Source organism: Pteronotus mesoamericanus, unplaced genomic scaffold (assembly GCF_021234165.1).
Source record: "Pteronotus mesoamericanus isolate MK-2021 breed Mesoamerican mustached bat unplaced genomic scaffold, CSHL_Meso_final scaffold_174, whole genome shotgun sequence".
In the NCBI taxonomy this organism is placed as follows: domain Eukaryota; kingdom Metazoa; phylum Chordata; class Mammalia; order Chiroptera; family Mormoopidae; genus Pteronotus; species Pteronotus mesoamericanus.
In genome coordinates, this window is record NW_026555309.1 from 41,962,916 (window position 1) to 42,104,243 (window position 141,328).

Sequence of the window (141,328 nt, forward strand, 5' to 3'; positions counted from 1 at the left end):
AGGCTACTCCCCCCTCCGCCTCCGTCACCTGGAACCACCCCATCTTAAAGGCCATTCATTCAGACACCTGTGCCCACAACTTCCCAGCTCTTGCAACGGCTTCTGTAAATGTCCTGTGAACTGACACCCACAGGACCCCTGTCTTCAGCTTTGCGATGCCCCCCCCCCCACCAGCTCCCGCCTCTCTCTCCTCCTTCCCCAGTGGCTTCCATTACCTCGCGTTCCCTCACCTCACCCAGTCCCTTTCTAGGCTCCTCACCTCCTGCCTCCTGCTTCTTGCCTCCCCGCACCTGGGCGGTGGCGGAGCAGTGCCACCCGCCTCCACAGCTGGGGCCCCTCTGAATTCACCAGCTCCTCCCCAGGCAGGTCCCCCGCAGCAAACATGCAGAGCGGTGGGCGTGAATCTCCGCCGGCCTCGGGCGATGTGTGCTTCTGGGCCTCACCCCCCGGGGACAGCTGCTGTCGTGGCCCCCATTTCACAGGGGAGACAGCTGAGGCTCAGAGAGCTTCGTTGACGCCCTGCAGTCACGCAGCAGGAGAGGGTAGCGCTGCCTGTGGACACCACCCCAGGAGGCCCGGGAGGCGGAGCCTCGTGTCTTTTTTGGACTGAAACTTCCACACCAGTGGAAACTGTGAGGGGCAGCCTGCGGGCTCGGCCGTCCTAGAAAAATGACACACACCCCCAAACGATAAAATAGCTTTTTTTTTTTAATTCACTTTGATTCAGATCATTGGAAATGTTCAACAATAAATAAAACACAGCAGAGGCTGGGAAAAGCGGCTCTCGCTAACGTCACTCAAAACACATACAGAGGAACGCTCGGCTGCAAAACACGAGAGCGGGACCAGGTGGAGGGGGGCGGGGGGGGGGAGTGAAAAACACCCACAACCAACCAAACAAGATTGCCAAAAGAAAAAGTGCTCAGGGAACTTTGGCTTTGATGTGAATTCCGTGACGTGCTCGCGTGACCGGGCACCGGGGGCCTCCCGCGGGGTGGGGGTTCCTGACACGGGCCGGGGTTCAAGCTGGCGTCCGGCTCAGAGCCTGGGCCCATGAGCCACACACGGCAGATCCGTACTGTGATCGACCCCAGGGAACATGAGTCCCGAGGGGCATTCAGAGGAGGCTGCCTGTAGGAAGCAGAGTGCTCTTTGCTGAGAAAGTGCTAGCGCCTCCTGCTGGTATGATGCGCTCTGCCCATCTCTGCGGTTCCTCCTAAACCCCCTTCCTTTCCCCGCAGAGGTGCCAGGCAGCACCCCGGGGGCAGGAGCTGGTGTTTTCATGACAAACGAGAGGAGGAAAAGTCTTTCTCAACACTGGCCAGCCCGGGCGCCAGGAGAGGATGAACTGCTGGTGGCCTGTGGCCCAGTGGCTGCAAACCCAGAAGTTCAAGCTCTTTGGGGGGAGAGGACAGTGTCAAGTCTGGATGGCACGTCGCCAGCATCCGGCCATCTCACGCCAGACAGCAGCCCCTCGGGCCGTGGGTTCCCAGACAACCAGGTGAGGGACCGTGGGTGACAGGTGAGGCAGGTGCGGCTCAGAGAGGTTCGGCGACTCTTTCCTGAGTTTCATTTTCTCTGGGTTCAGGCTGCCTTGAAGGGCATCGGGAAAGCAAACGTCAGTTCTCATGTTTTGAACCGATCCGACCGCTGACCCCAAGGCTCAGCGCGCACTGAGGCCACGGCAGACGTCCCCGCCGCTGTGTCTGGCCTGCCTGTGGTGTATCTTTTCTTTCAGCTGGTTTCTCCCACGAAGCCCAGCCCACGTGGCTTCTGGGCAGTGCCTGAGGGTTCCCAAAGCCTCAGTGTGCGAACTCGCCACTCAGCCCCAGGTCGCTCCAGGAGCCAGAGGCTGCCAACCTGCCTCCTTTCTTCCCCAAAGGGCGGGTGGAGGCAGGGGGTCCAGGGACATGGGTATACAGGCGTCAATTCTGTGGCAGGTGGCTCTGGCTCCTGGCTCCCTGAGGGCGTGGAGGGGACCACGGGAGGCTGATGGCTAGGGCGCTGCTCATCAGCACCCCTTTCTTGGCTCCAGGCTCAGCCTTGTTTGCTGCAGGCACGGGCACCTCTGTTCCCCATCTGGGCCCCGGGCTGGCCTCCAAAGAGCTCTCTGCCTGCTGGGTGGACCACAGACGAACCCTGTGCCCCAGGCAGCCCAACCACAAGGGGAGGGAGAAGACATGTCACAGTCCCCGCCCCCACCCCGGCTGTTTCTTGTCCTCCTGCCCACAGCACTGCCAAATGCCTTGCAGGAAAACACTCGGGCCCAACCCTCAGCTGCTCTTACCCTCCGCATGGGTCCCCTTGGCTTAAGCCAATCAATGCATTTACTTGTAATTCTGGCCACGATGACTGGCGTTTATGTTGGTTAAGTCCCCTTTACTAAGTAGGTAAGTCACAAGGAGGTGTCATAGCTGCAGCTATGGCAGCGCACAGCTGTCCCCTCCCCGGGAGGGGGGCGTTGAGGAGGCAGGGACTACAGCTTGCCGCAGCTGCCGTGGCAGCCAGAGGAGGCAGCCGGTGGCCAGCCCCGGGGACAGCGCCTTGAGACACGGGAGGGATGAGCCTCGCTGGGGAAGCCCACCCTGGGACGTTCTAACGTGGGGTCGGTTACGTCCTTCTTTTGCTCACAATGTTTGGGTTGTGCTATCTGTCACAATCAGTTCACTCTTGCAAGTCACATCCCTTCTGTGGGCTTTGCTGTTCTCATCTGTAAACTGGGGAGAGCCAGATTCCAAGGGCTGAAAGAAGTCCTGCAGCTTGGGCAGGCTCACGGGAAGGAGGGGGATGGGACAGGGAGCCGGCGGCAGACCCAGGCAGAGTGCGGCTCAGTGGGGGACATGGCCTTCCTTTGGGGACCTGCTCTGGCCCAGCAAAGCCCAAAGAAGCAGGTTCCTTGTCCTGAACATGACATGCCTGAGCAGACTCGGCTTGCAGGAGAAGGCGAGAGAGCTCAGGAGCCAGGCCACACTGCTCCGTCCCAGTGACTGTTTTCTTAAGGTCTGTCCCCGGGATTGATCAGCCAGCCACCAGCCGCTCACCGAGTTCCTCTCGTCTCTTGTCAAGTACCGCTGTGAGCAAGCCCTATGATGGCCTGTCCTTGGGCGATTTATGAGCCTTTTTCAGGCAAGAGAGTCTTAAGTTTTGGAGGGTTTTAACGCTAGGGCAGGTTTTTTCTTTTTTTAAAACCCTTCCTGGATTCTGAATCTTTGAAAATCGAATCAACGCTATGAAACTTTTCCCCAGGAAAGTGCTTATCTGTATAGACTCGGAAAAAAAATGTGGCATGCCATTTCTGGGGACTCTCATGGATTGCCTGACACCATCTGCGGCCTCTGAGCTCCCACAATTCCTCTCTCCCCATTTGCAGGAGAAAGGGAGGCTAGGAGGGCAGGGCTGGCCAGAGCACTTCAGGGAGCGGAGGAGGCAGGCCCCTTGGTTTTGACGCTAGCCACCAGGAAGGACCCTGTCACACCTCCTCAGGGAAGCCGTGGCCTTCTGGGAAATGCTCTCAACAGGAAAACATGGCTTTTCGGATGAAATGTCAGTAACTTGAGCCAATCACCCCTTTCCGCCTGGGCCTGGGCCCCTGAGAGGTTTTGAAGAGCCCTGGCCTGAGGCTGGACCCAAGGTCCCAATGAGGAAAGAGGAGGTGGGGCTGGGAGAGAAGGAGCACAGGACACTCCACAAACCCACCGACCTGGCGCCCCAGGGATTCCCCACCAGCGAGCCCCCAAACCCTACGTACCCCCGACACCCAAGTCTGAGGGTTCCAACAGAGCATACGATAAGCTCCCCGCTCCCCGGCTGCTGGCTGGAGCCGGAGAAAGCTCACTTAAAACCCCAGGGCAGCAATAGAGCCAGAAAGTGCACACGATGTCAGCTGAATGTAACAAAAGAAAAAAAAAATCAATAAATAATCAGGAAGGGTGACAAAGAAGGAGAGTGAGAATGAGGTATGACTTCCCCTGCTCTGATGGTCACACCCCCAGGAAGGGCCCCCCCCCAGGACGCCGTGCAGCTGGCCAGCGGGGACTGCCCAGAGCGCGGGCCCTTGGGGCAGATGCAGGCGGGGGGAGACCTTCCCTGTGGGCTTGGAAGGCAACGGGCGCCCCATCCAACAGCCTGTGGAAAAAAGGAATGGTGTTCCGTGGCTTCTGAGCTTTGACCCGACTCAGGGGCTGGCTCAGGAAATGAGAAAAGATGTCCCCAGCTAAGAGCAAGGGGGGTGGTTGCCAGGGGTCCCCTTTCCCGAGTTGGGGTGTTTGCCTCATTTCAGCTAACACATGCCATTCTCCCCCAAATACAAAGGCACATGGAGGTAGTCAGATCTGCTCTCAGCCATAATGTTGACGACAGATTGATTACTCAAGAGAACATCGGCGTGGAAAGAAGACATCAGCTGGAGCCAGAAACACCTCGCCAAGGATGTAGACCTTCAGGGTGGGGAGATGCAGTTGTCACGCCAAGTGAGAGAGAGGCCAGGCATTGTGCAAGGAAGGGGTCATCTCGCCCCCGGTGGCACATGGCCCACGTGGCTCTGTCCCAGAGACCATCCTCACTCAGAAACATCCCAGTGAGAATCGGAGCCTGGGCATCAGCCCCGGTGGCCCCCCGGCAGGGGAAGGCCTCTGCCCATCCTCCCAGGGAAACGGTCCTTCCTTTTAAAACAGGGGAGTCTTCAGGGTCTGTCCCCCGATCTTCCGAAGCACTGAGAGGTCTCCCCGCCCCTCGCAGCTTCTGAGACTCGCCCTGCAGTCCCAGCAGTGCTGGGTGACCTTACTGAGTAGATGCTGCCAGGTGCTGGGGTGCAAGAGGCTCCAGGGGCACCTGGGCGCACCCCAGAGGATGGCCTGGGAAGCCCCCGGGACGGAGCAGAACAGCTCTGGCTGGAAGCTGGGGCCGACGTGAGAGGCATGCTCTGCGTATCCGTCCGTAACCCTTCACGGCGTCATCTCCCCTTGAAGATCCGGATTTTGTTGATGGACGCCAAGGTAGCTGTCACGACAGACTCAAAGTCCCCATCGTGCACCCCGGTCTTGCGGAAAGCCCCCGCCGATGGGTTGTTCTCCCAGTAATGGTGCCAGTTTCCTTTGCTGTCCGCCCCGAAGCCGTACAAGTCCACCTGTGGGGGGACAAGAGTGAGCAAAGGTGAGGACACGACAGCAGGGCCACAGGTAGGACCTCTGAGGAAGGAAGCCTACAGTCTTTCCGGAATCTGCAACACCGTCTCCAAGGACCAACAAAACCCTTCTCTAGGTTCCTAAAACTCCCTGCAGCTTGGTGTCACCAAAGCGAGCTAAGTAAAAGTCAAGGTCAATGTCAGAAGGCCGCAGCTGAGTGGCCCGTGAAGGACGAGGCTAATGTCAGGATTCTGGCGGCACAGAGGAGGGAGCAGGTGACACTGGGGTTGGGTCCTGGAAAAGGGGTAAAAGAGGGTCAGGAAGGGACAAGGGGAGGGGCTCCCAGGGAGAGGGACGCTTTCTGAGCTGCAGCACAGGTGACAGATTTGAGGGGGGGGCAGACTGGGGGCACGGGACAGCTCTGTGGCAAGGGTAGCCTTTTGGTCAATGCCAGAGGGGACATGAGCCCACCCCAGAGAAGGAAGGGAGAGATGGGAGTAGCATTTCTGAGGCAGAGCCCCAGGGGGTCTGTGACCCACTGGCTGGATGGGGCGGGGAAGGCAGGGGTAGAAGGCAAGGGAGATACGGCTTCTGGGAGGGACACTCAGGTTTCGGGCTAAAGAGACAAGGCTGGTGACAGACAAGTGAGGCAGGGATGGTGGACGTGCCTAGCAAGCCCTCGGCCCCTCCCTGGGATTTCCAACCATGAGCCAGGCAGGCTGGGTGTAGGGACGGGCTATACGTGACAAGAAGGGACATCTCAGTGTCCAGCCTGAACCCAGGACCAGGCAGAATGTGGAGGCCGCCCTGTGCCCCTCTTGCTCCTCTGCCCAGGGCGGCAGTGAGCAGCCCAGATGGTCGACAGAAACCTGGCACCACCTGGTGGATGTCGAGGACAGTCCGTGACGGGGAACGCACACTTTCCAAGACCTCTGGTTGTCCGTCTTGGGGGATCACGGAACCCCTGGGTGCCTGGTTCCCACTCTCAGAAATTCTGGTGAAAGTGGGCTGGGCGTGGCCTGGGCACTGGGATGCAGCCCCAAGGTCGGAAAAGGGGCCATACCTACACAGACCTCCTACCATGATCCGCTCCTTCATTGTGCCCCCAAATTGCGCCTCCACCCACTGGTCCTGGCGCTGCCTGGGGAGCTCATGCAGAATGAGCCAGAACTCGCTCCTGAGAGCATTCTCTCTCCCTAAAGCAGCCCAAGACAGGCACTGCCGGGCCCCCTGGGGCCCGGGGTCAGGGCCAAGGTCAGCCTGACCACAGATGCTCTCACTGCCTCTCTTGGGAGCAGAGCATGAGGAGCCCTGGCCCCCGGCGCGGCCGGGGGGTCTGGGGGAGGGTGGCGTACCTCATCACAGATGTGCAGGGAGAAGATGACCGAGAGGATGCCGGTGGACGGGTACCGCCCGTGGCCTTGCAGCCAGCTGTCGAAGACGTACTTGATGAAGGCCGGGTGGTATATCAGGATCTGTGGGAAGGAGCATACGGCCCTCAGAGAGGAGGCTGGGGAAGGACACCACTGCCTACCGGTGGGACACACTGTTGTAGCCACGGGGGACGTACGTGTGATAGGAACTACTGCCCCAGCGCTCACGGGGTTTGCACTCTAGTGGGAAAAGACAGAAGATGCTAGAAAAGAACTGTGGGGCCACGGAGAGAAATAAAGCGGAGGGAGGCAGTGAAGTCCTGCGGTGAGGAGGCTTGCCCAGCCGGTGACATCTCATGACAATCCAATGGGGACAGGGATTGCCTGAGATGGTGGGGCCACAGAGGGGCGGGTTCAGGGAACGGCAGGCGCTGGGGAGGGACAAGGACAGACCTGCCATGCTGCATGGAAACTCACACACCGAGCCACCCCGGTCCACCTGGCCTGGGCCTGCATGGACTCCGGTCCCTCAAATGACCCCGTGTGCAAGCTTTCCCTCTCCTCCTGTTACCAAGGAGGACACCGAGCTCAGGGGGCTCCGTGACGGGCTCAGTGCCACACAGCCAGCGGCGGTCAAGCTGGCGGTGTCCTGGTATAAGGTGTAGCCTGGGTCCCACCACCCACTGCTGCCTTGAGGACAGTGAGGGGACTTGTCTGGCAGCAGAGGGGAGCGCGAGCGGGAAGCCTAATGCAGCCCCCCAGCGGCAGGGGGCGGTGGCGGGGCCGGCGGGTGGCGGGGGGCGGGGGGGGTGCCGGGGCGGGGCCTGTGTTCAAACTTGGCGACCTCTCTGCCTGGCCTCTCAGGGAAGCCCTGCCGCCCGCCTCCAGCTCTGCCCTACAGATTCACAGGCGGCTCCTTCCCCACGGCTCCGCAGCCCCCCATGACAGGCACACGCTGGAGGCCGGGAGGGCTGCAGCTCCAGCATCACCGCCACCTAGCGGCGCCCCCAGGCAAGCTGCCAGGCCTCTGTGAGCCCCGTCTGCCCACCCCGCTCAGAGCGCGTGTGCACAGGAGCGGCCCCGTGGTGGCCACTCCCCTGCCTTCGTCCTTCTGCCCTCTGCCCAGGCCTTGGCCAGCCCCACACCGGGAGGAGGGGGGGACACAGGTGCGGCCGGAGACACGCGAGCGGGCTGGCTTTGAGAAGCTCCCACCGTACAGCGGTGGTTCTCACGCTGCAGCCTCCTTGGCTCCCCCAGAGACCTTCCGAAAACCCGGGGAGCCTGGGGGGAGCCTGGGGGGAGCCTGAGGGTCAGCCTCCGGGACAATCTCCCCGGTGATGCTGCTGGCCCCGGTCCCCCCGACTTGGAGCAGCCTTCCCAGCGAGTGTCCCCAGCAGGGACCCCCAGCCACGCCCAGGGCTCTGGCAGCCAGGTGCTGGCAGGGGTAGCAGGGGTCGGAGGGCAAGGACGGTGCTCTCCTTCCCATCGGGCAGAGGCTCATGCCTGAGCTGAGCTCGGGGCACAAGGGCCTGAGCAGCCACTCACCCGGTCCTTCTTCACTTTGATCTTCGCAGGGACAGGCACGTACGTGCTGCGGGAGAAAGAGCAACCAGTCAACGTGGGGAGTGGCCGGGCTGCCTACAGGCAGCTCTGGGGGCGGCTGGAGAGGGAGGCAGGGCCAGGCTGAGGGGTATCCTGATTCTCAGGACAGCAGCCCCTCTGCCACCGCCCTGCAGTGGCCCCCGACACACACCAGAGGGCGATCTTGGCCCATTCGAGAACCTTCTGCTGTTTTAGGGGCCTTCTCCCAGAAAGGTTTAGAAGGGGCTCTTGCTCCAAGCCCCGCTGGCAGTCTGAAGGAGATGCGGAGGCCAGAGCACCCGCCCTCCTTGTTGGGGTGCTGGCGGATGGGGCCCGTGCCGTCTCCCTTTCACCCGCAAAGTCTGGGCACCTCCAAGATGAAGGTCACCTGGCTTCACTTGGGCCTGACTCTGGTGCTGCTTATGCTCCAAGCCCTTGGGACCAGGTGGAAGGCCAGGGAAGCTGAGCCCAGGCCACCAGGCTCCTCCCCTGTCAGCCCCGCTCCCACGGGAAGGCGCAGCCCAGCCCATGTCCTGACCCCGGTCCTCACGCGGCCTCGCACCAGGAGGCTCTGGCCGCCTGGACACCGAAGCCACTTCTCTTCAGGAATGGCACAGCCTTAGGGGCGGGCCAAGTGCGAGCCTGGCTGCAGAGCCCGGCCTTGGGCGCGAGGCCCAGCCCTGATGCGGGGTCCTCCCTGGCAGAAGGGAGGTATGACGACTATTGGGACAATTCGGTCAGACAGCACCCAGCATGTGCCCAGTGCCGAGTGGGTGTCCGGAAGATGGGGCTCCCCCAGTCTCAGGCGCCACAGGGCGGATGATGCATGCCGGCACCGATGTGCTCAGCACCCCACGTCCCCACCCCACCCAGGGCCGTTTTTAGTTCGAGAAGCAGGTGGCACTGCAGGGATGGGGATCGGAACCAAGATACGCTGAGCGCTTTCCAGCGGGCCCGTCCCCGGGAGCTGCCAGGGTTTCCGGGAAGCATACCACATGGCCCGCTTGCGGGTCATGAGGAGGGAAAAGGCCGGAATCCAGGGTGTGTTAAGAGTGATGGGAAGGGAAGGAGCAGAGACAGCGGGGGCAAGAGGCGGCCCGCGGGCTGTGGGGCTGGTGCACCCCAGGAGTGTACAGAGGGGGCCAGTCTGGGGACAGGAGCAGCGTGCGCCGGGTCGTGGTGCGGGGGGCACCCACAGGGTGAGGAGGGGCAGTGAGGGGCCCGAGGGAGCTTACTGGGAGATGGTGCCCGTAGTGGTGGCGCTGACCACCCACTCCAGGTCAAGGGTCTTGAAGGGGACCAGGACCATGCTGACGTTCTCAGCCAGCTCCCTGAAGCTTTCGGGATACAGGAGATGGTGGGTGGTCTTGCTCCCCACGTCGACCTCAAAGCCCGCCGTGGGGGCCTTGTTCATCCTGGGAGGAGAAGGGAGAGAAGAACGCGCGTCGTATCACATGGTCACCGACTCCCGGCGTCAGCCGCGACCTCAGGCCAGTGCCCTCCTTCCACCAGTTTCCTCATCTGTCAGACAGAGACAGTTGACGCACAGCTCGAAAGATTTGTTGGGTTTCTCTTTTCTCTCTTTTATGATCCCAAAGGAGCTCACGCATTGCCCGCACTGACGACCTACTATGTGCGGGGCACTACCGTGGCCAAGCGCCACACCTCGTGGTGCGATACCGTGTCCAGCGGGCATTTTACGGTCACAGAGACCTGAGCACAAGGAATCTGTCCCAGGACACAGAGCTGCCAAGTGGCAGCCTTGAACGCGGGTCTCTCTCACCCTGGACCTGACTCTGTCCCCCTCGCCACGGACGTCCCCATTGACCTCCAGGTGTACACGGAGGCTCCAAGAGGCCAGGTGAGTGGTCTAAGGACAAGAAGTCAGAGATCCCAGAAACAGGAAGATGCCGGAAGGTGCGCGGGGATCGCCAGCCCCACTGCTGCTCCGCCCTCCCTCAGGGGCCCTGGGGCCTCTGGGTTGACTGAACAGCGATTGTAAGAAACACAGAAGACGCGTGGGACACCTTCCTGGAATATTGATTTTCCTTGGTGGTAGGAAAATACATTTTACATTAAAAGTGTAGACTTATATTATGACCTAGATTGCAAAATGAGAACAATTTTAAAGATTGAATGAGAGCGTTCGAGTTCATGTTGCCATCTCTCCAGACCTCCTGGTGCCAAGGAGAGGCCCCGCCAGCCCGTCTCCATCCTCGTGTGCACAGATGGGGAAACTGAGGCCCAGAGGGCGCCGCGAGGGGCCGGGGGCCCCCCCGGTAAGTCTGAGTGCACCAGGGCTGGGACCTTGTCCTCCTGACCCTGAGCCAAGATGCTCCCTTCAGCCCCACGGAGCCCCTGGCGCAGAGCAGGGGGCCGGGGCGGGGGGCCGACGCTCACCTCAGCACGAAGTCATGGTTGTCTATCTGAGAGCCGTACGAGGACTCCCTCAGGTTGCCCGAGTTGCCCACGACGGCGCAGCGCCGGCAGCCCCACGGCTTCTTCTCCAGCAGGGGGTCCACGTGCCCAGGCACCACTTGGAAAAGCATCTTGACGGTGTCATTCAAGTCGCTGGGGCGCTTCTCGCGCTGCAGCCTCTGTGGGCAGAGGGCCAAAGGCGACGGGTCAGCCAGCGGGGATGCCGCACGCCCGGTGGCCGGCGGACCGATTTAAAACCGCGGGGCGTGCGTGCAAGGGAGTATCATTCGGTCGTAAAGAAAGAAGGAAATTCTGGTGCCTGCTACAGCACGAGTGGGTCCTGAAAATGTGCCTAGCACCGTAAGCCGGACACAGAGGACAGAGGCTGTGCAATTCCACGCACACGAGGTTCCTAGAGGACTCAAGTTCATGGACAGAAGGTAGCATGGTGGTTGCCAGGGGCCGGGGGGAGGCGAGGTAGGTGCGGGGCGTCGGGGGGATGAGGGCGAAGTGCTGGGTATAGATAGAGCTGATGCTTGCGTGACATTGGGAATGTATTTAATGCCACTGAAATGAACACTTGTAAGTGGTTAAGATGATAAATATTATTTTACCACAATAGAAGACAAACAATAATCCAGGATGAAACATCTGCTCCTGAGAAGATCCCCCGGGGCAGCTCCTGGCTCCCAAGGGGGCGCCAGCCAGGATCGCCCTACCGTGCAGATCCTGACACGGTCCGCCTGCGCTGGGCCCCACGCCCTGCACGTCCGACAGGCTCCCAGGCCAAGGCGCTGCCGCTGCTGGTGTGGGGACCACACTCCGAAAATCCCCAGGGTGGCAGCCACAGGCCAGGTCCCCGCCGGGAAGGGCCCCTATGCACCCCAACATCATGAGTGCTCAGGCCAGAGCGTCCTCGCAGAACCCTCTGCTCTGACTTATATACAGCAGGTCCTCCTTGATAAGTAGTTTTTGAATGAATGAATGAATGAATGAATAAGTGAAGGAATGACCAATACCGTGATTCTTGCAAAGTGCCTGGCAGGGCCCCAGGTACACGCCAGGTGCCCCCACTCACCCCCAGACCCCCGCTCTCACCAGCCACCAGCTGTAGGTGTCGTCCTCCAAGACCGCGTTCTGTGCCGTCAGCAGCGGTTGCATGGACCAGTTGAACCGCTCGTCGAACCAGGGCGAGACCCCGCGCTGGCTGAGGCAGTGGGCGCAGGTGCAGGGCCTGTGAGAGTAGGTCATCAGCTTCTTGAAGTTCTCCGAGAGCTCGATGACCATCTGCTTGGGGGACCAGGTGGTGGTCACCGCAATGTGGGAGTAATTCAGGACGAAGGAGGTGAAGAAGATGAAGACGATCAGGCCGGCAAGCGCTTTGAGGGTCCTCCTCCTTACAGTCGCCATTTCTGCTGTCCTGAGGAGGACTCCCAGGGGTGGGTGGGTGGAAATCACGCCTTACTGAGGAGGAACTTGGGAGGAAAAACCCCAGAGACGGAGGTTCGATCCCAAGGCAAGGCGAGGCTTCCCAGAGGGGTCTCAAGCCCGGCTACAGCCAACTTCCCTTCCGCTCGTTGACGGCCACCTCGGTGCACCAGACATCACCCTGTGACACTCAGAGGTTACGTGGACCATTCAGGGTGGGATGACTCTTCTCGCACAAAATTTGTCTCTTCCAGAAATAAAGAAGCCCACCTCGTCACCAGTCCTCAAGCCGCCGACACTGTCTCCTGATGGAGTGCTAATCAAACTTAATACCAGTGATCTCCTTTCCCATCCAAAAGCGTTGAGGGGTAATTAATCTTTGTGATGATGTCAGGTCCCTCGAGGGCGAGGACCTGGAAGGAAGGTCCACGGTGCAGGACAGAAGGAAGCTGTCTTTGTCACTGTCCTCTGGAACGGATGGTGTGTGATGATCCTTAACTAGAACCGCCTGACCACGCTGTCACCAGAGAGGTGGCGGGGAGGAAGTAGGCTGGATGAAGGCACTGAGGGCTGTCTGTCATCTGCACAGAAAGGGAGGAAGAAAATAGAATGAAATTCTCTTATCTTGTTATAAGAAAAAAAGTCTCTGTCCCCACCTGCTCCAGGATGAATTCCGTTACCTTCGGCTCTGTTCTCAAGCCAATGGGGCGGGTGACTGTGAAAGACCTTTTTTGCCCTCCGAGCCTTGGTGTGTGCACGTGTACACAGAGAAGTCAACGCCTGTTCCACAAGGTTGATAAGGGACACATGAATGTCCCACCCACCTTTCCTAGTACATTTAAGCATTTGACCAGATTTCGGGAATTGAGTCAATGACGCAGTCACAGTGACTGCTGAGCACACACTTTCTCCCTCTTTCACTCTTTTTAGATTCTAATTTCAACAGCATAAAGGGTGTGCTGAGGGGCTTATGCCGGCTTCTGCATACCCGGGCGTTCAGGCTCCCTCACTTATCTCTTGTCCCACAGAAGGGACCTTAGATGCCCAAGTTCAAGTTCGAGTTCAAGTTCTGGTTCATCGACCTTTCTGGCCCTCAGTGTTTCCTCTTCAGTAAAATGGAGTAATACCATCCACTTACAGAATGGTTATGAAGATAAGATAAAAGTGATAGCTGCTGAGCTCCTGGGATCTATCAGGCAATTGCTAAACCTTGATTTTCCTTTTTCAATGAATGAATATTCTTGGGTGACCCACCGAAAGCCAGATGCGATAGCACATTCTTCATACAAATCTATTTAACTCAGATTATCCTCAAAGCCTACCGCCAGCTTAGAAATAGGGGGTTCCCATGTTGTCCTTGGACGAAGAAACTGAGATTCAGAGATAGTCAATGCCTTGCCCAAGTTCATGGGGGAAGGAAGAAGCAGGTCTGAATCCAGACCCACAATCCTCTGATTCCATGAACCCGGGGGGGTGGGGCAGCAGGAACAGGGATGAGGACTCTGCTCGGAAGGTGGCCGTCTGTCTGTTAACCAGTCTCCAGGTGACCATAGTTGGAGGGATATAAAGAAAGGGGAGATTTCATAATCAAAGGAAGCAAACAGGGACACCTCAGATGCCCATAACACAAGTCCCCAGACTTCACTGATGTCATCCAGCTTCTGCAGAGGAAGCTGCGGTCCCACCTCGGCCTGGGACCATGAATGAGCCCTTCTGGTCTTTGCTTGGACTGTGTCCCCATCTCTATTTGACTGATCAGTTCTCCCCCACCCTCAGCTTGTAGATCACCAACAAGCAGGATATACGTTCTTCCAGGACAGCAACATTTGAAGGAATTGTTATTACCTTTTGGTAGAGAGAGGGGCTGCTAAGAAATGATTAAACCCACAACGCTCGCCTAGAGACATCAGAGCCCAAGATGCGTTGTGGCCCCTTCCACCTTCCTCAACACCTCAGCTCCGGCGGCAGAGCCACTATGATTTACCGACCGCTCCATCTTCCACTTTTCCTGACAGGCTGGCTTGTATTTAGAACCTAATGGTGACCGTGGTCCCCTCTTCCAGCCATTCCCCAGCCCCTCCATTAAGAAGCAGCTCTGTTGTTGGAGCCAGGTGAACCGTCGAAGGTGGGTTCTCTCTGCTCTACCTGGCTGGCCAAGGGTTCCCCTCCCCTCTTACCACGGAAGCTGGTCCAGGGATGAGAAGGTGCCCTATTCCGTCCAGTCAGGGTGAAACCCCTGACTTTTGCACAAAGGGAAGAATTTTTCCTCTGCTCTGGTCCATTTGATGTTTGGATGTGGAGGCCAGGGTCATGCTGGTCATTTTGCTTGCTCGTGGAAGAGGGGATTGCCAGACAGGACCAGGCAAGTGGTGTTAAATGCCTGATCGAGCCGCACCTGTAACCTGCCCTATACTTTGACCTTTCGCTGACATGAGATAATAAATCCCCTTTGTTGTGTAAAGCAGATTGCTTGCAACTTGAAGCCACACAACTGCCCCCCCAGAGCCACCCTTGCTCTGGCCCCTGGGCCCCTGCCCAGGCTGACCCCGCTGTGCGGAGAAGCCGCCCTGCTCTGGTTGGTCCCCGCTCATTCCTCAGGGCTGAGCTGGCGCTGAGTCCTGGAGAAAGGCCTGCTCGCTCCCGGCACGAGGAGGCGCCTCTCTGGGCGTCCACAGCATCCTGGCTCCACTCTGCCTTCTGTCTCCTTCTCGGTGTACTTCCCTGTCTCCTTCTTCCCTGGGCCGGGAGCTCCGTGAGGACAGAAACTCAGTCTCTCTCACGGCGGCCCTGTCACCTGGCACACATGTAGCATCGGGAATGCAGAAGTGAACGAAGGGAAAGGCAAGGGCTGACGCTCCAGACATCTAAGCGCGAGAGCACAGACCAAGAGCCAGAGGACGCTGTATTATTACCCGTTTGCTGTGTGACCATGAACAAGTTACCTAACCTCTCTGAACCATTCCTTTAACTGCAAAATGGAGCTGATAGCAGAGACTTGGCTCACTTCTCAGAGCCGTCAATCAAGCAGGATCTGTCCACCCATCCAGTTCACTCCCCATGTGTCTGCTGGGCCCTGTGCTGGGCTGGGCACTGGGTTAGGTGGTCGAGACTCATGATAAACAGTTCTAAGGGGGGAGAGAGGGGGCTGGTGTGCCCAATCAACGTGGAGGAGAGGAGCAGGCACGTGTGTTGTGGGGGTGGAGGGGTATGTGGCTGCAGACGCTGTCCCCGAGACTAGGTTTTCTCCGAGTGACACGGAGCCCACTGGAGGGTCTGAGCTGAGGAGTGACAGGGCCTCACTGCATTTGTCTTTGTGACGAGCAGGGCCCATGACACTCTTCTTGACTTTGCATCCCAATGCCAAGGGCAGAGACAAGTTCACTTCCATAAATGACGTTGATCAAATAAGATTCCGGAGGAGAGGCGAGGTCCCTCACCACGTCCGGGCTCCGTGTGAGCGATGAGTGCGCTCAGCTGATGCCGGGGGTGGAATGAGACCCAGGGCGAGGCTGTGTGCAGAATTGGGGGCGGGGCGGTGACACCCTCTTCCCCTCTGCCAGGCCCGTCCCGGTGGCCACATCTCCTAGGCCACGGTGCTCACTGGGCTCCCACTTACCAGCAGAGGCTCCTGGGCTGGTAACAATTAGTGCTTTTGAAAACACTGGAAAAAAACACAGGGGGAAAGCAAGAAAGTCCCTCCACCCCTCCCCAGGCCCTGGGGAAGAAAGGGGCATGCATGACTTCCCTGTCCTCTGTTCAGGGAGGCAGCCCGCGACACGGGCGCAACCCCAGCCCTGGCTCCCTGAGGAGGAACCTGGGCCAAGACGCCACGGGCCAAGGATCCCTGCCTGCCAAGTGGGCCGTGCCTTCCCCACACAAAGAGCAGGGAGGGGGAGCCCTGGCTCCCTGGCCTGTCTGCAGGACGGGGCACTGAGAACGTGTCTGTGACAGTCCAACAGGGTCACCAGCAGCACCCATTCAAGGATTCAGAAGGTACGGATTTCCCTAAGGAGGAGCCCTAAGAAAGATAAACTGCCCTGGCAATAGAGAGGTGGCGGCAATGACTAGCCACTGAGAGCCTTGTTCACACACCTGGAGAACAGAATGAATGAACGGTGAGGGTTTCTCAGTGTTTAGCAAACGCCTGCTGAAGTGTGCGACAGTTAGCGCGAGGCTGGGGCGCCCCCAGCCCCTCGCGTTGGTAGCCCCCTGCCCTGTGCCTGCCGGGGGAATGAAGAGGCGAACACTGCAGGTTGGCAGGGAGCTTAGCATTCTAATAAAGAGCTGTCACCAGCCGCCCTCCTCAGGCCAGCTGGGCGAAACAGGTGATCATGCTTATTGTCCTGCAATGGGAAACAGAGGTCCAGAGAAGGCAAGAGACTTGGCCAAGGTCACACAGCGAAAAGGAGGCCAGAGCAGCACAGCCAGCCAGGCTTCCGCCTCCTCCTGGGCCTCCACGCAACCGCGGCCAATCCCTCTGTCCCACCGACACCTGCTCTTGTTATTGTTTGCTTTCCTGACATTTCTTCCAGTTTGAACTCTGTTGTCTTTCCAGCCTCTTGAGGTGGGCCCTCCCCTGTCCGTCCTCTCTTCTGCTGTGTCGAAGGCACGTGAATCATACATTACGTCCTTTTACTTCTTGTCCTTTTCAGTTCTGGCATTTCCACCTGGTGAATCGTTGTGTAAGCTGTCGTTTTCTGGTGAAACCCTCCATCTCATCCTCTATCTTCCTGCAATTAACTATCACAGTGAATTTCAAGTCCACGCCTAAGCCCTAACATTTGGATAACACGTGGGTCTACTTCTCTTGTTTGTTTTCTCTCTTCGGTCATTTGGCTCCCTCCCTGGGCCTGGTAACTGTGGGTACTGTGTAGGACAAAAATGCTCTGGTTGGAGCTGTCCTTGTTCAGAGAGTTATTTCCTCCTGATGGGCTATTGGAACGGGGGCCCCTTACCTTATCCCCCAGGGGACTGGGACAATGGGGGCCGGCCCTTAGTCACCTATGGCAACTGGATGTCTCTGGTTTGCCCTCACTGATACAGCACAGCCCTTCTCAAAGAAGCACTGGGACACCTCCCACGGTGTCTCTTCCTTGAGGGCTGTCACCTCTAATCCCTGTCTCCCCTGGGCTGGGAGAGTGCCGAAGCTCGGTCTAGTGTTGGAGCCTTGAGGCTGCTGTTTTTGGCTTGCTTTCCTGGGCTCTGGATCCAAGCACCTTAAGCCCTGATGCCTTCAAAGGAAAGAGAGGTGCAGAATAATACCTGTCTTCTCTGGACTTCCCTTGGGTCTCGGTCCTTGGTTTCTTAGTTTTGGCTGACTTGGTAGTCCTGGACTTGACATTTTTATTTGATTTGTTTTACCGCGCAACCCCTCCCCCCAGCCTGGTGAGACTGCCTGAGCTTTGCTCAGTTTCTTCATCTGTACGCACGGCACCCACCTCACAGGGTTGTGCCAGGCAGGACACAAGTCCATGCAGGTGAAGCACCCGGGCGCCTGGCATGTCCCAAGTGCTCCTGAACGTTCGGTTCCATTACCGAATTCCCTTATAGTGGCTTCCGTCTTCCTGAGGGAGCCCCAACTAACACCCCACCCCATCCTTTCCACCCCGTTTATTTGACAGAGGCGGAGGCTGAGCTCAGAAAGGGGAGGAGACTTTTCCAGTGCCACACAGCGAAAGGGTGCCAGAGCTGAGAGGAGAGCCAGGCCCCAAACGCCAAGACATGCCCGGCTCCCCTAGCATGGAATTCCCAGAGAAGGGAGCGAGGAAGGCACCAGGGACGGAGATGGAACCAAGGAAGGACGAGAGAGGGGTGGAGGGGCCTGGGAAGTGGCCCACCTGCGCAGCCAGGGAGGGGCCTGCACAGGAAACCCAAGAGGCACCGAGCCCTTGGCAGGTGACCCCAGGGACGTTACATGGCCTGAGCTCCCAGTCCCTCACTCTACAATGCAGCTTAAAAGCCACCTCTGCCTCTGAGGGGGCCACACAACAGCACTGATCGACAGATTCATCTAGGAGGACAGACACCCTGGCTGGATGGCTTTCTCTTCACCAGCCCCTGCTCTAAGCACCGTAGTGGACCAAACTGCCTGAGCCCGTGACAACCGCAGCTCTGGCGCTGGGTCGCAGCTCCACCCTTCGGAGGTGGCAGCAGAGGCCAGGGCCGCCAGCGACCTGCCAGGGAGCCGGACTCCAGCCCAGGTAGAGCCCCGCGTGTGGGGACCGGGCTTGTTCCCTGCTCTGAGCCCAGCGTCTGAGCTGCTGAGCAGGAGGGGACCATCCCACGCGGCGATGGCGGTGTGAGCACCGCACAGGGCTCGCGGGGTCCAGCTCGGGGCCTGGCGCAGCCGAGCGGGAGTCTTCCTTTCCTTCTTCCGTTCTCCCTCCCGTCAAGCTTCGCCCGTTGCGAAATCGCGAAGCGGGCCTAGACCTGGACCGCCCAGGCCAGACCCAGATCCTCAGAAAGCATCACCCAAGAGACACCCAGCCTCGGTGGCCGGCGGGGGGTGGGGGACGCAACCGGTGGACAAGACCGTTCCTACAGGTGACTCTCCGCTCACCAGGGACCAGCACCTCCAAAGGGAACACCATGGCCCTAGAGGTACAACAGTGGCTCACTGGTGACAACTGAAGGGACAGAGAAGCTCTGTGGAGGTGCCCGCAGAGAGGAGGAGCCTTGAAGACAGGGGGACTTTGACAATGAGGGGGGAGCAGAGAGAGCGGGGTGACCAGGCAGCTCCCCAAAGAACATGGTGGTGCGGTGGTGATGGGGACGTGCGGCACAGCGAAGAAGAACAGGGTGCCCCTCAGAGTGGCCGCAGTGGGTGGGGGCCAGGGCATAGATGTCCTCAGGGATGTGGATTTGGGATGAAGGTGGCGGGGAGCCACCGATAGTCTGCGATCGGCACTAGTGCGTGGAGTCTGGACGGGATGGGACGCACTCACCACCCTGGAGCCTAGGGAGCAGCCCTGTCTCCCTCTCTTGGTGCCTGGGGAAGCCCGCCCCCTGAGGGGCCTCAGTTTTCCCACTCCTTCCTGCACTGACTTGACCGTTTGCCCCTGTCCCCACACCTGCCGGCAGGCTGGGAGAGCCCGTCTTGCAACGCTTCCCTCCTTACGCCAGCGCCTCTGGCTTGCCCCTTTTTGCGGGGGACGGGGCTGGAGGAGAAGATAAAGGTTTCCTGAAGCGCGAATCCAGGCTGAGATCAGGCAGTTTGGAGGGGCGCCTCTGGGAAACACAGTTAACCAGGTCAGCGTCCAAGGACACGGGGCCAGATACGTTTTCATACTTTGAGATGCACATAAGGAATTTAAATCCACAAATCTTCTTATGTGTGGGGACTGAGGGGCGCTAAATTCGGAGTCCAAGGACACCCACATGACACTCGAGGCGTGAAGTGTGCTCAGGAATTTAGGGAGTCTCGCAGACGGCAGGCACGTCCAGGCTGACAGCTGCTCCGGGGTGGGGGGGCGGGCAGGGAGGGATCTCCCCAGTTTGGGGGTGTGGAAGTCATGACCAAGAATAGACGGCGCAGAACTACGAACCCCGCCCCACCCCGCCTCGGAGGCCTGTCGCTGGCTCTAACAGCTCATGCCTGAGGGAGGGACTGGGGTCCCAGCAGGTCTGGAGTGGAGGTTTACAGAGTTGAGGTGTGGCTTAACGGAGAACTTTCTTCACAGCCCCTGATTCCACAGGGAGATTTTTAACTCTAATGACTCACAGGGGCATCCGGAAGGCTCCCGAAGGGGTGGAGGGGATGTAATTCTAGTGACGCCCAGAACAGGGATTCAGATCACAGGATAGACCCCCGGGCCCAGCACCCACCCGCGCGTTCTGAGGTGGGCTGCAGCCCCGGACAACAAGCCTAGGTCTGGCATGAACCACCCCAGCAACCTGGGGCTGGAGGAGCATCAGGCATCTGGAGGGGCCCCTGGGATAACACCGCCCTGGAGCAGCCCTGCCAGAGCCCTCGGAGGAGGAGCGGAAGGACAGCTCAGCAGCAGCTACCCACCCAGTTCCGCATGCTCTGGCCCTGCCCCATCCTGAGCTCCGGACTCGCGGAAGGAGGGAAAGCTTGTCTCGTTGACAGGGGACTGCATGGCGGGCTGCTGGCAGGCCTGGGGAAGTGGTGTCCGCAGCACACGGGTTGTATCCCAGGGGCCAGGGAGTGTCCAGAATAGCTGAGAGCAGCCAGCCCTGGAGAGGCTCCGGCAGGAAACAGGGGAGAGCGCGGAGGGCAGCCTGGGCAGAGGGCCCAGGGAACAGACAAAAGGGCAGAGGCGGGCAGTGACAAGGCACATGGGAGGGTACGGGCGGTGTCCCCAGAGACTGCAGTAGTGGGCTGCAGGGGTCCCCGGAGCCACAGAGAGAGTGAGACCCTGGTGTTGACATCTCCCCCTTTGCACGCACAGCTGACGAGGCCTGAAGAAACCCAGGCGACCACACGTTGGGGAAGGAGGCTCGAGGACCTGTCCCTAATGGCCACAGCTGTGTGCCAGGCACTGAGCTGGGCGCTTCTCCCAGGGCGCTTACTTCACCGTCACGACAGTTCGCTAGGAGGCGTGCCTCCTGCACAGCGGAGGCCGGGGGCACCTGTTCAATGGCCACTGTGGGCAGCAGACCTGACATTCATCCAAGTTAAAGCCTGTGCTGCCCTGGCTGAGCCTGCGGTGATGGCCAGCCCTGTAGTGTCTGTACTTCAATCCACAGAGGGGGCGGTAGGGACTGAGGAACCCCAGAAGGCTCTGTCTCCCTGCTGGAGCTTGGCAGCACTCCCAGCCTCGCCTCCCACCTTCTATCATTAGCGGTTGGAAGGCGGCTCACTGTCTAGCACTTAGGGGACAAAGGACCTGCTCAGGTCATTCATCGGGTCAGTAGGGGGTGGAGGCAGACAGCACAGGTCCAGATGTAAAAGCGGGAAGTCGATGGGAGTTGTGGTTCCAGACCCTGATTGACCGCATGGCCTTGGACAAGCCCCTTGACCACACCACACCGCACCGCATGTGGTCCTCGTGTACGAAAGAGAAACACAGCGACCCGTGCCAAGGAGTGCTGAGCAAAGCCGAGGTCGCAGGGCAGCGCGCTGGCCCCGCTGAGGGCTGCGAGCCCACCTGCTCGCTCTCTGAAGCAATGCCACCGAGAGCGGCCCCTCCTGGCGCAGACTGCTGAGGACAGCTCCCGGAGGAGGTCTAGGAGCTTTAGTCCTGCGTACTCTCTGAATCAACTAATGCGCCCATTTTGCAGAAGAAAAAATAGAGGCCCAGGTCATACATTTTGAAAAGAGTGAAGCTTAAAGGGGACCCAAGCAGTCCAGCCGCAGAGCCTCAGGCCAGTGTCTACCTCTGAGTCCCTGTCTGAGCTGGGCTCATACCAGGAGCCCATCACCCGCCCACGCTGGCACGGGGCCCACACCCCCACTCAGTTCTACCCCTCCTCCACCTCCCCCCAAAGCTTCTCACAACTGCTACTCACCCTCTACCCAATGGAAGAGGGAAGTCGCGCAGGAGGGAGGGAAAGAGTGAGCAACGCTGACCCCCAAGACAGTGACTGCCCTCGCGGCCGTGGTGGGGGTGCCCAGGGAGCGAGGGGCCATTCTGTCCTGGCTCCGGAGGGCTGGGGGCGGGAGGCTGCAGGCCTTGTTCCTGCAGCCCTCAAAGGGCCGTCCGGCCAGGGAACACAGCGCTCTCAGAAGCTCTCCTTCCGCTTCCTTGTATCTCTTCCTAAAACACAGTGGCGAGAGGCAGGCTTTGAACAGGTTGCCCCCCGAGGTCTGGGAGAGACCGAGGCCTGACAGGGCGGCAAGTCCAAGCGTGTTTCTGGCTGCGGCGGAGCATTCACAGCCCCGGCAGGGCTCTCCGCCGGAGGGGTCCAGCGCTGAGACTTCGCCAGCGGGGTGACCTCCCGAGACCTCCCTCCTCTGCCCATGGGCGCCTTGGGCTGCTGCAGTGCCCATGCGGGTCTGTGTGTGAGGGGCACCGGCACCAGCCCCGAAGAGGGGCCGCCTGCTGTCCCGACTGGGGTCCTGGGCTGCCCTCTGTGGTCCGGACCCTTCCCTCTCCCGGGAAACAACCAATGCCTGTATCAGGAAGATACAGGCAGCTGAATTTTGCAGGCAGGGGTGTGTGTGTGTTGGGGACTCACAGCCGCACATCGAACACTTTCATTCTCAGTGAAGGAGGAGAATCATCAAAAGCCCAGAGGTGGAATGATTAGGATGGGCCTGCGTCCTCTTACTCCGCAGACCAGTCACAGCCTTCAGGTCCCACTTCTCCTCACGAGGCCGCCCCGGCCCGCCCTGATGCAGTGTTCTCCCTGGTTTACAGGTAGGCGGGAGGGCTCGGAGCACGACGCCGATACTCCCTGGCCTGGACTCCGTCCCAACAACCTCCGCTCCTCTCTGTGTCCTGGGCTCAGCCTCTGGAAGTATGGACGGAGCTCGCCTCTTCGCTAAAACATAGAGTTCACGCCGAGCTCAGGCTCCAGGCATGAAAGGATCTTTGCAACAGTCCCTCACCTCTGACCCAGAATCCATGAAGTGCTGACAGTCTAGCTTCTTGGTAACAGGAAGACAGAGCCCATCCCGGACCTCTCACCTTTCCTTGCCCTCTCCACGCTGCTCTCTGCTCATGCCTCGCACCTGCTCAAGTCTCCAGTGGGTTCTCTCCACACCTAGAATGAAATCCAAGGCCTTCACCATGGTCTGCAAGGGTCTGTGAGAGCTGGTCCTTGTCTACGGCCTGACTCTGTTTTGTACGCCTTTTCTTTGCTTCCTTTTGCTGAGCTACACTGGCCTCGAGCTGTGTTGACGAACACAGGACCTTTGCACAGGCTATTAGCTTTGCCCAGAATACTTTGTCCACAGATATTAAGATATTCTTTACCTAACTCAGGATGCTGGGTCAAATGTCTACGCCTTGGGGAGACTTTCCCTGAACGCTTTGTATTCCTGATTCATGGTGGGTGACCCCCTCCCTGCATTTCCCCTGCCTTTGTTTTCTGACATGATACATTTATGTATAGATGAAAAGATTCTCCATGCAACTCAGCTCCCTGAGCTCAGAAACTCTTTGTTTCCCTGCAAAGTTCCTAGAAGAGTGATCTTACATATCCTTTAATGATCACATGAAAGGGATGTATCATCCCCATTTTACAGAGGAGAAAACAGAGGCTAAAAGAAGCCCGGATATGGCCACCTGCCTCATCTCACAGTCAGTAGGTGTTCGACCCAGCATTGAAGTCCAGGCTTCTTCAGTGCCACCTTAGGGTCAGAAGACTCTTCCACAGGCCTCACATGCACCCGTGTTTTCAGGGTAACCTGGGAATGCAACGCCTGAGGGCGCTTTGTCTGGATCACTTTTCAGGGTTGTGTTTGCAGCCAGAAATCATGAAACGTGAAGGAATGGCTTGTTTTCTGTCTGCCACACACACTGTGGATTCCCCAAGCTCAGTGTTCCTGGGCTACACTGAAGCCCAGCCCGTGTGCCCACGCCTGCTTGGGCCCTGTGGCCGGCCCCCGGGGACTAGGGGGAAGGGGGGAGCTGACCCTAACCTAACACTCATGCCGCCGGCTACACCGCGAGGAACACAGCCACTCGTCTCTGACCCAGGACTCTCTTGTCTTCTTCCAACATCCATGAAACACTGACAGGCCAACTTATTAGCTCGCATGTGAAATCAAATCACATCCCAGACTTCACACTGATGCTCTTCTATTTTGCACATGCTAGAGTATTTTATTATCAATAAAATGTCCTTGTTGATGGAGTGACTTTCTGTCTCGTGCCTCTCCCCAGCTAGTGAGTGTCACGTCCACGTCTCTGGTACCCTCTTCCCCGGGAACACTCCTGACTCCCTCTCCTCCCCTTTTCCCCAGAATCCCTAAGAGACTCAGATGTGTTAGGTGAAATGGACCAGAAGAAAATTTGATTTGGTTTTAAGAGAGACATTAGCCTTAGTTAGTAAACATAGAACATAATAAACCAATGAATTTGGGGGCAGATACTGGGGAAAACACAGCATAGAGAGGTGAAAGTTTCTTAATGTTTGCATTTTTATGACTTGAGAGTGAGCTCAGCATGAACTCTCTGGAATTCAACCAAATGGAGAATGTGGTCAGGTTGAGCCTGACTGTTCAGGGCATGGACTGTGTCTTATATTTGTTCTGTATCTCTGGGACTGGGCCCTTGGCCCTGAGCCCTCATGGGGGCCATTTACTGGGCAAATGGACAGATGGGTCACTCACTGACGCTGACTGATGATGGGCTTGCTGGTCGACCTCCAGGTGGCTGCCTGTTCCTTGGCGGGGGATGCAAGGCCAGGCTCCGCGTGTCGCAGTACAGAAGCTTTCTGATCATTCCTTATGGGAAACTTTCAAGGAGCTCACAGGCCAGTAACCAGGCAGAACTGCTTTCTGATTATTATTTTTCCAGCTGAATGAGATTCAGTTAATGGAAGATTTAATAACTCCTTCTGGGCCCCGAGGAAAAAGAGCTGTTCCTCTGCTCATGGATGTGTTTCTGGCTTGGCAGCCGCAGGCCCCAGATCAGAGAGAAGTGAGAGCGGCTCAGAGCTTTTATCTGAATGCCTGAGGCAGGACCTCCAAGGTCGTGCCCTCCTCACGGGCCCCAGTTCTATGAAATCAAAGGGAAGCTGGCCAGGAGGCCCTGTCCCCGGGCCTGGCTGCAGCCTGCCTTGGAGCAAGGGCTCGGGGCATTTCAGGGTCACATAGGAACAGTGAGAGCCTCACTTTTCTGCTTCATCTGCCACCTAAGGGATCCAAGGCTCAGGGAAGAGGTGGGACTTGCCCAAGGCGGCAAATGAGTCTTTGGTGGCACCAAGATTAGAACCTGGAGACCTTAGCTCCCCAAGTATGACCTTAACTCCTTAACTCCTTCCAGCACACCCAGCCTGGGGGTCAGACAGGTATCAGTACCAACACAGGTGGCAGGGGGAACTGACCCCCACCCCCGCCAAGACGGGGCGGTCCTGTGCAGGACCACAGCCTGCTCATGGCCATGGCTGGACCAAGGTCTGTCTGCCTCTGCCCCCACCGACACCCCAGGCTCTGCTCCCTGGGGCCTCCTCTCCGGCGGTCAGCTCGAGGTCAGCAGTGAGCTCCAACACAATTTCTTGCCCTATTTCTGTGGTTTTGGAACCTAAGTGCCTGCGCTGTTTGGAAAGAGAGGCTTTAGATAGCAGATTATAGTGAGCTACAAACTCACAATCCTGGTTCAAACGCGAGCTTTCGCAAAAATACAAAGCAAGAATAGGAAACCATTTCAAATGTCACCCGAGGGTGAACCGTGCTGAGAGGACAAAGGCATGAGGCAGGCAGTTTCCTATCAGAGAAATACGTTCTTTCTGCCCCATTCAGTTCTTTCTGATTTTTCTTGCTACACAACTACTACTCCCATCAGACCCTTACAGACACTTAGAGGTGACAGATGGAGGGGACAATACAGAGTAGCAGCTGTGTCGGTGGGAGAGTGGGGAGGCAAACAGAGACAATCCGAATCAAAGGGTGCGATGGTACAACAAGCATACGCCCTGCCCCGGGGCCTTCGCACATGCCATTCCCCCTGCCCCCCACATGGCTGTTCTTACCCTAGAATCCACATGGCTGCCTGCTCCCTCACTGCATCCTGGGTCAGCCCAAATGTCCTCCTCTGAGAGGCCTTCCCTGATCCCTCTGAGACACCATCATCATCATCACTATCGCCTTGCTGGGTTGCATTTTCCTTCACAGCCCTAATCACAAAATGACACTGCTGTGTTTGGAATTCCTTGTTAGTTTGTCTCCCCTCGGCCAGGAGAGCAGGGACTTCATCTGTGGCCCCCTGCGGATACAGTGGTAGACCCTCAGCAACTACAGGCGTGGGCAAACGTAGGTTTACAGTTGTGAGTACGAGAAATACAGTTTATTCTTGAGTTATTAGTATTAAGTAATTATTGTATCATTTTCCCTACGAACAGCTGAAAACCTACGAGGGCCCACCCCATACCGGTGCTCTGAAGGCAGAGCGAAAAGCGCTCCGAAGTCAGGGAGCAGAGTTCGTTCTGGTTTGTGCTTGGTGAGAGGCGGGGGGTTCTGGTTGTTGCTGGGCCTCAGAGCCCTCATGTGGAAAATGGGATGATCACAATGTCCATCTTAACTCAGCCCGGACCAGGAAGAGCCCAGGACCGCGTCCAGCTCAGCGCGGGTAGCCTCTGATCTTTGGACCTCGTGTTTGGAGGTTTCCTCTCCGGGCTGAGCTCTGCTTGTTCCCCACTGAGCAGATCAGCCGTCACCAGGGTGGGGAGCGCAGAGCTCAGTGTGCAGACTTCCTTTGGCCTTTGCAAAAACAACAAACCAAAAATACTACAAACCACACTGTGCATCTGTGCAGCCACCCAGAGCTGGGGCAGGAAAGCGCGAGTCCTGCGTGCCAGGTTCTCCGCGTCTGGGCAGGATGTGGGGCCCGCAGCACATGATGGGGTGCCCAGCCCCACCGCGCGGCCCGTGAGTATGGTTCCCAGACAACCTGTAGCCACGGGGAGACTTCCCTGGGATTGCGGGGTGGCCTCTGACAGCCATGGTGGCTCATCCTCGAACCCAGGTGTGCATGGGGGTAGGGGTTTTGTATCGACCATCGGCCACACCGTTTCAATGGCTCTGCCTTGTCAACGGAAGAACGTGCAGAGTCCCGGGCCGCCTGGCTCAGTTGTTTGGAGCAGCGTCCCAACATGCCAAGGTTGTGGGTTCAATCCCCCGTCAGGGCGCATACAAGAAATAACTAAATGCATAAATTAGTGAACAACAAACCGATGTTACTCTGTCTTCCTTCCTCTCTCTAAAAAAAAAAAAAAAAAATCTTCATGAGCTTCGTGAAGGCTCATTGCTACCCCAGCTGTATAGGGGCTGTGGAGCCGTAGCCGTATCGGCCCCACGGGTGGGCACACTGAGGCCCAGCCAAGGGCAGGGGCTGGCATGGTCTGCACAGTGTGATCTGGCAGAGGCAGGCCTCAGACCTGCTCTCTGCGTTTCTAGACAACAACACTGGCTGTTAGAGAGTGGTTTTCAAATGTTCCTGAAACTGGACCGTACACTCAGGCGGAAAGCAGCGGTGGAAACAGCGTCGCCAGGTGCAGCGGGGTCGGGGGCAGGGAAGACCCCAAGCCCAGCTACTGGGCCTTCTTACCACCCCTGAGCTGGTCTGAAAACCACAGCCCCTATCAGACCACACCCACCGTCTGTGCGGGCGGCCCCAGAACGTCACGCCCTCTTCCTGCCCCCAGTCCCACACGGTGTCTCTGGAGACCTCAGAGGCCTCATCAGGCAGTTCCCTCGCAGCCATGTTGCTAAGCGGGGCTGGTTCATTCTCAAAGGTTTCTCAGAAACAGCTTCTAAGAAATCTTCCAAAAGGAAGGGTGGGTTTCAAAGATGGGGAGCAGGACTCAGGCACCCCTGCTGACAGGAGAGAGGGGACATGAGAGGCAGGAGGACGCAAACAGAGTCAGAGGCATGTGCGGTGCAGAAGACAGGCTGATGGGGAGCCAGCCCCTGGCGGGCGCCTAACTGGATGAGGGGTGGGGAGCCCAGGCTGGATCCCACCTGCGCCGTTTCCCTGCCTGCCTGCTGACCACGAAGTCAGGGGTCCTACTTTCTAAATCGCCAAGGAAGAATCATCCATCCTCAAAACAGTGGGCAGATACATTCATGAGCATGTCATTTTTATAATTGGGGCAGAACACATTTCTCGTGTTGTCCAAATTGGTGACTTGATGTATTTGAATGCAATAGAAAGGGGAAACCCTCCGTTAACCAGAACTTTCTGATAATTAGATAAACATCCCATTTCCCTGGCACTGCCCGAGCATGTGGCATTAGACAGGATTTCTTTCTAAACCTCCGACAGGTATGGGTTGCCTGCTAGGACCTGGGTACCATAGGAGGCACAGGGAGACACAGAACAGTCCCCAAGTCACAGGTCCCCCACCCTGGGGTGGAAGGGGGACAATCATTTCAACACAGTTTAAGGCAGACAAAGCAAGGCAGTTAAGAGCACTGGCCTAAAGCCAAAGAGAACTGGGTTTAAATCCCGGCTCTGCCACTTACCAGCTGTGTGATGTTGGGGCAGTGCCTTAACCTCTCTGAGCCTCCGTTTCTTCATCTGAGGAAAAAAGGGGAAAAAAATGCTCAGACTCACCGCATGGAGAAGGCATGAAGGTCTAACCACAGCACGCCTGCAATGTCCTCAGCTCAGACACACAGAGCAAATATTAAGGGCTCATGGGGAGTGACAGAGCCCGTGGAGCCGCTGGGTGAGGGGAGAGCAGCAGTCCCCTGCAGAGCCCTGGGTGGGAGCCAGGGGACCGGGGTGTCAGGTTTTGAGGTGCCAACTGTTCATAAAAGCCCTGCGCTGCGTGATCCCTCGGACCACTTCCTGCTCGAGACAGAAGATCAGAGGACAGAACAGTGTGCTCTAATTCTGAGATCTCTCCTGCACTGGGTGCCGGGTTATGTGGTTAAACCTCAGAGTGGTCCCCCCGGTAGCTCCGGCTTCCTGTGGGACGGAGGAGGAAACCGAGGTCAGTTGGTGGGGGAGCTTAGCAGGGTTCTAGGCGGGGTGCGTGCCAGGGCGCAGCTGGAAACTGCCGGTCAAGTCAAAGCCGTTCTGCTCCCCCCCCACCCCCACAGAGACCTGTGCGGGTGGGCTGATGGCACGTCCGCACCACATGGGGTGGGGGTGGGTCTGATTCTGGAGATTCTAACCAGCAGGAAACAGACAGCCGAGAATTTTCTCCTGAATGCTGACTAGGGGCCCACCCTAAACAATGACAAAAGACAATAATACCCTTGGTATTAATATTACCCTGCGGACTCAGAGCAGCTTCAGCCACATGCTGTCTTGGCTCTTGTTACCTGTGAGGTGTGCAAAATGCCTTACCCCTGGGGGTGGGGGTGAAAAGAACTTGCTCAATGCTCGAGACAGCCTGGGCTTCCTCCTGTCCCTCTCACCTGAGCTCTCTGCCCTCTGCACGTCAATAATGGATGATGACCCGAGGCTCGTGGACACTAATGTTACACAGGGGCCGCCCCGGGCAGCCGGAGGGAGCCGGGGCCCGGGGCGGGCTTGGCCTGCCCCTCAGTCTCCCCAGAAACGGCGTGTAAGGAGGGTTTTAAAAAAATCATAATACAGTTTAGTTAAAAGTAGTTCCTTTCCAGAGCGAGCAACATGTGTCGTTTGCTCACTTACTCCCACCACAGACCTGGAAGCTTTGGGGGACACAGTCCGGCACACCTACCAGTAGGTGAGCCTCCGGGCCAGGTGTGCAGTGGCCAGGTGTCCTTCAGTGAGTCACTCACCCCGCTGTGGCATGGAGGGCCGGGGCTTGGTAACCAAGAGGTGCTGGGCTTGCCTTAGGTAGCAGGTTACCCTCGGAGTCACCTCACCTGCAAAGGCGGGTTCAGGTGTTCCTGTCCTCAGGGAGCGGGGGTGGGGCAGGGTCAGGGTACCTGGGAGGCGCCAGGTCCCTCCAGAGGGGACGCTGTGGGATGGCCTTTTCTGGGCTGGGCTGGGCGGTGTAACCCTCTCTTGGCCCCCACCACCCGGGGCAGCCCCCAGTGACTGAGAGACCTGGGGGCTATACGAGGCCCTGTTTGCCTCACTGTGGAACCTGCCCTATGGCGGGCGTCCCAGGGTCCCCGTGGGGTCAGGCTGAAGGTGGAGTCCTGCTGTGGACGTGTCCTTGTCCCTGCCCTCCCGAGCCCCTCCTCCTCGGGCCTCCTCCGTACTCCGCACACCGGGATCCCAGCCTCCGGCTGTGCTGGGCGGGGCGAGAGCCGTGTGTGAGGCCGCCTGCCGGAGGCCCTCAGGAAGGGAAGGGCTCTTGCGCTCGGAGAAGCTTTTTGAGAACAGAGAGGCTCTTCAACCGCCTGGTCCAGACTCTTGGCTTTAGAACAAACGACCAGAAGCCATCAGTCATTTAGCAAAGACTCACGGGGGCCCGGACCATGCCAGGCCCCGATGCGGATGCTGGTGATACAACAGTGATCACATCAAACAGGGCAGTAAACACCCCGCATGGCAGTGGGTGCGGGGGAAGGCAGCACCAGGGGGCGCCCGGGTGAGTCAGCCGCGCCAAGCCAGGGGCCGGCCGCCACGTTCCGGCAGGGGAGAGAGTCCATGTGACGCCGCCGGGCAGCCCCGCGCTCGGATGCAGCCTGCAGGCTCAGGCGGGGGAGGCTGCTGTGCCAACAGGATACCTTTACCAGGTCAGAGAGGGAAGCAGGGCCTGATCATGTCACCCCAGGAGGGCAGTGACTTGTCACCCAACAAATTGGCAAAGGCAACAGACCCTTCACGATGTCCCTTTCTAGTCACTTCCTCTGGGCTAGGTCTGTCCTTGGGGAACCCGCTGCATGCCTGTCCCCGCTGGAGCTCCCAGGCCGAGACCCCCTTTCGGCTATTTCAGTGTCAGAGGTTAAGCCTCGTGAATAAACCGACCGGCGACCAGCTCCCCTTTCTCTGGGCTCTCACGGGAAGGCCCCAGGGGCCTCCGTTGCGTCACACATCAAACGGCGCCCAGGCTGCGGGAGGCACGGCGAGGACCTGCCGGACCGCACGACAGGTGAGCTGAGGCAGGCTCTGGGCCGTCGGAGGGGCTCCCTGCCCTCCGTCCACAGCTGCAGGTTCCAACATGTCCTCGCTGGGCAACGTGCACCCGAGGCGAAAGCACTTAGGGCCTCCTCCTCCTCCTCCTCTGGAAAAGAGGGACTCTCGTGTGCCCGGCTCAGCGGCCCTCAGCTCAGGGGCGGCCACGACAGCTCAGAGAGCAAGGGGACACGGGGCAAAATCCGTCATCGGGAAAGGACAGAGGAGGGAGACTGCTCTGCAGTTCTTCCTTCCCGAGTTCTCATACTGTGGGGTTCAGGCAAATAACCTAACCGGAGAACTCGAAGTGATAAACAGAAGCGGCCAGAGCCACAGCAGATCAAGGGCAAAGAAAGGAAAACCGCGTCCGTTTCCCCCTTTAAAACTTCACCTTCATCATCCAGCACCCAAATTCAGGCCCTCTGATGTACTTGTGCATTTTGGCAATAAATACTCATCTTACGGGCTTTTAAAGGCTCAACATTTGGAAAATTCTCAGGAAGCTAAAGCTGACTAAAGATGAAAATGAAAGATCATCTGGGTTTGGGGCTTTCCTTAGAGGTGCATGGGGGAGTAGACATGCATGAAATGTGGTCCTTGTGAGAGTAGTGAGATGTAACACAGAAAGGTCATTGTCCTTACGGAACGCCTACTACGTGCCTGGCCCGTTACAAACAACAGCTAACATTTATTAATGTAGGTGCACTGTTTCAAGCACTTCCTGTGGATCGAGCCAGCCAATCTCCCAAACAACCTTGTATTAGGTGCGCTTAGCGTCAGCCTCAGTGCAGGTGAGCCCAGAGAGGTGAGGTCATTTGTCCAAGGTTACACAGCAGGTAGAAGGCAGAGGCAGCACCTGAATCCGGGCTGCTAGGCAACCTTCAGGGCTAAAAGTGTTAGCTCAGCAAACACGCCACTAGATCTCGCTGGGCACCCAGAGCTTCCTGCCCACTGGTATGCGAGCCGTTTTCTGCAGATTGGCAGCGAGTCAGAAGCTGGCCTGTGCCAAGCTCCTGGTCAGGCTTTTAGTGGACCCATTCCAGGGTCATTTCGTGGCTGGGGTGTCCTGGAGTGGAGGCCCCAAAAGCCCCGCCTTACTCTGGACTTGGCCATTACAGGCTGTGTGACTTTGAGCAAGCCTCATTCCTTCTCTGGGCTTCAGCTCCTGCCTTGGGAAGAGGTGGCAGTGAGGAACCCTTCAGGGTGGTGGGCAACACACCCAGACTAAGCCACGAAGGACCATGCTTCACAGCCCTCGGGGTCCCTATGTCTCTGGTGATTTTTGGCAAGGCCCCAAACTCTCAACCTCAGTTTCCCAATCTTTCCAACGTTGCGCTTAATCGGAGGATCTGGAAACTGTTGCCTCATAGGATGTTTTGTCTGCAGCATACTGCAATTGACAAAACTTTCAATTAGCTGTAACTTAAAAATCAGAAAACTTCACCACAAATCTGGACTCTGGCTTCCCTTCATAAGGGAAGGGACAGTCCAGGAACCCCGGGCTAGCATTCTCCGCAGCAACAATCCCCTGGGGCTGAGCAGCAGGTCATCTCCTTTGGACAGAACCTGGTCAGATTTCCAGTTTGCCACAGGTCCCACTATTCCCTATTGCCTTACCCAGATCTCTTTATCCATTGGCATTCCCCATAGGGCCCCTGTGGGCCTAGGAAACTAGGACCCCTGGGCTGGCTGTTCTAAAGGTCTCCTCTGCTCCTGTTCTCTATGACTTTCCAGATGTTATTCACATGCCACTAGATGCTGGCCTGCCATCCCCCAAGGTAGATTATAAAAGGCCACCAGCTTGAGACTGGGTCCGCCACAGCTGCTTCTCACCGCCCAGCTAGCTGAAGGGAGAGGCCCTGCCTCCACCAAGACTCTGATCGCCTGGACAGTGGAAAGATGATAGCCCCCAAAATGCACCCAGCAGCCACCAGGCCACACAGAGCTCTCCGCCGCCGAAGCCTCCTATAATTACCTGCAGTGTGTAATAAAGTCCCACTGAGAAACCTTAGAAAGGACCCAGCAAGGAGAACTTTTTCCTGGGTAATTTCCTGGTCATAGAATTTCAGGGTTGGAAGGCATCTAGGCCAACCCATCGTTTGTCACTTAACTCTCCTCCAGCGAGGCTGACACGATTCGTTCAAGGTCTGCTGGGCCAGCACTGCTGGCAGCTGAACATAGAAAGAAGTGTGGCTCGCAGCCCCACCCTGGGGCCCTCCCAGGCTCTGGAGGCCGGTCAGGTAAACAAATGATGACAAAGAAGGACTGCAAGCGCCCTAACTCCCTAACTCCTGGCAGCTACCACTGCCCGGCCAGCCGTACTAAGTGCCAAAACTCCGCATAAACGACCTCACCTAATTCTCAAGTTCACTCCCTGATTTGCAGGTGAGGACTCTGAGGCCCAGAGAGGTGAAGGCCCCCAGCTGAAGTGGCACAGCCTAGAGGTGGCGGAGCAGGCTCGGTCCCAGCGAGGCGACACTCCACAGCTGGGTTTGCCATCACAATCTTAGGCTGCTATTCTAGATGAGCGGCTGGGGGAGCAGAGAAAGGCAAGCAAGAGAGTGAATGGGGTGGGGGAGGGGCCCGGCTGAGGCTGGGGGAGGCACGGAGGACTGGAGCCTCATCAGCCGTCTGAGAAATGCAAATAAAAACAGGATGAGGCATCGCCTCACACCTATAAGCCCTGCAGAAATGCACAAGCTTCATGATGCTGTGTCAGAGAGCTTCGCAGACATAGATGCTCACGTCCTGGGTTTCCCCTTAGTCCCTAAGGGGAAAGGGGACTAGTCAGCTGCTCTTGGGAACCACCTGGCAGTACTGGGACAAGTTACACGGAAGCACGCTCCGTGCCTATGAGGAGCAGGACCAATAAAATGGCATGGGTCTGGTCAAGACAGCACAAAGGATATAAAACAAAGTGGAGTCACTCATGTCAACCAAGATGGCTGCCAGTCAGCCATGACACTTTTGTTCAAGAGGGAAACCTAAGTCATCTAAGTCATGCTAGACACATCTGGTAAGGAAGCACACCTAAGATACCTACACATGCGATCAGAGCAGCCACGTCTGCAGAGCAGAACCACCCACAGATAGGCTCCTGGAGAAATTCCCCACTCGCCATGGGGGCACCAAGCCACTTATCGAGAGACCCAGAAGGGCGGAGGCCACCCCTTTCAAGGTAGAACGGAGGCAGGCTCCAGACCGCTGCTGAGAGAGCCGAGCTCCAGGCCCCAGGGCGCTGCTCCACGCTTCGCTGATCTCCCCTGGCATCGGCCGCTGGAGGCTCTGCCCTCCTGGACAGAGGACTTTGCTGGCCCTCATGTCCACTTGTCTCGGGAGACCCTTCCTTGCAAGACACTGACAACTCCCTTGCCCACTGTGCTCTCTCCTGGACCCGCAGACTGAGATTCTGGGACTGGGGTTCATTAACCCCCACCGATTTGTGTGCGCGCGCGCATGTGTTATATTTCTCTTAGGTGGTTAGAGTGGGAGTAGGATGTTAATGGATGTTGATGTTCTACTTTGAGTGAACCTGCATTCAATAACAGCTGAATAGCATAATTACCTTGTGTGGCTCTTATCTATTCCTTGGTGCCAGGCCGCTCAGCAGGCAGGCTGGCCTGCTGGCCGTTGCCTGGCTGGCTTATAAGAAAGACTATCGCAAACACACGCTCATGACAATGCCCCGGCAATTCCTCCCTCAGGCGAACACTGCAGCCATTTGAAATGCCAAGGAGAGTGTCAAACACATTCCAGAATGTTCTTTTATATGTTAAAGATCGAAAAATTCAGGGTCACAGAGAATTTTTTAATATGGGGAAGTGTTTCTCTTATAATGACAAGGTGGTGGAAGTCAGGAAACACATGAGATACTAAGGCAGCCGCCTCATAGGGCGAGCCGGGGGGTGCCCGGGGTTGCATGCCAGGCAGGCACACATTAAGAACTCAGCCAATCTGTGTGGTCCAGTGCTGTAACCTCTAACAATCATGCTTTGGGGCCTTTGGGTGGGTCTTTACGTTTCGCCCACTCACCAGGCACTCACTCGGTACGTACCCGCGGCACACCTGCTACGGGCAGGATCCTGCGCCAGGCGTAGGGCTACAGCTGGGAGCGACATGTGTGAAGGCAGCTTAAACCCCAGGCTCCGGAGAGAATCAGCACAGATGTTCGTGCACCGCAGGTCAGACATCCACAGAAGAAGAGCGGGGACCGTGGAAGAGGGCAGCGTGCGGCTGTGCCCACACGCGCGTGCCGTGTTTTGTACATGCTGCACGATGAACTCCTGCCCGAGGCAGCATCACAACCCTCCGCGCCCCTGTGACTTCTGTCCTCCCAGGCCCGCTAGTTGTGCCAGCCTCAAGTGAAACCTAAAGATCATCAGGACTCTTAGAGCTTCCTCAAAGGCACCAAGAAAGAGGTGGAAAGCAAAACAGAAACAGATTCCTAGGCACCGAGGACACACTGACTGACAGCTGCCAGAGGGGAGGGGGATTGTGGGGCTGGGTGAAGAAGGCGAAGGGATTAAGCAAAAACAAACATACAAGCAAAAAAAAACAACACCCTCATAGACACGGACAACAGTTTGGCGATTACCAGAGAGACAGGGGGTGGGAGTAGGTAGAAAACAGTATCTGGAGGATAAATGGAGATGGAAGGAGACTTGACTTGGGGTGGTGAACACACGATATACAGATGAGGTACTGTAGAATGGTTCGCTTGAAACCTGTATAATTTTATTAACCAACGTCACCCCAATGAATTCGATATCAATTTTTAAGAAAAAGAAAAGATGTTGAGTCTGGCCCAGCTTGTACCCTTCTTATGAGTTGCAGCAAGTGCGTTCTGACCCTGGGTGGGCAGAAGCAGGAGCCGCTGTCACTGAGGCTTTGTTCCAGCCCGCCCCGCCCCCTGCCCCCCACAAGCCCCGCCCCACCCCACAGCGGGCACTCGCCAAAGGCCAGTCCTGTGCACATCGCAACCTCCGGAAGGGCTGTGTCTCACCCTGCCATTCCCCTTCTAGGGCTCTTTTCCAGAGAGGCTCCGCACGCAGACGTGCAGACGAGTGTGCTGCCCGAAAAGGTTTATCATTTTTAGTAGCAAATGCCAGAGGGCTCCCGCACGCTCCACCATAAGGAAATTAATTACGAAGTGCCTCGTGGTGCGTTCAAATATCAGTTACAGGACAGAAAAGTCTGCATCATTAATAACGCTCGCGAAGAACAACACAGGAAGACAGCTGCTGTACTGTTCAGTGGGAAAAAACAAGGGCGATAATACCGCATTGGAATTAACAGTTTTAGCAAAATAGGAACCAAAGTACAGAGGCAGGAAATACTCTAAAATGCTAAGATAAGTACTTCCTGGGAGGGGTTCCACCTCCACCCGCCCCGCCCTGGGTCTTTATGCTTTTCTTTCTTTTCAGGATTTCCTTCAGTGGTCAGGGCTACTTGTCCGCTCAGAAAATAAAGCTACCATTAAAAAAACCTAAAACACGGTGGCACCTCTATAGCCTTCTCCAGCTGACTCCCCAGGGCCAGGTTTAATGAGCCAGCCTCTCGGATCTGGGCTCCCGTTTCCAGAGGCTCCGGCCCGAGCAGAGAAGGGATGATGGAAAGCAGCCTAGAGCCCCAGCGAGGGAGCCCAGGGAGGGGATGTGTGAGGATGCAGACCCAGCGATAGCTTTCAAAAAATTTTTAAAGAAAAAAAATACAAATGGCTTCCCAGGGACAAGGGCTTGGGGACGTCCCCAGATACGGCCCCACCCAGCCCTGCGTTTCTCCCTCCAACCCCAAAGGAAAAGCCTATAGGACAAGAGCACTCTTGCCCAAGTGCCCAGCTAGGTCCTTGCTTGACATCCAAAGCACTGTCACAGGCTCGCTGTGGCTGGAGCTCCTTGTGCTGTCCCTGTGAGGACATGCCACAGTGTCATACGCATGCTATGTCACAGCTGAGAGACGTGAACCAACCTGCCAGGGGCTCCGAGTGGTTAACCAACTTGTGTGAGGACGAACAGCTGGAAAGGGACAGAGCAGGAAATGGGACTCAGGCCTTCTGATCTGTCCCCCCCCCCACCCCCACCCCGGGAAGCGTTTACCCCACAGCACAGCTGGCCCTTGAGCCCAGCGCTGGCATTCAGGAGGCCTGGGTTCGGATCCCAGCAGAGGCCCTCATTGACTGCAGGCTCTTGCTAGTTAACCACAGGAGCCCAAGTTTCATCAGTACACTGGAGACAACCCTAATACTGACCCAAGGGGTAACACAGGAAGCTCTGGCCCCCTGTTAGCCCGTGATAAATACTACCATTGTTGTTGTTGCTCCCCTTTGTCCTCCCTGGAGTAAAGTCCTTCTCTGATCTCAGGATGTGACCCCAAGGCACGGTCTCCCTCCTCCCGTCCTCATCCTTGCAGGGTCTCCTTGTGTGGGTCCCTAGCGCAATGTGGAGAAGATGCTGGGAAAAGAGAGTTGGAGGGAAGAGGCCAGGATGGTATCTCAAGAGGACAGTCGGCTATGCTTAGACATTTGGCAGCGTGTTTCCAAACTCTGCTTTCTGGCGTAACGGAGCTGGTTCCTGGCCAACAGTGCTAAGTCGTGTCTAATTCTAAACAGATGGGCCTGTGCCCTGCCCCCACCCAGCTCCGCTGCTCCCTGCCTGCTTCAGGGGCCCCAGAAAGAGCAGGGGCCTCCTGGGTGTGGGGGGTGGGGAGGGGGTCGAAGTTAGAGGGAGCCTGCAAGGCCTCCTGGGGGCAGGGGTTGCCCAGTCCTCCAAACACCACGGAGCCCAGACTAGGAGGTCTACTTGGCATTCGCCAAAAAAACAGGCAGGCCCAGCCCCGCCCGGTGCAGGCCTCTGTCGAAGCCCATGGTCACGTGGAAACAACCACGTGGACACTGTTGTTCCCTCCACGCCAGCGGCAGGAAGTGCAGTGATTAAGCCCGGGGGCCCAGAGCCAAGTTGCCCAAGCCTCAGTCCCGATCTGCCAAATCTTTGCTGGGCAGCCCTGGGCAAGTCTCTCAACCTCTCGGTGCCCTCGTCCCCTCCTCTGTAAAGTGGGGGCGGGACGGCGGTGCTGAAACTAGCGCCAGCCTCACAGGTGCGTTGCGCGCTGGGTCAGAAGTTGAGGTAAAGCACTTGGAAGAGTCCCGTCAAGGACGGAGATCGGCATGGCCAGCCACCTGCCCTGACCTGGGTCAGCCTCACGGACAGACGTGCAGGGCCTCCTGAAAGGCCCGCAGTGGGCGGTGGGTCCAGCCCTCTCCCCAGGTGAGAGGGTATGCGCACTCAAAATACACCTGCTTTAAGGAAGACTGAGTGAGTCAGTACCATCCCAATTTTACAGGTGAAAATCTGAAACACAGAGAGGTTAACTTGTCCGAGGTCACCCAGCCTGGGAGGGGCTGAGCCACTACACCACCGGATGATCTTGAGCTGGAACGTCGGCCTGGGCTCCGGGCAGCCTGCACTTGGGCAAACTCTGGAGCTGAGGACCCGACCGACCCCCTACTTTGCAGACAGGACAACTCCCCCAGCCCTGGAGTCTCTGGACACTACAATCCCCACCCCCGCCCCCTGTGCTGGCTGCTGTCCAACAACTCATTCCTCAGCCATCACCCAAGGTCTGGGCTCCTGCAGATTGTTCTAGATCAAGGGGTAGGAAGATAAAAAGAGTTGATGAAGACTTTTAAAGCTCCCCAACCACCCAGAGCCACCAAATCCATGTGGAGGCCTCATTAAAGGGTTTGAGTAATTGTACAGTTTGCTTCCACCAGCTAATGTCTTCCTTTTCACCCAGACGTCTGTCTCCATACAAAACGGCACCCACTAAGGGGCCAGGGCCTAATTGCTGTGGGCTCCCGAGATACAATTACATATCAGAGAGAAACAGGGAGAGTGCGGAGCCTTTCGGGCAACAGAGAAACCACTGTCTAACCCTGCAATTACAGGGCAAGAATAAAAAAGTGAGTTGCGCTGGCCCGGGGCGGTGGAAAGAGCCCGGCCTGGTTTCCTGGACTTGCAATACCGTGCAAGAGGGGGTCAGAGTAGCCGCTCACAGAGAGACCCCTGGATGGAGTTCTGCGGCCCAGAGGGGTGGGTGGGGTGCACAGAGGCTCCCTGCAGCAGAGCGGGGAGGGAGCTGGGGGAGTGACTGAGGGAGCGGGGACCAGGAGCCATGCTCGCTGAGGGCCAAGGGCATGGGGAGGGCTGGCCTCTCAGAACCGTCACTGTGCTTAGTTCTCAGAGCAAACCAGGCCAAGCCGCTCAGCCAAGTCAGGCCTTGTAGCCCCAGCGGCTGGAAGAGAAGCCAGAGGGTGAGAGATGTGCGACCTCCCCAAACCCACCCGAGTTCTGACCCTTGAACCCAGAGCTGGCCGATTCCAGGCCAGGGACAATCACCCGCATGTTGTTACCTCCTGGAGAAGGGGCTGCTTTTTAAGAGAGGGAAAGGTAAGGGGCTGTTTTAACCCCAGGTGGGAGGTGGGACCAGGCCTCTGTTTTTCTGCAGGTCCCAAGCCAAAGGAGGGGTTTGGGCTTATGGACGAGGCGCTGGATCAGGAATGGAATCACTCAGCTTCAAATCTTGCCTCTTCTCCGAACACTGTGTGATCTTGGGCAAATTACTCCCCTTCCCCTGGACAATGCCGTCAGCTGGGGAAAGGGGCGGGTGGGTGAGCCTGAGCCACCCTGGTTCCCTCCAGCTCTGAGTCCTGTCTGTCGCGTGTCAGCTGGACACAGGGTTATGAACAAAGGCCCTGATGTCGAATTGCTGGGTTTACATCCCAACTCTGCCCCGAAACAAGGCACCTGGTTTAACGCCCGGGGACCCCGCAGAGCCCCCCCAGCCCTGCCCCAGCACTTGGGGCTCGCCCAGATCACGGGGCTCAGGGGCTCCCTAATTCATCCCGGTGGCCTCCAGCGTCCAGCACGGGCAAGTCGCCCAAGTTCTACTGCCACATGATCCATCACGCGCTTTCACTGAGGAATTTATGGCGAGTGGCTGCTTTTGTGCCACAACGGCAGGACTGAGCGGTCACCCCAGAGACAGACGACTGGCCCACAGATGGGAAAAGGTTGACGAGGCGGCCTTTACAGTGACAGCCGGCCACCCTGTTCCAGACTGTGAGGCTCTGAGGGCAGGGCCACATGGACCTGGCGCTTCAGACCCTCCTGGTCCATTGCGTCAAGATGAGAACATGCCACCAAGAGAGGGGCAGGGGCCAGCACCGAAGAAGACAGTTTCCCCCGGAGGTGGCCCTGGAGTTGGATTCGTATGGGCCAGCAGACACCTTGCTGGGAGAAGAAACCGGGGAAGGGCACTCCTGGCCTAGGGACAGCCCGTGCAAGGACACACAGACCCTGCAAGTCCTGAGCTGGTGGCACAGTGCACGCCGAGGGCACATGTACATGCCATGGAACTTTGAGAGCGGGGCGCTGCGCAGGCCAGGCAGCAAAAGCTTCTGGGGCAAACCTCATTGTGGGGGGCCTCACCCTGAGGGCGAAGAGCGGCCGGCGCACCACGGGGGCGGTGGGAAAAGTGGCATGCGTGGAATCCAGGCTGCCGTTGCCGGGGACCCAGCCCTCGCCCTGCGAATTTAGCACGTATTGCAGGAATCTGGGAGGCGAATGCCAGGCAGCCTGCTGAGTGCCAAGGAGGGGCAGAGGGGTCCGGAGCAGGTCCTGATGCAGGGGAAAGATCGGTCCCCTTGGAGACAGGATAAAAAGTGTCCTGCGGAAGAGCTCACATGCGAGAAGGTGGCGCCCCAGAAAAGGGAAGGAGGCCGAGGACTCAGGACCAGCCAGCGGCCCCCTGGGCAGACAGGGAGAATGGGAAGACCCCCGGGTCTTAGTCTGGCAGGTGGACTGAGTTCCACCTGGAGTTGGGAACGTGAGGCCAGATGCCATTAAGGGACACCAGGAGCACCCAGGGGGGACGGGCCAGGTCCGGCGAGGGCAGCGAGGGTGCTTTCTCTGAGGGGCGAGGCTGAGGAACTGGAGGAGCTCAGGGGGGCAGCCATAGGAAGTCCTGGAGGAGGTGTCTCCCAAAAGCCAAGGAGACCCTGCCGGCCGCCCCGCCCTCCCTGCCAGCCCCTCGCTCCCTCTGCAGGGCCCCCTGAATGGCCGGCTGCTCTGACTCACCAAGCTCACTGCTGCCACTTGAGGGCTGGGCCATGGCTGACCCCCAGGTACCCATGTAGGTCATGACCTCACGTCCTCCAGGTCTCTGCTGCCTGTCCCCTCAGTGTGGCCGGCCCCAGTCACTCTTGTGACACTCACAGATCCTGCCCTCCCCCCATCCTCACCTACTGCCCCTTCTCTCAGCACTGCTCACCTTCCTATCAGGGAAGCCCTTGTATCTGTCCGTCAACTCCGAGGTTTATCAGAAGGCCCCCACCGCCAACGCCAACGAGCGTGTCACAAGGGGGTGCTCTCGGTCAGCTGCTGAAGCTCCCCAGCTCTCTGAAGGCTGCGGGCACCGGGAGGCACCCCCTCTACATTGTTAACTGAATAACCCAAGTGGGGAGTGGCACAGCCCATGGGGAACTACTGTCTTCCAGGTGAGTGTGTCCCGTGGAGGACCTGCTGGGCAGGAAGCAGGTGAGAAAGGAACCAGCCCCAAAAGGAACCAGCCCTTTGGGAAGAGACTTCCCCCTTCCCAGGTATCTCCTCACACCCTCTAGGGCTCTGGTAGAGAGTCCAAGCTGACCTTTTATCTTTTTTTTTAAAAACCCTAAGCCTATTTTCAAAGGCTAAGGGAATGCAAATGCCCTTGTAAAGCGCCCACTGAGAGCTTCCTGGCACAAAGCATTTCGGGCAAGGCCCCCGGCAGGACGCCCTTCCGGGGGCTCAGGCCTGCCTTCGGAGCAGCCTGGGGCGGGGGCACCCCTGCAGCGCCCCCCACCCCCTCCCCGGGCTTCTTCTTTGATTTCTGCCCAGAGGCCAGATGCTCTCGATGGGGGGGGGGGGGGGCGGGGTTAAAGGAAGACAGTCACTTCACCAAACTGCAGACAGAGAAAGAGAAAATGAGGTCCGCAGTCAGGAGTTGTCACCAAGCCCTTGGTGGGGCTCCAGGGAAGCAAGAAGGGGCACAGAGGGCCGTGAGCGCCCCTCCCCCCCGCCCCAACTGCTCTCTTCTCTGGGCTCATGCATTTGACTAGCTCATGCGCGGTGAGGCAACCCCCCCCACCTCCACCCCCACACAATGGGGGCAGGCCCCGCCTGCTGCCTGAAGAGGTGGGTTTTGTGCTGAGGACTCCTGGAATTTCAAGATCCTTGTTTGATTGGAAGAATAGGTGTCTCCCCAGAGAGTCAGTTCTCAGTGTGCGAGGAGGAAAAGAATTTCCTGAGACCCACACGGGAGGATGGGGCTGGTGGTAAACTTAACTGACTGTGTAAAGTGAAGGGGCCTCCCCTCCTGACTTTCTGAGGCCCCACCTCCATCCACCCTGCCGTGGAAAAAGTCCAACCTTGTGGCCAACCCAAGAGCCACTGCCCAGAGTTCCTGCTCCACACTGAAGTCCAGTCCAGTCCAGCATCCAGCCACCTGTGTGTGTCCCCAGCTGCAACCTGTGGCCGTGCCATGGTGCTCAGGCCCCATGGAGCCTGCGTGTGGAGTCCCCACAGCCATGGGCCACGTGGCTGCTAAGGCCACGTGGCTACAACAAGAGGGCATGCGAACATGGGCGAGTGCAGATTCCAGAGAGAGAGAGAGAGAGAGAGAGAAAGAGAACATGCGTGCGCACGCATGCGTGAGCTTCTTTGTTCCCCTCGGATTCTATTAGCTTGGAAAAGACCAGAAGTTTTTCCAAAATGACTGCTCAACTTCCCAAGTTTTCACCGGCTTTGGATGGGCTCACATCCCCTAGTTAGACGGACAGGCCTCTGTGGTCCAGCACCGCCTCCTGCGCACCCCCAGCAATCCAGCACCCGACGGGGAAGGGAGGGGTGTTGGCCCCTTGGCAGAGTGATGCGGCCATGCCCTGGAGTGTGAAGCCACAGCTTCTGGGGCAGGCTGGCTGTGCTCCCCAGTCTATTAACTCAATGCCTGACTCCATGTGCTCCTCTTTCTTTTACTAATAATTAGTTAAATGCTGACAGTAACAGGCTTGAGGGGATCCTCAGGCTCTGGTCCAGCCTAGACATGGCTGTTAGAGGTCCTTCCTGCCCCTCGGGACACACTATCCCCAAGTCCAGCTCTCCTGCCCAGGGCCAATCCCCCAGAGCAGAGGGAATTTTTAGTGCCTGTGAGCAAGTGTTTCCATGCAGGACATTGAGCAACATGGCGATGTGTCCCCTCCCTGCACAGCCCTTGGACATTGTACACAGGGCAGTGTTTGCCAAGTGGACATCAGATAAGATGGCTCCGGTTCTCCCATGTCCTTCCACCTCCTCCGCACAGTCCAGACCAGGAAAGGCAGCTGGCTATTTTGAAGGGCCCACTTGCTCAGCTTAGCCTAAGGCATGCAGACCTATAAAGGGCAGATACCAGGGCAGCTCCCAGCTCAGCTGTGAGCCACACTGCAGTGGCCCCAGGCATGGAAACCCCCATTTTCAGTTCCCCAAAAGCTGGAGACAGCTCACAGGAAGCATGGAAGTCTGGTTGATGCCTGAGGGGGTTGAAAAGAGAGAAATAATCCTCAACGGGCCCAGGCCTGTGTCCACCCGGCAGAATGGTCAGCTAGCTGTCCAACAACGGGTTTACCAACCCAGCAGCCGGGGCTGGCTCAATGTGACCAATACAGGTGGACAGTGTCTGCCCTCTTCCATCCCTCCTTGGCCCTGGGCATAAAGGACGTGCCGGGCACAGGTGGGTTTCAATAAGCCCCCGTGAAGAAGGCATCACGCGCTCCTGCTCACCGAGGAGCTCCCAGTGTTGCGGGCAACACGGACACCTCACAGGCCGCCCGGGCAAGCAGGGTGGCCAGGACACATGTCGGGTGTTTGGGGGAGGCGGCCGGGGGGAGGGGTGCAAGTGTGGGGAAAGAATTCCCAGTAGAAGTGACACTTGAGTTGAGTTTTGAAGGCTGGTTCAAACCAGAAGGCAAGAAGGAGGTGTCCCTTTCACTTAAAGTGAATGTTATTTATTTACGGGGAACAGTAGGAGAGAGCGGTTCCTACAGTCACAGCCACATCGTTGCATCCGTGTATTTGTAGTGTTAGCAGCTGACAGTTAGCTTTTTGGATTATGACGCAAAGGCCTGGATTAGGCTTTTGATCGCCAAGGCACCCATTTCAAAGACACCCATCAGGAATAAACACAGTGACGGCTACCCACCATGATGGACAGCTGGGCCGCCCCACCCAGGAAATCCCCCTTTAAAAGGCCCTGGTTAGGTGACCATGAGAACGACTCTGCTTTTCCCGTCCCAAGCCCTCCTCCCCGCCCTCCTGTTTTAAATTCACCAAAAAAGGGAAACCGTAGGGACCCCGCCCTCCACCCCAATAAAAGCAGAACCCCAGTCTGGTCTCTTTCCCTCTCTCTCTCTCTCTATTTGTGACTTCACTTGAGTAATAAATCTTGGTTTTGTTTTTTTTTCTCCAAAGCTCCATGATGGTTATTTCTGAGGTGCAGCTTGCACTCATAAGAAGAACCACAAGGGCTGGACCGGCCACAACAGTGACCCTGGCCGGGGAACGTCTGCGGGGTCGCCCAGCGGTCCCGGCCTGGGGGTGCCCGGGGGCCGCAGCAGCATGTAAGTCAATCTGCATTTTAAAAAGAGAAAGAAAGAAAGAAGAACTCCTACCTTTTGCAACAACATGGATGGAACCAGAGAACATTATGCGAAGTGAAATAAGCCAGTCGGTGAAAGTCAAATACCATATGATCTCACCTATAAGTGGAATCTATTCAACAAAATAAACTAACGAACAAAATAAACCACAGGCATGGAAACATGGAGCAGAATGAAAGTGACCAGAGGGGAGGGGGAAGGAGGACAATGGGGGAAAGAAGGGGAAGGGACTAGACAAAGAACATGTAAGAATGATCCATGGACACAGACAACAGAGTGGGAGTTGACTGTGGGAGAGGGGGGCGGGGTGGGATGGGTGGGGTAGGGCAAAGGGGGAAAAACTGAGACAACTGTAATAGAATAAACATCATTTAAAAAAAACAAAACACTAGCCACCAGGGACTGCTACATGTCTAGCAGGGTTCTCAGCACTTCAACATCTGCTAAAGGATTTACCCTCACAACAAGCCCCTGAGGCCGGTGCCATTGCCGTCGACTGCGCCGTCTGGCAGGTGAAGAGGGCGGAAGCGGCTTGCCCCGGGCTGGCACGAAAGTGTGGTTTGACTTCGGCCGTCCGTCTGCAGAGTCCGCACTCTTAACACTGCTCTCAGAACGACTCTGGGATTTGCAGAAGGTGGGCCGGGGCCGGGACAGTGGTGGCGAGGCCCAGGTCACGGTGAGCCTCGTCCGTCCTGCCCTGGAATTTGGACCCTGTCCCAGAGCCACAGTGCCGTGACCCGGAAAGGTGGACAGACACAACTGGATGCCCATCGGGCACAAAGCTCACTGGTAAAAGCCCCAATGTTTATCAACCAGGTGTGAATAAAAATTAAGTGTTTTGAGGGTGACTCGATCCATGAGTTTGGCTTTTAGAAGCTCATGGGAAATTTCCATGCTTTTGGTGGCCCCTCCCCGTATCTGCGACACCAGTCTTGTCCAGGGCCCTGGGCCTGGCCACCATGGATACCCCTGGAATGTCCGTCCTTCCACGGAAGTGATGCGGGAGCTCTAGGCAGACACGGTCCCCGATCTAGCAGCGGGGGAGCCCACCCACGTCCCATCACAGAGTGGCCCACTTCCTTGCCCCCAGGTTTGGGGCTGTTAGTATCTGACCCACAGTCAGCCCTTCACAAACGCTGGCAAACACTTCACCGGCACTTACACTCCCAAAATTCAGGCGCTTCAGTCCAATACAGCCCCGGAAGTGGGCGCATAAGGTCAGCCTGTGGACGTGTAAGGACAGTGCCTTTAAAAATCCCAGCAGCGCCCTAACCAGCATGGCTGGCCGTCCTGCAAAACGAAGGGTCGCTGGTTCCATTCCCCGTCGGGGCACATGCCTGGGTTGTGGGTTCAGTCCCCGGTTGGGGTGCGTATGAGAGGCGACCAGCCAATGTTTCTCTCTCACGTCGATGTGTTCTCTCCCTTTCTCCCTCCCTTCCCCTCTCTCTCTCTCTTAAAAATAAATAAATAAATAAATATAAATAAATAAAATCTTTTAAAAAAGAAAAGGCCACCAATCCTATTGGATTAGGGCTAAATACATAAATAAATACTACGAAGACATAGGTCTTTTGTCCTAATTCATTAGCCCAAAACAAAGGCTCAGAGGACGCAGAAGGTAAGTCCATCCACTATGGACTTACCAGAAGTCCCATTGCCAGGCTTTCTGCCACGTGTCTGTCCCGTAAGCATCCCTGGTGCCCAGCCAGCCCCTGGGGCTCCAGGCGCCTGGGGAGGGAAGGCATCCCCACCTACCCCACAGCACGCAAACCCGGAGGCGGCCAGGCCAGCGGCAAGGGATCTTCAAGTCCAGGGCCCCTCAGCGGCACCCCACTCATCTAGGGCTTGTATCTAACTTTAAATTCATAATTTTGATTATTTTTTTCTTAAAGAGAACTCCCATCGTATTAGCTGCAGGCCTCACCAAACCCAGAACTGCCTCCATCCGTACCACGGACTGGTTCATTTGCCTGTTTCTGCCCTGAAATTATTAACATCCTGAAGACATAGCTCTTGTCTTACCCTGTTTTACCTCCAGTGTGTGGCCCAGTGTCAGGAATTTAGGAGTATTTGTGAAAGGAAGGGAGGGAGGGAGGGAGGAAAAACAGCCTGAAATGAAAGGCTAGCTTCGCTCGTTCTGCATGAATTTCCTCCCTAGAACCCTGAGGTATAAATAATCCTCTTCACCCGACAGCCTTTCAGATACTTGGCTCTCCCAAGTCTCCTCTCTTCCAGAAAAACGACCCCCGTCCCAGCAACCGGGGCTCTTTCTTAAAGGTTATCAGCTACAGAAATTCCACCCGCTCTCTCTGGGGCCAGTTTTCATAACTGAATTGCCAGGATGTCCTCTTATCTAATCGGAATGCCTCACCCCCCAGGCTGCTTCTGGGCTAGCCGATAACATGCATTTGCGGGGAGGAAATGCCTGACTTTTAAGGGGAAGGGTTCATGCACGTGACCCTTCAAGCCAGAAAGGATGTGCAGGGACCAAAGAGGCCTGCCCCGTGGCCTGTCCTTTGATCTGCAAACCCCGCTCCCTGCCCTGCTCCCCTTCACCTCTCTCTGGTTATCTTTTACTTACCAGCACTGTGCCTGGGTGCCATTAACATCCCCTGGGCCACCACACCCAAGCTGTCCACCCCAACCCCTGCCCGCCCCCAGCCCTGACACTTGTAGACGTAGTTTTTCAGCTTCCCCTCAGCCTGTCCCCCTGCCCACTCCTGGCTACGATGGGAACTCCCGGGGTCTTTGTCTGCCTGGAACGGTGCCGGGCACCGGGAAAGAGCTCCGAAGAATGTGCTGATGCATGAAACAAACTAGCAGTCCTGGGTCCGAACATACTCTGCCCAGGAATGCGAATGTGTCCCAGGTAAGGCCCGTGCTGTGCTCACCCGTTCTGAGAGGAGATAAAGCCTGGTCGCCGTGACTTCGTTCCACGGGTCCTTTCAAAGTGAAACCACATTCCCATCCTCACCACCTCGTGTTTCTCCCATTCCACATTCTTCCAAGACCCCATCTTGGGCTCATTTTCTTCCTCTCCTATTTCTTAACTCCCTGGCCTCTGTCTCCAGCCCCCGGGGACACTGCTGTCTTGTGTCTGCACCGTGAAGGGACGCCCCAATGGCCGCTGGCCGCCTGTGACTAGGAACAGCTTAAGCTCATATCTACGCATTTGTATACATAAAACTAATAAATCCCAAGGCCGAAGGGCCTTGGTTTCTGCATGGACTCACACACACAAACCATTGGTCGGCTGCCCAAAGACATGTTAACACTAATTGCATTTTTACAGAGAGGGAGGGAGGCGGGGAGGGAAGTAGGTGGATGTCCTCGCCAATAACCCTACACAACAGATACACACACGCATCCATCCCTCCTTCTCCCACGATGGTTGCAGTTACGCCCAAGCTGAGAGAGACACCCCAGGGTCTCCGTCCTGCGTGGGAGCCAGGGGCCACCTGTGGCTATTCACACTTGAAAACTGAGAAGTACGACTGAGAACTCAATTTTTAATTTTAATGTCATTTTCATGAATGAAAATAGAAACAGCCACATACGGAGAGGCTGCGACATGTGGACGGCTCAGCTGTAGACCAGGGGCTGGCCCACATTTTCGGCTGGGACCAGACTGTAAATATTTTAGGCCCTGTGTCCACACGGTCTCGGTCGCAGCTGCGTTGCATGCATAGGCAGGCCTGAATGATGAGCGTGAACGGAAACTTTCTTGTCCTGTGGGTCACGGGGCTTTGCTGACTCTCACCCCAGGACACCCCAGACCTCCTCGGGGGTGGCAGGCACTTGTCATAGAAAGATGCTCCCTATCTGGGATTTGACTGACCAATTTTCAGGAGAGCCCCGGCTTCCTTTTCAGAAAAGGAGAGGTTGCCTGATACTCTGACCGCCCTGCGCTTTTCCCTGAAGGAGAAGGAGCTCCCTCTCTGTGGACCATCCAGGAGAACAGGCCAAGTTACAAAGAGACCAAGAAAGAGGGGGACATGTCCCCAACCCCACCCAGCACAATCCAAGGATGGAACCAGAAAAGAGGACGCCTCATGCCTGCAGGGAACTTAGTGAGTCATTTACCTCAGTAGGTCAAGGGATGGCCCATCTCTGGTCCCCACGTGGAACTGTCCTGGCCGCAAAGCTCAGAGCTGCCACCCGCCACAGCCCCTGGCGAAGCTCATGACTTCCGTTGGCACTTCCAGGTCAGAAGGGCTGAGGCTGAGGCTGAAAATGACACCAGCTGAAAGGAGAGAGGAGAAAAGTGTCATGAGTTTGGGCAAGTGTCATGAGTTCCACTGCCTTTTGAAGATGATTCGAGATCATTAGCCAGGAGTTCAGCCCTTTCTCCACTTACACAACGATTTTATAGCAAATATTTTTTAAGTAAGTGTCTACTTTGTTCCACGCACAGAGCCAGTGCCAGAATCAGAGGGGAGTAAACCGCAATTCCGGCCCTTGAGGGGCTCGGCCTGGGGAAGAAAACAGACCAACAGGCCAGTCCGTGGGGGCACGTGGGCCACGGGCCGTGAGTGACATTTAGGAGAACTGAGGGGAAAAAAACGACCAACTTGGTAAAAGAAGAACTTGAAAAGGATATCTTTAGCTGCTTCTCCATCGAAGTACCAGTGAGACGCTGTTTCACAAAACAAAAACAAAAACAAAAACACACCTGGAGGAAAGTGTCTCCAAGGAACAAGGATAAAGATGTGATGGCGCAAGCATAAGTTGGAATAAATGGGCTGAGGCCAGCAGGACAGGGCTTTGGAAGCCCTGTCATTCCCATATCTGGGAATTAAAACAGACTCCCCGCCGAGCTCGCACTGTGTCCCAAACGTGGAGAAGTGTGCCGACCACAGGTTTTCTCATCTCATCCTCCCGCGGAATCTCAGGGGCCATGCTGACTATCGCCATGTTCCGAACGGGCAGCTGAGGCTTGGAAAGTGTACGTGAGTCAACTTGCCTGGGATGACAAAGGCAGTAAGTGGCAGAGAACAGACCAAAACAGGACACCCCCGTGCTGTCTGGCTCCAAGTCTTCATCGGAGCCACTCGGATAGAAGATGGCAGTAAGGCCCCCTGAATTTGCTCACTCCTCCTTCTACGCACAAGCCTTTGCAGTGGAGTTGATTTCTCCACCCTTTGACTCTGAACTTGATCACGTAACGAGCTACGGCCTCCACCATTCACAGCCCACTCATGCAATCTGATAACACAAGGGACCGAGGAAAGGCTTAAAAAGTGCTTATGCTCAGAACTTCCTCTCTCTTGCTGCTTGGAATGAATCAGGCTGCCACCACGTTAACACGCCTGAGCTACGCCCTCCCCAGGGGGATGAGAAATTACTCGGGAAGCCCTGGGCAAACTGCCTAGACTAAAAGAAATGCCCGGTCAACCCAGACTCAGGAGAAATAAGAAATGTTTGTTGTTTAAGACATTAAGGTTTGGGGCCCTTTGTTATGCAGAGGAAGCTAACAGACACAACCACCATGTTCTCTTTACAGTGCTGGCAATGGGGTCACACACGCCACTGACACGCGTGTTGGAAGGAAAGGTCAGCCCCTCCGGGGGGACGGTCAAGAGCAGATGAGGACCAGGCAGGGCTGTGGGCGAATGAGGCGTGAGCGATTCAAAACTAGTTCAGAAGTAAAATCAACAGGATGTAGCCACAGACTGACCCCAGATTTGCCTAAAGGCTCTCGTGTTGACTCTGAACAGACTCTATTTGGAGCTCGCTGGCGGGGCGGGGTGTTTACAGAGAAGATACGTGCCATGCCAGAGGGAGGGCAGTCAGGGCAGTGTCCAGGGGAGGGAAGCCGTGGAAATGGAACTTCCTAATGGCCCCTGTTGTTTGAGAGAAGGACGTTGGGTGCTCACTGTCCCGGCCTGCTGACCTGGCCTGCGGTGCTGCTGTCTCCTGCAAAGCCAGCCCCCGCCCTCAGCAGCAGCCAGAGGGATCCTCGAAAACTGTCGCCCAGAGCCCCCCTCATCCCCAGCTCACTCCATCCCCTTTCCCCGCCGAACCTTCGACTCAGTCTTTGATCTCAGCATCAGCGGCCCTTCCCAGGGACGCCTTTGCGAACCACCCAGACTGACTGCATGCCTCCGGAATTCCCTGCGCTCCCGTAGAGCATCTGTCACTAGCCTAATGACGCCATGGGCGCCGCGTGTGTCTGTCCTACCCGCCACACCCCCATCACTGCCCAGCACACCACTGACCACGAAGTCAACTGCCGTTTCCCAAATGAGAAAATGAGCAAAAGAATCCGTGCGTCGCAGCTCCAAGACAATTTCTCTGAGACTCCTGCCACATTCCACGCGAGGTTAGGGACCTCACCAACCTGGGCACAGATAGCTTCCTTTATTCACTTGCTTCTTCTCTTCATTCCTTTGTCTATTCCTTCATGCTTTCACTTACCAGAAACTTACTAGGTGTCAGACAGCACCTCAACCCTACTATGTTATTCTTACTGGGTGGTTTTAGGGGTGGGGGAAGAGGGCAGTATTCTACTTATCTCTAGATTCCCCACCCCAGCCCCCAGTGGACAGCATATGGGTATAGCAGACGCTCAGTAATGGCGAAAGAATGAATGAGTGAGTGAATGAATGGATGAATGAAGCAGATGGATCTCTGAGTATCATTAGGAGGTGCCTGACTTACGATGAGCAGGAGCCTCTGGCTGAATGTTATAGAGGCTACATCATACTAGATAATTGATAATCACCATAACACGAGTGCCCGCAGGTATGTATGCTCATATAGGGAGGCATATTATAATTGTTCTGTACCATAAGATGGAAGGGGGAAATCTGCCAACGAAATGACACACAGAGCCCCATTTCCATGGAGCCTCAGGTGTCTGACTCCACAGCCAGGCACCTGTGACCTTGGGTTAGAGCCTAAGACTCACCTTGGAGCAGAACATAAACCAGAAGCAACTCTGTCATTAGTCTTCTTGGCTTTTGAAAACAGAGTTGGCAACTGCGCTACCCCAACTGGCAAGCTTGTAAATGCGGGGCTTCTAATGACAAGACTGTCCCCAAGTGGAGCCCACCCTCCACTCCTCTAGCAGGGCCTGAGGCGCTGAACACGCATGGGAGGTCATTATCCCGCTGCCTTGCCTGCTGGTCCCAGGAGCAGCCTCATTAGCTGCTTAAACTCTCCTTGCCCTTTGCTTTATACCCCGGGCCCTGCAAACTTTCTCAAATGCTACGTGGCGGCTCTGCTCGCCACGCCCTGCCCTCCTCGTTTTCCTCTATTTCTCCTGTTTCCCCATCCCTTCCACAATTCCTTCCAATTCAGAACAAGTCAGCTCTTAAAAACAGATTCCGGGGGCTTGTACACACGGGCCATCCAAGGAAGACAAATCAGACATAGTCCCCATGTTCAGGGAGGCCCAGGAAAGTTCCCGTGGCTCTCCCAAGATCACAAAGGAGAAACCGAGGCCCAGAGAGGCAGGCCACAGGTCACAGGGCTGGAGGGCAGGGCCGAGGGCTTCGCCTCCGGCCACCGGCCACCGTGCTCACTGCCTCTCGCCCTATCCCAGCCCATCCAGCCTCCCCTGTGCACCCGTGAAACTGGCCACCACCAGGTACCGACCCAGAAAGACCCGCCGCTGTGAACGGCTGGGCTTGAGAGGCCAGGGAAATGTCCTCCAACTCTAGCTGGTGCACAGAAGATTAGGACAAGTTCCAGCGCAAATCACAGTTCTGTTCTCCCTTCTGCTGTTCTGGATCTATAATTACCCCTCCTTTGCCCCATTAGTGCCTCTACCGTTCACAGCCCACTCATGCAATCTGATGTTCGGTCTCCTGCGCAACATAATACAGTAAGTCTCGCAAGAGATTTTTTTCTCCAATTTTGTTTCTTCCCGGGGTAGAGCGAGGACTGGAAATAGAACTCTCCCTCGGTCCTGGAGCAGCGTAGCCAGTGTGCTCAATAAATCACCGTTTCCCCTCCAAACATAAAGTGATCATCTGAGTACTCGTTCGCACTGGGCCGGCTGAATACTACTGCTGCACTTCGAAAGCACACATATCCTTTCCTCGGAGGCCTGTCGTCATGCTGTGTTCCGAAGAGTGTGGCCTGCCGCTCGGCGTGCTGACCAGCGAGGCCAGTCAGGTCCAGCTGCGTTATTGTAGTCTTTTGCCGAGTGTTAGTTTATTCTCTGGTAAAGTAGAATCTGTAGCCGCTTCAATTCTTTGCAGGGTTGTCCTGAACACTAAGTGAGTAGGAAAACTTCAATAATACTAATCAGGTAAAGCCAGTAGCAATAAATAGTAGCAGATGCCATTTCTAAGGGCTTACTAGCACTTTGCCAAACTAAGCTGTTTGTACTGAAAACCCCAGTTCGTTCTCACAAAGGTCTGTGATGGGTATACCATTATCACTGGCATCTTTAGCAGGTGTGTAAATGGAGGCTTGAAGAGATTAAGTGACTTGCTCAAGGTCATAGTAAAGAGTGGAGCCTGAATGATAAACTATTTCCTAACGGGGCCCTATTTTCAGGGCAGGACTAACACAATTCCCCTCAGCGTTCGCTAAGCCTTTCCAGCGTTGTGACTGCCCTCTGCCCTGGTGGGGACAGCAGTACACTCCTGGGCTGACCCGTCAGGAGCCCACTGGGTAGGAGGACAGGGGCTCACAGACAAGGAACAAGGCCTCTCTGTGCCCAGTGGGAGAGGGTAAACGAACCAGTGGGTGGTCTGGTAGTCTGCATTCCTGTCCAGAACACAATGACCATGGAGAATGAGATCAAGACAGAGACTCTGGTTTCGGATCAGTCTGCAAAGGGGACAGGTGACCCAGAAGAGGAAGGCGCAAGGACAAATCAGAAGCTGATGGGAAAATCTTGTGTGTGCTGAGACGCCTGGAGCGTGACAAGAGCTGGGTGCAGGGGCAGAAACTCCGGGTGTGTGAATCAGGAACAACAGGGCTGATGCCGAGGGTGACAGAAAGCAGAGCGGAGCAGCTGGCATTGTCCCCTGTGGGGATGGGGGGGGCAGGGGCGGGGGGTGCAGCAGGCGGCCAGGAAATGGCTACGCAGCCCAGGGCTGAGGAAGCTAGACTGGCGCATCTGGAAATGAACCGAAACTGAACTCAGGCAGGAAGTGCAAGCCTGTTAGGCTGCAAAAGCTGTTCTCTGGCATGTGCCGCCCCTGTCTGAAAGGGGTGAGCCCGCCAGAGTCCTCGGAACCCATGGGTCTCCAAATTCGGAGGCTAACTGCTAAAGTCTGGCTGCTTCGCCAGGGTAGACAATTAATAATCGTCAGGGTAGATGATTAATAACGGCTACCATGGGGGGATTACAGACAACGAGGCCAGCACCGTGCTAAGCATTTCCGGCGCCCAATTTCATTCCGTCTTCACAGCGGTCCTCAGAGGGTGGCAGTCCTGCCCCCATTTCACAGATGTGGAGACCGAAGCTCCAAAGAGTAATGTCGTCTGCCCAAGGCCACAGAGTTCAAAACTGTCAAAGCCAGGGCCATGCTGCCCACTGGGCTTCCTCTTCACCACCCAGTCTGGCTGGGCTCTAGAAGGTGGTCCTCTCCACCTCAAATCCCATAGGCCCGTGACGGGAAGGACATCCTGTACCGGCGTTACGGGGCCGCCCCTGGTCATCAGTGGCTCCCCAGGTCCCTCAGTGTCCGGGATGGACGTCTCCATCTGGTTTTCCATTTCTAGGTCCTCAGCCCCCAAATATATAATCCATTCTCCAACCCTATAGAGGCGGAGTCACCAGTCTCACACAGGAGTAAATACTCCAATGTGCCTCCCAACAATGCCCATACGGACTACCTATGGAACGGCAGCCGGCTGGTTTTTCTAAAACACAGGACTGATTCAACTGCTTTCTGCTTGCAGGAAAAAACCCTGCACCGTGCCTGATCACTGAAAGAATGCAGGTCATGCGGGACCCGCTGTGACTCTTTCCTCTAGTCACAAGACGGGGTGGGCGGGCTCCTCTCTGGGGTCCATCCCGGGGCCTCGGCTCTCCCGCTCTCCGCGGCCGTCAGCGGGAACAGCGGCTGTGCCCTGGGCTCCCCTCCACCCTGTCCTGTGTCGTTAGCTCTCTCCACTCCCACCCGGTAAGCTGGGCGGGGTTAAGTCCGGAACAGGAGAGGCACTCGCCCTAGATCCCACAGCTAATCAACAGTGGGCCCCGCTCTTGCCCGGCCCTCGCTGTTCCTGCGGCCCCGGGGCTCCCCAACAAGAGGTGTCCCCGAGGCCGGCCGTCCTGTCGGGTCAACTGGGCCTGCTTCAGAGGGGGACATGCGGGCGGCTGAGCAGCCTCCGCTGCTTGATGAGCCTTCTCCGTGTCTGCCCAGACCTGGGCTCCCTTCTCGGATCCGGGAGGAAGAGTGACATGTGTTTGTTTTCCGGGCAACCACGGCCTCACTCAGGAGGGCTGGCTATGTGCTTCTGAGCACGATGTCGTGGCTCAGAGGAAAAAGAAAGAAAGAAGGGCGCGAGGGAGGGAGGGAAGGAAGGAAGGAGGAAGAAAACTTCTATTGACCATGGAAACCCTGGACCAAAGGCCATGGCTGTGTCACACGAAGTCTGCCAGTGGTGAATGTGACCACCATTAACCGTCCTATTTATAGCCCTCTGAGCTATGGTTCAGTGAGGGGGACTTTGTTCTCTTGGCCTCTTGTCTGGCTCACAGAACAAAGTGAAGGAGGTGAGAGGGACGTGGGCGGGGGTCTGGTGAATGCAGGGAACACAGAGCTCACTCAGCCACTCCCCGCCTGGGGAACTTTACGTCAGGCGGCCAACTTCAATGAGCCTCCATGGTCTCAACTGTCAAAACCCCTAAAACAACAACGACCGGAAAGCCTCTTCAGAAGGTTAAATGAGTCTGGAATGACCAATGAATGGTATTTCCCGGGCAGAGGCTCAGGCAAGAGAAAAGGACAGACTGGTACCGGAATTCACGGAAGCCAGCAGACCTGCTCCGAGGAAACAGAGGTACAGAGAGGTTCAGCCGCTCCCTCAAGGTGGCACAGCGCGGAAGCGGCCGTGCCAGCGCTTTTATCGAGTGAATCAATGAATGACTCAGGAGATGAACAACTGAGGTCCTGGAGCAGGCGGAGGCTGAACAAGGGCACGGCTAGGCCTCCGTGCGAACGCCAGGAGTGTACAATTCTCTCTTGTTTCATGCTAAGTGCGCCACCCCCGTGACTTTGTTATCAGTCGACTCACACACACCTCCCTCCTGCCCCCTCCAGGGACGGTCACAGCTTGCGGCACCGTGGCTCCTGTTCGGAGAAAGAGAGAAGGCCTCTTTTACTCCGTCCCGGGGGCAGGCTCCCAACCATGCAGAGGTATTCCGATATTCAAAGCTGTCCCCAGGGCCAGTCCCCCTTTTCTCCTGGTTGGACGCTTGTCATTATACCGACACCGTTTAATGGTTACAGTCCTGTTGCGCGTGGATCATTTTGCCTGAGCTCAATTTGGTCCCTGCCAAAAGTGGAGACAGAAGAGTAACAGCAGGCTTTGTGTTGGAACCAGTTCTTCAAACCATTATAAAAGGCGTGGTTTTCATTTGAAATTTCTTTTAGGTGGTAGCGTACTACCTCGCTGTCTTCTAATCTGCTCCTTTCATTTTAAATTTTTTTTTTCCCCAAAGGCTGAGGTTTAATATTAAGATTGTGCTTTAGACAACACCAGGAACACTCCCCACAAAGACATTCTTGTTTGTGGTAGCTAATGGGATTCCCAAGCAACGGCCTTTATTCATTAAACTCTCCACCAGGTGGTAGGATTAACAGCGTTTGCAAGGAGCAAGAACAACAAATCTTTCCCTCCATTGTGAAGATGTTAGTTATTAAATGTTGCAACAGCAAACTTCCTAGTCATTTTTCTCGGTGCAGGTGCTGCCTAGGGAGCTGAGTAGTGTTTCATGTCTGAGGACAACCTTCCGGCCCAGGGTCCAGTCTGTGACCCCCTGGTCGGCTCACAGTCCTCCCTGAATCCCCGGGCACCGTGTGGCTGTCCCGGTTCCACTCATGGCAACGAACCAAAGCGGGAGTGCTTGCAGTCAGCTGCGCACGGCGCGACTCCGGAACTTAAAACTCCAGCCAGGTCATCAAGGGCTAAAGAAACCCATCCAACTTACCCCAAATGGTGAACGAAGGAAAAGGCCTGGGTCCCCAGCCTTTGGGAGGATGATACAACTTGGGAAACAGCACGTGCAGAGAAATCAGGACCTCCTTCCAAAAAGGCTATTACAGAACATGGGTCCATTTGCTACGCACATAGGGTGGGATAGCACACATCCTGGGCTGCGTTTGGGGGCAAATACCCAGTGTGACGGGTTTCCTATCTGCAACTCCTTGGGGGGCTGCCCCCCACCCTGCCAGGCTCCCCAGGTCTAGAGACACAGGATGATACGGGACTTGCATAGCGTGGTGCCTGAGCTCTTAGGCTTTGGGCAGAAAAGAGGAAGTTATGAATTGCAGCTGTGCCACTTTTCAGTTTATGTGACCTTGGGCAAGTGGTTTAACCTCTCCAAGCCTCAGTTTCCACACCTGTAAAATGGGATTTAAAAAAAAGTACTGCAACTTTCTAGGGCTATTGCAAAGACTAGGGACAGGATATTAATTAAGGCAGCGGGAAACCCTGAGGCATGCACCCTGGCTGAGCCACAGCGGAGGTGCTGATGGGGCCCAGGCACATGGGAACCAGAGACAGCCTGTCACGTAGCTTCCACTGTTCGACTCTTGTGGTTTTCTAGAAAATTCATCAACTAAAACTATTTTCTTTGAAACCCCACTCGAGGAAAGAATGCACACAGCAGCCTCTTTGCTGGCTGACAGTTCATGAGTTCACCCTCCAAAAAATGTGGGAGCCAGATCCCCTGCGCCCAGGCTGCCTGCAGCCTCCCCGCTCTTACAAATCCTGCTCCTGCCTGGGTTCCTTGCCTTTGACTCCCTGGAGTAGCTGACTCCCTCCACAATGGAAAAAAATTATTTGCATGCGAAATAACTGCATAGCAGGAAACTACCTAACTGAATGTCTGAGCTATTTCCTGAAGCTCCTTTCTGGAGGCACCACTGTGGTCTGCCTGCCTGGGCCTCAGCGGCAGAACTTCGGGGTCCTGAGGCAAACACCGGTCTGTCCAAGGCTGCCTCTGGTTCCATTTCCTCAGTCCCTGCTTGCCCTGAGCTGCACGTGGCAGCTGTGGCTGTTGTCTCCTGTTACGTCATGTTATCGTGCACTGTGTTCTGTTGTATTGTATTACGTGATGTTGTGTTGTGTTGCGTTGTGTTCTGTTGCATTGCGTTGTTACGTGGTGTTGGGCTGTGTTGTGTTATGTCCCCTTGTCATGACGGGAAAGTCTCAGCTCCCTAAGTGAACGCTAGGATCTACTCAGGATGATAAGATTTGGACACAGGTCTCTTTGCCACCGTTTCAGGCTCAGCCAAGGAGACAGAGGGACCGTGGGGTGAGGCAGAGTCAGCGAGAGCCTGGTGAAGGGGCGGCTCCCCAGGTCCGAGGCCTCCATCGTCCCTCTCCGGGGTGCACGCTGGGTCACCTCGCTGAGCTTCAGCTTCCTCATCCACGCGGTTCCAGGTGGGAAGGGCAGGTGGTGGGGCTTGGAGAGGCAAGCGGAGGGGGTCGTGTGAGGGGCTGCCAGACCAGTGACCACATGAGCTCGGTGCTGCCCTGGGGTGACCCACTTCGCACGGAGGTTATTTCTGGCGTGCGGAAGATCCGAGTGGAGAGAGGGGTGGTGTGACTTTGGGGGAGTCACTTTCTGTGCACCTCGAGCAGAGCCCTCGCCCCAGAGCTGGCCCGCGGGCCCGGGGACATCAGGGCTGCAAACGCCAGTGGCTGCAAAGGCTGAGGCCGGGGTTCAGGGGTGTCTCGGTCCTCGGACCCTGGGAGCCCTGAGGTGTTTATGGCAACAACCCGCGGGCGGGGGGAGAAAGCAGGTCTCCACAGCTGGCCAAGCAAATGCAGGCGGTTTATTTTGGGCTCCGGTCAGATTTTCCAAGAAAAGAGGTTATTTCGTGTTTTGTTTTGTTTTTTTTTTCCTTTTCTTGCCACGGAGCCTTTTATTTCCGAAAAGGTAAATGCCCAATTAGATGGATTTTTCGTCTTTCATGTGGAGTGGTTTTAGGCTTTCTGAGCATGAAACAATCTTGGAGTCACTCCACCTTCTCAGTTAGAGAAGTAGCCAGGTTTGCTCTGGTGGGGGGTTTTCTGGTTGGGTTTTTCTCAAGAGCCCTCCGCTAAGTAAATATGCATGAAGGGAATTTTTAGCCAGTTCCGGCTGTTAGTGGGATGTGGAGTCAAATGGATTTTTTTTTTAATGTAGCAAAATCTATGACAATGATATCTATTTTGGTTTGATTTTCTTAAAAGTTTCTGGTGAAACTCAGACAGAGTATTTTGTTGTACACCCAACTGTGAACCTTCCAAAAGTCCCCTTTTAATTCTGGCAAACAATCTGGAACTAACAACATTCTTCTCTCCTCAGCCTCTCTGAATTACTGTAAGTAATCTTTAACTCGTGTTTTATATTCTCCTAAGGGCTCTAGAATCAGGTATTTTTGGAAAGAAAAAACTTTTAATGTAGAAATATGTCTTGTACATTTGAAGAGTGAATAGGCTGAAAGGACACTGCCCGCCCCCCCCACAAGCCCTCTTGGGCATAAAAGCTCATATTTGCAGCGTGACTCTGGTTTATTTTCCACATCACATCACCTCCATGACAAATGAGGAAACTGAGACACAGGAAAAGTGGATGATTTGATCACAGAGCCCTATGTGATAAGCCTTGGACTGAAACCCTAATTCTGAGGCTGTTCTGCTTTTCATTATGACGCTATTGAAACAACGGAAAGGCGTGGCTATAGTACCATCCGCTAACCAGGGGCGACAGAGCACCCTGGGTGAAAACCTGAGCCTCCGCCTGCTGTGTGGCCTTGGGGAAGTTCCTCTCCTGCCTCTGGTTTCTCCCCTGTCCCTTTGGGATTCCCATAGCTACCCACCCCGTCGGCGGGGGGAAGGGCTCAGGTCTCGGTGGCACCGGGCTGCGAAGGGCAGGCAGGACAGAGCCAGGCGGCAGAGTGTGGCCTCCGGCTCCTCCCTGCCAGGTGGAGGAGGGGGGCTGTGCATCTCTTCCAGTGGCTTTGATCAGCTCCTCCAGGCAGGCGCTACCTCTGCCCGTGGCCCTCGCCCCGCCCGCCCTTTGCCTCCTCTGGGGAGACGGTGGCTGGGCCCTGGCACTACCACGTCCCTCGTTGACTTCCGTGCGCCTGTTTCCAACTGGACTGCAAGATGATCGAACGTTTAAAATGCCTGCCACCCTCCTGGGCACACATGAAAGGCTTAATAAAAAGCAGATGCTGCGAAATGTGTTATCTCTGAGGCAAGGGCACCCGCCTCATCCTGCGGGCCCCTCCCAACTCTGCAGGGGCCAGGGCAGAGTGGGGACTTACACTGCCATCTACTATTAGGAAATAGGGACTCAGGAGGTTTGGTGGCATGCCTAAGGTCCCCGGCCAGAAGCAAGTGGAAAGGAAACCTAGGCCATTGGGTTTCCTGTCTGGGTCCCCTGACTCTGTAGGAATATCCCTCTCTCTCACCATTGTCACAACAGACTGAGTCCTCTGCAGGCACCTTCCACTCTGACACATGTCACACCCGTTGCTGAGTGGCCAGGCCACACAGGACGGGCTCAGGGGGCTGAGCACCCTCCAGCAGCACCCCCCCCAACCCCCACCCAGGGGTCATTCCCTGTGCCCCCTGGGGAAAGAAATGTACAAGTTGTACACAGCCCTGGGAATGAGAAAAGCTGGCTAGCCCTACCGCCCGGTCAATGTGCCTTGCTCCTTGCGGGGTGGGGTGAGCGGCGTATATTAACGAACCATTTGGCTGAAAACCAGCCTGTACTTCGGGTGCTCTTCCTGGAGTTTTCCAGAATTTTCCACCTTCAGTCACCTCTTGCACTAAGACTCTTAGCTGGATAGCAGACGGCTCCAGGAGCCAGGCCTCAGGCGCAGAATTCTCCCACGGATGATCTTTAATCCTCAAGGGGCCCCGAGTCACGGGGGAGTAACTGCCCGTGGACACCTCCGCTCAGGCCCCTGGAGGGGCAGGCCGGCGCGGCGGCGCGCTCCCCACACCTGGGTGCTCTTCCCCACGATGCCTGCCATGCCCTTCAGCCCCCTCGCCCAAGTCAGCTGCTTCGATCTGAGCTCAATATAAGGATTAGCTTTTTAAAGCCAAAGCAGCCACCTCTCTCTTACAGGCCACACTGCGAAGCCCTCGGGGCAGGGGGGACACGACGTCCAGGGACCTGCGTTCTGGCCGAGCATCAAGGATGGATCCCAGGGAAGCAAAAACCTGAGATTGTACATACTGCGGGAAACAGAGGCCAAAGCCCCGAACCCCGAAAATCCCTAGGTCCCTCACCTCTGCAGAACCGCGCAGAACACACCTGTGCCAATCTGCTATTTTATCTTATTTCTCTTGTGCAAGCCAGGTGACCCCCACTGTGACCTTGGGGGCACAAGAGACAGGGACCGACCGCCCTCATGTCTTTCCCATCTGTGTATTTCCAGCACTTGCCTGGTGCCTGGAACATAAGTAGCTAATAAATGCTGGTTCAACAGAAATCAAAGCAATCTAAACCAACAACAAAACCTGAGGAAACAACAAAACCGCAGGCTTCCCAGGGATACGTTGGCTTCCAATAAGGAAAGAGAGTGTGGCTTCGGGGAAGGGGACACACCAATGGCTCCTGAGACTGGCCAGCGCTCCAGACCAGCTCCATGACCCCTCTCTGTACCTCAGCGTTCCCGCATTAAAATGAAAGAGCAGAACAAAATGATTCCGAAGAACATGTTCAGCTCTTAGAGTGGGGACAAAATAGGTCCTGGTGAGGTCACCATGTTTCCTCCTTGCCACAGGTGTCATTCGGGAATCTCCACAGATGACACGGCAGCTGTCAGGTTTCAGGGCCCTGGGCTGGGAACTGCTGGAGACTGACGCAGCTCAGAGGCTCCGCGCATGCAGGGCGCGTGCAGGGCGCGAGGGCACAGGGTGGCGCAGGGCTGGCTGCCAGGCCAGGGGGCGCCTGGGGGGCTGAAGATGGAGCTGGAGGCAAAAGCAAGTGAGGTGGGGGCTGTCTGCCCCGAGAAAGGCGTTCATGACGCCAAGTGCCGTATGCAGAACTCTAAGCCTCTCACTTTGCAGAGAGTGAAACAGACCCAGAGGCAAGTTTCAAAGAACTGGCCCTGGGAAGGGAACCGAGGCGCTCCCTGGGGCCCGGCGTTGGGCTCCTGCGCGCAGATCAGAGCAGGAGCCGCTGATCCTTGGATTCACAAGGGGGTCCCGCATGGGTTCCCCAACTGAACAAAGTATACGTAAGTCTTCTTCTAGGATTCTCTGTGCGCCGGCCAGCTCTTCCTGGCCTGTCCTGTGCGTGTGCATGTATGCACATATGACTTGCTGGGAAGCAGCGTAAGGTCAAGATGACCAGTGGATTTCATTTTCTAATTCCTTGGTTGCTTTTTATAGTGTGCGAGGGGCCTGGGGCGAGGGTTAAGGTTTTGATCTCATAAGGCAAAATCCTGTCCAAATATAACTCCTTTGAGTCAGCAGCTGCTACCCTGCAAAGGACTCAAGCAAGGTTAACTGACCAGGAGACTCAGAGAGGCCCCTTCCAGGGCGGCTGCCGATCGCTTGCTTCCAAGTGATATCTTGGTCTGCGGGTGGGGGCAGGGGGGGACTGCTTGGTAGAGGCGGGAGACTGAGACCTACCTGGCACAAAGCCCCACATACACCCTGAGGCTCCATGGCCCCTCACTGCTGCCGCCCCATCCCTAGGAGACCAAAGGTTTCCACCATCCGACTCCATGGAGGTCCCCAACATCTGGAGGGGCGCTCAGCAGTCCAGCCAGGGGAATGCCCAGCCTGTTTCTCCAAGAGGGAACACAGCCCTGAGGTCGGTGAGGAGGCAGCTTAGGAAGAGGCTGGTGAAGAGCTTCTAGGAACAGAATCTACGCCCACTAAAGAAATCCTCTGCCATCGCTGGGAGCCCTCCCTGTCCTCTTAGCCCCACGCTCAAGGCAGGTCCTGAGGCCGGCCAGCCAGTGAGCTCTGGGGAAGGTGCTGCTCTGCCCAGGCCCTGGCCTTGCCCCAGGGGTAAAGCCTGAACACCAAATGCAGGTCTAGCAAAATGCAAGCACAGCCATTTCCAGGCCCCTGAGATTGTTCAAAGGCTGGGGAAGAGGACCCCCTACTCCTTCTGTCATTTATTTACCCAATCAAAAACTCTGTGCTGCAATTCCTTTCCCCCTTACACATATATGTACACACACATTCACACAATTCTATGTAACATTTTTTCTACACAACGTAGGTAGTAGTAATGATCCCATTTCACAGATATGGAAACTGAGAATCTGAGACGCTAAAACATTAAGTCTCATGCCCAAAGTCAGAGGAAGAGATGGGACAGAGAGAGGGCGACCCCGGAGAGGCAGAGAAGGAGAGACTGGATGAGCCCCGCCCACACTTTACTCCCAGATCTGGACAGAGGCGGGGGACGTGGAATGGTGAACTCGGGCCCTTATTTTCAGCCAACCGCGGATTTCAAAAATAGCCATGGTGCCCCGGCGTTTGGGGACAGGAAAGGGAAGTGAAAGGAGGTGCCAAGAATGAAATGACCCCAGGCTCCCTGCCGCTGGCGCCCCTTCCCCACCGCTCAGCCAAGAGCCAATTTCCACAGCAGCCGGCAGGGGGCAGTGCACCGTGTCTTTTCCGAACCTCCAGGGCGCTCTCCCGCAGCTCCGGGAAAAGAAAACCAGGAGGCTCTGCCAACAGCTTCTAGGAATGGACCGGCTTTGAGCCCAGCATGTAGTAGGTGCTCAAGGCAGGTCCAGAAGCTGAAAGTGCTTGGCTAGGTAAATTAATGTGTATTCAACAGTTGAAATGGGGCAGAGAAGGAGAGAAGGGGATGGACAAGCCCCTGCCAGCGTCTTCCATCTTAGAGGTCTTTGCGAACAGCATTTGTACCTACTACGTGCCAGGCGCAGCAGTGACGACTGGACAACCACTATCCCCGCTTATCTCATTTTCCCCGCTGGAGAGAACCGGCCTCCCCGCCACGGGCACACACGCACACAGCCGCAGAGCACGGGTCGGCACTCGCTGTCTCCCTGGGGGAACCATCTCGGCACAAATCCGCTGAGCGTGGGAACCCACAACGAGGATGAGCCAAAAGAAGCGAGGGGTCCTCGGAGGTGGCCACACGTAAGCCAGGAGGATGCCTGATGCGGCGGCCCGGTGAGGAGGTCACTGCCCTCAGGGTCAAGGCTGTCTCCCTCTGCGGGACACGGAAAGCCCGCGAGACGCAGGGACTCGCCCAGCCCCCATCCACTCTCACACTTCTGGGCGCGCACGTGTGTACTCGTGGAGCGCCCGCACCAAGCCTGGCGCGTGGTCGGTGCCAGCCGGGGCCCTTGGGTGGGAGGGAGGAGAGACTCAGGGCTCCAGACAAGAAACAGAGTCGAAAGGATCCTTACACCCTTCACGGAGACCAGGCCACGCTCTTAGATGAAGGCGCGCCCCGGCTTATCTGTGCCAAGCCGCGGAGCAGCCACTTCCCCCACCTCAAGTTCCGCGCCGCTTCCTCCCTCAAGGTCATGCTCAAACACACTCACGCTTAGTAAAAAGAGGTGAAAGTTGCGCCACCGTCCCAGTTCTGAATGTGGCTCTCGCCCCTTCCGGGGACGCTCTGTCCCGGGGTCACAGTTTCCCGCCCCCTTGCGTTCTGCGAAGGAGCGGCCCCTGCCCGGAGCAGGTCACGCGTCAGGGAGACGCAAACAAGTTGGTAACTTTTGTCAAATTATTTCGCCGCAGCTGCGGCGCCTAACGGGGTTAGGGAGGACTCAGAGTTTTGAGTTGCCACCATCGCCACCCCCGCCACTCTCCGCTTCGCCCACCCCAGTCCCTCACTGCCCACCACGCCACGTCCAGATGCCCCTTCCCTGGCGCCAAGTTCTCCACCGTATCTCGTGAAACGTGGGCCGTTGGAGTCCCCGGGGGCGATGGCCACCTCCCGGATCTGCGCCTGCTCGCAGCGGATTTGGTAGCCGGACCCGGATACTGTCCCGCGACCGCTGGACTGGATCACCGCCCGAGCTCCACTGCTGCTGGTGTGTCCTCCCACTCGCGTTCCCGATCCGGGATATTCCAGCCCAGCTCCGAGTGCAGTGTCACTGGGGACACCCCAGAAACCGCTGCCCGGGACCTGGCGTAGGCTCCCGCTGAGATTCCCGGCATCTCTCGCAGTGAAAACTGAAGCCTCCTGAGCCCCAGCCTCCTCCCAAAGATCCCGGTGATGCCGGGGCGAGGGAAGGGTCGCCCTACGTGTATCTCTCTCCCGGCGCCCGGGGTCTTCGATCCCACTTCCACTGTCACACCCTCCTAGGCCCCTCCCCACCACTCTGTTCCCGGTCGGAGCAATCACCCCTCCACTCGGAGAACACACACGAAACTGCTCGAGCCCCAACTCCGCGGACGCAGTCCCTGCGCACCCCGGCAGCGGTCGGCTCCGCGCGCTCACTCACCGCGGCGGGGGACACGCTGGAATTTCCGGGGATTTGGGGAAGAGGGGCTTCGGAGAGTGTCCCAAACACTCGCCCCCTTCCCAGCTCACATCTCCCCTTCCTTCTCTCTCTCCTCCTCTTCCTCCTCTTCCTCCTCCCTCTGGTCTTTGTCTTTGCAAAGTGTCGAAACTGTCTGGCATAGTGGAGCTCCGCCGGCGGGGGCTGGAGCCGAGGAGGCGGGGAGAGGCTGGGAGCGGTCTCGGGAACACCTTCCCCCGGGTGTAACGGGAGGGGCAGGCCGGGCGGCCGAGACCCGAAGCCGGGGCGCCACAGCGGGGCGGGCGCCTGGGCCGCGCGGCCCTCCCCTTCCTCCGCCCAGCGCCCGCCCCTCGGCCCCGCGCTGCCCCTCCCCCGCGGCCCTCTCCCACCCGCGCTCCGCTCGGCTTGCCCCGGGCTCGGGGCTCCCTGCGAGCCGAATATAGAGCTCCAGGGCCACGTGGACCGAAGCCGGCTCGGCCGAGGCCCGGCCGGGGAGACGCCGGAGTCGGCCCGGGGACCTAGTCGCCGCCCCGAGAGGGGCGCTGTGGGGACAGCTCCGCTCCACCTCGCGCCGAGGCCGCCGCCCGCAAACCTGCAAGGCTAGGGAAGGGCGTCCAGGTGGCGCAGGGCCTGGTGGGGTCAGCCCCAGGGAGGAGGCGACGGGCGCCCACCACCAAGAGGACGTGGAGATGCCCCGAGGAGCCCCAGTCGGGTGCAAGGTAGCTAGAAAGGGCCGATCCCCCTGCTGGCGACTGTGCAGGGCCACCACTCGCTCTGGGACGCGGGACTTGAGGTGGGATTTAAGGGGGAGTAGGGGAGGATCGCGGCGCTGCTGGGGGGCTGATGAGGTCCACTTGGGTCCACCCCAGTTGAGGGCCACTGAGTGGCCACCGCTGCCGGTCCGCACCCAGGCTCGCCTGCCTGCCTTTTTTACATCCTCCGGGATTCGGAAGCTGCAGCGTGGTGGAGAGCAAGGGGACCCCAGGCAGGGGCTGGCCCCAAGGTGGCCTGGGGCTGGGGCTTCTAGGACCAGACCCTCTTGGGTGCAGTTTTGAGGATTTTTTCGCCCTCCCTCCTTTACAGGGAAGTAGGGAAATGGGAGACATCTTGCCCAATGGCAAAATGCCAGTCTGAGAGGCTAAATGCTGGACACAAGATTTAACAGGCACTAAAAAAAAATCTGGTGGTACAGGTCTTGTCCTCTGTACTGGACTTCATGCCTTTCGCAACTTTTCTGAGAAATGCTAAGAGGAAAGAGGCGCCACTTGGCCTGAGGGTCAGTAATGCTTGCAGCTTCTCCGGCCCGGGGAAAGAGTCCGGCTTTTGCAGTGGACACAGGGACAGAGCTCTCTAGGCCTCGTTCACCGCGGAGACGCTGTAGCCCACAGCTTCAGGCCGGGGCTGTGGATCAGACTCCTGGGTGCAAATACTGCGCTGCCACTCACCGGTCGCGGGGTGTCAGGCTGGTTGCAGAGCCCCTCCACGCACTCAGCTGTGTGCTTGAGTTTTCCCGCGTATGTGGAAATGGCCCTTCCATAAGGCTGTTGTGATGATTACGGGAATCCATACACATCAGACCCTTAAAGCTGTACCTAGGATATAGTAAGCGCTCAATGAAAGTGAGCTGTGTTTGTGACGGACTTCTCAGTGCCAGGTCCCTGCCGGCACGGTAGAGACGGCCCGCCCTGGCCATGGGGCGGGGCGTGCTTGGGAACACTTAGGGGCCTGGGGGGAAAAAAGGAGCGTCCTCCCAGAAGGGAGAGGGGGAAGAGAGACGGGTTTTAGAGGGGGTGGGGAGGACTAACGTGGCCCGGGGGTGGGGGGGTGGGGAGGCCAAACAATAAAACAAAAAGCATGTGAATCTGTAAAAATTCTTCAAGGACTCCTACTGCCAAGTACCTAGGGGGCTTGGGAGCGGGCCAAGTCTGCTGCCCTCTGTGAGTCTGAGAGAAAAGTTTGGGCTGTTTCATGACCCTGATGGTTTTTATTTTGATTCAAGGTGAGGGTGGGGGCCCTTTGGTCTCCGTAGAAGCATCCCGTGGACTTTGCTCTCCCTGACAGGTCAGGCAGGCTGTTCCACGCACTGGGCCTTCTCCAAAACGGTTTCGTGGCAGGGAGGAGGGGAGCAGGGGGTGTCCGGAGCATCAGCCACTGTTCTCGCCCAGGCCGTCTCTTCCAACTGCTCCTACCCAGGACCTCTCAGGCTCAGCACCTGGACATGTGGCTCGGGGCATCTCTCAGCTCCGCGCCATCCTCGAACGACAAGAGCGGTCACCCTGCCGCCCTCAGGGACGGCTGCCCGCAGCGCCCTGTTGCTTTGCATGGGGAAACAGCCGGTGTGTTTGCCTTCTGATTTGACTCAACTTGCTGTGGACAGGAACTATGTCGTGTCCTGCTCCCTGCTGATGGCAGCACGTGTCTCATGCCTGTCTCATGGTCGGTGCTCAATAAAGGGCTCCTGGATGAATTAATAAAGAAGTGTTGTTTATTGCAAGGGTCAGATAATAAAACGTACGGGAAAGCACTGAAAAAATACGGTAGAAAATGCTATAGTAACCAAAGCCTGTACTCCTATCCTGGTAGCATCCGGAGAGGATCAGACGAGGCAAGTCAGTGGCCCCAGGTTACCAGCTGTTCCGCTTTGCCGCCAAGGACCAGCCAGCCTCTCCCTTCAAGCCCATGGGCCTTGGCAGTTCCCCTCAGTGACTCCACAGTGAGGGGGAGGCCTTATTGAGTGACTCTGTGGTGAGACACACATACATCACCACGGTGTCTATATCAAGACACATCTCTCAGACACATCTTTTCCCTGGTGTCTGATGGGCTTTCTCTCACCCTCTTCCTGTTATGGTGCCTGTCTTAGGAGGTAGCAGAGAGGGTCTGTCCCCTTCTCCCTTTTATTCCAGAGTTGTAACATTCCGGATAAACAGGACTTATGGTGCCCTGGCCCGTCCTCGGGAGCCCAGATCCGGGGCTCTGTGTTGGGACGTGCACGCGTGAGCACTGCTCCTCGTCATCTGGAGGACGTCCCCCAACATGCACCGCTGGAAGATGGCTGGTATTAGTCATTCCTGGGGGTGTCTGCACACCGAGTTCCTTCGGGGAGCCCCGACATTGATTTACCGGTCACCATCCCCCCTTGTTTTCAGAGCAACAGCAGAGCTCTCAGTAACAATGGTTGAAGAAATTGATCTCATCCCCCACCCCCGCCCCTGGCACATCGTAGTGGAAAGATCCTAATGGGTTCTGATGCCATCTGGGTGATTGTGCAGAAAAGCAAAGTGCTGCCTTGCTTGTCAAAGGCGCGCTCCGAGCTGCCGGCGAGTGGTGTTTTGTGTGTTGGACGGTGTGTTTCTTCGGGCTCTCGGGGCTGTGAGGCCCTCGCCCACCCCTCCTTATATAAAAAGAGGTAACGGGGGAATGTGCAGGCTCATGCTGAAAGTGGGAAGCTGGAAGGAGAGAGACAGCCCGTTTCTCTGGCTCTGGCTCTCCCTGGCTCCCTTCTCCCCACCCCCAACTCCCCTGCCAGATCAGCTCTCTCCCCGCCCAAACGCATTCTCAGCTGAGCCCTGGGGTCAGCCCTAGAAGTTGTTGGCATGTCTGCCGCCCGGACCCCTCTGCACCTTGGCAATCCTTTCGGCTTCACTCCCCGTGGAGTGTCCGCTCTGGGTTTTAGTTTTTCTAGAAGAGGAATCTGATTGGCAGGCCTCCCCAGGTCGGGGGCCAACAAGCCCGGTAAACAGGTGGAGGAGAGCCATGTGATGGTGGATTTCGCATTGCAGAGAGTAGGGCACAACCCCGAAGCCCAGCGCCAGTGGAGAATGCTGGGGCGCCGGAGTCAGCAAGCGGATCCCTGCGCGCGGCACCGTTCGCATGCGTTAGGCCCAGCGGCCTGCCAGCCAGCTGACCAGCCTTGGTCAGTCCTGACCGCCTTGATCTCTTTGCCAGAATTTGGCTCAGGAATGAATAGATGTCATCTCCCTTGAGATCAACAAGACAAAGAGAGAGATATACTTGGGTTTTCTAGGAAAGAATTTCTTAACAGTAAGCCCTGAGGAACTTCTTATTTCCAGCTGCACATAAACCAGAAGGTCTGGTCTTTTAATTCCCCTTCCCCCCTCTCCTTCCCCTCTGACAACCATCAGCTTGTTCTCTATGTCTATGGGTCCGTTTTTTGTTTCATTTTGTTTATTCGGTTGTATGTATATGTGTGTTTTAGATTGCAGGTGTATGTGAAATCATACAGTATTCATCTTTCTCTGACTTATTTCACTGAGCATCATACCCCCTCGGTCCATCTATGATGTTACAAATGGCACGATTTCATTCTGTTTTGTGGCTGGGTGATGTTCCATTGTATACCTGTACCCCATCTTCTTTATCCACTCATCTATCGAGGAACACCTAGGTTGCTTGCATATCTTAGCTGTTCTAAGTAATGCCGCAGTGAACATAGGGGCGCCTCTGTCTTTGTGAATTAGCGTTTTTGTTATCATCAGGTAAATACCCAGAAGTGGAGTTGACTCAGCCCAGATGCTCTGGCTAAGTTACATGTTGTTATGTCCTGGAAATTGGCATACAGAGCCTGCTGCAGTTCGAGGCGGCCAGACTCGTAAAGGACCACGGCTTCCCAACATCCTTGCCACATGGTCCATCTTCCCAGAGGTGCCAGCTGACTAGTGCTGCCGTAGCAAATGACCACAAAGCAGTGGCCAAAAGCAGCGGAAACGAGGAACATGGGAACTTACACGGGCCAAAACCACAAACTAATATTTGAAGAGCAGGTCTGTCCCCTTCTCCCTTTTATAATGGTGTTGTAACATTCTGGGAAAATAGCACTTGCCTGTCCTGCCCTGCCTGTCACATCTGGGTCCTGCACGCAACACCAGTCCTTCTGGAAAGCACACTCACACAAGCGCCCGCCAGAGGCAGCGGCCATCTTTGATGGCAAGTCAAGGCTGAGCGTCATGGGGTTAAAAGACACGGCGCACCTTTGCTTCCTGAAGCCACCCCTAAGATGTGGAATCAATGCCGGCAGCAACTTTCCTGGATCTCTGGTTTGGGGAGAGAAAACGTGCAGCGGCCCTCACCCCTATCTCTTTAAGGGACCCTAGTGAGTTATTCTGTCGCGTGCAACCCGGCACGACCCTGACCGGCCCTGAGTGGAAGTTGCCCCCGGCCCCGGGAAGGAAAAAGGCACAAGTACCATTTTCATGTGTCGCATTTCATTTTTTTGTGAGACATTCAGCTGCAGCTGGTTCTGGTTACCAGTCCTGCACACGAAACCACGCCCCAGAATGAGAGGTAGAAAGCGCAGCTACGGCCTTCCGACCTTGGGCGCTGCCGCTCAGGAATGCGGTGGGACCCCGCGGGGAGGGCTCGGCTCTGCCCGGCCGCGGCCGCGTCGGGGAGGCTCTGAAGCCGCGGGTAACCCGAATGGCTGAGACCCGGAGGTGTGTGAGTCCGTCTCACTCCTCCATCTGGGGGCGGCGAGGGGTTGACTGGAAGGCTGGCCTCAGCCAGTTCTGTCCTCCAAAGCACAGCCGCGTGGCTTGGGCTTCTCGAAGCGTCGAGGCTCAGTTCTGAGAGGGAGCATCCCCGGAGAACCAGGTGGAAGTACGGGCCTTTTATAACCCAACTTCCAAAATTCACTGTGGCCTATTCTAGCGGTCACAAAGCCTGTCCAGGCACTTAGAGAAGGGACCTAGATGCCACCGCCTGGAGGGAGGAGTGGCGAAGAGCTTGGACAGCCACAGGCAGTTGCGTTTTTCAGGCCTGGGTGGACTCGGCAGACCCAGAGGTAACAGGCGGTGGAGAGGACCGGGTGTGCATGAGCTCACCTGGGGATGCTGTGGAAAACAAAAGAGGGACAAAGATGGAGCCCTGGGACATAGTGACTCTCAGTAAACGCTTATGGAATCAATAATTCATGCAAGAACATGACTCTCTATAGATAAAGTCTCAGGTCAGCAATTCTTGAGTTGGGCCCCAAACAGAAGAATGAGCACAGTTGGCTCGTCTCAGGTTGCCCCTGGAGCCAGACAAGGAAGCCTCTGGGGCCACCTCTCAGACGTCGGTGAGCACAGGAATGGCTGCAGGGGGCCTATGCCGAACACAGGCTCCTGGGGGCCCCCCCGAGACCAGAGTTCAGGAGACTCGCAGTGGGGCCCGGAATCTGCCTTTTTCAACAATGGCCTCCCATAACATAGCGACCGGGGTTGGGGACTCAGCCACTCGGCCATAAATCCCGACGGGGCCGTGGACAGTCTCCGATAAGATGTCCTGGCTCTGCGACTTTGTAGCCACCTGACATCTGACACTTCTTACTTTGACATCCCTTTTGTTGTCTGTACCATTAGGAGGTTGCGTTAGAGCAAGGCGGCCAAAGTGTGCGTGATGGGCCTCGGAGGGCTTCCGCGTTGGGCGCCTGTATTAACCCATTTAGCAAGTAGTCATTGACTGAGTGCTCCATGCTGGGCCCTGGGTGGGACACTGGAGATGTTGCAAAATCAATGATTAATTGTCATTATGAAAAATGCTTGAAGAGAGAAACACGAGAAGGGACGAGACAGGGCGCCCACAGAGATGGCTTAAGTTGTTGTATGTGGCTGCCAGGTGGGCCCGCTGCTCTGGGGTTGAGACCACTTGACTGAGACGCTCTCTAAGGGTCCTTGCAACCAGACACCTTTTGCTCCACGCTGTTTGTCAAAGACTTGACTTCTGACTAAGTCAAAGGAGGCAGAATGCAATGACTGGATTTGGAATCTGCCTGAGACCCCGAGGTTCACGCCTTCATTCTTGAAAAGAAATTGTGAGGCTCTTTGGGGACAGAAGAGGTTCTGTAGCACGGTTCTGTGACATTTAAAAACCAGCACCTTATCCTGGGAAATGGAGGGAATGAACAGAGAAGGCTGAACCGAGGCCCTGCTTGCTAGCAGACGAGACCGCCAGGCACAGAGGCGCAGGGCGGGGCTCTGGGCTCTCCCACGCGGGCCGGGCAGCTGTCACGGCAGAGAAGGGACACTTTCTGCGTCCTCCCAATGGGCACATGGCACCTGCCTCTCGGATGCTTTTTAAGGAGACAGATTATATGTAAAAAATTACTCGGTGAATTTTTTTTTTTTTTTTTGGTAAATTTAAGTATCACCAGATACTTAGTAAGCATTCAATAAATCATGGCCATTATTTTTTTGGCCATTATTCATTTAAGTACCTTCCTTATGCGCATTATACTTGTCAACATTCCTCTGCAAATGTTTTATAAATGAGAATGGAAAATTACGCGGTTTGGGAGTTGCCAAATCTCAAGGATCTGTGAAACCAGTGGCATCTCTCTGGGGAAGATGATGGAATTCTCTCTTTTTTAAACTGTATGTTCACAGCGATGGCTTGAAAGTTTTGAAATTGCCTTTTTTTTACCCTAAAAGGGAACAGATTTTTTTTTTTTAATCAGCTGAAACCAAGGCTAAATATTCGAATTTGGGACACGTGTTCCAGGTTTTCAAAGAATGAAGGTACCAGCCACTGTGTTGTTAGGGGGGCGGGGTGGGGGGAGAAGCCCTGTATTTTTTTTTTTTTTTAGTTTAATTGCTCTATATTTTTGTACCTTTCCTGGAGGCTAACCCTGCGAACATCTCCCCCACCCCACCCCACTTTTGGTAATTAAAACAACAAAGGGAATGCCTGTGTGAGGGAGGACCCCTGTCACTGGGTGGTTTGTGACGCTGCAGATAGGAACTTGGGCCAAACAATTAGCTTCAGCGTATTTATGTCTAAAATGAGGACGATGACAGCCTCAGCCCTCTGTGACAATTGGGAGAGTTAGATGATTATTAAATAGACCGTGCACATAGAAAGTGCACAGTAAGTCAGCTATTGCTGTTTTTATGTGTCCTGATTTACTAAATATTTTGGTGTCAACATATATTTTGAACTGCAAACTCGTAAAATATAAATTAATGTTAGTGCCTTGCATTTAATGATCTGTGTTTAATGATTCTGGAGGCAGCCAAGTCTACCTTAGGTCGTGTTAGAAGCTATGGCCTCAGTTTTAAAAGATGTGACATCTGCTACTGATTCGGGGTGTCGATTTGGTAAAATCACTGAAGTGATCGGGGTGCCTGAGGCCTGCGGGCTCCAGCCTGACACGGGAGAAGGCGGAGTTCCAGCAGGCGGTTCAAGCACAGACTTGGGGGGACGGAGAAGTTCGTCTATGCCGATCAGATCACAGCATCTGTAGCTGTTAGGATTACGTGTGGGGGCTGAAAACCCCCAACAGCAGTCACCAGGTAGAAGTTCATTTCTCCCTTGTACGAGTCCTGGTGGGCTTGGCTGGTGTGGCATTCTAAGGTGTCAGGGACGCAGGCCAGGCCACAGCAATGCACACCGTCCACTGCTAAGTTCACTTCCTGGTCTCAATTGGCTGCTCCGGCTCCAGCCATCGGATCTTCATTCCAGGCATTCAGAAGGAGGTCGAGCATGCCCGTGACCTTTAAGGACTTCCCCTACAGATGGCTCACAGCACTCCTGCTTCCATGTCATTCCCCAGGCCACTCCATGGGAAGGGACACTGGTCAATGTAGTCTTTGTCCTGGGCACACGTGCTGAGGGAAATGGGTATTTGGGGACAATTAGCGGTCTGTGCCTCAGGGTTCAAAGGGGTTAGATCACTCAGCTTAGACCAGGGCAAGAGTGCAGAAACTAATCCCACGTGCAAAAAAGTGGGGACTTAGAGTTGCTTGTTGCCATGGTAACTAGAAAAAAGACAGAACATGCCAGCTGTCACAAAGAAAAAAAAATTGTCCTTGCACTTCAGAGCCTGTGTTCTGGCCAGAAATCCCTGGTCGATAAGCTCATACGCTTAGGATGATACTTGCTTGTGATGTGAAGGAAAACCTGTTTATTTCCCTCGTGCTGAACACTTTTGCTTCCCACCCAGGGAAAGCCTAGACTTTCACAGCAATGGGAAATGAGTAACACTTGTGGAGGACTCCGCACATGTTTGGTGTTTGAAGTATACAGTACAACAAAAAAGAAGTGTTGACGTACTAGAGACATTAGCTTGATTAAACACCAATTTAAAAATGTAACTGAGTAGTAGTTTCGCTTAGACTTGTAACTTTTCACTGAAAAATTTAAACAAAAATATGATAAAGTTTATCGTATGTAATTGTTTAGAAGAATCTGAGAGCCTTTCAACCTAGTTACAAGTTTACTTACTGCTTCAGGATACGTTTTGAATACTGAGGAAGGAATTTGTCTATCATATCAGTTTAAACGTTGGGGAGGGTTTAATAAATTATTATCTGGGCCCATTGTTTCAAGCTATTCATGTTTTGTTAAAATTGAAGAGACTCCTTGAAAGTAATCGTTAAAATTAAGGAGATCTGAAAGTTCATTTCAAAGACCTAAAGAAAAAATGGATTTTTTAAATGACTTTTACTTCAATACATTTTTAAAAAAACCTTAGTTTTCTATATGTAAAAGCTGCCTAAAAATAGTAATAATAAAAACTCACAGAGAGAACTACAACTTTTTTCTTTTTTTATTCATATTAAAATAAGAGGGCAATGGAAATAATTCCTCTTTTCCTTTAGTAGTGGAGCTCTTTTGTTTTGTTTTGTTTGTTGTTCCAAGTTAAATCTCATAGGGAATCCCACGATGGCCTTTGTTTTGAGAAATGACTCTCCCTCAGTCCAAGTAGTTTGGGGAGCCCATTGTCAAGGCACCTAGTTCTCTTCCTTCGTTACAAAGTGGCGAGTGCCCCACCCTGGGCCCATCACACACACGGACTCCCTGAGAAGACAGCGCTTTAGTTCCTTCTCCCTGGAGCACAGGACTGCACACTCCTGCTTCCGGTTTCTTAGCAGAGCAGCAAAAGGCGCGGATTCTGGAACCAGGGCGTTGTGTGTCCAGATCGCAGCTCTGACGCAGCCCTGCTGTGTGACCCTGGGCTCACTGCGTAACCTCTCTGAGCCTCAGTCTCCCAATCCATTAAACCAGCATCATACTAGCGTCCCCTTTAGGAACGTTGTAAACATGAAGTAAATACATATTGTGAACAAAGAAGGGGCGCCGTGTACCACACCTGACCAGCTCAGGGAGGCCTGCGTGGTGGCCTTACAGGCTCAGAGACAGAGAGCAACCTCATAGGCTGGTCGGAAATTAAAACTTTCTCACTCGGAGTGGGTCCTGGCAGGGGCAGTTATGCCCTAGGTCCCCATCTTTCTTGACAAGGGTCAATCTATTATCTTTTTACATCAAGATAACGGAGCTTGGGAATGTCAGGGTAATTATCCCAGCCCGCCCCGCCCCCCAGGCCCCCTAGGGCCCAACCACCACAAATCCCCTTATTGTTAATTGTTGACTGTTAACCGTCCCAGACCCGCCAATGTGTAAGAACTATGTGTCTATTTCATTTACTTTTTATCCAATCCCAGAGATTCCCCCTCCTTCGCTTTCTCCCCCCTTCCTAATCTACCACCAATGAATTTCATGCAAGCCCTTCTTGTCTTGCCCTTTGATTCTGATGTGTAAAATAAGTGGGAAAAAGGCCATTTTCTGGAGCATTTTCTCAGTCCATTGAGACTTTGCTTCCTGCCAATTGTCATCAGTTTGGCTCAGATAAACTCATAAAAATTCTCTACAGGTTTGAATGTTTCTTATGTTGGCAAAATGAAGCTCTTAAATAGAGACTGACATAGTACGTAGGTGCTCGATATATGGTTATTGCTATTATTACCTAGATGATGAGTTTTCCTTTCAATTAAGCGAATGAACCTACATTTTCCCATTAATTCCTTCCATCCTCCTTACTTTTTAACTATGGACTATTTCTGTTCTGTTTTCTGGCAGAAGCAATCCCGAATTTAAAAACGAAAGATCTCCTCCGTGCAGGGAGAAGGGACCCCTTGTACCCCTTCACCAGCTGCGGCAGCTTTAGGTCACCTCTGGGGACCAGGGACCACCACCAGTTGCAGGAGCGCCCGGGCTTTTTCCTGGCGTGAGCTCTGAGTTCCTTCTGTAGTCACGCCTGCGGTCCCCGCCTTCGCGATCGCGGGCAGATATCCAAGGAGGGGCCATGATATTCCCAAGAGCTTTTCCTTGTGAAGACAGAGAAAGAAACTCATAACTTTACAATCTTTTCAGTAAGAGTTAATTTAGGGAGGAGGCGGAGGAGGAGCAGGAGGGGAGGAGGGAACCACCGCCATCGCCTCAGGAAGCCTAGACAGCTCCCTGAGCCCCTCACCTCCGCTGCTCTGGCCCGCTCTCGCCTGCAGGCTGCGAGCAGACCACCAAGTGTGGCGCGTAGACCGCCCCGGGCTGCCCCCAGCTGACCCTCCACCCCCAGTCCTGCTCCATCTTCTCCTCTCATCACACAGCAGTTTGTTTCCTAAGTACCAGCCTCTGCTCCATCCTGTTTATTCCACACTCTCCAAGCCTCCATGTTTTTGTACATGTCCGTCCCTTCTTGCCATTTCCCCCCACAGCACTCCCTGTTCCTCTTCAGGCCTCGGGTCACAGCCCGTCCTCCTGAAACAGACCCTGACTTTCCTACGCAGGTGGTTGAATGGCTTCCCCTACAGCGTCTGACCCCTACCCATTGGTCCAGTTCTGCACTTCTCAGACATGGCTTCCTCGCGGGCAGGGTGTGTGTCTGCGCGTCGCTGGGGCCCGCTGCCAGCCTGACCCAGAGCTGACACAGAGGACCTACTGAACCCGGTCTTCCCCAGGCCACGCGCTCCCCTCCTTGCGCTGCGCTGCTCCTCCCTGCGCTGGCTGTTAGCACTGTATCCGCGCCAGGAATAGGTTGTTGGGGGAACACCGGTTCAATTCCTGCAGCCCCCTTCCACAAGGTTCTGTGAGGACAGAGACTATGTTCCTTGTTCCTTCCTGGGTCTCCAATGTGTAACATGAGAAGCTTAAGAAGGAATCACATAACTATGCATTAAATAGAATAATAAACCCGTCCACTATCCGTCTGCGTATCTCTCCGAGTCCGAGCCTGCCATGCCTTAGATAAAGTGATCTCCGCCAGACGGGCGGACCGTCACGCTCTGTTTGCCCCTTCACCAGGGGCCGTCTGAGCTTTCCCAGAGAAGCGGAAGCACGTTACTTGGACTCTGCAGATGTCAGGGTTTGGTGTCAAGATGAAATGATTGTGATACCCAGAAGCAACGAATCAGATTCTGTGATACCACAGGGAAAAGAAAGCACGTCAATACCCCTCCCTGGGGACAGAGTGACAATGTCAAAATAAACTCGCAGCAAATGCTGCTACCTTGGACTGCAGGGAAATGCCTGGACTTCTGCAGACAGACAGGAAACCCGAGGCAGGGAGACAGCATGGTGGGTGGATGGCTCCCTTCCTCCCTCCCCTGACTGTGCACAATCTCTCAGCCTTGTCCCCTTTCAAACCTATGGAGGAAATCAAAGCCCTGAATTCCCCCATTGCCATTCTCCTATGAAAGTGAGAAAAGAAACCACAGCTTGACTATTTTAGGCAAGAGTTTCTTTAATAAAATATGATGTGTTTTATGGTAACACACACAACAGCTTGCAAAAAAATTAATTTTTTTAAACCCAGACCAAATGTTTGTCTATCAAAAATCATTGGGGAAGCTGAAATAGCCACGTGGAAACCTGAGCTGGGCATCTACCCTGTGCCAGATTCAACACACGAAGCAAACACGTGAATTCTTATCCAGTTGGTAACTTCCCTCCAGAGTGGGGTTTTCATTCCTTACCCAGACCCTCATACCATAGCACACATTTTGATCCGTCCCAGCTCACACATACACCTGAGACCACTGGGCAATTGGCACCCTTTCTGTGATGACCCATCAAGTATGCAAAAGGACATCCGTTCAATAATCTAAAAATTGTCGAGTGCAACCAGCCCCAATGCACACACATCGTGAGCACCAAAGCTTAGATCTCTGCAGTCGCACTTGGTCAGTGGGCCTGGAAGAGGCTGTATGGCCCGGAGGGGCTTTCAAGTCAGCCATTTCCACGCTGGCTTCCTCCCCCAGCAGCTCACTGTGCAGCTGTGCACAAGTTCCTCGTCCTCTCGGGCCTTCTCGTTCTCATTGTTAAATACAGGGGATTCGCTCAACCTCACAGAGCCCTTGAAAGATTCATTACAGCATAGTTTATAGAAATCTTAATGCCATTTCCACAGGATTTTAAGACCATCTATGAGCCACAACAGCGCTGCGTTCTTGTGGGTGCCCGCGTCCTCTTTGAAATGTCAGGATCGGCACCCATCAGATACTTACTCGTTCAAACCTCTCCGTTTGCTGCTAAAGAAACTGTCCCACAGTTACTCACTGACTTCCTCAGAGTCTGGCACACAGATTCAAGGGGGGGATATTGTTGATGTGTATGTTTCATAAACTCATAAATAATGCTGATAATGTGTCAGACACTGTTCTAGGTGTTTTACACACATCAGCCCATTTAACATTTGCAGAACACTGAGGAGGTAAGAATTATCATCATCCACACTTTACTGAGGAGGAAACTGGAGGTCCAGTGAGTCGCCTGATTTCAGGCTTGTCATTAATGGGTGAGGCTGCAGTCCCTGGACAGTTGGCAGGGAAGCCCCTGTACCAAACCACGGCTCTGCTTCCAAGCCCTCTAATTCTCATCTCTCTGCTTTCTTATACGCTGCCATAGGGCCAGCACGCACGCGCGGTCTCTCCCCTCTCCCCCCTTCTCTCTCCCTTTGTTCCTCCCTCTTGCCTTTTAGCTCCCCTAATTAATAATAATGAGAGTGAAATTACTTTCCCTCAGAATCCCACTGAGCAAAGGCTTGGGAGGGGGGAGCTTGTCTGTTAACTACTTTCACAGAGAGAAGAATTTCAAAGAGGATGCGGAAGGGAAGGGGAGAGACAGGCAGGGAAGGAGGGGGACATATGGGAGGGTGTGTCCCTGAGCGGCTTACCACTGGTATTGTTTTATCACAGGGGACTGTCACATAAGGTACTGCATGGGGGACAGGCTATTGAGCGGGGAGGAGGGAAGGAAAACAGCCTGTTCAGCGGCTTCCACTCCCATAGGTCAAAGCCTGATGTTTAAGACTCACTGGGCCTCTTCTTTGACCCCTGGGATAAAGTGCGAACTCTCAGCAGGAAGTGCTACCCGGCTGACCCCCCAACCCCACCATACCTTTCCACCCTATGCCCCTTGCTAGTGCCAAGGAAATTACACTTTAAACCATGGCCTGCCACCTGCTAGCTCTATGACCTTGACTGAGCCATCTTCGCCTCTCCGAGCCTCTGTGTCCTGATCTGCAAAATGAAGGTGGAGACCCCTTCCTTTACAAAGGCCTTGTGACAAGCAACTTAGTCTCATATGGAAAGTGCAGGGTGTGGCAAAAGCAGGTTTGCAGTTGTTCGTATGGAAAATAATACAATCATTAATAAATAATAACACGAGAATAAACGCTGTGTTTCTCACAGTCACAACTATAGACATATTGTTGCTCACCCTGTGTATCAACGCTAGGGACACAGAAACATAATCCATGCCCGTTTTCCTCCCTCTAAACTGTGAACTTCAATTAAGATTATTTTGCAAGTAATCTGGACATTGCCCAGACGCCCAAGCCAAAATGCCTCTCCCGCGCTTTGTACGAGCCTTGGGAGTGAGCACACTGTTATATTTACCGTGGCATCTGTCTGTCTGCTTCCTGAGCTCTCCAAGGATGAAGCTTCTGGAACCAGGGTCACAGAGGTCTGAAACCAGAAAGCCTTGCACAGCTTCTGACAAATGGAGGTGTTACAGACAAGAGCCCAGTGAATAACACGTGAACAACTGAATGCGTTACTTTCTGGTCTATAATAGGAGCTCGATAATGACTTGGTGACTCGGAGCCTGGCTAGCTGAGCTCTGCCGTGCCTGGGTTAATCTCCAGGGGAACTCAGTTGAGACGGGTTATTTTTGTTTTCGCTTTTCCGTGCTCAGTTTAATTCAACCAACATTTCGTTAACATCCACAACGAGCCCAGAGCGGAGAAAGGCCAGGCTTGGTGTTCACGAACAACCCACAGCCCTGCCCTCGTTTCTGGAAACATCGTGCCGGTTCTTCCAAACCCCTGCACAAGTGAGCCACTTGAGAAGCATTTTTAATGAATGCCCGTTTGTTTGTGTCCTTTGCTCAGACGAACAACGCGGCAGAAAAAGGAAGCCAACGGGCTGCAGGAGAAAAGATACTTGGGGCACGCGCCTTCCTGCACCCACACGCATGTTATGTTTAAGAGTTTTATCCAGGTTTAAGAGAAAGCAGCCTCATTTTATGTAGCAGGGAACTAAATGGTGGTCTGCCCTTCCTGCCACTAAGTTTTTAAATAGCTTCACGACTGCGTAACCGAGGTTCGCAACGGACCGTTCTCGCACCCGAAAGGACGTGCCCTGCACACCCTCCTACGTGGTCACGCACAGTCTAGATCAAGCCAGCCCCCCCAGTCCGACCGCCTGCCTGGTGTTCGGTTCACCAGCGGTCAACGGCCCCCACCTCAATCAGCAATGCCGGCAGAGGGCTCGGAGGCGGGCAGGACACTGCCGTGCCCACCTCCGTGGGGACCAGCGGTGTCCAGACCATCCCTTGTACTCAGTGCTGACAGGAACCACCTTCGGGAAAAGACGTGGTGCTTCCTGGAGACACCTGAGCTTGTACTGACAAGCGGCAGTGAGCTGCCTTCCCTTCAAACCCGCTCGTGGCTCCGCGCGCAGTGCGGTGAGGATGAAGTCAGGCAAGCCACGTCGACGCCCTGCGGCATCCCAGGGAGGACACGTGGAAGGGGCGCTGGCTCTTGGTATGTGGTACCACGTGGACCGAGTGCACAAATCTTCAGTGTGAGACCCGGTGCATTTTTACATGCCTAGGCATCCATGTGCAGAAACGCCTCTTCCATCGGACGGTACAGCGTTCCTGCCCCCAGCACACTCCGCTCCAGGGACTCTTCCTGTAACTCTCTCTCTCTTTATTCCCCTTCACCCTGCACACATTACCCCTAGCTCCTTACTACACGAATAGCAAAGACCTGTGAAAGTGTGCACTATATTGGACACAAGAGGTTAACTGGAAAATTACTCCAATTTATCGTTACTCTGGCTACTGGTTCCCCCTCCCTCCGCCCCAGGCTGGGCAAGTGTTGAATGTAGTTATCAGTCATGTGATGGCCATTTATGATGACTCTGAGACACTCCCTACTCCAGGAAACTGAGTTTCTAAGAAGTCGTAAAGGCTTGGCACCATCCTGTGGCCCTGGACCCGGCTCCCCTCATCCTGAACCCTGTGCTTCGAAAGACACCCTTGGGAGCCGCAGGGGTCAGAGGGGAGATGGCGGGACGTGAGGATCAGTCCTTTTCTGAGTTGTGCCACTGACTAGTCACGTGGCCCCAGACACGTGGGTCTGCCTGCCAGAGCCCCCCGACCTGTGGAACCTCAGGAGGGACCTTGGCTTTGCCTTCCTCTGGGCTTTAAAGGTGCAAATGCGTCAGTCAGTCCCCAAGAGGGCCAGGCCTGGCCCCCCCCAAATCCTCAGGCAGAGCCATTGCTAGTTTATCCTGAGTCTCTACAGTTTCAAAAAGTGGTACTTGCTGGGTGGGCACAGCCCACATCTCGGGGAGTGGGTGGTCCCTTTGTGAGGGGAAATGCCACCCTTGCTTTGGAGAGGTGTGGTCTTGCACCGGAGCACACAGTTGGGCCAGAAGCAGGTAGGCTGCATTTCAGACCCTCCCCCTCCACCTTGTGCGGTACGCACCCTGGAGGGCTACGCCGCCACCCGCACGGAGTCTGCGGCTTCCTCACACGCTTGCGTTTTTGAGTCCTTGCTCTGACTGTGTTATTATAAGATACAGGCCCAGTGGAACCTTGTTGGTCACGACTTTTCCACTGTGCCTCCCAAGCTCAGGCGGAGAGCTCAGCATCAGCTGGCTCCTCCGGCCTGCCCAGTGCCTGCGCACCCCGCCATCCTGCTCTGGAGCCGGCTTGGCCATCTCCCTGGGGGCGGGGCGGGGGTGACAGAGGGAGGGAGGGAGGGCCAGTGAGCAAGTCTGTGGTTCTCTCTCTTCCCCATTCGCTCAGCAGGGCGTCACCTTGCTTCCTCCGGTCACTGAACTCGGGGCGCACACCCTGCACCTCTGCAGTCTCCTCTCAGCTGCTCTAGGGTGACTTTCAGCGCAGGTGGTAGGTCTTCTGGTGTTTCCACTCTCAAGGTATCAGGAACCAGGCCTTGCACGTGGGTGGGGCCCCAACTCTGACACCTGAGCGGAGGTAAGTCTACTTGAGGAAATAGTCCGCGAAGCCTGCAAGGTCTTCCTGCTCTTGGCCCCTGTGTTGACCCAGGCCTTTCACTCTGGCATCAGCCGCTGGAGCCTCGCCGCTGGGGCCTCGGGGCCCCGGGACCTCGGGCAGCGGCACCCCACAGCTGTGCTCACTTCCTCCACCTGCTGACTGGGGGCTGGACTCCTTAGCATTTGTACGGTTCTCTTACTTGGTTTTGACTCTATCAAATAGCTTCAGAAGGTCCACACACAAGTACCTTATTTTGCCACATAGAATGAGCACCCACGTTTTGTGCACATTATACGCGGGCTTCTTATACCCATGTATAATGTGCATCCTTAGTTTTCTCTAAAAAATTTGACCAAAAGGTGTGCATTATACATGGCAAAATGCGGTAGTTTGTTTAAAGCAGGGGTGCTCATTTCCATCTTGGCTACTCACAAGCTTTGGGACCCTGGAGACATTTAGAATGCTTTCTAAGCCTCAGCTTCCTTATCTGTAAGACAGGGTGCGGTGACATCATCCTGGTTTATTGGGAAGACCCAGGTCATCCATGGAGGTGACTCGACACAGTGTGTCCCTGATGGGGAGCTGTTCTCGGGACAGCTCTCCAGACAGGTCAGCACATTTTCCTTCAATTTTCTTTAAAAACATAAAATTTATTCTGATCATCTGTGGGCCATAAAAAAAACCCTGCCACTGGTGAATTTGATTCGTGGGCCACTAATACTGCAGTACGTGTCTCAGGGAGTCGTTGGTCTTTCAATTTTTTCAGCTATTCTTTCTTGAATGTTATTCAGGGAAACCCGTTGCGTGTGTGTGTTTTACGAATCAGAAGTTCGTGACGCCATGACATTTGCGACCTCTTTCCCTCCGTGCCTTAGTCTATAATCAAAAGACAATTCTGTCATCCGAAGACGAGCCCTCTCCTATTCACTGTCTGCGCGCGGCAGGCCCGGCGTCCTTCTCCTTACATTGTCTCATCTAACCCCTGGCTGGTCGTCATTCTCGACATTTCATGGGGGGGCCAGGGCAGCTCAGGTGGGTGAGTCACTCAGTGCCACCCAGCAAACAAGAGGCAGAGCCGGGGCCAGCCTCAGTTCTGTCTGACCCTAGAGCCCCGGGTTTTCAAAGCTGCTTCCTCCCACGCTCTACCTGCCTTCGCTGATCCCCTGGGTCCCCCCCACGCCCAGGCCCTGACCCCTCCACCCACCCCTGTCCATCATGGACACGGGAGATAGATTCTGCTTGGTGTTACCTACGCTACTCTGAGCCGAGGGCCTCATCTCTCCTGGAGTCTCTCAGGCCACGGCGCTGAGGACGGATTTAAATGAGTGGAGGCAGCCAGCGCTGGAGCCCCGTGTTGCCGGAAGACAGTTTTCAGAGCAGGGGGGCCACAGCTCCCTTATTTGTGGATCAGGGCAGAAGCCAAGGCCACCGCGGGGGTGCAGGCCACTTCGGAGGAAAGCCATCTGAGTTGGTGCATAAACTCCGGTGTGTTCTTGGGTCAAGGTAAGCCAGAAATTGCAATAAACAAGTGATAACAGAAAGAACGTCTTTGCTTTGATGTGTGTCATAAATGATAACTGAGTAAATACACCACCAGACAAAATATTGACCTCATTGGGAAAGCAAAACATTTTATTTTGCCATAAGTTTTATGTCAGCTGTTGGCTGGCAGGCAAAGCAGTTTGTAGCTTCCATGGTCAGATGTTTTAAAAAGTTTGCAGCGCTCTGCGTTCAACGCTGCGTTTAATAATGTCGGTTATTTCTAGTATCATCTTTGTTTCCAGTGGCAGAGATTCTCCTGGAAAGTCTGCAGTGTCACCCCCTAGGCAAGTGTCTCCCACGCTGTCACGGGTGCGCAGCTCCCCCAGGTGCTCGTTAAAACACAGAGGGCGATTCGACAGGTCCAGACGGAGGCCTGAGGTTCTGCCCTTGGAACCGGCGTGCAGGGGGTGCGCTTTGAGGAGCGAGGCTCCCGGCGCCACGTGCGAGGGCCCTGTCTTGAAAGGACCTCTGGGATTCACGCATCCGCACTTTGTGGCCGTCTGTGGGTGAGCTGCAGCAAGAAAGAGCCCCAGGTTAGACGTCAGGACCCAGGAGCCCAAATTGCATGCCCTGCCCCTTATTAGTCATGGGGCCTCTGGCAAATTACTGTGGCTCTCAGTATCTCGGGCTTCCCACTGGTAGCGTAAACTACACGCTCATTACATAGAGCTCCCGGGACAGCTCAGTGAGTCACATGTATGCATGCATCTGAGTCTGGCATTATTCTCAAAGGCCGGTCCACACTCCTAGTTCCCTCCTGGCGCCCAGGATGGCCCAGGTGTTTCCTGGTTTCTTCCAGGTGGAGTGCTGACTCAGTGCCTGAGAGTTTGGAAAAGTAGCTTTTTTTCCATCCTCCTTCTCATCCCTATCTCAGCCGGGATGTTCCTGGCTCCCTCTTCCTCCCTTGTTGCCCCTTCCGTCCACTCCCGTGCGGTCACTGACTCCCCGTATCCTTGCCTCTGGGTCCCTGTCCCCGAGGTCCTGTTCGGAGGTTTGCAGCCCTGACTGCACAGGGCCCACCCGAGGCCCTCCTGCTGCTCAGCCCCCTCCAGCACCTGTTCTACTCGCTCTCTCATACACAGTCACTTAATTACACCGGCCCTGACATCTGTCCTTTAAGTAGTCATCCCAGCTCTAAGTTTTAGCGCTTTATCGTGACCCTCAATAAAGGAGAGATCATATCCATATTCACCCACTCCACACTTCTCGGAGGCTGGCCCTCCCAGGTATGATCGGCGGGAGGCGTCCAGGCTCGGTGAGCTGGGTACCAGCCTTTTGCCTACTCCTGCCATGTAATAGCCCTATTGTCTTAGGCAACACATTCGCCTCTTGGAGGCTCAGTTTCTTCACCTGTAAAATGGGAGCATATTGAGAGGACTCCATGAAACGGTGTGCCCAGCTCAGAACCCCGGGCCGGCACAGAGTGGGTCTTTGATGAAATGGGTCATTGACAAATGCTCGTTCCCTTCTTCCTCATTGCGTCATTTTATGGGAGGTAGTTTCCACTCGACCTTGAGGTTTCAGACTTGTCAGATAATAATTAGTCACAGGTGTCTCTGTGGCCGCAGAGAGGAATTCTCATTTCTCAAATGATCAACTTTTAAAAAAGAGTCACCTTTTAAATAGACCAAAATGGCCCTGCGGCTTTTGCCCTTCCACCTGGCCTCTTGATTTTATAAGGCGACTGTTTGTGGGTGCTTGGGACAACCTGGAACGACCAGAATCTTTAGAAGCAGCAGGAACAAACAACAGAAAGTCATAGAACAAACCCCTGTGCCCTTTCGTAGGGCCTGGGGCCTGGAAGCAAACCCAAACTGCAGAACAATGCGCAGTTTATTGTTGTTGTTGTTGTTGTTGTCATGGCAGCAAAGAGCTTGATACAGCAAGAGTGGCAAGTTTTAGGGACTCGAGAGGGACTCTGAATGGACGTGCTCATTTTGTTATATTCACAAGCCACCCCGAGAACCTCCTGCGAGCCGGACCCTGGTCCAAGGTTGGGGAGTCAGCACTAGATTTGAAGAATGTTTTCGCAGGAAATCAGGGACCACCTACTAAAAAGGCAGAGGCTGGGGCCGCATCTAGAAGCCTTTGTGGTGAGGACTGAGGACTTCTAGAAAAGCAGTGCGGAATTTGAAGTCTCCGCTGGTGGGCGAGACAGGCAAAGGAAGAGCTGTCACCGTGGAGTAGGTGACCCATGATGGGTCCCTGCAGCCCACAGGAGAGCTGCCTCCCAACTGTGCTCGCGGGCGTCCCCTCTGGGGTGATGCCAAGCTGAGTCTTGCAGGTCAACACGGAGCTGGCAAGTGAAGACCTGTGAGCAAGTGACATGATGAGGGAGGACAGAGTATCCTGGGAAGAGGAGGAACAGAAATGCAGACGGGAAGCGCTGAGGCCAGCAGAGACGGGCAGCCAGCAATGCCCTGTGTGGGGCTGCGCGGCAACGTGGGGCTGGCTGTGGCGAGCGTGGCCAGACCGTGGCCGGGCCTGGGAGCTCTGTGGGGAGCTGGCCCTTTACTCTGCTGCTTTCGGGAGGTGCTGGAGGGCGTTAGCAGGGGTGTGACGGTGTCCCGTTTGTGTGTGAACAAACCCCGTGGGGATAGCAGGAACTGTGTCTACAGGGCAAACCAGGAGCAGGGCAGTGGCTGAGGGGAGCCCGTGAGAGTTCCCCCCTCATTCTCACAGGGAGCTGGTCCTCCCAGGGCGGTGGGAACAGAGCCATGGGGCTGGGCAACAGCAGGGGACTCCTTGGATTTGGGTGGCAGGAGGGAGACATGGGATGGACCCTCCGGTAGCTGGGGGGAGCGTGGGGCCGCTCTCAGAGAGACAGAGGAGGGGACAGGCTCTGTCCTGCTTGGCCTCCTGAGACCCTCTTGACTCGGATGCAAACACAGAAATTAAATTCCCGGAAGTCTGGCTTGACACTTGCTGTCTTCAGAAGGCAAAATAAATTATATTAGATGTTGTGGGGGCTGTGATTCAAGCTTTGCTTAGAAATGAGCTCTGACTATGTCAACGTTGACCTTCAAAACCGTCCTAATGAAAGAACCAAGAAGAGGGGGTTCAAGTGGTGAGACCTTGGGCCCAGCTGGACTAGCTCCAGGGTTGTTCCTGCCACTTAACTCCCGGGGGTGGTGGGCTTGCTATTGACTCTCCCCTCCTGCCCCGTCATCTGTAACATGGGGAGGTCTCCCAGTCCGCATCCTGGCCACACACATTAGACGAGATGGTAATTAATTATTGTGGTGGATATTGGATTTCTAACCTATCCCTCTGCCCTCTGCGGAAACCCAGTGGGAAAACAACCGCTCTCAAAGGCCAACAGCCACTTATGAAAGAGTGAGGTCTGAGTCTCAGGTCGTCCTGCCCCAGTCCTGGGCTCCTGCCACTCACCTTGGGGTCCCTGGTGGCTTCCTTCTCAGCCCTAGCTCTCTCCTTCCAGGTCATGATGATCTGAAGGGCTCCAAAGCCTTTCACTGACAAGCAGAACATCCCCAGGTGATTTCCAGGGTTTTTGCAATTGGGTTTCTTTGTGGGATTTCGGGGCAGTAGATACAATCCAACAACATACACACCTGGCTTGACCAAGAGGCTGATGGGGCCAGTGTGAGGTTTGGCTTGATGGGCCTTTTGACAAACAGGGCCAGTCAATAAAAGTGTGGCTGGGTAGCTCAGTTGGTTAGTGCATCGTCCTGGTACACCAAGTTTGCAGGTTTGACCCCCTGGTCCAGGGCACATACAAAAATCAACCAATGAATACATAAGTAAGTAGAACAACAAACCAATACATAAATCAATACACAATTTTTTTTTAATGTTTAACTGTTTGCCTACGCAGTGATAATAGCGACTTCAGTAAGTGTCCTGTCATTAGCTAGCAAACTTCGGTGGCTACATCGGACTCAGCCAGAGCACTTAACTAGGGCCTCTGGAGCACCTGCTATGACCAGGTGGAGCCCAAGGTACTTTCCCACATCTGTCCTCACCAAGGCCTCCCCACCTGCGGGCAAGTAGGGCGACGGGCATTGTAGAGTGGAGGGAGCAGGGTTTCAGAGCTGAGGGGACAGGCGGCCAAGCCAGGATGGGAAGCCAGGTGCTCTCGCTCTGTGTCTGGCGTCCTTTCCACTGTGGAAACTGCCCTGTCTCCACAGAACTGGTTGGGGTCCAAGCCGTGTTGACTTCACTCCATCTCGGTAGTCCCCGAAGTCATTTTCTTCATTGACACTGTCCCCATTTAAGTGAACTGTGGTGAGACTGGTTATTCCTGTGCAGGCGTGGAAATGCTGGTAACCTCATTTCTCCCAGGCACTTTCACCTTCCAAAGTGGCAATGTGAATTGGGGGAAACCCCCATTCCCCCGATCTGAACCTTCAGGGTTCTCTTCGAGGGGACGGAAGACAAGATGAATCTGATACATTAGGATGAGATTTTAGCAGATGCCACATCCGGTGGGGGCACAAAGGTTCAGCACATTGAGTGGGGCCAAGCTGGGGCAGGACGCGCTTCGAGCACCTGCTAAGGGAGCGAGCTCTGATGTCCGCGTGGGCCTAGCGCCTCCGAGTCTGCATTTCCACGGCTGAGATCGGGGCTGCTGACAGGAGCCCTCGGGAGTTCTAGTGAGGATTAAAGGCGATGCCTCTACTGGAAGCCAAATTCACACTCTCCTCTCGACCTTGGACCCCAGGTGCAGAGCTCTGTGGTTAAAAACGTGCCATCCTGAGTCAGGCTGCAGGGGGCCAAGTCCAGGCAGTGACCTTGAAGCACTTCAGCCAATCTGTCTCAATGTCCTGATCTAAAGAATTGCAATAGCACTTCACAGGTTATTCTGAGAATTAAATCTATGCAACACACTGCCCTTAGCCAGAGAGTGGAAGCCAAGAAAGCTAGTAGAAAGAGGTGCAGTGTTTGGATGGTCCAGAGTTTTAGGACAAGAGCCAAGTCCTATTCATCAGAACACCACCATGATGCAGACCTGGCTCAGTCCCCTCGCACAGGGCTGCTGTGCGGGGAAGAAGGATTAGTGCGGGAGGAAGCCCTTTGACAAGCAAGTGCGAACACTCTACAAAGATAAAGGTAAGGTCCGAGTTCTTGGGCGTTTGCCATTATCATTGGCTGTTCTGTCCTGCAGGGCAGGGTCCATGTCCTCTGGCTGCCAAGGCAATCCTGGCACATAAGAGAAGCCAAGTCAATCCCAGATCTTGGCTCAGTAGGTGTCACATTGATGGTTCCCAGAGTCTTTGCTGAGTTACGTGCCTGCCAGGTGGGACTGGGACCTTAGGACTCTGCCCCTTCTCACTCAATGTGGAGGGAAACTTGATTACACATGAGCTGCTGCTGCTCATGCTACTGCACGCACAGGCGGGCAGCACGCTGCCTACTTCAGCGCCTCACCTGCCAAGGAACCCCCGGGTGCCATCTAGCTTATTCTGCGAAGGAAAAGAAATGGTTATCTATTTGCAATATTCTTCAGCCAGCATTTTTTAATATGCACCTTGCCATGTTTGTAAAAGGAAATGGAAACGAAATCATCTCCAGGAAATTTTTCCCCCTATTCTCAGTTTTTGCATTTGCACAATGTCCTTCAATTAAACCTGAAATCAAATCATGTTCCCCTTGAGTGGTCATTTTAATATTAGCAAGTTTCCTGGGAAGGAAGATTAGAGGAGCAATTGCTTCTGGGAGCTTTCTCCCACCTCCGCAGGGACGCTCCTAAACATCGAGTGTCTGTTATAGGCCTGGAGCACAGCATGGGCCACACTTGGTCCCTCTAGTGTACCCACCTCGTGGTGGCTCTGCCACAGGCACCATCTCTTTCTTTAAATATTCTAGCCTATGCAGCTGCTGTTCACATCTGGTCTTGTCCCAGGCCATCCCCCGTGTGGGGGACAGTCTTTCCCACACGCCCACTCATGCTCCATCCCAGACTCTGGCCAAGGCGCCTCTTGTCTTCTCTCCCGGCCTCCACCCACGGTTCTCTGATCTGAGCGTCTTGATTTCCCTCGGGGCACCACCTGGCCCGGGAGCTCGGTCCCTGCAGCCCTCGCTGCCCTCGGCAGGAGCGTGCCGCCCTCGCTGTGGTTGCTCAGGGGTGCGTGCCCTGCTCGCCCCGCCTCCTCTGACGTGCCCTCCTCCCCATCCCTCACTAGGGTCAAGCTAGGGCACGTGTGCTGCCTGAAAAGCGGCTCAGCCTCTTCCTGCCTCGGGGCCCCGAGGGTGGCTCTTCCCCTGCTGCGGTCCCTTGTAGCCCCAGAGACTCACTTGGTTCAGGCCGCTGCACCTTCAGCTTCTGCTGAAGTCGGGCATTCTCCTGGGGTCCTTTCCCCACAAAGCTTTCTATTGGGGTCACCACGGTCCCTTCACTGGCCCCCCATCCCTTGGCCCACCTTGCCCGCTCACATCTACACTTGCCCTGCCGTGTGTCCCTCATGTGCAAGCCGACCAGGGCGGGGGCCCTGTCCTGTCTGCCCTGCTGCAGCCCCTCCTCGGACCGCGCCTGGCTCACGGGGGTCCGGAGGGAGCGTTCTGGAGTAGCCGCAGTCTGGGAAGGGCCGACGCGTCCTCTTTCTCCCTGCTCTGACTGCAGGGATGGCCTCGCATCGCAGGCCAGCCCAGGCGGCATCCTCCACCGCCCTGGGAGCAGGGCTTGGCCGAGGGAGGCACAGGGCCCAGGCCACGCCAGTGACGGCCAGCCCAGGAGCTACTGCGAAGAAGCCCGGCTCTTCTCTGGAACCACAGAACGCGTGGGATGTGGGCTCCCCGCTGCGAGAGGCCGTTTCACCCCGACTTAGGGAAATGTGTCCGAGGGGAGACTTGAGAGAGGAAGGCAAAACCCAGAGACACAGAGAGACCTGCTTCAGGGCCTTCAAACTGGCTTTTATGTCTCCTAACTCTCCTAGGTCCTTCAGAACCTGAACCACTACCTCTGTGTTTACTTGGGCCGATGAAATTGCTCTTCTTTAAGCCAAGGGGAGCCGGGATGAAGCCCCGTGTAACAGAAGGAGTCGTGGCCAGTTTTGGTTAAATGCTGTCTCCCAAGGGATGTTCTCCTGTTCTCCCTGGCGCCCTTGACCTGCATTTGGGTATTTCTCTCCCCGATGGCTGCCCCTGCACCAGTCCGGGCATTCCTGGAGGGCGGGGTCGCAGGTGAGTCATTTTTAGGCATTCCATCCTAAAATAACGCCAGGTACCTAGGTAAATATTTGTTGAAGACACAGCGAAACGAATGAAATCCTTCCGTTTTGTTCCCCTGCGTCTGTTTCAGGTGGGTGTTTTTCTCGTTTCAAGCAGACCTGACCCACACCCCTCTCTGAGCAGACCTTCCTTGGGTCTCAGACGGCCTCTCCCGTACTGAGACCTTCCCAAGTGTGAGTGGCTTCTGAGGAGCAGGCCTAGAACAGGCTGAGAGGGATGCTTTATTCGCCATCAGACACCAGCCCCTGTCATTCAGGGAAGTGGCATTTCAAACAGATTAAGTTCAGCACACTGAGTGAGCCCTGCAGTGAATTAGAAATTCCTTTTGATTAAAAAAAAAATCCCTTTGACAGAGGGCTGGAAGGAGCTGGTGACAGTGAGCCAGGTTCCTTGGACATCCTGACAAATATTTAGCAGACAAGGAGGGTGAAGTGAGGGGAGGCTCAAGGGAGGGGCGAGGTCGGGGGGTGGGGGCGGTCAAGCTCATTTTCACCTTTCTTAAGGAGATTTATTCCAGAAACCACATGTGCACTTAGAGTCAAATCATTCGTATCCACATACTCTGAATATACACGTAGGAATAATGCATATATGCATGTTTCTATAATTTATTTCTAACCACTAGACACTGAGAGTATTTCCATCTACTGAGAATATATAAATTATTTGTTTCCTTAAAGTAGAGAGGGCATATTTATAACACGCACATGTAAATTCTGAGTGTGCGTTAGGCTACAAATATACTACCCTGTCTGCTCATGTTTATCGGCTGTGTGCTGTGCGCCCAGCTCAGTGCTGAGCACTTTACATTCATTATTTTGCAGGAATTTTCAGAGCGGCCCCACGGAGCAGATCCACCGCAATGATTCCCAGCTTGCTCTTTTTAAAGCAGAATCTTTTATTAAAAAAATTAAACATTCTACAGGATCTCCAACATACAGAGCAGACGAAAGCCTGGCCCGTGGTCGCAGCGAACCTGGCGACCCTCTCGGCCTTGCTTCCCCCACAGCGCCCCCTCCTCCGGAGAGAGGTGGACTCCAGGGCCCCGGATGTCCGCCGGGGCTTCCCACTCGCCAGGTGTGTGTGATTTGGGGTGTGTGGCTTAAACCTCTTAGCCCCAGTTTTCTTACCTCGGATACTTCCTGCAAGTTAATTGTGAGAAAGAAATAAATGAGATAATGTGTTTTTAAATGAAAACACCTAATTTGGTGCCTGGAACAGAGTAGGCGCTATATAGTGTACTTGTATGATGTGGTGAATTTGAGTCTGTCTTCCTCTGGGCTCGCCAGAAGCACACCCTGGAATAATTCACGTGGAAGCGTTTGCATAAAATCATGGGCGTGGGTGTGGAGAAGTGGGCCTGGGTGGGGGTGGAAGGTGGGGTTGGGGTGCCGGGGGCGGGGGCGGCCAAGTGAGGCTGCGCCACCAAGTGCAACCCCCAGAGGGGACTAAGGCTCTGCCCTGCAGGGGTTTGGGCGAAGGAGCTGGTCCTGCTGCAGAGCTGCCCTGCCCGAGGGCAGGGGAGTATCGATCTCCCTGTGCCCATCAGCTCCAGGCTGTTTCCCAGGGCTCTGCTGTGTGCACAGAACGCCGTGGGCTCCTGCTGCCCCCGGGCAGCCCTCCAAGGAGTGACGGGGCTCCCAGGGGCTGGCGGAGCCGGTGGGAGTGAAAGCACACTAGGTACCTGGTGCCTTGAAATGGTAATGTTTCCCTGGGGCGGGGCGGGGGCCGGGGAAAATGGTGGGGTGAGATGGGGGGGTGGGTGGTGTGGGCTGAGCCCCGACAAAGGCTGCTACAGAATCCTAATAGGTGAGGATCTGTAAGAGATCCTGGCAGGGCTTAGAAGCAGGCTTTACACGTCCGCTGTGCCCCTGCTGGATTCAATCAAAGGGCAAGGCGCCATCCACCCTCATTGCTTGGCATCTGGCCGTTCATTCCTGGAGGGGTTCGCCAGGCAACGAGGTGGAAGACCTCATTTTCCCAAAGCCCAGAACCCCAGCCCCAGGGCACCGGGGACACACCCATGCTTTCTGCTGCAGTTGGGGACCCGGAGGGCGCACATTCCCAAAGCAGGTGTGCCCAGAGGACGGCGAGGGCAGCACACCAGGGAGCTCTGCACGCTGAGGCAAGATTTCTCCAGGGACCACCGCACACTAGGTCCTTAGTGAACACTCAGCCCGCTGACCCTCACACCAAGCCTGTGAGGCATCTCGGTCTTATGGTTCCCATCTCCACATGGGAACCCTGACGCTCGGATGGGTTGGAGGGCTCCCCGGGGCCTCAGAGCCAGTCAAGGCCAGAACAGAAACCCTAGGACTGAGTGTTCAGCATTCGCCTCACCACCTTGCCCTTCAGTTAACCTACGAGAGCTGGGAGCCGCGAGGGAGTCTCTGGCATTCCTAATTGGAAAGAGACGGCAGGCACGTTTCCCAGTCTGGCGGTCTCCAGGTGCTGCCCCGGATCTCGTCCACCTGCCCAGACCTGGAAGCCAATGAGACTTCAAGGAGGGACGGTCTCTTTTGTCCACTGAATTAGCCCATGTCAACTCATTTCCCATTCACTTCCAAGCTGTGACCTAGAGGCTCTAATTAACGCTCATCAGCAAGGATGTGTCCAATGGGAATGTTCCAAGAACATGTGCATATAAACTTGTCCTCCAAACCCACCCCTAATACTAATTAGCCCCACAAGCTCTCCCGGGGGCCGGCCTGCCAGTTTAGCAGCGGTGATGAGCTCCGGCCCTCCCGGCCTCGAGATCAAGGGCAGCATCACGTTGCCTCCCTGACCAGTGTCGTGCCAATGGCTGGAGGGGCTGCAGAATCGTCAGTGGCTCCCCATCGCCTGGCTGATCCCCTCCTCTGACAAGTTTTCTCCCCCACATTCAACTCTGACAGGGCGGGGTTGGCTCTGGGGCCACGGAGACCCCACACGTGGGTGACATGGTCACCATCTGGGAAGATCCCTGGACCTCCCATGACAATGACCTCTCAGATGGGCATTGGGGAGGCTTTGTGCACAGAACTGGGCCCTTCACAAGAGTGTGGGGCTGGCAGGTGGAAAACCGAGTCTCCTTCTTGCTGTACCCCCAGTTTTTCCCCACTCATTTTTGCTTCTCTGTACCTCAGTTTCCTTAGCTGTACCATAGGAACATAATCCTTACAACAACTTTATTTCACAGTTGATCATGAGAACTAAATGAGTTCGAGCCTATAAGACATGAAAAAGAGTGTTGGGCATTTGGTAAACATGAAAAGAAAAATCATGTTAGCCCTTGGTGACATGTCCCCCTACCCCCCGCTGTGACTGCATCTCCCCCCAAGCTTCCAGCACCCACACCTGGGGCAGGTTAAAAGGCAAAGCTCTCAGACGACGGCGGCCACCTCCTCAGTCATCTCCCGTGCCACCCATGCCTCTTCCAGCACCCATTCTCACCCGGCAGCTATTGCAATGTGTCTAAAAGACAAATGGAATGATGTCACTCCTACTACTTGGAAGTTTACCCCGCGTGTTTATCTGCTGATAAGAGCTCCCTAGACTGATGGCTGCCTCTCCCACCTCACTCCTGTCCACGCTCTGCTTGGTGCATGTTCTGCAGGGACCTGTGACCTCAGCTGACCCGCAAGCACAGGAGGGCACTGCTGCCCTGGGGCCCCTGTGCCTGCCTCCCCCGCCTCCAAAAGCTTCTCTGCTCAGTTCTTTCCAGTCTCAGTTGAAAGCTTACTTCACAAGAGAGGCCTGCCAAAGTGTTCACAAGAGGGGACAAAGTGACGAGGAGATTTCTAACCATGCTTTAAAATAACAGTTGATGAGAGGGGGCAGTTTAACCCAGCGAACAGGCAGCTGGGTAGTAGGGAGGAAGGATCACCCCTGGGATCCTCAAGCTTAGGGGCTGTCACGCGGACAAGGAGCACATTTGCTTTGTGCGGCCACCTGGAAAACCCACACGAAGGCCTGGAAGCCACAGGGACACACCTTCCAGCTCGGCTTCAGGAGGAGCGTTCCCTGTGTTGGTGTGTCAGTTGGCCTCATACGCGGAGTGTAAGGAGGGACGAGGAAAGGGGCAGGCCGCTCCACCTGGGTAGGTGTCAGTGCTAATAAGCAAGGCAGCCTTCTTACGAGATTGTCTTAGGCGCCTGCAAGATGGATCTCCGCCTGCCTGCCAGAATCTGCGGCGCCTGTAGAGCGGCCTCTCTGGAGTTCGGTCAGGTACACCATCCACAGGGTCTCCACAGACCCCTGTCTTCCCCAGACTGCGTCAGAATGGCTGCCTCTGCAGGAACTGGGGGGGTGGGAAGCAGAGAGCACGTTCCGAGGACAGGGCAGAGGGTGAGGAACCTTCGATGGCTTGGGTCCAGCTCACTGGTCAATCAGCAGTCACGTCCTCTTGAGGACCTCCTGCAGCCCCCCGTCAGAACTGCCCAGAGCTCGACCAGCAGCCTCAGGAATTTTGTAAGTGGGCATAGAAAGACCACGAGGCGGGCGGATTCAGCCCTTTCACCTGGGAAGAGGTGGTGGTGCTGAATTTGGAAAACTTCCAAACCTGGGCTTCTGGGTTTCCTGCCTTTGCTCCCGGACCTTGTGTCTCTAGGAATCCCTGGTAAAAGTATAAATGACCCTCGGGAGGGAGCAAGTTCATTGGCCCACAATCAGACATCTTGTCTTCTCGTGCTACTGAGGCTTGAGAAGTGAGTGAACACGAGCTCCTTTGTTCTCTATGATGCATGGTGCTCCTACACTCAGGAAACCGAAAGGGAAATATGGAGCTTCAGGGTTTTCCAGGATACTTCACGAGACACAAAAATCTCTGCTGTAGGGAGCCAAGTGTCCCAGTCCCTCTCTGCCATGGGCCCCCCTAGCATTTCACGCACAGGTCTAGCCTGGCTGCTGGATTCCTCCAAAAAATGAGTTTCTGCCATGTCGAGTTCAGGTCTGTCTTACTTCTCTATTCCTAGGTGAGTTCAATGTGCATGTGCGCATGCGTGTCTGCACTTTGCATAAGCAAGGTGTGAATGAAGATCAACCTGCAATGTTCACCCTGGCACGTGTGGCTCAGTGGATTGAGCGCTGGCCTGCAAACTGAAAGGTCGCTGGATTGAATCCCAGCCAGGGCCATATGCCTGGGTCATGGACCAGGTCCCCAGTTGGGGGCGTGCGAGAGGCCACCGATTGATGTATGTCTCACACATCGATGTTTTTCTCCCTCTTTTTCTCCCTCCCTTCCCCTCTCTCTAAAAATAAAGAAAAGAAATCTTAAAACAAAAACAAAAAGAAAAACGGTCAGGCTGCAATGTTCAAACGTGAGGCAGCTACGCTTACTGTCTTCTGACCTGGATGCAGACTCTGCCGGGCTCGTTGTTTTTCTTCTCACAGAAAATAACAGATCTGCATCACTTTAAGTCTTGATTTAAAAACCCCATGTCTTCCCAGGCCCATCTAACTATTAAAACTCTCAGCTGCCTTACTGCCAAACCTTCCCCGTTCTCATACCTCGGTCGGCTTTGGGAGGAAGCCAGCAGCAGCCAATGGGAGTGAGGATGGATTCTAGTCTGTTTCTTGGTCTGCCCTTTCTCCTGCTTTCTGCTTCCTGCTTCCACAGCCAGGGTCTGGGGAGTGATAGAAAATAGAACAGACAGAAAACTTCCCAGAGCCGTCCTGGTCATAAGTTGGCTTTGTCCTTTTGGGTCTGGCTGTTGCTTGAGGCTTGTTCTCCTGCGGGTTCTCCAGAAGGCATCCCCCCGGGGCCCTCCCCGGCATACGGAGCTTGGAGGAATGTCAAGGACCGTTATGTTATTGAACTCCTTGGACCCCAGCAGGTCCAAGAGGTTCCTGTTCCCCAGGAGGTTCATGGCTAAGAGCCCCTGGAAGCCACTGAAGGTTTTAAGTAAGAAAATGTCGTGCTAGATTTAGGTTTAAAAAGATTATTCAGCTCACGGTGGGGAGAAGGGTCTGTTTTCAACTGCAGATAATATTAAAGAAAGGCTTGAGATTTCAGTACTTACCATGCAGGGCAAGCATCGTAAAGTGTATGAAAACAAAGACCTGTAGGGAAGTGGAGGCGCCCCTTGCCATGGGCCAGGGGCCTTTGGGATTTGCCCCCTTTCCTGGTTGGTGAATCTCCAACCACTGCCCCGGCTCAGCTCTGTGCATAGAATTTCCCGTGCTACACCCCACGCCTTGGTTATGGAACACCTTCCATTGGGATGCGCCCGCAGACCCCATCTCAGCCCTGTCCTTGGCCACATGTCCACGTGTTCTTCGAACTCAGTCGCAGCCCATCCGCAAAGGCTTCTTTGGCGTCCGCAGCCCAAATGATCCCTGGCTGCCTTCCTCCTTGGCCCCTTTGCACGGGTCATAAGACTCTTGCATTTCTAGAAGAATGTCTCATAAGCCTTAAATGAAGATTTTCTTCTCTTAGCGGTGAAGGAACCAGAATCCTGCTGCCCTGAAGCTGCTTTGGGGGATATTGATTTTAAGCTGTTTGTTAAGAAACAAGACTCAGAAAGAACCTCTGACCCTCCCTGCTTTCCTGCCCAAGAGACTCAGATGGAGAAACCTGCTTCAGGAAGGAGGTGTTAGGATGCTGCCTGGGTCTGATTGGATTAAGTATAAGAAACGAGAGGGCATCAGGCTGGGGCCTGTTACCAGATGCTCTGTGGTCCGTCGTGACTGAGTGGCCTAGCACGGAAGTGCCTGCCTGCCTCACGGCTTCTGTTCTTCCTCAGCCACTGGTGAATCATCCACTCTTGCTTCTGAAATCTAATACCCGTTTCTCCCTTCTCCTTCGTTCATGATGTCTTCTCTACCCTGCGATGCCCCACTGTCTTTGGAATTTTCATGGATTTATTTTGTCTACATGAATTCCCCATGTGCACATATTCAATTCTGATTTTCTCCTGTTGATCTGTCTCTGTTAATTTGGTTATTGGCCCAGCGAGAAGAACTTCAGAAGGTGGAAGGAAAATAGTATGAATATTTTTTCTGCCCTCACAGTGATAAAATTGACCTTTAAAACCCACTTTCTTGTCCTGGCTGGTGGGGCTCAGTGGATTGAGGGCCTGCCTGGGAACCAAAGGGTTGCGGGTTCGATTCCCAGTCAGGATAAATGCCTGGGTCGGGGGCCAGGTCTCTAGTAGGGGGCGATTGAGAGGCAATCACACATTGATATTTCTCTTCCTCTCTTTCTCCCTCCTTTCCCCTCTCTCTAAAAATAAATAAATAAAATCTTAAAAAAAAACAACAAAACCCCACTCTCTCTCTGGACTTGGAGGAGTCAAGTCACCATCTTGTTCAGGGAACGAGCTGTTGGTGTCTGAACCCAGGGGCCTTTCAGAGACAATGGGAGACCGTTTGACTTCTTTCAGCCTCTGGGGAATTGAGGACAGTTAAGGGTGCAGCAATAGGATCCCTCCATCTGGAAGCCTCTATCAGATTCCCTAGAGGGGCCTGAGGTCAATTCACATATTTAATAAGACTTTTCCCTCTCGTGAGTCAAGTTGGAAATGATGAATTGTGATTGTAGTCTATTGTTCTCAAGACCTGTGGGTACCTTTTCTGAAAAGGGGGAGAATACCATATTCTTTCAGCAAAGGGAGTGTGCAAAGCTGGTGAAGATTCTAAGAGATTTTCGGTGAAATTTTGTGCCAACTTGCTGTTTCTGTCCCCTAGACAGGAAGAGGGAGCGACCACCTGCTCTGTCCCCTTGGTGAGGGCAGTGGGTGAGGCTGGGCTTCTCCAGGTCCATGTCCCAGAAGCCACTTGGAAACAAATGCCCAACTGTAGGCAAAAGCTTCAGGGTCTTTCCTCCTTAAAGCAGAGGCCCTTGTCATTTGACATTTACTGGGACTGGTGAATCGAAAGGACTTCCCTAAGTAGAGGACTGGAACCTGTAGGGTGACCACTGAACGCTGTTTGGAGGGAGAATCAACGGCCACAAGGCAAACTCAGGTGATGTCCTGAAGCTCTTTCTTTTTCATTTTTTTTCCATTTGTAAAAAATTTTAATTGTGTAAAATACACATTAGATAAAGTTGACCACCTTAACCGTGTTTAAGTGTAGAGTGAGGGACATTAAGTACGTTCGCCACCATCCATCGCCAGGACTTCCTTCCTCTTCCCAAGCTGACGCTCTGTCCTCATTAAATGACAACTCCCTGTTCTCCTCCCTGCCCCACCCTGTCCCTGGCAACCACCATTCCCTTTCTGTCTCTATGAATTTAACCGCTTTATTGCACATCATGTAAGTGGAACTGAGCGACACCTGTCCTTTTGTACTTGGCCTATTTCACTGAACATAATGTCCTCAGGGTTCATCCGTGTTGTAACGTGTGTCAGAATTTCTTTCCCCTTGAAGACTCAACAATACCCCATTGTATGTGAATCCCACACACAGTTCATCCATTCGTCAGCGGTGGACGCCTGGGTTGCTTCTACCCTTTGGCTCTTGTGACTAATGCTGTTGTGAACATGGGAGTCCTTCCCTCATTATTTTAAAAGAACAAAAGGTGGGCCCTGCTCCCAGTGGAAGACACTTCTGACATGGGCAGGTGTCTAGCAGGGACTCCTGAGAAGGACTCACTCTGCAGGGCCAGGGTGGTCCTGGCTGGCCCAGCGCTGGTCCTGGGGCCTTGCTGTCCCAGCGGGCCCTGTGTGTTTGGGGTGGGCAGTTCTAGAGAGCAGGAAGGGCTGTAACTGCTCTAAGATGTTAGATGTCTGTAGCAGGACACAGTGTCCTGGAGTAGGATCCTTCTCCTCTGTCCCTTCCAGGCGTCAGTGAGCCTCCCAAGACTCCGTGCTCTACCAGGTGGCAGAGAGGGCACCCTGAGGTGGCCTGAGCAGCCTCCTAGCTGAGGACGGTGGGGGAGCCAGCCAGCCAGTCTGCAGGACAACTTGCTCTTTGTCTAACCATCGGTTTCATCATCTGAAAAACAGGGGTCATGGTCCCAGGGGCCAGCTCACCGGTAGTCATTAGGATGACATGCGGTGACATATGTAATGTAATTACTGTAACGTTTGTCCCAGAGTACCTTCTCAGTAAATGGTCACCATTGTTGTTATTTTCATCATTTCCTGCTTCTTTGAGACTAAAGGAGCCAAAATTGACTGAGTCCTTTGGATGGGTTAATCATCATAGGTTGTTAGACTAGTCCAGGAGGAGGAGAGCAGAAAAGTACATTTGTTGGTGTGTTTTTCATGAACAGCTTAGAATCATTGAATGGCTAAGTGAGCCCATTTTTTTTCAAGTCTATGACTTCTCCTGGACAGTGGTCCCTGAGCACAGGAACTGGACCTCATCACCTGCATCCTCCCCGAGAGCTGGCCATGGCATGGACGCCTGCCCACCCTGTGCTGCAGGGTTTGGGTTGGCACCTTCGCCTTCCTGCGAGTTCTGCTCTCACCTTGATCTTGGCCTTGCTGGAAGGACAGACAGGCCCCAGCAAAAATCTGCAGAGCTTTTTCCTGAGAGAAAATCCTCACCTCGGCCCACTCTCAGGGTTGAGGGAATGCGACTCAACGGGATCGAACATTTGGGGCCACAGAGATGATTTTGTGAAGTTGCTGAAGTTTTCTGGGGGTTGAATCATCTGACAAAGATTCTGGGTGACAGGAGGACCTGGAGCCCAGCCCTGGTTCCCAACATGTCATCAGGGAGGAGCCTCTCGCCCACCTGCCCCATCCCGAGCCCAGGGAGCTCGTTCTCCAAATCTAGAAGCAGGGCCAGCCTGGGCTGCTCTCCAGCAAGGCCACTCCTGACACGTCTGTGTTTCTGAGCAGTGGGGAGTTTTTGTTTTTTGGCAAACAAAGGTGGGCACCGTGTGGAAGGCCAGGTTTTCCCGAGGCCCAGCTCCCTCCCCAGGCCTTTTCCTCCCCTGCCCACCAAGGATGCCACACGTCCCTCAGCGCCCAGCCAAACTTGGGTGCGGTTCCCAGCTTTGTTTTCATTACAAGTCAATCAGTCTCTCTCCATCTTAGTCCTTGTCATAAAAAAAAAAAAAAAAAGTCTGTTAATTCCCTCATGGGAGGCTGTGAGGCCCAGATGGGGAAAGATGCTTGAAGCAGAGGTTTTGGGGTCTAGATGGAGCAAGGATTCACACATAAGGCATTCCTGCCTTTTTCTCACGTCCCAAGACTGAAAAATGCACCCCAACTCCTCTTACGCTTCTCTTTCTTGACGCGAGCTGCTCCGGGCGTGCAGGCTGGCCCAGCTCTGCCCAGAGGGATTCTCCTGTTTGTCTGCTTCCAGATTTAGACTCTGCAACAGTCAAGCTCCTGGCGTGTGTCTGTTACAGCATGCGTCAGTTGGCTAAGTGCAGGTTTTTCACTCTTACCGAACCGTGACTTTGCCAGTCACTGTTGCCATCGGCTGCATCAGGCACTGGGGATGTGGAGAGAAAAGGGACATGTCTGTTGCAGTGAGCTCGGCCAGCGTGGGAGACTGTCCTACAGTAGTAGGAGCACTGGGACACCTATAAGGGCAGGGAATTTTTGAGTCACAGGAGACAGGTCCTGAGGCAAACTGAGAGTGGCGGGGAGGCACCCTGGAAGGTAGATTTCTACACTGATTCTTCCTTAACTAATAGGAATTAGGGAAGAGCACAGAGCACATGCATAGAACCAGAGGTTTGGACCACTGTGCCATATGACCAGACAGGAAGTCTAAGGGAAAAGACATAAGAAAATGCAGGAATGATGAGCAGCGTGTAGGCACGATGCCTGCACTTAGGTCTTGTTCAAGTTTTCATTCTCATGGAGGTAGGTTAGTCCCTTCTATCATAGACACAAACAGGAGGTGCTTGGCATGGACAGATGGCATTGCCGAAATGCCATTGTAGCAGCAGCTTGGGGAATGGGTGGTGTGGGCTGGGGTTAGGGCAGGGGTGGGTGTGGGGGGAACCTGGGAGACAAGATGGGCTGCAGCTGCATTCATCCAGCAGGGAGGATGGGGGGGGAGCCCAGGCAGTGTTGATGGGCAGGAAGCAGATGAGGTTCAGAAGCGGGCATTTCTTATCCTGTTTGTAGGGGAGAAAAATGGATTTTGGAGAAAATAGGAAACATCCTTGTGGTCCCTAAATTAAATTAGGTCACTTCAGTCTTGTTCCCATGGTTTCTGGGAAGGAGGAGGTAGAGCGGTCAAGCAAAGGACCCAAGAGATATAAAAGAAAAGAACTAAAAGGAAAACTGAATACAATGTTATCAGCACGAGCCTGGGTTCAGGAGGAATAATAAAAAGGGGGTGTCAACCTGGCCCCTCCTATTGGTGACTCAGCATTCTTAATTCTCTGAGTGTGACTACTGGTTTCCTGTTATCAGCTTTCTATTTTAATAAAGAGTCCCACCATCGTCTGCAGAGCCTTCATGTCAATGTCTTTTCCTGCTTACACAGAACATCCTTCCCTTGATTACCTTCATATGGTCCTGCATTGTAAGACCTTAATGATAGTCCCTTGACCCCAGAAACATAGTGGGGGGAGGGCTTGTCATGTTTTCTTCCCCCCTGGAGAGTCAGATATTTGGAAATAAGTTTTATATGCAGCAAGCTGGGAGTCAAGAGGGGAACTTCGCTGTTCGCTTTGCTAGTCACTACTCTTTAATCTCAGTGTACTTGCACTTCTAATTGGCATTATGGAATGTCTCTGGAGATGGAGGAGCCCAAGCACTGAACAGCTATAATGGTCCTGGATATAAATAATGAGCTGGGAAAAAAATCCTTGAGTTTAAAAAAAATATGATTTTCCTTAAATGGTAAAATCTATTAGAAATACATGGAAAAGAGCTCACATTTAATGCATACCTTTTATAGGCCAAATACATTGCATATATCATGCTAAAAAATAATTGCAAAACAGGATTCTAAGGTGGATAATTTTGCTCCTATTTTGAACAGAGGGAGGTTGAAGCTCAAGAGATTTTTAGTGATGTGCCCAGGGTCACGCAGTTGTAAAGCAGACTTGTCTGACTCCATAGCAAATGCTCTTTCCATGACATTGGACTCATTCCAGACCAAGGCCATTGTCACATGGCAAAGTGTTAATTTATGGGTTTAGCTGCATTGGAGAAACGTAGATTGGACAGAGGAAAGAACGTCCTGATCATTACATGGCGGAATGGATGGACAAATTATAGGTGGCTTTTACATATTGTTTTGATTATGATGATAAGGGTTTGCCCAAGCCTTGCCAAATGGTTGGCACTATTATGTTGTGGTGCCAGAATAGCTCTATCATTAAAATAATTACTAATTATGTGCTAGGCTTTGCCATGTTATTTTAAAAAATGATTGCTTTCTATGCTCACAAACTCTATGAAGTAGGTGTTATAGTTTCTATTTACAAAACATGGAGCCTAAATCTCTGAGACACTACAGACTTGCTGAGGATCACACCATGTGAAGACAACCCTCTTTGCCCTGGGAACTTGGGTCTCTAATAAGAGCAGGAAGGTCTGCATGTGCCCTTTTCTCCCTCAAGGACAGGAGGGTCAGTGGAATGACTCTTCTGTGTCCACCCAGCCTTTGTCTTCTAAAAGCAAGATGGAGGCAGTTTGTGGACAGTGTTCAAATAATAAAAGATTGGAGGTTGGCCCACTTACCAGGGCAGAACCTGGGTAAGATACTGGTGGTGTTAGGGAGGGTTCAAGGAGGCAACTGCTTCTGACATCTCTGCTCCCAGGGATGACACCTGTGGCCTTCTCCTTGGGAGTGTCCTGTTCTTCTGCGGGTCAGACTGGCCTCCGCGGCCCTCGGTGCTAGCCCAACGGAGGTGAACAACAGAAGCCTCCCTCTCAGCTCCTTATTGCCAGTCCTATCGAGGCCAAGTTAATGTGACAGCGCTCCTTGGTCCTCACGGCCACTGCCCCAATTTGGCCTCACCCCCGTCCTCCCTGCACCTCCGTCTCCAACACCTCTCCCCTGGAATCCAACTTCCAATTCACTGCCAGACTCACCTAATTTTTTAAAATATATATTTTTTTAGTTTCTTATTCAATAAATACATACTCACTCTCAGAAAGTTGAAAGATATATTTTAAAAAAAAAGAAAAGGAAAAGAAAGATCACAGAGAAAACCAATGTCATTTCTGGATTATTTTCTTCCAGTTTTTCTGATGGGAACATCTGTACTACCGCTGAAAATAAACACAGTTAATATGAGGGCCAGATGGCCACCGGAGCCCAGAGAGGTACAGCACGAGAGGAAAGACCAGGTTGTCTTTCCCACCTCTGCCACCCAGTGGGAACTGGGCCTGTAACATTAAAGTTCAGTGTTTTCCTGCATGTCCAGCCCAGAGAGTCCCTGAGACCAGAGAACCATCCACTGAAAGACTATTTGGTCAAAGTATTTTCTTGAATTCATCTATACAAGGAAATTACATTTCCCATTGATAGAAGGTTTGGCCATGTGATTTGCTTTGGCCAATGAAATGTAAGCGGAAGTGGTGCGCACCAACTCTACTGAGTGTTTTCATGTCTCCCTCTCTCTCCTCTCCCTCTGTCATGAGTATGTTTGTCCTGGACAGGGGTTTCTCCTTGGTCCTGGAATGAAGTGTATGGAGCAGGGATGCACCCTACTTGCAGCTTGAAATGAACATGATTGTGAGCAAGAAATGAACCTTTGTTATAATCTGCCAAGATCTATGTAGGGGCAGGGTGTCATCTGTCCCTATAGCATCAGCCTGAGCCGACTGCTACACTCGTGTAGAGTCATTCAAGACAGACACATGTACCCTGGGCGGATCTCACAGCCGAAGGTCAGGAAAGTGCTAATGAAACGTTTGAATCATGCAGTTCAAGGACATATGTTGGGGGATGTAAGAGCAGAATATGCTAAGAGGGAGCACGTTCTTGTTAAAGTGGACATTACTCTATGAGAGGAACCAAGAAACCAAGAAGATGAGGCGCGCTCTCGACTCTGAGCTGTTTACTAGTGCTTCCTGTGAGGTCACAGCATCATGTCCCTGGGTCCGCCCAGGTTCTGGAAGGCAGGAGCCCTCTGTCAGCAGTGTTTCAGAGATCAGGACATGAGGGTCGGGGAGTTATTAATGTACTTGCTCACACAGTCTGTACACAGTAGAGCGGGATCTCAGACACAGCTCTGAGCTGGCTCTCACTCACTCCAGCCTCCACCCACGCTAACCCACAAAGATGGATTCCTGGCCAGGGAACCTGCAGGATTGGCCCTCCGGGCAGGGCCCCTGGCCTGGACAGTGTGTGGGGGCAGGGGGAGGCGACAGAGGGAGATTCATCAGAGCAATCCACTCTTCTAGCAGACCCAGGAAGCACTGGTCTGTCTTCCTTGCATTCTGAGGGAAACCCTTCAAAGAAAGGTTGAATAGGTTTGCCACAGTGGCTCATGTCTAGATCTAAAATTAGAGTTCAAGTAAGAGTGTACAGAAATGTAAAGTATATAGACTCCTAGTCTCAATGTATATTTTTTTTTCTGGCTGAAAAGTAAAGCAAATCCTATTCACTATAGTGAGTTGGGGTGAGAATGGAAGGAATCCACTGGAACCAGCTAGTGCCAGATGGGGGATTACTGGGAATAGACCAGGGCTGCCCCCAGAACCAGGAGACAGGAGCATGCTGGGGCCTCAACAATACTGGAACCCAGAGCCTGAGATGGAGCAGGCTGCTCCCGTTGATCCCGGCCCTGCTTCTCTTTAGAAAACGCTGCTTCCTTCTCGGTTCCGGCCTCGTCCAGCTGCCATCTGCTGTGAAGCTCCCACACCGTGTGTTCCAGCCACCTGGAAGGAGACAGCAGAGCTTCAGATCTCCAGGGATCTGGAGAGAGACTTTGATTGGGCACCTTTCATGCAAACATCCACACCCGAGCCATCAGCGGGAGCCTGGAGTTGCGGTCACATTACACACACGCAGCAGTGTCTTTCATGTTGTTGGGTCAATGAAGTGGAAGGTTCTAAAAGAAGGGTTGGGGGCAGGGCAACAATGCCATAAAGGTCAATACGCATGCGCACTAGAGAAAATGCGGACAAAACACAATGCTATAAAAACAAAAGCGAACGTAAAGGACTCTGCTTCCCAAAGGCCACCAACTCGAAAATCCTAGTAAATTCTTTATTATATTTTCCAAATGCATGGTGCTCTACAAGCTTGAAACCGTATCACAATTGCTAAGTTCAAGCACAGTTAGCTGAGACCAATTCTGAGCCTTAGGTGGAAGATGATATGAAGGGGGTTTCTGTCACACCCTGAAAACCAAACCCAAAGCACAACTCAAAATTCAGGATGTTGGTGATGAATTTAAAAGTCGTAGTGCATATACTGACACAAAGGGATGTCTTTAACATACCAAACTTAACATGGGTCACCCTCTAGTTAAGTCTTTGTTGCCTCTTGAATGAAACCCATACTCTTTAACTCAGTGAATGTGGCCTCCGTCAACTGGCCCTTGACCTTTTATCCTGCTTTCCTTGGAAACGTTCTGCAGATTCACCTGATAAACTTTATTTAGTGATTCATTTATTTACTGACTCCATTGTTACATATTTACTAAGATAGGTCCAGATAGAGACGTGAGTAAGAACTGCTTTTCACTCAAGGGATTTCACAGAGTGTCAGGGCCGGGAATGACTAGCCAGGAAACATCTACGGGGCGGTGAACGTCACATTAGAGGGAAGCCTGCCAAAGCACAAAATCTTGATGACCCGATGGAGTGTTTACAGGGCAGAAGCAGGCAGGGCCCATTGTTACTTGACTTGGCTCACAGAGCCAAGGGCTAGTCCACTTCGGGCTAGTCCTGTTCCAACTTTCCCAGCAAGCTGCCCCACCTCAAACTTTGTATCCGCTCCCTACACGCTCTCCTCCTCTTCTCCGGCCCCTTCTCTAGCTTCCCCCAGTTCTCAGGAGAAGAAATGTCACCCAAGGGGTTAGTGCCTTTACCTCATGGCCATCCCAGCCCTGCGGTCCCGATCCAGCTGGTGATGCCACGGGCTGGCTGCTGTCCCCGCTCCGCGTTCCCTCTGGCTCATCTGCCCTGTTCTCTGTGCCCACCACCAACAGCGTTCAATTTAACAAGTCAGGCCTGCCTGCCACACTCTGGGCCACGGTGCCATCGTCAAAATTGACATTTCACTTTTCCCATTGTTGACTTGTCTCCTGAGTGGGTAATCGCCAAAAGGATCTCTCTTCTTTTGAGTCCACTGCTTTCCTGTTGTGGGAAATTGTCAGTGCAATTAATTACGGAGAGCACTTAATGCCTCCGCTGACATGTCTGCCCCCAGGTCGTCCTGACCGTGGAGAGGAAAGAGGTTTCTGCCCCTCCGATCAAGGAGGGACTGGCAATCAGGTGAGAGCTGGGCAGGTCCCTGGATCCCGGCATTGCCTCTGTGTCCCCGTGTGTGTGTGCGCGCGCACAGGTATGTTTACATCGATGGCAGTGGGCCCAAGGTGTGTCTGCAGCATGAAGGTGACCGTACATCATGTATGTTTTAGGAAGGCAAGAATGCATTCACTCACACAGTGTTCACCAACAGCAAGGTGTATTGGAACTCTGTGCCAGGTTCTGAGCTGGGGTTGGGGATTTAAAAACGAATGAGTTGAGATTTCCATCCTCAGGCAACACAGACACTCAGGAGCAGGGTCTCCCAGCCTTCACAGGATTGACATGGAGGCCCAGCCAAGTCCTCAGTGCGCGGCAGGTAGGGCCGCCTGGGGCATGGTCAGGCGTTTAGCAGCGTCCCTGCCCTCTGCCCTCCAGACCGGTGATTTCCAACCTTTTCAGCTCCTGGCACACATAGACTAATTACTGAAATTCTGCAGCACACCCAAAAAAATATTTTTTGCTGATCTGACAAAAAAAAAATAGGTATAATTTTGATTCATTCACCTATTGTTGTGTTGGCTATTGTCATTTTTGTTTTTTATTTGACAGTCTAAGAGAAAAGAGGTCAGTGCCCCTGACTTAATAGTCAGGTATTGCATGTTTTAAAAATTCTTGTGGCATGATGGTTGAAAATCGCTGCTCTGGATGGGAGTAAAAACTCCCCCTCCAGTGATAAGCAAAACTGTCCCCTAAAAAATGCCAAAGGTCAAGAATGGGAGCAAAGAGGATAGGGTGGGTGCTCTGTCTGGTGAGAGGGGCCAGCAAGGGTGCAGGTTTGACAGGAAAGGAGGTGTCTATCAGGGGACCTTTTGACCCCTCTGGCAAGCCCAGCTCAGCACGAACTGCCCTGCGCAGGACAGCACCGGACGGCCCAGTGTCAGGGGCCAGGGTACCAACGCCAAGCAGAAATTGCCACCCCAGAATACTCCTTACTGGGATATTGATTTTTTTAGGCTGACTATTTTTAAGAAACAACATGACAGGAGAGCAGTTCTGAGAACTGAGTCGAAGGTACCCTATGAAAAGGACATTTGCAATTTGTAAGGGAAATCTCTCCAGGGAACCAAAGGCTTGCAATCCCCCAAACTGTGCCTGTTGGGATATTGATTTTAAGCAGGTTATGAAGAAACAAGACTGAGAAGAAACCTCGCCCTTTCCTGCCTAAGAGGTTCAGCTGGGAAGGCCTGCTGCAGGAAGGGACTGCCAGCATCCCCACCTTAGCGTTGGGCAGGCAGGCTGCAGGCAGGGGCCTGGGAGCTAGATTCCCACCCCGCCCCCTCCCCCGCCCCATTGTTTCTGGGTTGCCTGGCAGGACTGTGCCTGCCACCTGTCTGTGCCCTGCCTGCTCTTCCGCCTCTACCTGCAAATTACCTCTTTCCTTCAAAATCTCAGACCCCTGCGCCCTTTCTTCTTTGTCTATAACAGCATGTAAACCTCAACTGCCCAAAGGGTTTCAGGCTGATGAGAAGAAAAATATATTTTTAGCCCCCATCTCTCCTTTGATAAGGGTGTTTCCCTTGCTGCATCGGGCCTCTGCCTTCACTATCCAAGTTATTGGTTAGTGTCTCCTAGCAGCATGAGGGAGACAAGGGCTGGGGTCCGAGGCAGCCCTGAGGCCAGCAAGTACTCAGGGAAGGCAGGGAACGAGGGTGGGAGTATCAGTTCCCAGTGGCTGCTGTAACAATGCGCCACAGACTCAGTGGCTTAGAAGAACACATATGTCCTCCTACAGTCCTGGAGGTGAAAAGTCTAAAATCAAGGTGTTGATAAGGGTACATCCCTTCTGGAGGCTCTCGGGGAGCATCGTCTCCTTCCCTTTCCCAGCTTCTACAGGCCGCCTGCATTCCTTGGCTCAGGGCTCCCTCGCTCTGACCTTTAGCTGCCTCGTCAAATCAGCTGCTCTGACTCTGAGCTTCCCGCCTCCCTCTCTAAGGACCTTGTAACTACATTGGGCCCACCTGGCTAATCTAGGCTAATCTCTCCATCTCAAGACCCTTAATCACATCTGCAAAGTTTCTTTTATCATGTGAAGTCACGTAGTCACAGGTTCGGAGAATTAGAACGTGAACATCTTGGGGAGCCTGACTCAGCCGACCGGGGGTCTATTTCCGCAGGGCCCTGGGTGGAGGTGGGGTCAAGTAGGCTGGCCTGGAGGACCTTCTCACTTTTAGAGCTCATCCTCACTCGTGGAGGCAGTGTTCCCACACCTGCATCTGGGCTTCACGTCTCCGGGGAGCGGTCTCAGGGACCAGGCTTCCCTGATCCCACTCACGTGGGCGGGGGTCATGCCCAGGCCATGGGGTGAGCCCTTCGAGAACTCTAGTTTGGAACCTTGAGATTGGCTACTTTCATCCTTGACCCCCATCTGGCCCCGAGAGTTCCCCAGTTACTCACTTATTCACATACTCGTTCAATGACTGTTTACTGGCATGTCAGTCCGTGGCACTGTTTTACGGAATGCGGACACATCAGTGAACAAAACAGGTGAATAATAAATGCCTGTGCTAGGAGTGCACCTATGGGCGACAGGCCACACTTAAAGGTCCTTTATTGCTCCTTGGTGCCTCTCAAATGGGGCCACTGGTCTTTCCCCGTACAATCCAGCCCATGTCCATCTGTCCCCCCAGACCCAGCACGGAGCTCCGTCCAGCCCACAAGTCCAGCCCCGCCGGGCTCACTCCACGTGGCTGAAATGCCCCCGCATCGAGGGTGACACAGAGCCCGCATTCCTGGGCGTGCATTCACGGTCAACCACGATGTGATCTCTGCCTCCCTCTGGGTAGTCCCCTCAGTCCTGGCTCCTTCCTCTAGGTTCCGGGGGCACCTCTTCTGTGTCTCTGTGTCCAGGTTCCTCTTCCTGTGGACCAGACCCCCTGAGCACTGATTTATAAAGAGGACTCCAGCCCTGACACCAGCATCTTTGCTGACTTCTGGCGGCAAATCTCTATTGCCAGGCTGCTGGGCTGTAGGGGAGGTGGGCCTGGCCCAGGTGTTGGGGGCCTGGTTCTACTGCATCATGGGCTTGAATGTGCTGATTCAAGCAACCACTGGGGTTTGGAGGCAGAGAGATCTAATATGTAGAGCAGAGTCAATCACTATAAACAAGCCGCTTTAACGTCATCACCTGGAAAGGGTGCTAAGGAGCCCTACCTGGAACGAACTTCAGGCTCACTGGATCCAGCAACCTTTCCAGCTGTTGGGCAAAAGGGTTCCATTTCTTCACCTCTGCAATGGGAGGCATACTAGGGTTATCAGGGTGAATGGAGGCAACGTGCCCTTGGCCACTGGCACACAGAAGGGGCTCTGTAAATAGGAACCGTTACTGCTGCATAACTGCGCGCACACTGCCATTTGTCTAACCCTCCACAGCCCCCAGGGCCCTTTAAGACAGTCCTTACCGCTTCCACGGGGCTCCACCAAGGTGCCCTACAGCCATCCCAAGAGCTACTCAGGTCATGTCTGAAGCAAAAAGACAAGTCTGCCCAGGTCTGGGCGAGGGCCAGCTGCAGGCGCGCCTGTCTGCGTGTCCCCTGCGAAGTCTGAGTGGAGGGGCGCTTCCCTGCCTGGCTGCGGCTCACCCGCCACAGGGCGCCTGAGCTTGGCCTTGTGGTGCCCGTTAGGCGAGCACGTTCATCCTCAGGCTCCGTCTGGGTTTGAATGCAGCTGTCACTTACAGACCTGTCCCAGGCTCCAGGCTCTCTGGTAGACATGGCATGCCCCGTGGGCCTCGCGGTGAGGGCCACCCACGGGTCAGATGTTGTTGTCACCCGAAGGAGGAGGGAACGGAGCTCAGGAGAGATGCTCCTCCCCCCGGGCCGTGCTCTTCGGAGAGAGGAGCGGGTGGGCGGGGAGCGCAGCCAGGAGGCAGCCCTCCCCGGCCCTTGGCCCACAGGGAGGCGGGAACACCCAGAGGGCGGCGGGAACACCCAGAGGGCTGGGTCAGGAGTCCACAGGACTGTCTTCTCTGGGCGAGAATGATTTGGGTCTCCTCTCTTCTGTAACCGAGAACAAATGCCTTTGTTTTCTCAGCCTGGTGAACACGGTTTTCATTTCTTTGAAAATGCTTCTGGAGCAATAGCCGTTTGAGAAGATGTATGGCTCAAATGAAAACTTCAAGAAGGTGAAATTGGAAAATGTCTGCAGGGGGAGAGGATGGGCCTTCTCACTGGAGTAGGTCTGCTGCTTGGGCATGCGGGGGTGAAGATGAGGAACGGAGCAGGAGGGGGCCCCCACTCCAACCCCCACGCTCAGCGCCAGGGTCCTTGGTCTCCCTGGGCCTGTGACCTGCCCCCCGCTGCACATGCTCATTAAAAAAGGTTACAGACTTTCCTACCCCTCTCCCTCGGGCTATCATCCTGAGAGGTAATGGAAGACTACAATTGTACAAAGAGAGCAACTGTCCTGAAAAGCATACACTGGATAATCCTGAGGAGAGAAACAGCAGTTGCGCTTTAGGAAAAAGGAAGAGGCCGGAAGCTTCTGGAAAGTGGGTGGGCACTTGCCTTGCTGTGCCTCAGTTGACTCATCTGTGAAATGGAAAACTAGCAACAGCACCAATTCACCAAGTTATCATGAGGGTGCTTGGAACATGTGAACTGTTAGAGCAACGTCTGGCCTAGAGCAAGCGAAAAAGACCTGTTAGCTGTTGTTACAAGTAAAATACGGAAGTAAGGTTGAAAGAGTTAAGAACTCTTAAGCGCAGAATGGTTATTCAATGGCACCCGGTCACAGTTTGACTATTTAAAGAATATAGACTACGTGTCTTAAGTTCTGGGACGTCACTGGAGGATGCTTGAAATGAGAGATCCTTTATACCCTAGGAAGATATAATGTTATATTTCTTTGAATTACCCTGAACTGACATAAACTGCCAAATCATGGCATTTAGTAAAAGGGTGTTATTTAAATAGAGCCAGGGAGAACTTTGCCAGCTTTTAACCCATCCTCTCCCTTGTTTTCCATGTCAGAGCTGAAGAAATAGCCTCAGAGACGCCAAGTGGTTGTGCCACACAACGCCAAGTTGGCCAAGACCCCAGGCACCTTCCCCCTCCCCGCAGCACAAGGCATTTAGAAAGCCCGTAACCGTCCTCCCCACTCCCTCCCCCCGAAATACGAGTATCAGGGAAATGAAATGCAGCAGCAGCTGGAGACCATCGATGAACCCAGTCTCCAGGTGTGTCCGACCCCTGGGTTTTTAGTGAAATGCATTCAGGTATTAAGCAAGAGAAAGACAGACAAACACCTTCTCCTCTTCGATGAATGTCTTTCCTGCCCCAACCCTGAGCCTGGTCCTGAATCACCAGTGGGCAGATTCTGAGAGTGGGCTTTGAAGTGGTCAAGTCGGAGACAGAAGGGACAAGGGCGTGGGAAGGCGGTCGTGAGAGGTCCCGGCGAGGGGGCACGTGTCTGGGGTGGATTCCAGGGAGGCATCCTGGGCCTGAGCCCGCCCCCCCTACCCAGGCCGCACCTCGGGTTCCGTCCCCGGACCCCACACCCAGCCCCAGGGCCTTCGGGGCCCTGGCACCCATGCGTGCGGAAGGCAACCCACCTGAGCCCGTGCACCACCTTCCTGGCCGACCGCTGGCAGAACCGGGGGCCTCCCAGGACAGTTCTGCCTCCCCCACAAGGCTGCCTCCCTTTTCCATTTCCTGTCAGGCGGCCCGAGGAATGTTGGAAGCGCCTTGTACCGGCCCCTTTCCGCCCCCTGGGCCTGACACGGACCTTCCTGGCTATCGACTTGTTGAGTGTCCCCCGCTCTCTCTCAGCCTTTGTTTCGCCCTGTAGAAGTGATGCTTCACAATAAGTCGTCTGTTCCCGGCCTCGGCAGAGGAAGCTCCTGAACAGTGCCCACGGAACAATGGGTAATAATGAATGGGTAGAAGTGGTAGGGATGATTTTTTAAAAAATTTTCTGTGAAATCCAGTTGCACAGACCTGCATGGGAGAGGAAGAGGGTCTCAGCCCCATGATGCCTCCTTGCACCTGCCCTAGACACTCGCCCCCTAGAATTTCTGTGATGGAAAATGCGGTGGTCTTTTCCAAACCCCTGAAAATGGGTAATAAATTTACTCATGAGAGGCAAATGTGTGATTATGGAACCAAGGGCTTTGTAGAGGAAAAAAACAAACAAAAAAACCCCAACTAAACTAAGGTCACAAGCCTTGGAGTTAAAAGATGAATGCCTAATAAGTGTGGGGAGAAAAAAATAAATTTCCTTCCATCCTTCTAATTTTCTGGCTAAACTGTTCATCAAATTGACAGGAGACAGATCACCAGGAGAAAATGACTTGCGTGATGCCATGGGCACCTACAGGGATTCCTTAAGAACTGGGGACCTGAGACACACGGGGCAGCTGAGGCTCACATGCTGTTCTGGGCAAAGCGGAGGGAGGCAGGGGTCTGGCACTTGAAAGTGAAAATGGGCGACTCACGGATGGGTAAGGCAGAGGGAACGCGTGGCAGATAGGCTCTTGCTGGCCCCTCAGAGACCATGGGGCGCGGAGGAGGGTCTATCAGGCTTTGCGGGGTTTCTCTCTGTTTCCTGCACTTCCTTCATAGTCTGCTAAGATGACAGCTCTCTTGAAGCGAGTTTTTCTATCTAAGTCCCATTAGGCAGCCCTGACTGGTGTGACTCGGTGCCTTGGGTGCCGGCCTGCAAACCAAAAGGTCACCAGTTCATATTCTCAGACAGGGCACAGGCCTGGGTTTCGGGCCAGGTCTCCAGCTGGGGGCGTGCAGCAAGCAGCCAATCAATATTTCTCCCACACATCGATGTTTCTCTCTTTCTCTCTCCCTCCCCCTTTCCCTCTATCTAAAAGTAAATACATAAATAAACAAATAAAATCTTAAAAATAAATAAAATCCATTAGGCAGGTAAGAGGGAGGGTCAAAGGTTATCTCTTCGTCTTTTGCTTTTTTAATAATAACCAGCTTAAAATAATCAACTTCCCAAAAGGCATGTTTTGGTGGGGGGCAAAATTTGCTTCCCCTCAATATCTAAATTAAATTCATCAAGTAAAAATATATCTTAAATATGCACACACACATATCTATAACTAAAATATTACTAAGTATTTAAAATGCATGTACCTATATTAAAATATTAACAAGATAATAAAGTCCAGTCCACAAGTCACCAAAATTTCAATAATATTTATTAAACCTGAAAATAGCGAAAAATCAATCATGCAATTAATGTCCATTTAGCACCATGCAGAAAGAGTAGAGAGTATAAAAAATGGAGTCATTTGAAGCAAGCTGCTAAAAGAATTAACATTGTGAAGGCTGAGGTCTGAGAAAAGGCTCTGTTCTCTTTTTACTCAGCCTAGAAACGTAAACTTTGAACTTTTCCTTCCATATCAATGTCTGGATACCCGTCAGACTGCAGATAACCCTCCCGCGGCCCCCTGAAGGGCTCCTGACCCAGACCCTCCGACAACCACCTGATATCCATTATCTGGAGCCCCTGGCCCCTGACTGGCACCTGCCCTGGACCAACCTGGAACGAGGAACGCAGGACTGACCATTCTCAAGAATGGACTTTCTGCTACACAAACGCTTAACTTTCTTCAGAACACTTCTGAGCTTTTGCCTCGCTGTGCTCCCCTGCTAAGTCAAAGACACCTGAAGAAATCTTTATTATTTATTTCTAGCAAGACCTCTCGACTCTTTGTGAGTTCATTCAACACCCCCCTGGGCCCTGGAAACAGTTCCAAAGCATCTTCCTCCGGGGCCTGAAAGAGAGGCTTGTAAATGTTTGTAGTAATTCGCATGCTTTACAAACTATTTTCAGCTCTCTGCCCTTGGCTAAGATCACACCCTTCATGTCCTCAGGGGTCCATGTGCCTGGCTCTGGCCGGTCACGTGAACAAAAGTGACGACGCTGCACCTGGGTGGGAGCGGTTCACCCCAGTGAGCAAACCCTCGTGTTCCCGTCCACCGTCAGTCACCGGGCATGAATCAGACCGTGGGTGTTCTGTCTGCCTCCCCACCGGAGTGGAGACACTGCGAAGCAGAGTTCACGGCCAGCCCCTCAGGGGCACTGAATCGAAGAGGGAGGTAAAGCTCAGTGTTTGGAAGCCCCTGAGACCGTGCATTGCGACACAGCGTGACTTGTCCATTCCGACTGACACAGCTCCGAGCCTGAGCTGCGCTTGTACACAGACCGAGAGAGGGTCACGGCGGGAGCAGCGCCCCCACAAAGTGTGCATGCCGTGTGCGCTCGGGGCCAGATGCTGCTGGCACAGAGTGAGCCAAAGCCCCGCCAAGAAGGCCGCCCCAGCTGCGGCTGAGGCCTGCGGCGAGGGGAGAACGGAGGCAGAGGGCCTGGCCTGCCCGCTTCCGCGCTCTGACGCGGAGTCAGTTATGCGCCCACTTGCAATAAAAATACATGGGCCCAGTATGTTTATACAGCTGTCTTCCTGGGAAGGCTGGTTGATCGGCAGCCCTGTCTCTGATGTGGGCACATGGGGGCGACATGGGGGAGTGGCAAATCCACCTCACACTGGCTTCCACGGGGAGACCATCTGCCCCTGGCTGCTCTCCACAGCGGGGGAAACTGAGGCAACGCAGCAGAGTTTTCAGGCACGGTTTCTCTGGCATTTTGCTAGTTTTCACTGCAGCCTCACCAGGCCTTTGCCCACCCTTGGTGTCCCTGGGTCTGGGTCCCCTGGCCTGCGAGGGCCCCCGCGCCCTGCGTGCTCGCTCAGCACCACCTGTGCGTGAGACCCAGGGGGAAGGCCTGCCCGGCGGTGCTGCCGCTGCTCTGCAGCAGCCGCCATCTGGCCCCGAAACGTGCGTGCGTCCCCACCTAATGTATCGCAGCGCAGGGAAGCAAGTCATTGGAATTGCCGCTGGCAGGGGCCCTGCTGTGTTCTCGTTTCTTTTGCCATATGCCATCTGTAGGAGAGAAATTGATTTCTAAACAGGCTTTGTATGTACGGTGCCATTATTAGGCTTTGCAAATGCTTTTCTTCTGCCAAAGAGTCGTCAGAGCCGGTGCCTCTCTGCTGCTGGGACGCAGGGGCCCATGACTGCCGTTCCACGTGACGGATGGGGCAGAAGCCCTGCTAAGCTGCTCCGGAACCTTCTCGCCTCCTCCGCCCGGGGTGACCATCTTCTCCGAAAGGCATTAATGGGGCTTTCCAGGCCGGGGGACAGCTGTGGATGGTGTTCTGCTATATATAACGGATATAACACGAGACGTGCATATTGAAATGGGCACTCGTGGCAGGGACAGCGACAGGACCAGGCCCCACGGGGGGCTTGGTGGTGCACAGCCCCACACGCCTCATTGATATGATGCAGCCGCTCACTGAGGCGAGGAGACAGAACTCTAAGGTGACCCCTGTGGATGAAAAGGGACCCTTAACGACTCTGACACGTCCAGTGACCAAAAGTAACCACACAGGGTGATCTGGTCAGAAATTCCTCACGGGGCAGGTCAGAGCGAGGAGTCACACCCCAGGCCTATAGCTTCTGAAGTCAAAGGTTTATCTTTGTATAATATTAGGCAAGTCCTGTCCATTGTTTCTGTGCACCTGCGTTACACGCCTTTGGAGTTCCAGCGTAACCCTCTCGCTCACACCCCTCGGAGGTTAGCCACCCCCCAGAAATGCACACCCTCCGTAACCTCCCTGTAATCCCACACAGATCTCCCGCCTTGCTCTCGCCCACCTTCACGCCTCTTCCCTGCGTTCCATCCTCAGTTTCAAATGCGGCAACGAAACTGCAGAACCTTCCTTCTCCAGCGCGTTTGACATCTTGCTTTCCAGCAATATCATCAGCTTAATACAAATAAACTCTTATAAACAGGGTGTTTCTTACGTCACCCCCCGGCGATGTTAATTTCACGTGTCCACTTAGCTAAGCAATCGGACCCAGTTATTCCATGGAATCTAGCCTAGGTGTTGCTGTCCTGGCATTTTGTAGATGTGGTGACCATCTCCGACCTGTTGACTTTAAGTCAAAGACATTCATTACTCACGACAGGGCAGGTGGGCCTCAAGTGATCACGCCGCTCGCCTGCCCTCAGAGGGCCTTCCCAGAACGGAACTTTAGCTTCTGTCCGGGCAGCCTCGCCTCTGAGCCCGCTCCCTGGGGTCGCCCTGCCCAGGCTCCTCCTGCCTCCTGCCCTCGCCACCCCTCCAGCCTGCCGTGCCCTCCCCCATCCTATCTCCTGTTTGTTTTTCTCTTAAGGACATTGTGGACGCTACAACTCTGACTGCTAAACGTTTAAGGCATCACCGGCGCCCATCTGACACCAGATATTTTGGGGAATGCCACTGGGTCCTTGTCCGGTCGTAGTGCGTCTCCATAATGAAACTGGAAAAGCCAGCCTTTGCACTGCCTGTCACCTACGAGACCCAATAAGCAGTGACAGGGATTGGATCTTTATGGGCACTTTATTCAGATGGTCGGCGATCTGAAAAGCCGACAGGTTATGTACCCTAACAGACCATCTTAAATTCCTTTTTCAACCGACCCTTTTTACAAGGAGAAGAAAAGCGTAAGTCAGGGGACTGGAATTCAGGGGAAAAGCCAGTCAGATAAAAGCCGCAGCATTCTTCCATCTGTGCCCTGGGCGGTGGTCTTCCATCTGTACCCCGGGCAGGGCTTCTCACCCTGGAGCACAGTGGCTCAGATACCATCTTGATGGCTTGCAGGCCTCCGGGCGCACAGGTGGAACTGCTTATGGTCTCCTGGAGTCCGGGTGGGTCATACCTTCAGCTCCTGAAGCAATAGCTTTTTCCGTACGTTGATCACTAAGCTTATTGGCTATTACCTGAAACTAAAATGTTTCCAACATTTGAGTCCCCCATCAATAAAGCATCTCAATTCCTTTGGGAATGAAGGGGTGTACAGAAATTAAGGAATGGCTAACAGAATCGCCTTGGCCTTCAGGGTGCCAGGCATGCTGGCTGACCCATCAGAAGGGCTTGGTGCTGTGCGGAGGCCGGGCTGGAGACCAGATGCCTGTGCCTGCCACGCTTCGCGGGGACACTTGACAAGTCATTTTACAGCCCTGGGCCCTGTACACAAAAGGTGCCTCGTACTTCCTCCCTGCAGGGTGATTGGAGGACTGAAGGCATGGTGAAGTGCCTAGCGCTGCCTGGAAGGTGGTTAGGTTTCCCTTTCACGTTCATTTTGTTACCAGTTTTCACTGAGACTTCTCCCCTTGAGAAAGCTCAGTGAATCAAGGCCAAAGTTACGTTACCGAAGTCACGATTGTGTGTGACACTTCCCCCTTTCCAGCCAACGCCATGTTGAGGGTGCACCGACTCTGAGCTGCGCAGGATGAAAAAGCAACCTCGGCCCCTGCCCCACCCAGTGGATCCCTTTCTGACATCAAGCAGACAGACTAAATGAGCAATTAGCACCGGACACCTCCGCACTGTTGAGGAGGGCTTTCAATTAGCAGGCAGCTGCTGACTCCCATTAGTTAATGTCACCTCCCTGCATTTCTTCTGAATGATAATTACAGCATGTACCAATGCATATTTTTAAATGTTCCCCTCCCTTCCTTTTTTAAATGGAAAGAATGTCATTCTCTTTCTGCAAAAATTCAGCTGCAACATTGTGACCCCTGTAAAGAAAAGAAAACAAAAACAAAGACAAAAACCTGGGACAATTGCCCCTAACAAGTAGCCACACGAAAACCCTGACCGCTGTCAGCCTGAAGAGAGAGTGTCGTACGTTTGGAGCCCGTTTCAGCAGCTTATAGCGTGTTTGTGTGCACACGGGGGTGGGCTGAGCAGATTTCCAGGAACAACAGAGACAAGTTGTTTAGAATAATGAGCGGTCCCCAGATAATCTTCTGCATCTCTCCTTTTAGGGTGATTGAAAGTTATAAGGGAATTTCTATGAAAAAAGTAGCTTGGGTTTAGGAAAACTTTACTTCTCTATTTTAAAATTTATTTTGGAATACTTTTAGATTTACAGGAAAGTTGCGAAGATACTATGGTGTATTCCTTTATACTCTTCACCCGGCTTCCCCTACAGTCTATATAACTAAGGTACATATAACTATAATGCAATGATCAAACTCAGAAATTAATATTGGTCCAGCACTCTTAACTAACAGACTTCATTCTGGGACTGCAGTTAGAGGGACAGGTTTTGCTATAAGAAAGATGAGCATTTAGCTTCTAGGTCCCCCAAATGCTACCAACATGGTCTTAGATAACTTTTTTCCCCCCTTATCTGAGGACATATTCATTGCTTTTAGAGAGGAGGGAAGGGAGAGAGAGAGAAGGAGGAAAACATCAACGTGTGACAGAAACATCGATTGGTTGCCTCTTGTACACACCCTGATTGGGAACCAAACCCATAACCTAGATATATGCCCTGACTGGGAGTCGAACTGGCGACCTTTGGGTTTACAAGATGATGCTCCAACCAACTGAGCAATGCTGACAATGGCCTTAGATAAGTTTCTTAAACTCCATAACCTTTAGCTGCCCCTTCTATAAAACGGGACTGAGAAAGGACCCGCAAGGCATTCAGCATGGAGCTGTGCACAGGGACACACAGGGAGTCTTAGCTATCATTCTGACCCACTGGAGGCTCAGTAATAAGTTAGTCAAAGTCAGGTTTAAAGGTATCAAAAATGTTCATAGAATTATTTCCTGGCCCATGTGTTTGAAAAATATTTCTGATCCTTTTCCACCGTTGTTGAAACACAAGACCTATAGTAGTAGCGTGAGAACGTGGCACTTGTCCAGCCGGGCCATTGAATTGTGCCCGATTATAATTTTGGTGAAGAGAACAGAGCACGCATAGAATGTCAGGGAAACGCAGCTCTGGGTCGGCCCGCCCATAAGTGAAAAACAGTCTGTCCACTGGTGCCTCAGTTTCCCTACCTTGAACAAGCATGACCATTGCAGCTGCTAACACAGGGACCGCCACAGGGCAAACGTTCAGCTTCTGAGTTCAATAGCTGGCTTGCCTTCCCTAAACCGCGCAATTACAAAAGGACAGAAGAGCGCACAGCCACAAACTATTAAGAGGTGTAAAGAAAGTACCATGACATCTAAAGTTGGTAGCTGAGATCCCAGCAGGGGTTCGATTTCAGATAATAGAAGTGGTGTCTATACTATTTAGAAATAGATGATGAAGGCACTGGATGGAGATTAGCATTTGTCTGTAAAAATTAAATAACTGTACCAATGTGAAGACCGTTGGGTAAAGCGCATGAGGTATGGAATATTAAGTATGTGGCGCTAGTATCGTGGTAGTAAAAACTGCGTTTTATACACTGATGTGCTGTATATGGCTAAACTCTGTTTTTTCAAAAAACGCACACCTAGCATAGACAGCCAGTCCTAAGATTGTTCCTGGACTTTGATCCAGTGAACAAACCATGGGGCTCAAGCATAAAGAAATAGCTTAATTAAAGAAAACAGCAAAATGCATGAAGACATTTCTTGTTACCTTATATATAATTATGGGGGAGGGGTGGTGAAGGGGTGGAAAAAAATCTCATGGGAATGGTTAAGACCCTCTATTTCACAAATTATCCCGTAACAAGATGCTAATTACAAGAAGTGAGACAGCATGTAAAGAGCTTATGGTAGATCAGTTCAAAGGAGAGTCAGAGCCTGACCTACACATCATGGGTGGAACCGTCACAAACATGAGCGTGGGGACAGATTCTAGAAGGGAACAGCAAAAGTGAAAACATGCCCTAGTAAGAGAAAAATAAAGTAATTATGTAAAAGTTAAGCAAACATGCTTTCATGGTAAGTGTCCAAACAAATCTTTCAAGCTTAGAAAAACAGACATAGATGTTGTTCCAATCGCGCAGAGCTTTGGAACCCGGATGCAAGGGCCCCCGTGAGCAGCTTCTGCTGCCTGTAAATGTTTTCCCAGCCTCCTTCTTCCCTTCTGTGCCCCTCAAGGCTCTGAAATTAAATGATTACACTCAACCTAACCATTCCAAAAGGATGAAGGGAAACAATCTCAGGACCTTCTGCAAAGAGAGCAAGAGAGAGCTTTTCTTCTTTTCATTTTTCTGCAGCTTGTTAAGAGTCTCAGAGCCCGCGGTATTGAAACCTGAGGGTGACAAGCATTAAGGTGAATCTATTGCCGAGCCTGGGTGCTCTAATGAGCGCATTGATCAGAAAGAAATGCAGGGAAGCACAGTCCGGTGACACCTGAATGAATATAAATTTGGCCCCGACTGAAGATCGTGCACAGTCGGCCTGTTCCCCACCGACAGTGTTAGCAAGGAGGGAGAAAAGCAGTTTCTGCCTTCTGTCTTGATTCTCTTCATGCTGTTGGCAGTTTTGAAGGAGGAGAAGCTATGACTATTTTACCTCTAAAAGCCATGGGAACTCGTCGAAGCTTCCTTCCCTGGAAGTGACAATCGAGAATGAGTCTACTCAGGACTGATTTTGAACCTGAAATCAATCCATTTTCCTGGAGGAGGAAGGACTTTATACAAACTGTGAGAGGTGTCCGGAAATCGAACAGGCTTCCTCCGCAGAGAGCGAGCGCCCTGTCTCTGGAAGAGTGGAAACAGGAGCAGAGTGTTCAAGTGGCAGGATGTTTCTGAGGGGCTCAGGCATGGAAAAGAGGCTTGGGGAGCGGTGAGGGGCTTGACTGAGATTCGAACGTGGAACAACAAGGACCGCCTATTGTTCTGGGTTTTGGAACCAGACGGAGTTTTGAATTCTGGCTTCACTCCTTATTATGTGACATTGGCCGAATTCCTGCCCTAATCTGTACACACTTTAGTCTCTTTATTTAATCAAATGGAAATTAGAATATTACCCGACTCCTTGATTTGTCATGAGAGTTTCAGTTAGATAGTGGATGGGGTAAAGTACTCATCACAATGGCCGGCGTAATATGATCTCAATAACTTACGATTTGGATTATTCATTGACTTTTCTTTAAATTCAGCTACCATTCATTGACCCCTTCTTAGGAGCTTGGCATCTGCATCCACGTGCTCACTTACACTTCTGACGTGGGCTGAACGGTAGTCTCTGAAAGTGCCGTGTTGAGTCCTAAGACCCAGGATCTCAGAATGTGATGGTGGATACGGCTGATAAAGAGAAAATTCAGGTAAAATGAGATCATAGGGGTGAGACCTAATCCAATATGGCTGGTGTCCTTCTAAGAAGGGGAGATGAAGACACAGACACCCGCAGAGGGACGGCCATGTGAGGACAGGGGGAGAAGACAGCTGTCCCCAAGCCGAGGAGAGAGGCCTCGGGAGGAACCGCCCTGCAGACACCTTGATCTCAGGCTTCAAACCTCTAGCCTGATGAGAAAGTCTATTCCTGTTGTCTAAGCCACCCAGTATGTGGCCCTTTGTCATGGCAGCTCTAGTGAACTACTCCACTCCTCAACCACCTTGGGAGGTATGGATGACTATCCTTTATTTTCCAGAAGAAGACACTGAGGCTCTGAGAGGACCCATGACATCTTCAAGGCCACCCAGCTCCCTCAAGGAACTGTTGTTTACAGTAAGTATCACACTTAAAGTGCCTAGTACAGTATTTGTCCCATAGGAGAAGCTCAATTAAAAACAAGAGCCTCCCTGGCGACAGAGGTGGGACCTAAACTCAGGCTTCACGATTCCTTCCCTTTCTACCACCCACCCCCTCCTCCATCCTGCCCTGAGGTGCTATTTCTTTGCCCACCTGCCTCCCCTACATGATGAGGCTACTGACTCTTTTTCTGTCTCTCCTTTCCTCTGCCTCCAGACTTTGGCACATTGGCACCTTCTGATTTCTGCAGCTTCTTCAGAAGTATTTTTGACACAAACAATAGTCCCGGGTTTTGTCTTTTCCGGAGGCATCGGCACCATCCTGGCAGGCACTGGTGACTCGTTTTGATCATTGCCGTAAAGCCATTTCTTCTGTGTGCCTGGTCCTGACAGACCTCACTGTGCCGTGAAATCTAATGCTATTTTTATGCCCTTTAATCTATCTTTGAACAACCTCCTTGTTTAGAACTCCAGGCTCTGGATTTGCAGAAAGCACATTTTCATCAGCGGCAAGGACAAGCCTAGCCTGTCTTAATCAAAGGTGTGGGGAGCCCCGGGCTGGGGCCCCCAGCTTCTCTAACGGCTCCTCCGTCTCCTCCGCTACGGCCTGGTGTCAGGGCCTCTCGGGGAGCCCGCTGGCCGCCTGACAGGACCACTAGCTGGCTTCTTCCATCTCAGTCAGTGCCAGGCTCTCCCAAGCAGGGTGCCATGAAAATGTGTTTGAAAGACCTGTGTTGCTCAACTGAGTCAGTGTTATTGGAAGATAATTGCAAAAATGACATTTCAGCATGGATGTCAGGGAAGGGCAAGGGGTCAGGCACTTCCTTGGAAATGCCTCCCAGAGGGCCCATCGGCTTCTCCCCGGTTCTTCAAGGGCATGGTACATTTTGGTACGTGCGCTTGGGTCCCATTTAACGTCAGCAGCGCTCGTGGAGCGCTCCCGTGAAACGTGCTGTCGCAGTCACGTCGATGTCCTTCTCTTGGCTTATACAGTGAACTCCCCTGTCTGATTAGGAGTTCAAGGTGGGAATGCAGGCCCCCTCCTCCCGCCCTCTGGAGATGCAGACCTGGAGAACTGGCACCGCAAGAATGACGGTGAAACGGGAGATGGCTGCGTTCCATTCATAGACTAGCGTGTGGCCAATTCGTGTGCTTAACGGCTGCGCTCACGTGGGAGCTGAGTGGGAGAAGGAAGGGAAGGCTTCGGTGCCCTGTGGGTGCTCCGACTCCCCGCAATGCGCTAACCTGGGATATGCTTTGGCCAGGCCCCAGGAGGGGCCTGAGACCACGAACGCCACCAACAGGGTGGATCAAGGTTGAACAAGACGCCGTGGGACAAGCCCTGCCCCAGAAGGCTTCCTGCGTGGGGGAAGGGGGTGAAAGAGGCCGCGAGCGCTGGGTCTGGTGCCTGATGGGCTTGGAGTCATGGCGTATGGCCTAAGCTCTAACTCCTTTCTGTGCCTTGACAGGTGTTGGGAAAATCCCCATCTCCCAGTGAAGGGAAACATCGCAGAAAATAGAGAAGGGCTTGAACCCCTCACACACATTACGGCTGGTTGCAGTCTCTGCGATCATCAGGGCTGAATCACATTGCTCATGTGGGAAGACACAAGAGTGAGGGGACTTGCCCAGGCCACATGGTCACTCACGGGCACGGGAATAGTTTGAGCATGAGTGTCTGGACCCCTCTGTCTCCTCCACCCTGGAAGCCCACGGATGTGGGGACTCTGGGGTCCAGTCACTGTGAAGCTCGTTCTGCAGGCAGGAAGGAGCTGTGGTCTCCCTCAGTGCCTTTCTCTCCCTAGATGTGAACATTAAAATGTGTCCTTAGGGAAGCGGGGGTCTCCGAGGGCCACGGGGGAGCCCGCGTCCTTCACCACTGCCCTCCCCAGCCATGGGGCTGCCAATAACTTGGCTTTCTTGCAGTGAGGCATTCAAGCATTGGATTTCCCTTCTCTCCACTGGTGCTACCTTACAGCCCAGAAGTCAAGCCAAGAAATGCAGTGGAATGTCATCTTCTGGCCAAGCAAAGAGGGACGGCAGGTGGTTCACTTTGGGAATAGGATTCGGCAGCTGCGGGAGTTGAGACACGGGGGCAGGGCCTGGCTTAGAAAGGGAACCTGGCACTACGGGCCAGGGCCGCCGAGCGGCACCGCGCCTGGAGCGGGGCTGTAGCTCCAGACTCCAACACTCGGACTGAAGAGACCAAGTTCTTCATCCACAAAGAGGCGAGGCCAAAACAGGGCCATGCCTGACCACTTACATCTCCCAGAGTCCCTGTCGGCTACTCAGGTGACCGACGAACCCCAGGCTCTGGCCAACATGCTTAGAAACCACTTCCACTCACAGGAGAGGGGGCAGGCAGAGCTTTGAAGAAGTGGCAAGTAAGCTGGTTCTTGAAGGAGGAAGTTCAGGTTCACATGCGCAGAGGCACGTTCCTTCAGCGCAGGGGGCGTTGCACAGACAGAGCACCGAGGTACAGGCTGTCCTGGCGCATCTGGGAGCTCACAGTGACTGTGCATGGCTGCCGTCCGCGGTGCAGGAAGCAGGGAGAGGTGAGGAGTCTGGGAGGATAATCAGAGACCAGATCACCTAGGTTCTTATATGTCACTTCAAGTTGTTGGAGTGACATGTTTATTTCTGAAGGCATTTGGAAGCTATGGAACGTTTGAAGCAAAGGGAAGAATTTCCACTCCCAGCCTTGATGGAGTAACGGGGACTAGACTCATCCTCCCACTTCAAAAAATTAAACTGGACAAAATATATGAAGTAACAGTTTTCAGGCCCTCGAAAACAGGCTGCGTAGGACAGCCGTCCCCGAGAGGAGAAAAACAAATGAGCTAATACAAACATTTCTGCATCTTGCCTTGGACGGTTTCCAGGCCTGGGCACTGGGAGAAGGAATCCAAACCCTGTCCAGTGGTCCCCCTGAGTGTGGAAATAGAATTGAAGGTTCGTGGTGGCCAAGGTGGCTGAAGTTCTCCGGGCAGCGATCCAGCGAGGGGAATGCTCCAGAGAGGACAGCTCTGGAACCCTGCAGAAGGTTCCCTACACCTGTGTGGCTGGGCAGGTTGGGCCCTGGGGGGTGGCTGCTTAATTCTCTGTGTACAGACTTCCGGCCGGTCCCCGTTTTCAGCCCCACTCTTCCCTCGTCAGCACGGGGTGCTCTGCACGTGGCTTCCCGAGGTTCTGCAGGGCAATTGGACTCAGTTCGCAGTGTCGGCTCCACTGTGGGAGTGAAGATCTCGCTTCTTCCCCTATAACCTGAACTTCACAATCAGCTCAGGAATCTTGAAAGAACTAAATGAGGTCGACCTGGTGAGGGACCTGGCAAACTGCTTAGCACACGGGTCGTCGATGATAAATGGTGTCTGTTCTCATCCCACCCACCTTCCCGCCCTCTCCCCCACGCCGCCCTTCCATCTCTCTTGCCCTCCTTGTCCCTTTGCTTCCTCCCAAGCATTATGCATCCGTATATTTCAGCCACCTCGGGCTGCTTTCAGGGCAGCAGTTTGTCATTATTTCAGCATGGTTTATACCGTCTGCGGCAAATTTATTTCCTCTCACACTTCTTGTAAGCGTTGCTGGTGCAGGGTGAGTGCCTCCCGTCACTCAGAGGCAAACAAACGAGACCCGCAGGTAACAAGGCTGGATGGGGAGGCACATGTCGTCTTTAGAAACAGTTCTCTTCTTTGTCTCAGACTGTGTGGCCAAGTTAGAGGCTCGTCCTGGAGGCCCGTTTCCTCGGACACAGGCCCGGCCCCGGGCTACAAGGAAGATGGGGGTTTTGGGGCCTGACCTTAGTCAACGGCTGGCGTCCACAGAGTGCGTTGGACACGGGATGGGACCTCAGCAATGATTCCGTCTGGGCAGCGCCGTGGTCGCCTCTCCAGGCCAAAGCAGTTAGAGGGTGGGCCTGGCCTGGAACCTGGGTCTCACCTGTCCAGGTGTCTTTCCCGCCCACCAGGCCCCCTCCTCGTTTCTCCGGTGTTTGGCTGTTCCTAGCACCCAGCCGGTTGGTTCAGATTCTGTTTTTATTTTTAATTAATTAATTCAGCAAATATTTTGGCGGACGTCACGGTGCCGGCCATCCTTCCGGGCGCTGGAAACATCGATGAATGAGCCTCTGTCCCTCCCCTCAAGGTGCTCCCAGGTGGTCGGGAAGACAGACCCTGAATAGGCTCTTTCAATCCTGTGTGGCCAGTGGCAGGACACAGGGTGATAGAAAAAATAACCCGTAAGCCTGCCTGGGGGCCTCCGTGAGTTTCTGGGTAAACTGGACTTTAAAAAGAGAAGAAAACCGAGCTCCTCAAAAGAACTAGGATGAGGAGGCAGAAGTCATAGTCCAGGTGGGAGAAAAACCTGAGTGTGAGGGTAGAGGTGGGATTTGAACTCAGGTCTGCTTGGGTCCAAAGGCCAGTCTCTCCCCGCTCGGCCTCCAGGGTGAGAGGCCGAGCTGGTGTGGGGTGTGCTCTGCCCAGTATAAGCCACAGCCTGGCCATCTCACACTTCACGTCCGAAACCCCTTCTCTCCCCAAACATGAATCCAGGCAAAACCATCTCAACAGCCTTATGGATCGGCCACAGAGCAGCTCATCCAGGGCCCGGGGCCCAGGCTTCTCGCCTTCCTCCTGCTCAGTGTCCTCAGGGAGGCCATCCTGGGTGATGGCATTCGAAGGCGCAGGCTTCCAGACTGGCCGGTGTTTTTCCGCGCCGGCAGTCCTCACCAGGTGAGCACACAACCTTTCGCCGGGCACCTGCCCAGAGCCGGGTAACCTGGAAAGTCTTTTCCACCCTCTGTTTTGATTTTCTGAACCCTTGGAGCACTCATAAAACAAGTGGATTTTTACCAGCCCCTGTTTTGAGTTAAGGGAATTAAGGCTCAGAGTGTGTAAGGAACTCCCTTGAGGTCACACAGCTGGGGAACCGAAGCCAAGAGGCAAAGACAAGCCTGTCCGACTCCAGTGTGCGACAGAAGTGCCCTTCTCTTTTCAGATCTCAAATCCTTTCTCCAGCATCAACATACAGCCCCAAAGAAAAGAAAACAAACAAACAGACTTCATGAATAAAATCTCCCTGGGATTTCACAGGGATCATTGTAAAACCCTGGGCTCATGCTTGAAAAATTCATCGCCTTTGTAATAGACGGGAGAGACCCGCCTTAGGGACCAATCACGCTCCAAGGTTTTGTTTGCGTATGACAGTGTGACCCAGCTCCTCAAAGCTGTGCCAGGAGCTGCCGGTGATTGGGTGGCCACGGGAAACAGGAGTTCCACTGCGCTCTAGTCCCCCGCACCGCTCCGTGGGGGCTGCAGCTTTAGAGAGCTCTGGGGGTGGCACCGGCTGCCTGGGAGCAGGTCCCCTGTCCCTGGGAGCGTGCAAGCATGGGCAGAACTGGCACCTGCTGGGGGCACTGCAGAGGGGAACCCAGGCCTGGACAGTTAGTAGCTGGCAGGCAAGGCAAAGCCAGGAGAAGAGGGGCTGCTTGGAGGCCCTGCAGTACTTTGAGGACAGGGCCAGGGTCAGGCCTCTGTCTGCAGAGTCTTAATGGCATCAGCGACGTGGGGGAAAGGCTGCATGCTGGGCGCGGAGAGCCTGAAGGGCACAAGGCAGAGCCACCATTGGATTGAGGGTTGAGAAGGGGGGCACCGCTAGGGAGCGGGGGTGAGGGTGCTCTTCCCCGTGCTGGTGTGTCCACAGAAGCCCTGGGCCTCCAGGGACAATGAGCCCTGATCTTAGAAACAGAGGCCACCAGGCCACCGAGCCCTCTGCCCTTCTCTCCTTTGCGCTGCTTGGAGGCTCTGGCTGCTGCAGGAAGCCCTGGCTGCTGCCGGCCTGGATTGATGGGCGGGGCCGCCCCGAAGCACATTCCTGGAATGAAGAAATCTGCTAGGCTTGGCAGAAAGGGGTGGGGAGAAGGTTGTTCTGAAGGAGCTCAGATAGGAAACAGATCCCCTGTGCAAGGAAGACTCAGCAGGCCTGTGAGCGAAGACAGAGCCGTGTCCAGGTGCGGAGGGAGGCAAAGACTAGCTCCACCTAATTCCAGGTGAGGGCAGTTTGGGAGGGTCAGGAATTAGAACCAGATACCCAGCTTTATTGAACTGGGTGGGCCAAAAGGTCTACTGTGTTCTTTCCCTGCCAGGGCTCTGGTCATGCTTAGCTGTCTTTTACTTCATTCAAAACAATTTTGTTAGACTGTATTGTGACAGCTGTCATATCAGGGTGTAGTTTTAAAAACAAAATCAAACTTGGTGGATTTTTGTGCAGCCATTTTAATATTGAAGATGGAAGAAAATACGCAACATTTTTGGCATATTATGCTTTATTATTTCAAGGCAAAAACGCAACTGAAAGAGAAAAAAAGATGTGTGCAGTATATGGAGAAGGTACTGTGCCTGATCGAATGTGTCAGAAGTGGCTTGCGAAGTTTCTTGGTACTACTGACATTTTGGCCAAATAATCCTTTGCTGTGGGGCTTATATGCATTGGAAGGTGTTTAGCAGCACCCTGGCCTCTCCCCACTGGAGGCCAATAGCAGGAGACAGCCGACACACTCAGAATATCCACATCAATACAGTTATTGGTGAAAATGAAAAATGTGTCTTTTATTTTACAGGAAAAAACATAAGGGGCTTTTTGGCCCACCCAAGAGTTTCGTTTTGACTCCCAGTTTCGCTGACAGCCAACTTCGTTCTTTTGTAGGAAACACTTTCCTATTTGGGGAACTGTAAGTGCAGGCGTCTGCCCTCCCCTTGCACAGGGTGGGCTCACGCCTGGGGAATCTCTCAGGGTTTGTATCTTGGGGAGCAAGTCAAGAACAAAGACAGAAAGAAGCAGACAATACCAGTTGGTCTCATTTCATTTTAGAAGCATTCCCTGCACTGGAGAGCATTTTGGGTTCCAAAAAGCAGAAAATGCCTCTCTTGCCTGGTTTGAGAAACAAGATGTTCCCTGGGGTTTGGCTTAAGGGGCATCTGAGCCAAATCAGGATTCGGGAACTTTCATTTCGTACACTGGTAACCACCACGTTTCGTTCACGGGTGGCCACTCCCTGCGTTCCCTCCCCACCACGCCCCGTCTCTGTGCCCCACACACGGTGCCCATGGTTCGGACCCAAGTCAGCCTGTGTTTGCTGAACACAGATGGAGAGAGGGCACCTCCGCTGGAATTCTGTGCCGAAGCCCACTACTTGGGAATTTCACAGAGAATGCAGGAGCGGTACAAACGCAGCCGAGGCTGTGGGAACAGATCCTCGTCTGGAGGACACCTCGGCCTCTCAGGAAAGTCTGCGGCTCCGAGCTTCTCCTGGGGGTGGCCGGGATCCGATGCGGGTTCAGACCACTCAGTGACAGGCAGCCCTGCTGCTAGTCTCCCTTACAAAGGAGTATCTAGCAAGGCAGAAGGGAGCCTCCCGCCATTCATTCGGCAAACACCAAGTGCCAAGTACGTTCCAGTTGCCGTTCTAGGCCGTGGAGACAGGTGGTGCACAAAGCAGCCAAAATCACTGCCTACGCGGGCGGCATGTTTTCTAGTGTCCCTCCTTCCTTGGTAACATCCCGCTTGCCTCCTGAAACACACCTTGGAGACCGCCACAGTCATGCACGCGGAGTGGACACATTCATATCGTCCATGGGCATGTCTCAGATGCGGGCCATGCAAGAGACTGAAGTTTGAAGAGACACGGAGAAAGGGCCCAGAAGCTCACGGTGTGGAAGAGGAAGGCTGCGACTGCGACTGCAGTGCTGTCGGGACAATGGGACAGCAGGACAGACAGCTATGGGAGCGCAGACTGCGGGTGGGGGCGCCCTCAGAGAGGGTCTTTCAGGGAAGAGGGTGGTGGGAAAGGAACCTGGGCTTGGGGTGCGGTGGGGTGGGGTTTTCCTGAGGGTCTTCCCCTGAGAACCCAGCACGGGGGGCCGAAAATCAGTGGGCTTTGGAGCCACCCCACACTGCAGCTACACCCAACACTGGCTTCAGTTCGGCTCAGCTACGGGAAGGTCTGAGGTCCTGGCCAGCACCCTGGTCTCTGTGGGTTTCGATCTCTTCATCTCTAAGCTCAGAAGAGAAACATGGGACTTGGAGCGCGTTTTAGATCATTAAACAGACGATGCTTCAAAGCATGGAGCTAGGGGTCTGGTCCAGGGTGAGCCCAGCCGCTGTCTCCTCCGTCCCCCTATGGTGGCAATGCTGGCGTGGCTTTAAGCCCCTGGAGACAGCGCCACAAGCGCTCAGACATTCTTTCCTAACAATGATGACGGTGATGATAAAGAAACCACTGTCTCTCATCGAGGGCTCTTCTGTTTTCAAGATTTGCACGTGTAACTTGTTTGATGCTGGCTCAGCCCCTTGTAGGGAGCCTGGGGTGGAGGCAGGAGGTGGGCGTGGGGGCCTTTGGAACCCTTTCAGGACAGCTGAGTTAGCCCGAGAGGCCCCAAGCCTTCTTGCAGGCAGGACTAGGCCCAGACGCCACGCCGAGGCCTCCCCTTGATCTCCGACCTCCTGCTGGGTCATGGCTGCTTTCCCACTCCCCCCACCCCGCAATTGGCACGTTCCTTCCTCTGGCTTGGAAAGCGCAGTTCCGGTAAGTTCAGTGGATGTTCGGCGTCCTTGGGAGGTCAAGGAACTTGGGACCCAGTGTCATCTGCTCAGTGATGGAAGCCAGATGCTGCAGAGGAGCTGAAGCCAAGGAGACCATGGAGAGTTCAGTGAAAGGGCCAGGTGCCGGAATCCCGCCCCCCGCTGAGCCAGAGGCTGAGGGGCCCACAGTCCCACTGGGACCCACTGCGTCTGCAGCTCTGACTTCAGGGCCTCTTTCTGAGGAGGACCTGCGCTGAGCACCTGTTGTGTGCGACCCAGCAGCATCGTGGGAGGGGCCTGAGGGGCGGGCAGAGGCCCCGCTCTCAGGGAGAAGAAGAGTTGGGGTACGTCATGTGCGAGCCATTGGTCTTACTGCAGATAGTCACAGAGTCTCTGCGTTGCTGGGAGTCGAGGGCTCCCCTGAGGAGTGCTCTTCTCAGCCGCTACTGCCCCGAACAACCAACAACAACAAGGTAATAGGGCAAAAGAATATAGTAGCCATCCAATGTTAGGCTTCTCTTATGTGTCAGATACTGACCTGGAGTTATATGCACCTGGTCTAATTTAATCCTTATATCAAGGTGACCTTACCCCCTACCTTTTCTTTCTTTCTTTCTTTTTTTTTTTGCAAATGAGGAGACTGAGGCTCTAGGTGGCAGGTGACTTGCCAGCTAGTCACACAGCAGGCCCGCGGCGGTGCTGGGATTAGCACCCACCTCTCGTTTCGATCCTGAATCTGCACATCTTCCACAGTAGCTACTAACTGTCCCAAGGCAATTGGGCCATGTGGCCTGTGAGGAGTTGAGCCAAAAGGTCAGCCTACTGACTCAATCTGGACAGTCTGGGGTCAAGCCCAAGAGGGTTAACCAGGTGGAAGGGGCGGGAAGCAGCAGCTGGAGCCCTTGGAACAGATGTCCCGGAGCCTGGCCCGTGAGGCCCGTCCCAGCCTCTCCCTGTCCGGGATCCAGCGCAGTGTGAGCTGGGGAGGGCCCACGTCGGGGGTGGACCCCAGCTCTGCTCCTTGACCTTAGGCAGGTCCTTCCACCGTGTGTGCTCCATTCTTCATTCACAAACCGGGGAGTCTCGTCACATCCACTTCCCCAGCACTGTTGTGTGAATGAACAGAACCCTCCACCCTAAGTGCTTACCTAGCACAGCGACAGCTCGCCAGGGCTCCCCACAAGTCACTGGCACTATGACGTCAACTCTGACTCTGCCTTAACGCGGGTAGCATGTCAGCCCACCCTCGGCTCTGAAGGTCAAATGTTCTCATGCGGGAGTGGTGGGTGATGAATGTTTTACACAAACATTCGCCTTTTTTCTGAGCATGAAATATGTTCAAAATACCACATCCTATTCATTACGTGACTCCTGAAATATTCACTTTTAAAATGTTAGAGGAGAACTGAACTTGTTCTCTTTGTCCTGCTTTTTGTCCAAAGCAGGTGTCAGTCTACAGTGGCCGACCCCCTGGTTCACAGCTGGGAGGGGATATAAAGACAGGAAACTGACCCAGAGCAGATGCCCCAGGAAGAGAGAAGTAGACTTTAGAAAAGACCGATGTTTACGCAGCTGTGGGGCCATTGTCCCTGTCATTCTCTTATCAGCGAGTTTCACCCAATGTGCCGCAAGGACATGTAAGACAGGTGATAGCTGACCAGTTAGTCAGGGGCACTGGCCTCTTTTCCCTTAGATTGTCAAATAAAAAAAAATGACACCAACCAACAGTACTCATCTGGCATGAATGAATCAAAATTATGCCTATATTTTGTCAGATTGGCAAAAAAAATATATTTTTTGGTGTGCCACAGAATATCAGTAATTAATTTATGTGGGCCAGGGGGTGAAAACGGTTCGAAATCCCTGTTCTCCCTGGATGGCGCAGCACGGTGGTATCCCTTCCTGTTGTTTCTCTAAGCCCGCGTCACGGGGACAATGCCCAGAGCCGCATGGCACGGCCCGCTCGCCAAGAGACCTGCTGCCCGCTTGCATCCGCCCGAACCATTGGTAGAAAAACAGATCCATCACATCTTCTCTTCTCCAGATAACTCACTTCTAAATCAAAGTCACATAAGAAAGACTCATCTGATTGGCAGATCTTAAACCACGTGGCTGTGCCCAGCTCGGTAGGAGGGGCTTGGTAACGGGGGCAGCCTCACTTCTCAGCCATAGTTATGTAGCTGATTTATCTGCGAGGCTCGGGCATATGCTGCACCTATAAAAAGCAATATGCTCTCAGGAAGCGCCGTATACCACAGTCTGGATTTATAAGACTCAAATGACTGATTTTTATTCCATTGTTAAATGCTTTTTTTTTTTTCCTTCTTACTCTATCAAACTATTCCTCCAGGGTTTCTTAAAAGAGCAATCGTAGTGTCCCTTGATGCTTTTAAAATGCAATTTATTGTTCACGTTTTATTAGCATTCCACTGCTTAGTCATGCAGCCCATGTGCTAAATGGCACACAGCCACTCAAAGATGGGGCCAGCTGGAGACGTCATGAGTTTGGTATTTTCAGTTGTCTTCTTGCTAGAGACGTCATGAGTTTGGCATTTTCAGTTGTCTTTGTGGATGTTTTGGATGGGGACACAGTGAGCCCAGTCAACTGTGTGTTTTAAAATGGCTTAATTTCCCCAAATCACACTCAAGATGAGGATACTCTATGGAGCGGCCTGAACAGGTGGCGTGGGCACTGCAGAGGCAGCAGCGGGGACACCTCACTTCCAGTGCTTTCTGTGGCCTCAACCCACGGAGGCCCAGCCAGCAGCGCCCCCCGTGTCTCGCCTTGCTCTCCCGTGAGGCGGGAAGGCCGGGCGCAGGTGGTGGCAGGACACTTAGGCATTTATTCCTTTCATTGTGGGTTTGTTGAATTTTTAGCTGCTGAACCCTTTCCTCCCAGAACAAAATATTATGCAGAAGCCAAAATAGAAATAAAAGCGATCAGCTCTTGGAGTTCTACCCTGCCTTATTCCCATGGAAGACCTGGGGGGACCAGGCTGGGATCGGTCACGTCGGTGCCTTCTAGTTTGCTGCACGCCCGGAAGGTTCGCATCGCCAGCCTCCTTCAGCTACTTTGTAGCTTCGAGAGCTCACGTAGGTCACACAGCTGCTTAGGTCTCTGTTTTCTCATCGGTAAAGAGGGGCATGCATAGTGCCCTTGAAGGGTTCTGGTAAAGAAAATTCTGGAGCATTGTTCAGATACGCATGAGGACAGAAAGCCTGTCTATGGCATAAACCCTTGCCCCATGTTTATTCCTTTTCATAGTTTTTTTCAAGCAGATTTTATAGGAATTTTGCCGGGTGAGATATCAGACACCACGTGAGGGTCCAAAGTCAGTCAGCACCCAGCTCCGAAGCGCCGGGGCTGGGGGCCCTGCTGCCTCCGTTGTCCTGGGCATGCATTCTTCCTTCAGCGCTGCATTTTACTCAGTCTGAGATGCCGGGGATTTAAGACTCATCTTATTATTGGAGATCTTAAAACGTTAAAAAAAAAAAAGAAAGCTCATCTTAGACTTGATGCAATAGAGTAAGAATGTCACGCTCAATGCCTCGATGGAGCCGCTTGTACAGATGGGACCATGGACCCTCTGTGAGTGTAAGTGTGTCTCATTCAAGGTCACGTGCCAGTTCACGTCATGCTGGCCCTGCAACCCATCTCCTGCCCTGTGCTCCACATCTGACCCCAGAATCTTGACTCCTCATCACCCGGCTTTATGCTGTAAATAAACCCCTTTTTGTTGGGGCCCTAAGAGACCCTTCTCTGAGGAGGTGGGGTTGGATGAGGGGCAAAATGAACAAAGTTTATTCTCACCTTAATTTTGACAATCCTGGAGCTTTATAAGAAAAGTGGGGTGCAGAGATACAAAAATTGCTCTCTGGGTTGTTGCTTTTTTTAAACTCTTCCTTAATTCCATTGTCCTCCTTTCCTTCAGGACTGTGCACCCGTGTGTCCGCCAGGGGAGGGATGGCTGTGGAGGAAAGGGTAGCAAGACCTTTTTCGACCCCTGCAGGCCCAGGACCCGCACAGTGGCCACGGAGAGTGTGTGGTGGCTTTGCTCTCAGGCTCGCTCAGGGGCCCACCCCAGATCTGTAGGATCAACCAAATAACTACACAAAGGGAGCAGTGTACATGTCTCTGGGAGACACATTCTCACAGGCTAGCACATATCAAATCGGGTGTGCAGGTATTTGGTGACGAACCTACACCGTCTGCAGAAGTGGGAGAAGTCACAGATCTCAAGATGCTGGGTGATGTTTGTTCTAAACTATCCAAGCGTGCTCACCACACTCACACTGTGGTGGGCAGAGAGAGGAATCGATGCCCATTCCTAAACCGCATCGCGAGGCACAGTGAGCGGGCAGGGTCTCCTCGCGGAAGGTCCTGGCTGAGATGGCGTGCGGGAGAGGACACGCGCTGCGGCGTCAGGCAGAGCTCGGTGTGAGCCCTGCCTGGATCGTTAGCCGTCTGACACAGCGCGGGTGTTACACTTCGCCTACAAACCACTGGAAATTCAACCAGCGGGCAGAGAGATTGTTCTTGACACGTCATAGGTACTCGATACATCAGTGTCCTCCCTTATAAAACGGGGAGGGATTTTAAAACCCAAGACGGGGCGATGGGGCAGAACTGAGGCCCTGGGAATCCACAGATGCAAGCCTGGGAATTGCCTCAATAATTCGTCAGGTCTAAGGGGAAACTTTCAAACACCTTTGGCTGTAGATCCACTTTCCCCCACGTACCACATGTTTAATCCTGTGAAACCGGATTATAACCTAGATTATGGGCCCATCCCTGGCTCCACTGAATCCTGGTGTGAAAGGACTCTGTCCCCGGGGGGACAAGCACTGCTCTGCCACCAGCAGGAAGGTCCCCGAGCAGGGGCAGCTCTTGGCACTTTCCTCTGAGAGTCTGCCACCTTGTGGGGTCGGGCGTGGCCCCTCAGCAGCCGGCTGACCTTGGAGAAGCCGCTCCAGCTCTCTGAGCTCCGGTTTTCCCATCGGATACACAGAGCCGGGCTAGCCCTGGTCTGGAGGACGTCGTGCACATGCAGTGTGATGTCTGCCGGGTGCTCAGCCGGGAGCAAGCCCAGAGGGCGGGCGCTGCGATCGGCCCGTCGGGCTGGCCCCGCCGAGGTCGCATGGCCTCTTCCCCAGCTTGCAGCAGCCCGTGGCAAGCCACTGTGTGTCTTCCTTGGAGTCTGGAAAGGCAGGCAAGCTTACCCCGGCGGGTGTGTCGGGGCAGCTGCACGGCTCGTGGGTTCATGCCCTTGGAGCGGTGTCTCATAAACCTGTCCTGGCAGTGGTACCCTTGCTACCCCGACGGAAGCCGGGCAGGCTGGGGCCTGTGAGTCTCCAGGCACCGCCGGGCCTGGCCCTATTGTCTTTTCTAGTGAAGTAGGAAGTAACATCACTTAACGACCTGCTCAAAAGCAAACCCATTCCTGTGGAGGCGGAAGAAAACCGTGACTAATAACAACCAGTAATGAGCCTTCATCACTCCCCACCTTGCACTAAGCTTCCTGAAGGTTAGGGACGTGAGGGCTCAATGCAATCAGAGCAGAGAACGGACACAGACTCAGACTGGGCATTAGTCACAGAGGCTCACAGACCTTCCGCTGCCACCATGCGGGCTTTCTCACTCCTCCCCTGCGCCTCCTCAGGCCCCCGCCTCGCCCCGCGGGCAGGGGGCTCCCCTCCCCCTTCCTCCCCTTCTCCTCTCCTGTCTGCCGTACCTGAGCCCTTCACTCTCAGACAGCAATGACGAGAAGAAAAAACCCGATATAACCCTCACAAAGTACTGCATGCGTTTCCAACCATCTTCCACTCGTTTGCTCAGCCACCGATATCGTCCTGCGAGGTGGTGCCGTTATTACCCCTCTTTGCTGTGGAGGGAACTCAGCAGAGCCTGATGCTTTAAAGTGCAGGTATCACGTTCATTATCACTCAGGTAGGGTGAGGCCGCGGGTCAGGGGAGGACCGTCGTTCACAGGTGGTTGGTATTCTCGGTTCCCGAGAGGCGGGCCACGGGGGAAGCACGGGGTCCCTCGGGGTAGCAGGCGTGGAGGCGGGGGCACGGCCTTCACCGTGGTCTTCATGGGAACGGATGGGTGAGACAGGGTGAGCCGGCTGCGGACTGGCTGGTGTGAATCCTCTCAGTGGGTTCGGGGGCCTAGGGACCGTTGCTGGTTGGCACCTGGCCCCGGGGTGACGAGGCAGGCGGATAGAGGCTGGGAGCGTGAGAGTCCTTTGCGGGGCGGGGGTCGTGAGCGGGGAGGCCCCAGGCGGGCTGGTTTCCATGCCACAGGCACAAGAGGCCGTGACCAGCCCCAGGGACCTGCCAGCCCAGGGAGGGCCGCCTCTCCAGTGTCAACAACGCCAGCTGTCAAACCCTCAGGACAGAAAGGACACGCTGGGTACACCCGGCAGGCCGTGGGGACCGGGCGCCATGCTGGACATTGGAGACAGACAAATAAATGAGAGAGCAAGTCTCTGTCCTCGCACGCCTCATGGTCTAGTCCGGAAACGCGCACGAGAGCTCCGCGGGCCGTCTGACGCGGAGCCTCCCAGGTCGGAGAAAGATGAAAAGCCTTACTTGATGAAAGGGAATTGGGTGGCAAGAAAACCAGGGAGGTGGCTGGCGCTACAGGTGAAGAATAAGGATGTTCTGGAAAGGAAGGCTCCAGTTGAATTGCAGGACGGGGAGCAGAGTAAGGAGGTGAGGGATGTGCCCACAGACCTGCTGTGTCTGGGAACAGTGCAGACAGAGGCTCCGGGGTGACCAGGAAACATGATGCATGGGGACGGGAGCGACGGAACGAGGGCTGTGCCGTGGGGACACGATTTGTGGGGGTAACCTGAGCGACTACATTTGTGGAGCACTTTCTAAGTGATTTAAGCCTTGTCTTGGAGGTAGCACTTACCACTGACCCGGGAGGAGGGAAGGGAGACACCTGAGCTGGAGGTCACAGAGGAAGGGGGCTCCTGGTGGGCGGGAGGCTTACAGCTGAGGGGACAGTTCTAGAAAGTCGCTCCTGTCAGCTCTGTGCAGTGTGTACCTGAGGGAGGGAGGTCCCAGGGCCGGGGGCAATCAGGAGGCTGTTGCACGGTCCAGCTTGAGCAGGGAAGGAGAACAGAAACGCCGGCAGGTGGAGGCAGGGCCTCTGGCGGGCAGCTGGCCAGTGGTGGCACTCAGGGTGCGGTGAAGGGGAAGGGAGAGCCGCTGGGCCTCCACTGGGGTGGCTGCGTGGGGGCCGCGGCTTCTGCCTCGAGGGCCAATTTGCGGGGGAAAGGTCTAATTTGGGAGGAAACTGGGAGATCAAGGGACCTGGCTAAGGAGGGAAATACACCAGGCAGGTCCGGCTGAGACTCAAGTCTAGAATTTTCCACTCCTGGTTCTGCAACCACACAACAGATGTGAGCTCCTGGCTCTACAGCGGGGCTTGGATCCAGGAACACGGGGGCGGGGGGGGGGCGGGGATATGGTCTGTAAGCCACATGCCCCTGTGAACGTGGATTTGGTATGGCCCTTTCCCTCTCTGGTCCCAGGCTGCACCGGGGAACCTGGCCGCCAGCTGTGCTTTCTGGCCCTCCGGCGGGGCTGGAAGGCAGCTGCTGCCTCCCAGGGACCCCTGGAGAAAGACTTCTCTGCAGGAAGCTGGGAGATCACCCCCAGCTCTTTTTACATTTCCTTCCATAACTGCTGTGCAGGTGCTGTGGTTATTGGCCCTCGATTTCCTGCCCCACCCTACTCCCCGCCTACCAGGGGGAACTCTTTCCTCCAAGTGGCTGCTGTCGCTGACGTTAGGGTTAGATCTCATCCCTTCTGCCATCTGTACCCTTTGGGACCAAGTCCATTGGTCCAGGCAGCCTCTGTCCATCTTTTCAGGGACGGGCACCTTCTCTCTCTCGCTCCATCTTCAGTGCTGTCAGCCCGGCTGGCTCAGAGCCCAGGCCGCCCTCTGGTGTCAGGGCTGGGGCCCACCGGCTCTCCCGCTCTCTGGACCGGGGCCCCGGGGACCCAACTAGTGCAAAATCCGAGGGTGCTCCACAAAACTCATTCATCAAAATCAATATTTGACTGCCCAATTTAAAAAAAAAATCAAAATAAATGCAAAACACCCAAGATCAAAAAGTTTAGCAAAGACAGAATCTGATTCTGCGCCTGCGTGTGGCCAGCCTCGCTCTCTGCACCCTAACACCTCCCCGTCAGATGCTGTCTTCATTTAAGAGACTGCGATTTTGTTCATCATGAAGTTTTTGCATTGATTTTGATTTTTTTGAATATTGGAAATTACTGATCTTTACTATTTTTTTTTTTTTTTTAGAAAGAGAGAGAGAGGGAAGTATCAGTTTGTTGTTCCACTTATTTACGCACTCGTTGGTTGATTCTAGTATGTGCCCTGACCAGGGATCGAACCCGCAACCTTGGTGTATCGGGACAACACTCGAACCAACTGAGCTACCCGGCCAGGGCCTGAAAATTGTTGATCTTGATTACTGACTTTCTCACAGCCCCGTTTAATTTCACATGGGAGGGGAGTGCCTCTCTTGCCTGACCTAAGTCCTTGCCCTGCCTAGGACCCAGTGGAGGAAGGCCAGAGTTCTGGGTGCTGGACAAGTGTCTGCCTATGCTCCCTAGAAGCATAGGCACCCCCGTCCAGTTTTAAAGGAGGTTGGATTTGGGCGTTGGGGGTATGTCTTGGGAGCCTCACCATGGTTGCGACTGGCAACAGAACTTTCCAGTTTGGTACCAGCAGCTTGAACGCTGGCTGGTAGTTTGTTCCTCCGAACATCTGGCAGCTGCTTGTCAGTGGTGCTCACTGGTACTGAAGACAGGCTGACTAGATGCCTGAGGAAATGAAGGAATGTATCCTCAGCTGCATTTTCCATTCCCGACAGAAATCTCCCTGCAGGACCCTCAGAATCTTCTCATGCTCACCGTGTCCAGATGCCGCCTTATTAGCCTGTCCCTTCAACTGCAGGTGTCAGAAGAGAATGTTATTCCCTGGGCTACACCATTGCACAGGTCAGTACAATGGCCAGTTAGGAACAGTAGTAGCAATCGAAAGGACAGCAGCTCGATACTAATGAAGATGCTGCACTTAATTTTTAAACACGGAGCAAGTATGAGCCAGCCTCCTCTGCAGCATATATATTGGGTTGGTCAAAAAGTCCATTAAGTTTTTTCCATACAATGGCTCTAGTAGTGCTTAGTTGTCCTTAATTTTATTTGGAACAATTTTGTTAAATTGTATTGTGACAGCTGTCATATCAGTGTGCATTAAAAAAAAAAAAACTCGTTAAAATGGTAAATTTTTGTGAAGCCATTTTAATATTCAAGATAGAAGAAAACATGCAACATTTTCAGTGCATTATGCTTTATTATATCAAGAAGGGTAAAAACGCAACTGAAATGCAAAAAAAAAAAAAGATTTGTGTAGTGTATGGAGAAGGTGCTGTGGCTAATAGAACATGTCAAAAGTGATTTGCAAAGGTTCTTGGTACTATTGACATTTTGCCAAATAATCCTTTGCTGTTGGGCTTATCATATGCATTGGAAGGTGTTTAGCAGCACCCTGGCCTCTCTCCACTGGAAGCCAATAGCAGGAGACAGCTGACATACTCAAAATATTGAAATCAATAAGGTTATTGGTGAGAATAACAAACTTGTCTTTTAGTTTATGGAAAGAACACAACAGATTTCCTGGCCAACCAATATTTCACTCCTCATATGAAGAAATCAGCTACCCCTCTGAAGGTCACTGGGAGGTATAAAAAGAAGGAAAAATAACACAGAATCAGGGAGATAAAAGAGAAGGGGAAGCCAGAGAAAAGAAAGATTAAGCTATTTCTACAGCCACACCTGGCTGAAGTGTCTCTAATGAGAAGAGATTTGAAATTAAGACAAATAAAACTGCAGGATGGGTTGCATGCTGAATGTATTATTGGATTTGAGTTAATTTGGCATAGCTCACATTTTGGTGTGGTTACTTCATTCTCAACTAAAC

The 141,328-nt window shown here is 54.2% G+C and overlaps 1 protein-coding gene across 3 annotated transcripts; it reads right to left on the reverse strand.

Annotated features, from left to right (window-relative positions):
* Positions 1 to 738: 738 nt before the first annotated feature.
* ST3GAL1 (ST3 beta-galactoside alpha-2,3-sialyltransferase 1) lies at positions 739 to 65,217 on the reverse strand. Of its 3 annotated transcripts, XM_054590519.1 has the most exons (9): positions 64,870 to 65,217; positions 48,365 to 48,524; positions 28,017 to 28,071; positions 11,594 to 12,504; positions 10,478 to 10,674; positions 9,313 to 9,492; positions 8,042 to 8,087; positions 6,479 to 6,598; positions 739 to 5,125 (listed from the first exon to the last, which is right to left on the reverse strand). In XM_054590519.1, exons 4-9 carry the CDS (start codon positions 11,903 to 11,905, stop codon positions 4,952 to 4,954), a joined length of 1,029 nt encoding a protein of 342 aa, XP_054446494.1. In that variant the 5' UTR covers positions 11,906 to 12,504; positions 28,017 to 28,071; positions 48,365 to 48,524; positions 64,870 to 65,217; the 3' UTR covers positions 739 to 4,951. The 3 variants fall into 3 exon arrangements, with proteins under 3 accessions (XP_054446494.1, XP_054446495.1, XP_054446496.1); XM_054590520.1 differs by lacking the exon at positions 28,017 to 28,071; XM_054590521.1 differs by lacking the exons at positions 48,365 to 48,524; positions 64,870 to 65,217 and adding an exon at positions 44,294 to 44,316.
* Positions 65,218 to 141,328: the final 76,111 nt, after the last annotated feature.

Bases quoted from the DNA above. Each gene is read 5' to 3' on its own strand.
- ST3GAL1 (XM_054590520.1), bottom strand. From the start codon at position 11,905: ATGGCGACTGTAAGGAGGAGGACCCTCAAAGCGCTTGCCGGCCTGATC. The intron at 10,675-11,593 runs GTGAGAGCGGGG...CTCTGCCCACAG, and splicing joins ACACCTACAGCTGGTGGCTG to AGGCTGCAGCGCGAGAAGCG. The intron at 5,126-6,478 runs GTACGCCACCCT...GTCCCCCCACAG, and splicing joins CCCTGCACATCTGTGATGAG to GTGGACTTGTACGGCTTCGG.